We start from the raw sequence: 144,179 nt of genomic DNA on the forward strand, positions 1-144,179 counted from the left end.
AGACGTGAAATAGTTGCACAGCTCGTTCTTGATGGCTGTCAATCTACAATGCAATGTGGATTTTATGATTAGCATGTAATGGCAACATGACATCATGGCGACAGGGTAATTAGCCTATGCAATAAAATGGTCATTCCGGCGAAGGTCCCAAATAGGTCGTTATATCACACGCCAGAATGTACTTTAGCATTAAACAACAAAACCAGCCCTGACAATTCAGGAAATCAAAGTTAAGTTGAAAAATTTGATTTTTCAAAACATCATTTTCGACTGTCAGGTCAAGAGGTGAATTTCTAATCTTACGATAAAGACAGAATATGGGTAGAACATACATGTTTGTATCAGATAAAATGACATTTCCTCATGTCGACTTTGTCGCCAGTCAGGCCAAGAGGTCACACATGCTTATCCCGAGTTCAGAAGACACGTTCTCTAATGTATATACTCTGGTAACCACGTGCTTAAGGTGTCACTAACCCCAAGCCATTAACTACGTGTATAATGTCTCCCAGAGATTAAGTCAATGACTTTGGGGATATTAGCATAATATTACGTACCCTATAATCCTCGACACAAGTCTAGCCTACCGGACATCACAGAAAGACAACAAAGAAACATTAATTAAGGTTATGAGTGAGTGAGTATGGTTTTACGCCTCTTTTAGTAGTATTCCAGCAAAATCACGACGGGGAACACTAGACATTGTACTCATGGGAAATCCAACCCGGGTCTTCGGCGTGACGACCAAACACTTTAACTACAAGGCTACCCCACATCCTGCTGTTAGGTCATGAAACTCGTGTTCCTCTCTTAAAGCGTCGGTTCTAAAGCCAATGAAATATGAAAAAGCGCTGGGCCTCTTCGTTTGCATACATGTGCATATCCTCCATTGAGAGAATAATTTTTAAATTAACTATTATTTGGTTTGCATGAAATAATTGAAATGGCAAATTACATTTTTTCCAATGAAATAAAGTGAAATAGAGGTGGTGAATTACATAAGATGAAAGAATTAATCTGTATAGCGACAGTAACCAAAGAATTAATCCCATCGCAGAAATAGACATTTCTGATTAATCCACTGAATGTACTTTATCCAGATATAGCATGCCATTTTAATGTTTATGATCTTAATATTAGGCCTTATATTGCTATTGCGTAAGTTTGTAGAGGTGAAAACATACTTATGATAAGTAAGGTCAAGCAATGTGTTACCAGTCGGATCTTCAGCCTTTCCGAAGGCGCTGTTTCCACGCTTGATTTGGCCTTATCCATGCTTAGAGCTGTCGGTAGAGCCCGTGGTGAGATATCGGATTTCTTAAGCCCACGGTCACTGTTGCCATGCCGCTAAGAAGCAAGGGAGATAACTCTTCCTAATGACGTCAGGCTTACCTCTGCTCTCTCTCATGTTACGATTCAGGTTTTGAATGATTGCACCAGTGAAATACATAACGATTGATAACAATCACATAAAATGTGTTTGCTGAGATGTAATTCGTAAACACATTCAATGGCACTGATGTTGCCAATAGTGAATAGTAGTATAATGCGATTATCATTTAATTTAATAATTGAGGAAGAACAATTTCATTATCAATACTAGTTATTTTAAAATCATAAAAAAAAACAAGTCACATTGAAATTGAAATAAGCAGTTAATTGTCAAAAGGACTAGATATATAGATCAATATTATGAATCCTAAGGACGGAGCCAATTTGTTACGTTAATACCTATATAAATATTATCTGAATATCCCAAAACTGATTGCCAGACTATACATTCAAAAACTTGACAGCTGTTTCCATGCATATGTTGTGTAAATTAATACCTGCATTATATGCAAGCATGATTGTACAGACAGTTTGTATAAAGTCGCTTTCTGTAATTAACTCTTGACATATTTCCTATATCTCCATCCACATCCATCTGTTAGAGACCCGAGAAGATCCGGGTTAGAATTGATCTTCAGTAACCCATGCTTGTCGTAAGACGTGACTAACGGGATCGGGTGGTCAGGCTCGCTGACTTGGTTGACACTTGTCATTGTATCCCATTTGCGTAGATTGGTGCTCATGCTGCTGATCACTGGATTGTCTGATCCAGACTTGATTATTTACAGACCGCCGCCATATAGCTGGAATACTGCTGAGTGCGCCGTAAAACTAAACTCACTCACTCAACCCACCTGTTAGGCCCACCATATATATGTAAGTGATGCCTTGGGTGGTGGGCATCCTTTCTCAGATTACTGAATTCTTCTGAACGCAGGACGCCGAGTCCTGTGACTTCCGGATGCCAATTTCAGTACGCCAGATTCCCTAAATTTATCTATGTTTTGTCTTCTTTCGTGCAGAGCAGGGGCGGATACAGCTTTTGAGAAAGGGGGGGGGGGGGGTGCACACTATTGAGAAAAGGAGGGCTGCACACTTCAATTTCACCCGAGTTTCAATGGTCATTTAACAAACTTTGAGCACAAAAGTGGGGGTGCGCACCCCTGCACCCCCCCTCTGGATCCGCCTATGCAGAGCGTGACAAAGCAATAGGATAATTAGCCCTGGGTTTATGAGCTCCATGGTCATGCATTCCAAGAACAAAACCGACTCTATAATTCACTTTTTTGTATGATGTGTGTCAACTGACTCAAAATTCTTAAATTGGACGCCAAGACGAATTAAGCGGTGTATGCCGGATGTGTGGAGTGGGAGGTTTGACTCTCTCATATGCACACATATGCACCCTTACAATTCCGCTTAGAAATCATATTTAGCAACCCATACTTATCCTTAGAGGCAGCTAACGTCATCGGGTGTCTTGCTTGCTGTCTGGGGCGGTGGGGTAGCCTAGTGATTGAAGCGTTCGCTCGTCACGCCGAAGACCCATGCAGGTTCGAATACCCACATGGGTAAAATGTGTGGAGCCCATTTCTGGTGTCCCCCGCCATACTCACTCACTCGCTTGCTTGCTGTCTTGACTGATTGATGTCAACGCATCCTAATGCTCATGATTGAGTCGATTATTTCCAGTCCGCCGGCCGTTATATATCTGGTATTTTACTGAGTGCGGCGTAAAACAATGTTCAGCTTGCAGTAGCAATTACCATCTAGCATGATACATCTATATTCGCTGAAAGATAACTCGGATATCTTGTTATCGAAAGTGGGAAAACGCAAGTCACGCTTCATGCAGATGTATGATAACGCTATCTCCCATAATAGTTTCAGTAACGGCCTGTATGCTCTAGACTATATTCATTTCGTACACTTCCTTGTGAAATGCTTTGTTGTTTTTATTTGTGCATTTCCCTTTTATATTTAGATAGTTTTTACCTTAAAGAATAGAAAGGTTGTATGGTGTATGTGGTTTGAATAAACATTACCGACATTTCTGGCGAAAAGAGGCGGTGGGGTAACCTAGTGGTTTTAAAAAGCGTTCGCTCGTCACGCTGAAGGCCCGTGTTCGATTCCCCACAAGGGTGGAATTTAATGTGTGAAGCCCATAGCTGGAATATTGGTAAAAGCTGCGTAAAACCATACTCATGCTCTTTGGCGAGCAATTCACTGTGCTCATATATGTAAAAAGGGTTTTTTCGCACAATTCCCAGATATTCGTGTTGATAGGAAATATTTATCTAATCATATCATACTTATCCGCGATCTTATATGTGTGAAAAGTAATTTTCTAGACCTTGAAATAAGGCTAAAAGTATTTTCTTTAGACGACATAAAATACATATTACGTTTCTCCGACGTAGTCTGTCTCACATTATTTTCCCTACTGAATAGCTCACCCTGCAATGCTAAAGCAGTAAATGAAGCAAGTCTAGATTTCCTCAGGTTTCCTATCGTGTTGGGATCCTCGTCAGTTTAAATGAGTTTATTTGTTACTATCCAAATTATTTATATTCAGAGACTAAGCGTCTAAATCTAAGTACTATACTGCAATGACAGACACTCCTACACTCGTACACTCGCACTAGACGTGGTAAACAATATTCAATATCATGCGAATTTGTACGGTGACAATGTCTTCTATAAAATAATTAACAATTAGTTTCGGTCTGATTGTAGTTATGACTATCAACAATGTTGGCAGTGAGAATTTTGACCCACTTTTAGACAACAGAAGACTCAGTGAACGGACTGGAGTGTTCGACCTCGTGTCAGCCTATACAAGGAACTAAGTCAAGCTGAGGGAAATCTCCTTGAAACACGTGTTTTGACATATCAAGTTTTGTTTTATACTCCAGTGAAATGATTGTTGTATTCTAAGTACAAATGAATGTTATGTAATCCGTGACGTAAGTACTGCTAATAATTCCTGTGAAACCAATAGACGCAAGAAATTGTCATTGTCAAAAGCACGTGTTTTCTCATTTCAAGTTGAGCAGCCCTTTAAGACTTACATTATTCAGGCTGGTGATGATATGACCTTTCGCCTTCCATTGCCAACCAATCGGATTAGCGATCAGAAGGTGTCATACGTCATGTGACTGTGAGGGCCAATCAGAATTTAAAAAGGGGAGAAAAGCCGTTCCCTTTGCAACGTGGGGTGTAGTTGAGGCAGTCTTCTACCTGTGCAGTGGCAAATATTTTCTCTTCATCAAGGTGGGTAATACTCTGAAAATAAATTAAGAGGAGATTTTTTGTATTTCGGATAGTGTTATGTACAAGTACATGTGTTTATATACAAGAAATACCCAGTACTTACCTCTTCTTTTTCTAAAATCTTTAGCCGGTAGACACTGTAAAATGTCAATGTCATGAACCACTTCGCAAGGTTGAATTTGTGCATATTTCCTTTACACTACAATAGTTTGGGTTTGATTTAGTAAGTAGTGTTTTATGTTAGTGGTTCTTGACAATTCAACAGCAGCATTGAAACCATTTCCTCCACGGACATACATTAACGAGAACATTGATCAAATGACCTCATCAGTTCACGGAATGCTGTGCCGCCGACAACTGAACAGAGCTTCTGCAGCGTTCAGCTTGAGAATAAGGCCCTTCTGTTGCGTTTGAAGCTATTTCAAGTTCGTTGCTGTGCTTTAATTGCTCTGAATAATTATTTTGAACAAGTTCATATGCGTCATGCGGACAGTCGAGATTGCCCTTGGATAGAACTAAATACATCAAGTACAAACATGCAGCCCAAAACTAACCGTGGAAATACTTAGCGTAAGGTGTTAGGATAATTTAACGAACAGGACATCTGAGTGTCCCTGTTCACTGGTCCTGTGTGTATGAAGAAGTAACAGGCTGTAGAAAGTAAGCACACAAATCTCGCGAGCTCTGCCATTTGTAATGATTTCTTTTCCACCTCTACAGATCTGTGAAGGGCAGAATATAACCTGATGCCATTTTGTTTTATTGCTTAACAGCAAGTGATCCCTTAATTATGCATAAATGAATGAAATTATTTTGTGGGAGTTACTGAAGGACAGTTTGATATCTAGTGATAAGTGTCTCTACATATTCAGCATGTTGTGTACCCTTTGACAATACATGCCTAACTAAAGGGAGAGCAAAGATCTCTGGTTCCTAGTTAAATTATCCATTCCCAGATTGAAACCCTATTGCAGCAATTATCATGCTCCACCTCTAATTTAAAACTTGCTAATTGTATGTTTCAGATGTCTAAAAAGCCAAAGCTTGGATTCGCTGAAAACTTCATGCTCAGCGGTATTGCTGCTGCAGTATCGAAGACAGCTGCTGCCCCCATTGAAAGAGTGAAACTCTTGGTCCAGAATCAAGATGAGATGATCAAAGCTGGACGTCTTTCAGAGCCATACAAAGGAGTGGTGGACTGCACTCTTCGTACATTCAGAACAGAAGGAATCCTGCCATTCTGGAGAGGAAATTTGGCCAACTGCATCAGGTATTTCCCCACCCAAGCTCTCAACTTCGCTTTCAAGGATCAAATCAAGATTCTGTTCAAGGCAAGTAAAGCAGATTCCAATGCGCTGAAGTTCGGGAAAAATATTGCCTCAGGTGGTGTAGCTGGAGCCATGTCCCTATGCTTCGTCTACTCACTGGACTATGCCCGTACCCGATTGGCTAATGATGCCAAGTCAGCTGGAAAGGGTGGTGGTGAACGTCAGTTCAATGGTCTTGTTGATGTGTACAGGAAGACCCTCAAATCAGATGGCTTTGTTGGATTGTACAGAGGTTTCGTCATCTCCTGCGTGGGCATCATTGTCTACAGAGGATGCTACTTCGGCTTTTACGACACCCTGAAGCCAATACTCCTCGGTGACAGTAACAGCTTGGTTCTGTCATTTATGTTGGGCTACACTGTAACCATCAGCGCTGGATTACTGTCCTACCCCATTGATACGATCAGAAGGCGTATGATGATGACCTCTGGCCAGGCTGTCAAGTACAAGGGATCCATGGACTGCGCTGTCCAGATCGTCAAGAACGAGGGCTTCATGTCCATGATGAAGGGAGCTGGTGCCAACATTCTCAGAGGTGTTGCTGGTGCTGGTGTATTGGCTGGCTTTGACAAGTTCCAAGAGCTGTACATCAAGTGGCGAGTTGGGGCCTAATGTTAGTGGTTTCTAGGCCACATGATTTAGTTTATCATTTTTGATTGTTACATTTAGGACATTATCCCAGTGAAGGGATATCTGCTCAGGAACAGTCAAAAGCTTGGAACTATTTATAACATTGTTTTTTTCCTGATGGTAATCATCCATGAATCTCACATTTAGTTCAGTTTCACAATTTTTGCCTTTGTGCAAAGTCAAAATTTGCATTGTTACATAGTGAGAGTGTTTGTGCTAGGTTGTCAAGGTCCAGACTCATTTATTTCCATGGTTTTTCAAAATCAAGCGAGTTGGATGTTGCGATATTAAGTAATCAAGATGTGAGAGTCAGACAGAAAAATAAACAATACTAAATACACAACTTGGTTGTTTTGAGTGTTCAAACTGATTGCATTTAAGGTCATCCAACATGTGTTTCATCCCCCAGCATAGTGTTGGGAATTGGAAACCAAATCCACTATTGATTATCGGAGGATTGTGGTGGACGATTATAGATTATAATCGAAATATATACATTTTTAATGAAATCACCAATTTGAAGGGTTTTTCCCTCAGGTTTTTTCTAATAAATGTTCCTTATAACTAATACTGTCATACAATGAAATGCATACATGCAAGAAAGACACTGGAATTGTAATTAAACATTAAAAGTAGTTTAACAATTGATAATCATTTTTAATCCTTTTGAACGATTTTCGATCATCGGAACACCACTACCCCAGCAGGAAGTGAAAACATCGTGGGCACTGAACTGATAAAGGATTGTTATTAGTCAAATGATCGGTTCCCAATTGTGCAGATTGATGCTCATGCTGTTGATCACTGGATTGTCTGATCCAGACTCTATTTACAGGCTGCCGCCATATATCTGGAATATTGCTAAGTGCGGCGTAAAACTTAACTCACTCACTCGCTATTGGTCAAATGGTTTCAAGACTGTGCTCAGCAGATCCAGGCATAGCTAAAGGATTTACACTGCATGGAATTCAGTCTTTTGACATGGTGACAACACTTGCCCCTTGAGCACTGTTAATGCTCTGAATTATTTCAATGACATGGAGTAGCCTAGTGGTTAAAGCGTTCTCTCCTCCCCACGAGTACAGCGTGTGAGGCCCATTTCTGGTATACCCTGATATTGCTGGAATGTTGCTAAAAGCGACATAAAAACTAAACTTGCTCACTCATTAAGTATGAGACTAAAACGGATTGTTCTGAGTGGCTCGGACTCGGATTATGGAGTTAAAGTATTACGTCAGAACTTGTAGAGTTGGAACGTACAAACTCTTACGCAACATTTTATTCCATCGGGGAACATCTGGCCTGGCTAAGTCCAGTAACAAACCATTTTAAGTCTGCTTAAATTGGACAGTCATGCTGGGGACATTTTACTGTGGAATACCCATTGTTCAATTGTTCTTCAGATGGTAAAATACAAAAGGATTAAGGGAAAGACAAAAACATCATAAACCTACACATGTCCATACAAAGTCGAAGCAAGATGGCGTGGTTTCTCTTCAGAATGTGAGGACTTGCAAGCTAGCATGTGGACATGGGTGAATATTCGAAATTCTTTCTGAAGTGTGAAAGAGTTTGCTTTCTCTTTGGCAGAGATGTACAATTCAACATGTGAATCTGCACCTCCGGTCTTGTAGAATTCAGAATCTGCTGTGATGGCATGAAAAGCAAGCCAGAATCCATCGTTCATGTTTAGTTCCACATTGTTTTTCACATACATTTTAAACAGAGAGAGTACCCTACCATTGGAACCTTACCATACACTGAATCACCATGTGTCAGACCAATCAAACTGCCTGCATTTTGAGGTATGATACTGCATGAAATGGAAACATGCATAGACTGACATAAGTACATGCATGTTATCTGATTTTAGAAAATTTGTATTGTATAACATGCTACCCGTGAAGGTCCGGGTTAGAATGAACCTTCAGTAACCCATGCTTGTCGTAAGAGGCGACTAACGGGATCGGGTGGTCAGACTCCCTGGCTTGGTTGACACATGTCATCGGTTCCCAATTGCGCAGATCGATGCTCATGCTCAATATATCCAAGTATACGACTGACCTGTTAAGGTCTGGTATAGAATTGGTCTTCAGTAACCCATGCTTGTTGTAAGAGGTGACTAATGGATTGGGTGGTCAGACTCGCTGTCTTGGTTGACACATGTCATCATATCCCAATTGTGTAGATCGATGCTCATGCTGTTGATCACTGGATTGTCTGGTCCAGACTAAACTAACTCACTCTAGTATATCATGCATTCTTACTGAAGTTTCGTAAAATCAGTAAGACATGTGAGCGTAATTTATTGCCCATTTTTTATCCAATTGAGTTCCTTTACAGGTAGATGCACTGATCACAACCTCAAGCTTGAGACCCAAACGGTCTTCAGCTAAATACTTATATGAACATTTTAAAACTTACTATTTTCTGTTGGTAATATATTTGTTCACTCTGGAAGGTTTCAACTAAAAAGACCAGTCTGAAATAACCCAGCTTGGCCCAGTCACTGAGCCTGATCACTGATCCTTTCAGTTGCCTCTTACAAGAAGCAGACACATGGGGAGCTATATTTTTGCCTGTATATAGTAAGAGACCCTGGTATATTAATTGCAAGATCTTTTAAAATGATGGACACATTTCTTTACAGTGCAAGATTTTCACTGTATTGTAACAAATAGTATCACTACATATCTAGCTTTGATTTTGTACACACCACTGCCAACCAAATGTGAGAAAGAATGGACACAGCTGGCTTTCTGGGTTCTAGTTCTGATGTTACCAATTTTCCAACAAATTAAGTTTATGTTTCTTTTACTTTAACAGTATTTCTATAACTGCTAATTCTTGTATTAATTGTATGTACATGGATGACAATGTGTATGAGTGAAAAAAGGAAAATGAGCCAGGGTCTTGGGGGCCACAGGTTTAGACCATTCACAAGAATGACCCATGCGCGATCAATTCAATGGAAAATTCTTATCCCTGTATATAAGACTTCATCTGAGTCTGTCTGCTGTTTTTAAACAACAAAACAGCATTCCAAACACACATTAACCCAACATTAACCTGAACATTTATTTTCAATATACTAACTTTCTTCTTCACTGTCACTGTAATTAGAAATGAGAGCACCCAGCGCATTTTGAGCTGTTCCCACATCCATTTTGTTATCACATTTTGAATCCATTGGAATACTGTTCTGTTGTTCCATGTTTTGACAGCTTGGTAAGGATATCACATTCACACCAGCAGTTTCAGTTGAGTTGCTCTGTAAAGTGGGCTGCACTTCAGGGCAGTAGGATCCGGAACTATCGCTCTCCACATCACTGTAAGATATCACAGTCGATCTTGTACTTCCATTGTTACTTGAATGAAATGGCTCAGGGTTTTCTACTGATTTTTTCCTGATGCCTAAAGCATGCGCCTTTGACAGCCTAATCATGGATGGAGAATCAAATGGATTTTTGCTGCCTCCAACTGGAGAAATTCCAAGTTTCTTCTTAATTACTGCTGATCGGCTTGCCTGTGGCATGTTTGGAGATGTGTCAGTTTTGAGCAGTTTGTTACTTGGTTCAAATATTGGACGACTTTCAATAGCCTTCCTCTTCTGTTTCTGTTTTTCATCGTAAGCTGAAATACACATGAAACGGGGCTCAGTGCAAATACAAAACATTGTTCAGTGAAAGGACTGCATGTTCACGTCTAACACCTCTATTCACCAACACAAAGCAATACATAGGATAATAGGTGACAAGTGACAGCAGAAATACTTCTTCAGGATTAAAAGGTTCAGTTATCACATGGTTATCGTAACAAGAAGAAATTCACAGACCTACTGTTTTGGTTGTTTTATATTGACATTACACTGTCACAAGTCGTCTATTTTGGCAATCTTAGTACCTGGGGTGTGTGGTTTTACACTGCTTAAAGCACATTCTAACAATATCACAAAGGACAGGATGAGAGAAAAAGGCTTCACACACTGTACCAATGTGGGGAATCAAACTAAGGAAATATTTGTGATGCGCAGTTGAACAACAAGGCTGTCCCCTGTTGTTTATATACCAAGTTGATTACTGCATACTTATAAATTTGCATTATGATATATTTCCTAAACACATTCCTGCATTCTCATTATAGTAAGTACCAACTAAGTCTGCATCGGTGTACACAGTTTGTTAGTCACACATCATGACATGAATGTATGCTACAAAACCAAATGAAAAACAAGAGTCATCAGAAGATGACAAATCCCCCCGGCCCCCACAAATTTGAAAGAACAAATCATCTGACAGTTGCTTCAAGTCCAACTTGATATGAGAATTTCTGTCTTGTGTGTCTGGCCGTATACAAGAGTAGTTATTGAGCTATGACTGACTGACTGAGTTTGGTTTTACGCCGCTTTTAGCAATATTCCTGCAACATCACGGCGGGGGACACCAAAAATGGGCTTCACACATTGTGCCCATGTGGGGATTCGAACCCGGGTCTTCGGCGTGACGAGCCAGTGCTTTAACCATTAGGCTACCCCACTGCCCCTATTGAGCTATGAAAAAAATAACATGGAATTTGGATTCGTAACTTTGTACTTCTATGTCAGGTACACACCAATATCAAAGTCAAAGGAAAAAATACACATTTTAAAAATTCCCGTAAGGCAGCAGTTGACAACCTGGTCTTTGTGCACAGTTTCATGAAAGAATACCAAGTACTCTTTTGCGATATGGATGTCATGAAAAATAAAAATGACTAAAATCAGCAAAAGGCACCAGTTCAGGATCTGTTAGACATATCTGCCAAGTTTTGTTGAAGGATATTGAACGTTTTTCAGGTTTTGCTCCGGAAACGAAATGATTACGGACGGACGGACAGACAAGGCATTGACTATATCATTATATACTGGGGGAATAATAAAATCAAAAGAAACTATAACACTATGGAGTATGCATGTATGACCGACTACTGACTGGTCCATTGTGGCCAGATAGTAGCTGGCTCTGTGTTATTTCTGCTGGCTACAGACCAGAGGAACAAAGTCTAAGATAAGAAGTTGACAACAGAAACTAGTGAGAACCTACACTCTGTGACTGAGTACTTGATGAGGCCAGCCATTTTCCGGTCCTGGTCTTCTTCGTCCAGCAGCTTGATGTCCAGTGATGACTTGTCCAGTAGTGACCGGTCACTAGACTCACTGGCCTTGATTGCCTTCTTCTCTTCCTAAGAAGAACAGATCAAATCATGTAAGACTAGATACATAAATGGGTGTTGTTCCCAAAACAGCAATTCCCCAAACTATATTTGAATAGTTGTTTTGGTTTATTGATTTTGCTAATTAAATGCAGACAAATCTATCAGTATCAGCTGCTTCCTTTGTCTGCTTTGTCTTCCTAATCTTGATATAGCCCCCTACTAAAACGAATTAAGGATAAATATTCAAAGTTGCTTGTTTAGGTAATGGGTAATCCATTAAACATGTTGCTTGTTTATTCCAACTGTTAATCAACATTGTCAATAATACAGAAATCTGAAAAAACCCATGCCTAATTCACCAAGAATTAGCTCTGAAACGTTGTATAAAGAATAAAAAGAAGTTGTTATTAAAAAAAACGTGTCATGTATTCATTTTCATCCAACTTCTAAATGCCTTTCCAGAACTTTCTTTGTTTGGTCTGACCACCTGACCCCCATCAGTAGCCATTGACAACAACCCTGAGTGGCTGAACGCCAGATCTAATCATAAAGTATTGATAAATTAAACCTGGATCCAATCAGTCAGCTACACATATCTCATTCAGTGATATGTTTTCAACACAAAGATCATGACTACCAAATTGAAATTTCTTTGCATATTATTTGCACTTATATAGCACCTGCCTGATGATTTTTGACCACAAGGTGCACCCTCCTGTATCCATGAAAGAAACCAATCTAAATTGAACTGCAGAAAGTAAATGCCCTTCATATGTATTTAGGTCACATGCTAGTTGAGGTCTTCAGTCTATTGCTAGTGCTCAATGACTTCCTCAGGAGCTAATGCCAGTATTTTATATGAGTGAGTGATACTTCCATCATCTTGGACTATCTGCATTTTCTAGGAGGAAAGTCCAAGGTGATGTAGTTCTTGTATTTTTCCTGAAACCCCACAGCATGAGTCTGATTCTTTCAAACCTACGAAATGGGATTCATTCTGGCATGTCAAAGGGGAGGCAACTCTACACAGCAAAATTACTCTTTGCCATCAACAACTTCACCACAACCGAGAGTCTGTGAAGGCTTTTATAACATGTTTATAGTAGAGAGAGGTTATGCTAGGAGGTTTTAGTCACCAAATAATATTGACAGCTTCAGAGGGTGATAAAGACAAATACTATTCATTTTTCACTCATTAAATATTGGGCATTTTAGGAATAATAATTTTATATAAGCTACCTCTCCTGCATCAAATGACTTGTTCCTCACAGACTTGATTTTGTTAAATGTTCACTGCTAGACAATAAAAATGAATTAAAAATTTAAAAATTCAGGACATGATGTTTTAACGGTGATCATCTCTGAAGTAGTGCTGGTGGGGTTAGAACAAATAAAATTTATAACAAAACATGTTCTTCAAAAATACTGAGTTTTAACCAGATTGGTTAACCAACTACATGTACTTCTGAGTTGAAGGTGACTGTCACAGATGATTATTGGGTAGTAGATAAGGTTGTAACTGGAGTGAATGAGTGAGTGAGTGAGATGATACTGTTTTATGCCACATCATTTAGCAAACAATCACTATAAATGACATTGGTACCTTGTGCAACAAAAATATGAGTCTGCTAAACTGAAATTTGTCACTTACCATCATTTTCTTAGATTTTAGTATCATCAAATGACCACAATCACCCAAGGATACTTAAGCAAAGACTATTTTACCAGACTCAGACTTCTGACTAGTGGATGATGTCACAGACTTTAAGACGACACAATATTTCAACTATTTGTCGACTGCCTAAAATTAATCACGTCTGGACTAGACAATCCAGCAATAGACACAGTGAGCAATGGTGTATGTTCAGGATACCAGAATATCCTATCAACAAAGTCACTGAGCTTGACCACCAGATCCATTTGGATGAACTTTTCTAACAAGGAATGTCCACAAGGCTATAGCATCATTTCCCATGAAACTGCACTAGGTGATGATAACTGGATAAAGGCAGCAGTAACAACGCACACCCACGCCACAGTTTTCCTCAACTCACTCTGAATTTCTCTAGTAGGGCCTTGTTGAGGAGGTAGTCTTCCTTCCAGTCTTCGCGGCTCTCCTCGATGTGGTTCAGGTTGTGGTGAATCGATCTTCCTCTTTGATGGTCGTCGGACCCATGTTCCAGTTTGTACATAGCATCTGTAGCCAGCTTCTTTTGTGTTGCCTTGTCTACCAAAATACATTGTCAGTCTATGATTAATATCTCAAACATATTATATCTCAGTGGTGGAAATAACCCATTGCCTGACCTCCCAGTCCAGAGGGGTTTTTTTTGTTGGGCAAGCAAATTTGTATATCACGCTGTACTGGTGTCCAGTTGACTTTCCAATGTTAATTATGTTGCTTATTTCTAAAAATCAACAAGAAAATCATCTGGTATGGTGAAAAAATTATCAGGGCAAGTGATGTAACATGTGTCACTGTACCGGAGTACACTAGCAATTTTAAAGTTATTCCAACCCCTGTATCTACTTGCAAAGACCCTACGATGACATCATATTTTCTCAATGCTATACTGGTTGGTTGTTGTTTAACGCCATACTCAGCAGTATGGCGGCCGTCTGCAAAGAATTGAGTATGGACCAGACAACCCTGTGATCAACAGCATGAGCATCGATCTACACAATTGGGATATGATGACATGTGTCAACCAAGACAGCGAGCCTGACCACCCGATCCGATGGTCACCTCTTACGACAAGCATGGGTTACTGAAGGCCAATTCTAAACCAGACCTTCACAGGTCAGTCCTATACTTGGATTCGAAAATCAGTCCTTTTGATCTATGGCTGGAGGCATTGGTTCAAATGATCAAGGAGGATAAACCCTTTCACAAGCTGACAAAGTAAGGACATTCTATGTAGGATGACAGCAAACCCCACGTCACAATAGCTCTCACACATACTTCATGATGCCTAGGAGTCATTTTCACTTCATAAGTCTGATGTTATATCTTAGGATTTAATCACATTACCACATAGTAAAGGCAATATTTAAAGAATATATCAGAAGAAAAATAGAAAATCATTAGACTATTTCTTTAATTTTGATCTTAATCAAGAGGAAGCCTTCAAAATCAATGTTTAATTACAATAATGAATTATACTCATTATTTATTTTTTTGTTAGAAGAAGCACATCAGTTTACCATGCAGAGTTCATAATTTGGTTAACACTTCAACAACTAAAAATATGTTTGTTTTTCACAACATTTCAATGTCAAACATTAGTGTAAGGCTGATTTTAGACTAACGCTTAGTTGCTGATTATATATAACTTTGATACTTAGTAACAAATAATCCCATTTAACTTGAAAAGGAGCCCCAGTGAGTTGGGGGATTCAGGCCTGAACCTGGGGAAATCTAGACTTGCTTCATTTAGGGCTTAACCATTGCAGGGAGGACTAGGCAATAGGGAAAATAATGTGGTTCAGGGACTGTGAGACAGACTAGGTTGATTTTTACATGCCAGTTTATATTTCAAAACTAAAAACATGAGTATCTTCCACCCAGTGTATATTATGGCCCCCTCACCAGTCTAAGTGCCAAACAGCTGTCATATTGGCAACAATATATGGTTTTCAAACTGAATTAGCTGACCTTCTGGAACAATCTGTTCATTTTCCTTAGGGTCCCATCTCTGTTCCTTCCGCCTGGCACCTGATAGGATGACGTAGTCATGATTCTGGTAACAAAAGGGAAACCGGTACTCAAAGGCATTTGTTAGGAATAATCATCTTACAGACAATGCAAGTAAACATTAAGCTGTAGTACATAGATATTCTTTTGCAGCTAACAGCAGCTGACTGCTGGGCTCCATGTTGCTACCTAATGCTCACACTGTGACCACCCGATCCCCACTTTAGCAGCTACCATGTCTGTTTTTTCCAGGAAGCCCATCAGGAGGGAATTATTAGGTAATTCTTTAGAGAACAGGAATTCCAAATCTACCTTTGGGTCTGTCTGTATCTCAAAGTAGTTGTCACACAGATGGCATTTCATTCGGAACTTGTAGATTGGTGTTGAGTAATAGTTGCCAGTTTTACTCTTCTCCGCATTGTAGCGGACACCCATACCGATATGACTGTTACACCCACCACACCAGATGTTGTAGGGCATCTCGAATCTGGACGTAACACAAGTCAACAAATACACAACTGCATGAAACATGTAAAAAACAATTAATCCGTAATAGTATACATTTCGAGACATAATGCATCTGTCAAAAAATAACTGCAGTCTTACTACTAGGCTGAATTTTCCTCTTCAGATCATTTTCAATCGATATTCATTTTCATGTTATTGTATTGACAACTACTTGCTGAGTTTACTGTAAGAAAGATGCTACTAGGCTCTGGCTTCAAGCAAGACACTACTAAATAGTTAATGTATCCTGATGATTACCATTTCTTGTACTAGATGGTTTGTTTACATTTCAGCATAATAAACATTAGCAATATTAAAACACATACTATTATCTCATATTAGTTTCTATTGCAACTGATGTTTTTACCTGATGACCAAAATACCCTGGCCCAGCTTGCGGGCACGCTCTCTGAGTGGGTGTTGACCGACATATTGGTTGATAGAACCTTTCGAGGGGTCCCAGTCCGGAGGGTAGTACTTATTTACTGCCTTTCTCTCAGCCTGAAAGAAACAAGGAACTTGGAAATTTGTCTTTTCTTAAATTGTCACTTTGTATGTTTTCAGACAGCAGTGTTTAAGCTATAACAAGGTGTGTTGCTTCACACATTGTAAGTAGTCAGATGATGGCTGGTGATTAAGATGCAGTTGTTCATAGATTTAGCGAGAAAACATTGGATGTATCTGAAAACCTGCAACAACAGTGTATGAAATAAGGCCTGTCCGACCGCCCGAGACGGGCTAGATTTCTGACGGACAGACTAATTTTACAGCTCGCCAGCCCGATGGTCTGGTAAATTTGTTTTAGATATTCCAAACATCTGAGTAAATTCACAATATCTTGGTGTATGGTCTGGTTAAATCCATTTGAGGCTGGTAACATTTTGAAGTTACCAGCCCTGATGTCTGGCTGGGTTTTTGGCTTATTTCATACACTGATAACAATATGAAACCTAGAAAAAAAAGCTGTTTACATTGAACTGTTTATAAATGCCAGTTATCGCTTTGTAATAACAGTATCAAATAAATAACTGAAAATTCGGCTCTAATCGTGTATTGATGTCCAATACATTACCTATCCCTAAATAATGTTTTCATTTGGAAATATAGACCTTTCATTATCATGGTTTTCCCATATATTTGTGGCACATTTGGTGACATCTCCCAACCTTACCCAGCCACTCACACTTTTTCTGAGTCATTTTTCATGAAAAAAACTCTATCTCAACCATTACTCCCTATCCTAATAATAAAAGACCAGTCCCTAGTTATCTACTTCTACTGTTACTAGAAACATATATTCGACATTAAATGTGATCGAAAACTGGACGACATAAGGAAATGACAATTTCTAAACTAAACAATGTACAAATCAGTCAATACATATGTCATTTTTTTACCATCTTTTCTTAAATATATCCAGGTTTAGTTTTCGAAATGGTGATGTTCTAAACGTTGATTCTGACTTCTGTAATAAACGTATACGAAAAATTGTTTCTACGTTTGTTAGGCAAAGCTAGGACTCCTCGATTATTAGCATATTTATTATCAACTGAATTTAGCACACTGTTATCATTTTAAATATAAATAAAAAGTCAGTAATCATTGATTATGAACAATACGTCAAATGGAAATCGTACGAAACAACGATATCCAAAATATGACCTTGGAAAATGTCAAATTGTGACCTTGACATGCTAGAAGAGTTACAAGGGGAAATGACATCGCATGTTAATGTTTGACAGCTGTATATTTACCGTCTATGCGTATGCAGTTGTGAAGTGAACCTTTATGCGATCACCCAGCATCTAAGAGGTAATCTCTTTCATTAGAAGTATTTTGAATTACCTGCAAGAGGCGTGTTATTGTAAAATGGAACGAATGAAACGTCACCGAAGGTATGAAGCGCCAGTAAAATCGTTGTAAGGAGATCGCTACTCATTTTGTGGATGATAAGTTTAGAGTATGGGACTGGGGATAATTGGAATGACAAAATACTTGCATTGCCAATTTGTTTAGAGAGTGTTTTTATCTTTTTATTTGTTTTGAAGTATGTTCAATAACATGGAGTTGATGGAGTCGGTTTATGAATATTTTAATGACCCTAGATTTTCTGAGATAATATTGTATTACACAGTAAATGAGAGCAGATTCTACCTCCAAACATTTCATCCTCCAACAAGCTGCATGACACACCATGATATGACTGGAATACTGTTCAAAGCGGCGTTTGACTGGACTCACTAAGACAAGTTTTTGTGAAAATCTGTAGTGACTTCAAAAAGAGCAACCAAGCTGCATCCACACTGATCCAACTAATTGTAAATCTGTTGGGTAGTAATTATGTGTAATGTCTTGTTAGGTGTTGTGTTAGACTTTGATATAATCATCATTTACCATTCATAGGGACATTAGTGACTCAGGAACAAGCAAAATGCCAAGAAAACATTTAGGTTGCAGATATTATATGTTTTGTGCGAAGTTTATCCCATTGTTGGCATGACATTATGTGTTGCTGATTGAAGAAATGAAACTTCTTTTCAATATGAAAGCAGTAGTGTTCCTTGTACATGCCAGATCAACTGTTCATGGATGTGAATCCCAGATTTGACATTTTTACTGTTCATGGGTGTGTCAATCCCAAATGTGACATTATTATCATTCTGGTGAAACTCCAGGTTTCAAGAAAGTTATCAGTTTAAATGACATGTGTCACTTTGGACTTAGGTGCGCACATGATGAAATGGTAAACTGCCACTCCACTGAAAACAAGTATTTTGATGGAATTGCCACCTAGTGTCTGCTAAACACAGCTTTTAACCAAACGTAATGTCACCACAATTGCAGACATTGTTAGCCTGTTTGGTGATGTGGGCAAGCCATTTGACCTCAGAGGAAACTAAGTGTAAAGTTTGAATTCCATCACAGGACGTGACAATTTTATGGCATGTACACTGGCAGCCAATATGGGAATGCGTGTTCATTTTAAATTTGAGCAAAGTAAGTCTCATGTGGAGAAGGCATATGACCTTTGATGAGAAAGTTCATGGTTAAAATAACTTACTGGCACTCAGAATTGTTATGGCCATAACTTGGTGATTGATAGTTCTGTGAAATAAAGAAAACATTACATGCAATAGGTTTTCCTCATCTCACCAAGTTTGTGGGGAGTCGATGAAACCCCCTGTAGAGTGTGATATATTCATGTAGTCTGTTGTATTCATTGTCTTATCATTGAATCTGGTATATTCATGAAGTCAGTTGTGTCAGAGATTATGGTGTATTCATGAAGTATGTTGTAGCAGAGATTATGGTGTATTGTTTTAAACATATTTTATTCATGAGAAAAGGATTGGGTAGAAGTTATACAACTTAGAACACCCTGTCTGTGGTATTTACATAAATATTATTTACATTCATTATACAAGATGGACAGACAAGAACAGAAAGATGGGAAACAGTGGAACAATTACAATAATTAAAAACATCTTTTGGATTGACAATATATGTTTGAACAATTATAAATATGTTTTGATTTATGTGGACAGTCAGATCTGCATTGCCATGTAACTCATAGTTAGTATTCATATTGGTAACACTGTGTAAATTAGTCATCATGGCAGTTTTCTGTTCAGTATATATTGTCACTCAAATTGGTATGTTAAGAATGTTCACAAACATTTCCACAAGAACAACTTGGGTTATCTCTTATACCAACACAGAATAGATCATAATTCAATTGACTACACATGTAACGTAGTTTTGTAAGGATGGCATTAGGGTTTCTCGGTCCAAAATTGAAGTATTGAGGAGCAGTTTTATGTTTTATAACAATATTAGATTTAAAAGAATTCAATGACATGCTTTTTCTCGCTTCAACTGGAAATTCATTCCACATTCTAATTGTGAATGGAAAATATGAATCATACAAAAAATTTAATTGTGAGAAAGGGAGTGAAACATCATCAGAGTTACGAAGATTACTTACTTTTAAATGCTACATTCCCAGAAACAAGATCATTAAGGTATATTATGGTGCCATTTTATTCTGTATTTTGTAAAAAAGACAAAGTTTGCACTTTCTTCTACGATCTGCTAGAGTTTCCCATTATTATGGTCTATTCATGTCTTGATTTTCAGTTGCGTCTATCATGTTCAAGAAGTCTGTTGTCTTTAGAGTCTTTTATATTATCGTCTGCTGCATCATAGACTCTCTTTTTGTCATCAGGATCCATTTGCACAAAGCGATCTTAGAGCTACAATGATTGTAAGTCTATGTAGAAGTATGGGAGTTACAATCACCTCAGCACTAAGATCGCTTTGTGCAAGTGGACCCAGGTCTGTTTTATTGTATATTGTCTGTTGCAACTGTTGTATTGAAAATGATTGTCAGTGCTGTCTTGTCATTGATTATTTGTTTTCAACAATAATGCTTGCATAGAGAATTACTGCCAATGAATTATACCAGAAGTCATTGTTCAAACATTAGAAAAATCTGTAGATATGCTAGCATCATCATAACAAAACCAGCATCAAGTCTGAAGCTGCAATGATAAAATAACAATTAAAATTTATATTAAAGCTCATCCACACTCGGTACAAGAATCAGTGATAAGATGCATTGATAATTTATTCACTTCTAGATGAAACTGATATCTTTAAAACAACACTGGGGTATGGTGTGCCTTTACAAACGACAATGGCTGAGCCACCAAAACAAGGCCATCTGAGTGTCGCAATAACAACTGCATGTAGAAGGAGCCAAGGCCATGTGTTAGGGGCATGATAACCCTCCAGCATCTGTGACCCCACACGGGTGATGTTAGCTGGTCGGTTCCAGTCCTGCAGCAGCTAGTGGGACAGCTGTTCCTTATACCAGTTTGATTTTGGTAAAGAATATATGTGTACTTGTCAGGTTTAATGTGTCGGCTATAGGACAAGTCCTCTTGTATGTGAGACCTTAGTGAAAGTGGATGTTTGGCTCTCCTGTGTCCATGTCTATCACAGTGATCAGATAAGGATAAGGTAAGGTTTTTCATGTATGGATAGTTAAATTTGGTTTGATGTTTTTATGTAGGGATCATGTAAAACATTAATTTCTGTCATTTTGTTTATCATTTTGTTTTTCAGATTTATGACATTTGTTGGTTGAGCATACTGAAACTGATTCTCAAGTTTTTCCAATTTAAGATGGTTAATAAGCAGCTGTGTGAAACAACTGTGTATTAGATTTGTTCAGAATGTCACACCTGTCACACCTGGCACCAAGGGTTTTCCTTATGCCTGCTATAAGAAAATTAATGAAAATAAGCATTTTTCTTCTTTGGATTTCTTCCAATGGACCTAAGAATTTGTTGGTCACTTTTTATGAGTAGGTCAAAGGTCAAGGTTACGAGAAGGAAAAACTCATGAAAAATGCTTATGATGACACTTTTGTCATTAAACAGACAAATTTAATTTATCAGTCATGTGCTTTTGTCAGTGATATTTCCAGTGCACTGTTGAATTTGTACGGAAATGTGGAAAACCGTTTTTGCAGCACATCCAATGTTTATAACCGGTTTCTTAAATATTACTTTAAAACATCAAACCATTTCTTCGACTTTAAATATCATCTCAGTTATGATCATTCCTTGCATTAGGCACATTTTTAGGTCGCAAGATAGAAAACTCTCATTTCAAGTTTGTCGTTACATTTTATTAAAAAAAACCAGAAAGGCATTTATCATTAGACTTACCTTCTTTTGGATGAGGCCTTACTTGGAAAAGTTATTTGGCCAGTACAAGTCTATTGTCAAGGTCATCATCGAGACATTTATGCTATTGTCTGCTGGTAATGTATGGTTACATCTCAAGTCATATATCTTTACAAACCCTTCCACATGACTTGTTGGTGGCGTGTCAGTCAAAGGTCAAGGTCATCTTTGAGATATGTGAAACATGGTTGTATCATTCATTGCAAGTTACTATTGCATTCCTGCTTATGCAATCCAGAGACTTGATGATTTGTTGGATCTTAAGAAGCTGTCCAGGTATAGAAGTGAAAGTATCCTTGAAAATGTTAAGAAAGTTTGAGTTAAAGCAGGAAGATTACGAGCACACGTAGAGCACTATTTGTTCATGGCTTTGAAATTACCTTGTCTTTTTGTGTTTGATATTTCTTGTCCACATTTCTTTTACTACTTGTATCAGCCTTTTTTATGAGCACGTCTTGTATTAAGCACATGCCAGAAGTGCCAAAACAACAAAATCTGGTAAGACTGCCAAAATGAAACAAAAGCAACCAGTAATGTCATTATGATATTTTATCTAATGTTTATTCATTAGGATGTTTCACTTTCTGAAACATCATACACGTATTTAATGGGTTTTTTTATTCTTTATGACACATACAGCTGATAGAAATAATATAGATGATATCAGGGTTACTTATTTAAACTAGCTGAAGACAGTTTATTTACTATATAGACATAGCTTTTATATTATTGAACACTGGTAGGAATTATCTATGTTAACTGTGTAAGATAGTATCTCTGGGAGATAGGCGGTTAAGTTTGCCTTTTTTAATCTATTTTTATGTAAGGTATTTCTGAACATGCTGAAAGTAATATTTTATGTTTGTATTTTCTTAATGTTTGCAGCCTAATATATACTGGTTATCAATCTAAAGGTAATCATTAAAATTTGTATAAATGTATGGTAGAATTATACACTTCTGTGGTAAGACAGTTCTCACAACTGAAAAGGTCAAATAGCCATTGAATTTCAGCAGCATATTTTATTAGTCTATAAAGGAATTAAAGACAAAAGTGCTGACATGTACACATAGATACCGGTATACTGTATTAGCACACCTCGAAGTACTAAACTACAATGTGTATTTAACGTAGAGATGACTCAGGTGAAAATAGGACCAGGTGATAAGAGTAACTACTTGTCATGATCAACACAATTGAGTGTATTGTTGACGCCATACATGAACGTGTAGGACTACACGCCTCTGTACAGATAATCACTACAGCCCCCACAGGAATACTGCAGTACTTTGTAAACAGAAGAAGCAGCAATATGGGGATCTCAAACATACTGTTATTGTCATCCTTATCCCGAGAACTGGAATCGTGTAAGTAGGATAAAGAAAATAGCATAAAGAAGAATTCTTTGGTTTACTCCTCTACCCGATTTTAAGTTGCAGATTGATGGTTTAGCTAGAACGAACATGGACCTTTTTTTTTGAAGCTGCAATGGTAACCTTTTGTTCAAAATTAATGTACAGTTACTGTGATTAGGAGTTAGGTATGTGATATTATTTAACACCACTGTTGGACAATCGGTGGGCCAGAGAAGTGGGTATATGTGCTCCTGGTTTACCATGTAACTGGTTTTACGAGTTTTACGAGTGTCAACTGAAATGCATTACTGTGACATGAGTAAGTAGTCGTTCAGAGCAGGAAGAATATTTGTGATGTCTGGTGTGTGATGCATTATGCTTAGGAGATAAACATCATGTGTTGGCCAATTTCCGGGTGTTATTGAGTATTTGAAGCACGGGAATTCATTTGGAACCGACGGCGTCAGCCGGAGGATTCAAATGAAATATTCCCATGCTTCAAATACTCAATAACACCCGGAAATTAATGTATTAACTATCCTAATTTGATTCATTTGTCTTCAAACAGGTTTCTGATTTGACTGTTTCAGTGTGACAATGCCTGTGATTCAGGCCCGTGTGCTGACCCTCAACAAGGGTGAGAACAGGGAGACAACTCTGTACCGACTGGAAAAAGGTAGGGCTTGTTCACATATAAGGCCATATGGTAATACTGGTAAGGTGAGGTGAATGTTTCGCTCATATTAAGACATGCATGCGTTTGTATGTGTGGCTGCTTGTACTAGCCCAGACTTAAGCTGGTTATATAGTGCTAGCTCACTAAGATACCATGCCTCTGATAAATAGAGATTATTAACCTCGTGTGTTTCCGTATCATTAATATCATTTCTAAGATGCCTAGCGGTTAGAACAATCAGGAACAAAATACATTATCAGACTATAAAGGTATAGTTTTTTGATGATGTAACAAATGAATGACGTTATCCCGTCACTGCGCCATTCTAGTGTGCCCCCTCGTAATCGAACCATTTTACATTACGTCACAATGTAAGCAACGTCACGATGCATGTCAGTTGTCATCGCCTCGTACGGCCTCCTACAGTAAACTACTCCGTTGCATCCCGTTTCTTGGTTTGCAGTTGCTTCACGCAGCTAACATCACTGGCGGAAACATTACGTTTATGTTTTACGACGGTTAAAATGTGTCAATTCGACTCACAAGTTCTCAGCGACACGGTAACGTTCGCAATGTTTACATTCCCACAATGCAATCGTGGAATGTCGCTTGAGTACTCAGCTTCATCTGGATGTACTGATCTAAACTTACGTTGGTAGTAGAAATGCGATGTTCATATTGCCCCATATGGTTTACGTTAATGACAGATGTAATTAAAATAATTCTGAGAAGATATTTAATCCGAACGTAAACCGTTATCAAACTGTTATCATTTGTTTTTCTCTGGTAATGTTCGTCGTAACGTAGGGGGGCAGACACATCAATAGAACAGCGCGCCAGTTAGCCCTGTGCGAGGATTTTTAATTTAGGTCACCGACACCGTCGTTTGTTGTCACCCTTAAGTTAATCGTAATTATCCTTAGAAAGTATTAAATTTGGCATTTTAGAAAAGAAATACAGTTCGCTCTACCATCATGTATAGTGTAATAAAGCACACTTTCGCCCTGAACTATTATAACGTTAAAGCACTATAAAAACTATAATAGTTCAGGGCGAAAGTGTGTTTTTTTACACTATACATGGTGGTAGAGCAAACTGTATTTCTTAAATATTAGGAATAAAAATTGTATTATGCAAGCCTTTGGCGAGCATAATGCATAATTTTTATTCCTAATATATGATATTAATGATATGGAAACACACACGGTTAATAATCTCTTTATTATATAATGTCATTCTTAAAATTACTCTAAAAAAGGAATCAAATCGTACATGAATTTATTCGCATAAGTATACCTAGCGGTACACCAAGGTGAAGATCGTTCATGACGGCAGCATATGGTTGTGACTTGTCTCATGCTTAAAATAAGATCTTTCTGTCTTAAAAAGAACTACAAAATTGTGCTGTGTTTCTATTTTCATTGCGGGTAATCACCTCATCAATATCAGTTTTTGATACCTGACTGAATCGATTCGTCGTCTGTATTGTGATCAATAGATGAAATCCTTGGTGGTACCTTTCTTAGACAATTGCCTTTCAGTGGTGCCTCATAATCCCTACCTTCAGTTTGAACCAAGTACTCCGTTTCATGTTTTCAAAAGTCAAGTAACGACTCCAGAACCTCTGTCATCAATTCTTACAGAATCACCAATTTTGAGAATGGGGGCAGCCATATTTGTTTACAAACAATGTAAACTTGCGACAATGTCATTAATGAAATGTTAACATTTTAGGATTCGCATGGCGTGTATGGAGTTTTGTGAAAGTAGTTCGTGGATTGACGTAATTTGCATAGTTATCAGATTTGGATACCAAGTTTATCAGATTGCTTTATTGCACCGATAACACCCTCCATTTGATGATAAGCATGAATACCCCTCTCAGACACATAATACTGACTCCGGGTCAACCAGTCCTTGTTGTACCCATTAATGCTGAGTACCAGGCAGGGGGGGGACCAACAAGTACCATATTTTAACATCTTTTGGTATTACACGGCTGGGGATCAAACCTGCGACCTTTCGCTCTCACAGTAGTACTGGCTTACCAATGCACTGCAAAATGTTTTTCACAGAATAGCTTTCCAATGCCATATGTATTGTAAAATCTGTATAACAAGTTTAGGTGTTATGTGCATCTTTAATCTCTCATGCCTGAGATTGACCAGACTGACTTGATATAATATTTACTTTGATATACACACAATAGGATGTTCAAGCACACTTAGTGTCCATCACTTTCAAATGCCCCTTTAGTGAGAGATACCCCTTCACCATTAGTGAACCCTACCAAACAGTACTTGCTCCAACATTGCTTGTCACAGTTTATGACAACTCATTTGGATCGAGTTAGTTTGTGTGGCAGTCTGTAAATAATCAAGTCTGGACCAGACAGTCCAGTGATCAACATCATGAGCATCATTCTACACAATTGAGATATGATGACATGTGTCAACCAAGTCAGCGAGCCTGACAACCCGATCCCATTATTCACCTCTTACGACAAGCATGGGTTACTGAGGACCAATTCTAACCCCAGGTATTCATGGGTGAGACAGGAATAAATCATTTATCTAATGTGAAGGAAGGAGCAAGCAGGCAATATCGGAAAACTACATGGTGGAAATCATTCCCTTCAGCATAATTTTGCAGATTTTTGTATCTAGGCATTCAGCTATACATATATGAGAATACAACTATTACAAATATTACAGGTACGGAGTGAATTCAAATGTTTCATAAGATATGGTGGAGTAATCACATCACAGTGAACTACGTTGACTGTAGGCTGTCAAACAGCCAGATTAGGTATTAATTTCTCAAAACGACACTTCATATATGAAAGAAAACTGTGTGTCGACCTGGCCTGAATATACCAACCTCAGCACTCAGATATGCGTGAAGACAGCCACAAAGTAGAATATACCAACCTCAGCACTCAGATATGCGTGAAGACAGCCACCAAGTAGAATATACCAACCTCAGCACTCAGGTATGCATGAAGACAGCCACAAAGTAGAATATACCAACCTCAGCACTCAGATATGCGTGAAGACAGCCACAAAGTAGAATATACCAACCTCAGCACTCAGATATGCATGAAGACAGCCACAAAGTAGAATATACCAACCTCAGCACTCAGATATGCATGAAGACAGCCACAAAGTAGAATATACCAACCTCAGCACTCAGATATGCGTGAAGACAGCCACAAAGTAGAATATACCAACCTCAGCACTCAGATATGCATGAAGACAGCCACAAAGTAGAATATACCAACCTCAGCACTCAGATATGCATGAAGACAGCCACAAAGTAGAATATACCAACCTCACTCAGATATGATGAATATACAAAGTAGAATATACCACCTCAGCACTCAGATATGCATGAAGACAGCCACAAAGTAGAATATACCAACCTCAGCACTCAGATATGCATGAAGACAGCCACAAAGTAGAATATACCAACCTCAGCACTCAGATATGCATGAAGACAGCCACAAAGTAGAATATACCAACCTCAGCACTCAGATATGCATGAAGACAGCCACAAAGTAGAATATACCAACCTCAGCACTCAGATATGCATGAAGACAGCCACAAAGTAGAATATACCAACCTCAGCACTCAGATATGCATGAAGACAGCCACAAAGTAGAATATACCAACCTCAGCACTCAGATATGCGTGAAGACAGCCACAAAGTAGAATATACCAACCTCAGCACTCAGATATGCGTGAAGACAGCCACAAAGTAGAATATACCAACCTCAGCACTCAGGTATGCATGAAGACAGCCACAAAGCAGATCTTTGAATGTAGAGATTAATGCTTATCACATTCTATTGCAATGGATTGTTGGCTGAACCTTTTGTAAAACAACAATTTTTATTGTTGATAATTGCCATATTTCTGTTTACTTTTCCATACATAGAATGTGATTTTGAAACTTAATTAGAACATATGCCCTTTATAACTGATATACTGTTCAAAGCAACATTAAACCAATATTCACTTACTTACTAGAAATTTCTTACACAGTATTCAGTATTAGTAAGGAAAAGCTGACAACATATACTAAATTTAGAAAAAAATACATATACAGTCAAATCCCGATGAGTCGAATGCCAGTGTCTCGAATATTATGCATAACTCGAAATACCTGTCGGTCCCGACGATTCCCTGTTATAGTTGTCATCATTTGAATACCGGTTACACGAATTCGTCTCATAAATACACAAGATGACTCGAAAAGGAAAGTTGGTCCCATGAGATTCAAACAACAGCAATCTTGTATACATAAGCCGAAGTCAGTCAATGAGAAGTTGATTGGTGTAGCAAACTGATCCAATTAACAAACCAGCGCGGCTCACACCTTTCCGCCATTGACGGGTGAGTTCAAAAGGCAAATTAGTGATTTTACGGAAATCACTGTCTGTGCTAATCAGACTGGAACTGATAAGGTGCCCCTATTAGTGACATGGAAATCATTAGATAAACAAATGCTTAGGCAGAGGAATTAGGACTGGATCATCTTTTTTTCTACCCTCATAGACATACCTATGTCTCGAATACATGGATAAGTCGAATTTATTACTTGGTCCCCAGCGATTCGACTTATCGGGATTTGACTGTATTTGATATATGCAAAACAATGTCAAGGCTTTTGAGTTATATACAAGTGCTGATTTACACATACAATTCTTAAAGGTCACATGCAACGTAAAACACAACTTGGCAGATTCTGATACCTTTCGGTATGGACTTACCGAAACAAAGCGTCAAAAATGCAAATTCAACTTATAAAGTTGAAAAATAACGCGATGAAAAAAAACGCGCGAAATCGGAGTTCAAACATTTGACTAATTTTCCCCAGACTCTTCTGGGGAAAACGGGTTTCAACAGCTGGGCTGCGCTTATTACACGTGCGCAGTGAAGTAGGTTCGCGCAGCTTGGAAGCGGGTTGTCCGGTGAATGATCGGTGAAGGCTTTGGTGTGAGCTATTTTTCTAATGTTTTGTTGATATCTCACAGGCGCGAGCTTTTTATATGTTATGACAGTAAATTAACTGTTTTTATAATTTCATTGGTCTATTTCACCACACGTTCTTCTTACCGAGTCACTTTCTCAGTTCGATGCTTAAAAGCAATGCCATTATTTAGCGTTGACAGAATTTCCAACTGTGATATAGATATGTCGTTGTCACAGACAAAACTCAATGTCTTGTTTTATTGACACCTGTGTGTCTGCCTGCCTGTCTGCTAATGACAATATTCAATACACAGATGCTATCACTGACCACATGCAATTTGAACTTAACACCAATCAGGCTATACACCATAAACAAAATGCATTGATTTATGGCCCGAGTTCGGTCTCTGTCACATTATGTAATTACACAGACAGGCAGGCGTGATACTTGAACACATGACATGTTATGATGTCTGTTGATTGCAAAATGTTAGACACAAAAAATGAGCATGTATTTACAAAACCCAACATCTCTATATATACACACACAATGACCCGTGGGGGCATCTGCTAATGAACCAGCCGTTACACTTGAGTGCACACCAACCCTCTCTGACTGGGTTCGGTATCCCGGCTGCTTCGTTTCTTGGGAAGTAAACCCAAGTACACAATATTGCACTTTTGATTTGCGATTGTACGCTTATAATTTTGTTTATATGTTTTTCATAACCAGTAATGTATATTATATGTCATGAATAAGTGATAATTGTGTTTTAATTATGTTTGATTTTTTGGTTGCATGTGACCTTTAATAAACATTTGTATCCCTTAACATGCTTCAGAAGACCTTTTCTTTCAGGATGGGGTTCAGTAGCCTAGTGGTTAAAGCCTTCATGCGGAAGACCCGTGTTCAGTTCCCAACATGTGTACAATGTATTCAGCTAAAAGCTGTGTAAAACTAAACTCACTCACTCACTCTTTCAGGATGGACTCTCCGATTCGTCCTCGGTCCATCTCTTTTGTCCGCTTCTGTGCGCCTCTTCTGCAACCACCCTCCGTCTAGAGACAAGGCCTTCGAGCGGACAACCTACTATGAATTGCCATGGAGGAGTCCTAGTGGGATGAAGAGTGATCGCTATGACGTTGTCGCTGAAGTCAACATGGGAATAGCCGGGTCCTTCAACTACTTCTTCACAATCGATTCCAGGTGAGAGCCGTATGCTTTACTTCAAGGTCATTGAACTCCAAGTCCTTATTATAAGTTGGAACAGTATCACGGAGAGTAAATATGGTTTGTGCATCCCATGTTAGGTTTTCTACCCTAAGCCCATTAACTGGTTTATAACCTGACCTAGAGACACCAAGATCCCATGTACACCTCACGATAAGGCTACTACAAATATATCTTGCCAGCATGTTTCAGTTTGCCATTGTAAAAAGATCAGAACAAACTGAAAATTTATAGATAACAGCTGTTCAAGTGAGCCAAGGTTCATTGTCATTTGATGCTCATTGACTCGTAAACAACATGCAGTTTTATTTTGGTAGTGAGGTCCAAAAGATTCATTGTCCCCACTCAGATATCCATTAATCCCACCTGTTTTCTTTGGGATTTATTTTCCACCTCAGAAACTTATTTCCCACCCCGGCAAGATACATGATATTTTTTCAAGATCATCAGAACCAATCAGATATCAACATTCTGTCCTGGAGGTTAGATAAGGAAAGGTAGCTACAAGCATCAAACTTTCTGTTTGAGTGTCTCAGGTCCTGTGTTTTCTCAAACCTCAAGTAATGGCATGTAGGTTCTTCTTCGCTAGAGGCACGGCAATTTTATCATGTTTGAGGTTGAAAATGCATGCTTGGGTATGTCCCAGCACCAAAGGTAATTGTATCAGCCTTGATACGCATCGTGGTACATAATGACTTCCTTTTGAATATGGCTGTGAAGGGAGTATTTCTGTTCAAATACTTCTAAACACTTTCTAGTTTATGATGGGTGTATATGGATAACATCGTCCTCTAGTTTGCAGACTGATAAGGGATACAAAGCTTTCATTAACTTTTGCATAAAAACTTTCTAATTTTATTTGATTTCAGTGAAATCCCTGCTAATGCCGATGGTCAGGGTTACTTTCTTGTTGATCCAACCCTCCATCTAGGGTCAGACAATGTGGAGATAACTCTTGACTGCATCCAGTGTCAGACTGTCATTACCAAACTCCTTGGACCATTTTCCCAGTGGGAGAACCGACTACGAGTTGCCAAGGAAACAGGATACAATCTTATACACTTCACTCCAATACAAGAACTTGGTATTTCTAATTCCGCATACTCCATACGAGATCAACGAATTTTGAGCCCAGTGTACAACGATGATCAACAGTATTCATACAAAGATGTCAAAAATCTTGTAGAGACTATGAAGAATGACTGGCAAGTACTGGCGTTGACAGATTTAGTATTTAATCACTCCTCAAAGGACAGTCCGTGGGTGCTTGAGCATCCAGAATGTGCCTATAATTTGGAGAATGCACCTCATCTGGTACCACCGTATGTGTTGGACCGAATATTCCACCAGTTCAGTGAAGAGGTTGCTAAGGGCAAGTGGGTTTCTAAGGGTGTCCCTTCCACCATTGACAGTGAGAGTCAACTCCAGGTAAGGTTTTTAAAATGTTTTTAAGAACAAATGGACACGTCTAAAGTTATAGATAGTGTAACCTTATCAAAAACAGGAAGACCTATACCTACTAAAGTAACATGTGATGTTTCGTAGTTATAAGACTATTTTTGGTTAACTTTTTGTATGCCCTAATGTTTGGGTGTTTACTGAAAGTGTCACAATACTGTTTCATTCAACCAAAACATTGAAGAATGCTTTTTATCAACTGTACAGTGCCCATTCTGAGAGCACCTTTAACAACTTATTGCCATTGATCCCCAAGCAGCTACCGTATGTCACAGTGTATAAAGCGACCCCACTTAGAAGGCAAACCCATTGTATAAGCCTTCAAAACCAATGTTAATTCATATATAATGTGATCCTGAATGAAGTACATCTTCATAGCATACACAATCCCAGAATTTGTAATAGAAATATGTTAGTGTCCGATCAGTTTTTTAAAACAATCTTTGGCCACTTAGAGCTCCAGCATATGACACCATTTTGTATATGACGCAATATATATACTGAACAACATTAGAAACGCACCACACTAAAATGCACCGACGATGCTCAGATATCATGGGTACATTTCAGTCTGACCAACACTTCACATATGGTCTTTCATGGAGTAAAAACATATGACACAACAAATAGGATGATTATGTACTTCTTATTTGGATCAGGCAGCCAGAAATATGACCTTGATGGCTGTTTTTACCTGATCTAGTTAAAGTATGTATCACAGCAATGTGATAAATGTCTTAAAATTGAAACCTTACTTTCCCTATTTCTGGTTTTGCTTATATGCTTATGAGCAATAGAGGAGAAAACAAATGATTTCAGAATTCATTTGATCATTTTGTTTTTGTGTTGATGTTTGAAATCACCCAAGTTGAAAGGGTTACTCTTCTTCAGAAATAATTCAGTAAGTAGTGTATTGAAGATAACTGTCTCTGCTTTATAACCTGATTTGGCTGTTCATGTCTCACCCTTCATTCATAAGATTCAATAACAAATGGAGCTGAGGAAGAATTAATCATCCAGCTAGGAGTTACTGCTTGTTGGTGGCACAGATGGCCTACTTGTCTGAGGTGTGCAAATAATCATGTAGAGTTCTGTCCCTTTGTCATGTCAGGATCCATTTGATTTGGGTTCAAACCCAAAATTTACCTGACTACACAGAACCCAATGTAAGGAACTAAATTTACCTGTACCAGGTGTATGTGGACATGAAAGCAATGTTGCACTAAACACGACCATGCTGCTTCTTGTTCCATAGGTTGTCAGAGTTGAAACATTGCCTGCAGCCACTGTCTCATAAATTAGTGGCATTAATCAATGATGCATTGCTGTAAAATATAATAGGCACATGTATACATAAATCTTAAAGTAGTCAAAGTTTGATTACTTTAGCCTTTCCTACCACATTTACAAAAAATATGCTGTCATATAGTTTATATACTATTCAATTTGAAGCCATTTTTCATTTTACAGTAGATTGGCTGTGAGTAATAAACTTGTGTCAAGAAAGGATCATAATAAACAATAGGCAAAACTTACCTGAAATTTGGTTTGAAAATAATCTGTGTTTAAAAGATAAGGGCACTAAACAGATCCAATATGACTGGTCACATTGCAGGCAATACGTCATGTACTGTTAACTGAGGTGATTCAGCGCTACAAACTCCACGAGTTCTACACTGTTAATGTTGACAGCACAATGAAGGAATTCAAGAGGGGAATCGAAGGTGAGTTTCATTCAAGAATCTGTATTCTTGATCAGTGAAAATTTTCAACTAAAAGATAAATGCAAAGATTATTTACTTGTTCAGTTGCTTTCTGTCTGGTTATAGTGGGACTTCAGTATGATGTATCAGTTCATCACTTGCACTATTAATATTGTGTTAGTGTCATTTAATTAATCATGTACTATACCTCTCATGCATTGTGTGTGAGTCGGTGCTCATGTTATCAACCACTGGGTTTGCCTGGTCCAGACCTGGTTATACTTAGTCTGATTGGGGTGAAGCACAACTTTTTTGATAGAAAATAGCATGGTGTACCGTTTAAACAAAATAATGCATCAGACCTCGCACACACATGCCTGCACACAAACATACATGCATGCACTCACTCACATGTGCATGTGAGTGCCAGTGCGTGTGAGCACGCATGCACATACACACACAAAAGCCATTGTTAATAATTACTGAGCTCGCTGGAAATATGTACTCCATTAACTGAAATGAGGGTCAAAATCATTGCTTTGTCAATGATTGCACAAGCTCTGTGTGATTGAATATTTATCCATCCATGCAGAGAACCGTCTCATCTCTGACAGCATGGATGCCGTGGACATTCTTCAGGACCCCCCAGTATCGTCGGCTCAAGTCAAAGGTTGACATTAGCACTGCCCTGAAGCTCTTCAACATAGACAGGTAGACTATTCAGTGCTGTATTATCTCAATGTCAGAGAAATGCTATCTATAGTGTTTCTAGAGTTATCTATAAAACAAACAGACTTCAAAAGTAGAAAACTGATTTGTGTGGAAATAACATGTGTATCAAAGAGCTTTACCTGTAACATCAAAACACCAGAATACCCATCAGATGCTCTAACATAGATTTTTAACAGAATACCCATCAGATGCTCTGACATAGATTATTAACACACGTAGGATGAGCTTGATTCAAGGGATTGTTGTTAACAATGGGGGCAGGGCTTAAATATATGTTGGACAGAAACCCTGTATGAGATGGTTCAGTGTAAGCTGAGGTAAACATCAAGCACTGGTTTGTGTGGTCCAGAAATGAATATCTTCATGCTTCCTTCTTGTTTCTGGAATATTGCTGACTGTTATAACACCCCAAACTTGGATGAACAAACAAGAAACTTAGGATCTGACAGATTGCACCTTCAGTTTGTGTCATGAAGACCTCTGCCATGGTCTATTGGATATGGCACCTGAATGAAGAGCAGAACATCATTGGTTCTATCCATAGCCGCCTCATACCTAAAGACGTTAATAAATGGTACTTGTTGATGCCCTGCCAAATGCTCATCTTTAGGGGATAAAATGTGGATTTGTTGGCTTTGGAGTCTGTATGCTGTGTCTGAGTGGGGTATCCATGTTGAACAGTGACATGGTATCACTACATGGATTTGTCAGCTTTGGAGTCTGAATGGTGTGTCTGAGTGGGGTATCCATGTTGAACAGTGATATGGTGTCACTACATGGATTTGTCAGCTTTGGAGTCTGTATGGTGTGTCTGAGTGGGGTATCCATGTTGAACAGTGACATGGTATCATTACATGGATTTGTCAGCTTTGGAGTCTGAATGGTGTGTCTGAGTGGGGTATCCATGTTGAACTGTGACATGGTGTCACTACATGGATTTGTCAGCTTTGGAGTCTGTATGGTGTGTCTGAGTGGGGTATCCATGTTGAACAGTGACATGGTGTCACTACATGGATTTGTCAGCTTTGGAGTCTGTATGGTGTGTCTGAGTGGGGTGTCCATGTTGAACTGTGACATGGTATCACTACATGGATTTGTCAGCTTTGGTGTCTGTATGGTGTGTCTGAGTGGGGTGTCCATGTTGAACTGTGACATGGTATCACTACATGGATTTGTCAGCTTTGGTGTCTGTATGGTGTGTCTGAGTGGGGTATCCATGTTGAACAGTGTCATGGTGTCACTAGTACAAGCAGCCACACAAACACACACATGTACAGCCACTGTTTAGGTGTAATAACTATATGCAGTGTTAAGCCCTATTTAACCTCACCTTTGTGTTTACATTATCAACCATGGGTTCATCTGGTCCAGGCTCAACTGAGCTAGCCATGATCAAACTCTATACCGGTTGATACAATCAAAATAAACTCACACAAGTACTATCTTCAGTAACACCAGAGGCCATGTGGAGCTGTCATCAAGTTATTGTAAGTTTTTGTTCATAAATACTATCTCTATTCACAGTGAGGACAGTAACCGTGACAACAGGTATAAGTATCATGTGGTATTTCATTTTCTTTGTCAGGTCTAGATATTAGACTAACATCACTGTTTAGCTGATGACCTTTCTTCCATAAGCTCAAATGATCACAGATCAGAGCTTATTCATTGCACAGTACCGTTGTCCATCACTGTTGCTTTAACATTTCGATATGGCCATCATTATTTATTTTTTAGCTCACATGCTGTTAGCAATAGTTAAATTTACACAGGTGTTTTTCTGCCAACAAGTTGCATGTGCTGAAATGTTCTGTAATGATGCAGTGTTTTAAAATGATACATCAGCAAGACATTTACAATGCTTAATTTGAAATTCATATTTTCAAGCTGACAACTGATGTTGTGATTTTACCAAAATCTTATTCTGTTTCTACAGTGGCAGATTACCTGTGTTCAAATATACAATTATGGCCCCAAGTAGCTAAACTGGTAAATATCATCGCAGGACCATTTAGCTACATTTAATTGAAATTAATTTAACTTGAAACTGCATCAGTTAACAGTATATACGAGTATAGTATATACATGTAGTATATATATAGTTAGCATATACAAATTTTGATGATATCAGTATAAGCATGTCCATATTTCATTCTTTGTTTCCACTCTCCAGCCTGCCCAAAACTTTTGATCTAAAATGTTTTCTTCTCTCAATTTTCAAGTGTTCTAAAGGTTACACAATTTGTAAAAACAGTTATATATAATTTTTTAATTTTTATCTATTTTTTTTTTTTTCAAACACCTGTTCTCTTGCTGGTTGAGTTTGGAGATGAGAAATACAAAAATATTGATGGCGTTTTGGGTCACGGGCTTTAAGTGATATTCATACAGCACATGTAATTGATCAAGTCACTTTTTGTGAAGCAATTCTTAACCAGTGATAAGAGTTTATACAGTACATTTCACAGTTGAGCATCAACCTTAAACGGTTTCTAGTCTGAATGTTCTTTTTCAGTTTCCATGCCTGCACGGTAGCATTTTCTTGACTTATTTTTCTGAGCTTGCAAAATTATAGTGAATTGAATTGGTAGTAGACTTTTAGAGGTTTACTTTTCTCAAGTGCTGTACAATGCACACATTATGGTTGCTATGGGTATGAGTCTTTTTTTCAGTTTGGCTCTTGACTGCAATGTAGATGGGACAGAAATATTATCAACTTTATCTTGATGCATGGTTTTCCTGTGGTTGATGGTCATTGTGCCTGTCGCATCCTTTATTTTTCAACATCAGTGAATGCTATGGCTGTGGTGTTTGTGTTAGATGCCATAAAGGTGGGACCTTGGGAAGTGAATGTCATTAACAAAAATGTATAGTCTCTCAAAAAAAACAGTCTGAAAGAGGGCATGTAGTGATTGCTTCCTTACATAAATAATCGCAATCTGTTTCTTATATTCTTGTTTTGTTGTATTAGTCACGCCAAAGACACGGACTCCATTCCCCACATAGGGAAATCCTTGTCTGGTGTCCCCAATGGTAATATTGGCAAAATTTAGCAAAAATCTACATAAGGCCACACTTTCTCACTCTTGCTTTGATCATGTTAGCTTGAGCCTGTCTCAACTACAGGCACATCCACATCCACTGTGATGCTTTGCAACCAAGCTCCTCACAGTGATAAATCATGCCTTGCACTGTAACTTGAAAAGTCCATGAGAGCCACATGGTGTGACAGAGCTTGCTTCATAACATGTACATGCACACTGCTCACTTCTATGTAAACATACCTGGAAAGGGAGCACATTGATGAATGTCAGATTGATTTGTATTAGATACTATGTGCCACCACACATAGGTAATTGTTTTGTGTCATGATGCTCCAGAGTATGTCTCTCCACCCTTAAAGGGAGGGGAGAAATAATGTGTTTTGCTCAGTTACGTTGGTATGTCCAGGCCAGTACTGGACCTTACTAGCAACCTCTGTGGGTCATGAGAAATGATGTAATGGATGGTGGGGGTCAGACTCCGTGACTTGGTTGATGTGCTGTCAACATTGGCTGTCAGTGTTGATCAGCGTTCATAATGTCAATCAGGCCAATCAGTCAGAAAGCAAAAATCAAAGATTCAGAACAAATCAGAATGTTAAAGTTTATTATACCGCCAAGGGTGAAGATTCACATGACTGAAATTTTTCCAACGATAAATCATCACATAGTTTCTATAGCCTTACCAATCCAAATCAAACTTTAGGATGAGTAAAACAGTCATGTGCAATCACTGGATTGTCTGGTCCAGACTGGAATATTAATGTCCCACAGTCACTGTAACAAACACACAGAATATTGAAACTTTCGTGAAACAATATCTTGCTGACATTGATTGACATTTGTCATCTGTGCTCATTATTTATTAAAAAATTGACTCAGAAGTAAAACTCACAAAATGGTAGACATTCGTTATATGGTTTGACATTTGATGTTCAGGTTCTCAGTGTTTTTTTCCTATGTTTAAGGCCGGGTGCCCTCAACAGACAGGAAAGGATTTCAAAGTGCTGTGAGAGTTTACTTAACAGGCTGAATCATCTCAATGGTGCAAAGGAAGGGGAAATCGGGGAACACATCAAGGTCGCCGTCGACAACTTTGTTGCCAATGTAAGGTGGCGGTTTCTTGACCCGAATGGACCCAAGGTTGGAACTGTCACAGAAAAACAGCCCTTGATGTACAGGTCAGTGTAACACGTAACAGGCTAGATTCATTAGGGAATGCGTGTGTGCGTGCGTGATTGTGTGCGTGAGTGCATGTCGTTTTGTAATTTATGGCTAGGGGGGTGGTTATTATTTATTTCTTTTTCCTTTTCTTTTTTGTTTGGTTTTTGTTTGTTTGGGGTTTTTTTGGGGGGGAGCCACCCATTTTGTAGTGGAGGGGGTGTTCAGCAATTTTGTACATAAAATTTATGAAAAAATTATGAGGAGATGGGGTCACTGATTTTGTACTGACATTGGGGGGTGGGTGGTTGTTGTCGACTTTCCATAAAAATCATCACCACACAGAGGGCCCTGGTTCGATGCCCCAGATGGGTACAATGTGTGAAGCCCTTTTCTGGTGTCTCCCATTGCTGTAATATTGCTAAAAGCGGTGTAAAACCAAACTCACTCACTCACTCACTCACTCACTAACTAAGTGGCAGTGTACATGTCCCTCTGTTTCAGCTACTATGTGTGGCCGGTGTCTCACGGTGGGACAGCTGACAAGGCGGAACAGATGGTCACGTCAGGGGAGGGAGCCCATGTGATGGCAGTCAACGGATGGGTCATGGGGGGATGATCCTCTCCAAAACTTTGCAGAGGAAGGTAGGAGACAAGTCCTAAAACATGAGAGTTGTTTGAGTGCCTCTAGTGATGCTGGAGATAGTAAGTGAAGTGTTGTCGGAACTGTACATGTCATTACTGCCTGTCAGCACACTTTCCTAAATTATACCACCAATGTGATAAACATTGACTACTTTAGTCCCCAATTTATCCATATTAAGATGACAGGCAATGATGTAATGGCTATTCTGTTTGCTAAACCTCTCTCTCACTCACTCACTCAAGCACTTGTTATGAGAGTGTGTTTTTTGTAATGTGTAATATCACATTGATTAAGTGATTATTATTATGGGTCACAATGTTTAAAGTTTTGAGTGTGGGTTGTGGCTCACATCTCGCATATCATATATGTTCAATGGCAATAGTATTTTTAGCAGCACGCCTTTTTGATAGCACTTTAGAGTTGACTCCCTTGGCAATCTTGTTTATTTACGGCTTTCATCATGCCGTGTGTTCCACATGATTCGAGAACATTCTGAGTGGATAATGAAGCTGCCTAGCTTTGCTAGAATGCTCGAGAACTGTGTAAGAGCTATATAAAGGCTGGTGGTTGTGTTGTGCATCAGACTTTTCACAAACGTGCTTGCCTGTTCAACTGTTGTCATTGTAAACAACCTCCAATCAGTATATCTGCTCTTACTGTAAATGTCAAGACTCTGGTGAGTTACTATTTTATGTTTGTGACCCAATATTATAGACTTGTCTGTGTTCTATTTTGCTGGTTCAAAGGGGACTCTTAAACCTTTTGTCACAGCAAATTATTAACCGTAACAAAATCAAACATTCACTCAAACATTCACTCAACCACTCACTCCAAATGTGATTATGCCTCTACAGTGACTGTATAAAGATGATTCTGTTTTGATGTTAAGTATATGATTCCTTTTCACCAGTCGATACCCAGCTACCATGCACAGCAGCTTTGTTAGGTTTATAATCATTCCGTTTATATTATTCAAAGGATCCATGGTGTATCTGCACGAGAACTGTTAGCATGGGGAGACAGCGTGAAACTACGCTATGGACAGAAACCAGAAGACTGCCCCTTTCTGTGGAATCACATGAGGGATTATGCAGAGACAACTGCCAGGATCTTCCATGGTGTGAGACTGGACAACTGTCACAGCACACCTATACATGTGGCTGAGGTAGGGATCCAATTGTACCACCTACAACCACAACCTGAAGAAACCTGACCCAGCCTACCTGATAAAACCTGCACTGACCTGTCCAAACCAGATCTGGCTGACCCAGCCCCACCTTACCTAATAAAACCTGCACTGACCTGTCCAAACAAGATCTGGCTGACCCAGCCCCACCTTACCTGATAAAACCTGCACTGGCCGGACCCAGTCCCACCTTACTCCACAAGACCTTAACTGATCCATCATGACCGCAGCTCACCTGACCAAACCAGACCTGACTCACCTGACCTGACAACCCAAACTGGCCAAATCAAACTTGGCCTCACCTGACCTGATATGAAACAACCTGAACCAGCCCCTACTTGCCTGACTGGGCTCTAACTGATATGAAAAAACTCAACCTTACCCAACTCAGCCTGACCTATGACAACCTGAACACCAGTGGCTATTGGACACCGCTTGACATCACCAGTGGAACCTAAAAAAAAAATGTGAGGTCTTTTACCCCATGCTTCTTTTACCCAAAGTGACCCCCTTCCAACCCATGTTGTTCTGTATACAAATACTTGCTTTATACATGGTGGTATATGTTAATTACCAGTAAAGGGAAACATTGTTCCTGACTTTTTGTCTTGTAGTACATGTTGGATGCTGCTAGGAAGGTGCAGCCTGACCTGTATGTGATCGCAGAGTTGTTCACTGGGGGCGAGCACCTTGACAATCTCTTCATCAACAGACTGGGCATCAACTCTCTCATCAGAGGTAACTATAGGGGCAGATTGGGCCATATGTAGCAAGGCATCACAATTTGCAGTACAGAGTTGAGTCCCTTAGCTAATATAGGATCTGTTCATCTTATCTGAATCCCAGTTTTGCCCTTATTATAACCCTCAAGCTTGAGGATTTCACCACAAGTGGTAAAAGTCTACGTCTGGTATCATTTTGGACTTTCCTCCTTAATCAAGCTAATGTTTAGAAATGTTACATAATTTGATAATGATATAAAATGTAGTCCACATATTCTTGGAAGTGAAATCAGTATCATGTTACTTTAAATGTATTACACAACTTGCATTTGAAATATTACAAGTATTTAATTTTCACATTTTGCCAACTGATCCTGACCTAACAGAATTTTTTAAAATGTAGCCTACTCAAGTTTATATTTATTATGATTTTGACCGTCCAAAATATGTGGTCAAACAATAAAGGAAAACTGTTTCTACCATGACATAAGCTCTTGATGATTTATTACAATGGGATATTCCATATTGATGTTATCACTCCTATGTTGTGTTCCAGAGGCACTGACAGCCTGGGACGCCCATGAAGAAGGTAGGCTGGTTCACCGATATGGAGGTGTCCCAGTTGGGTCATTTGTCCAGCCCCGCGTCCAGCCCCTAGTGCAAACAGTGGCTCATGCTATCTTCTTTGATCAGACTCATGACAACCGAAGTCCAATAGAGGTGGGTTTTATTTTTGTGATTAAGGTAGAATACGATTTGATAAAGGGACTATACTCCCAATATCTTGAGAGTATTTTGAGTCAAGGTCATTAAGATAAATAGCCTATCAATACCTGTCAATGGAATGAGGTCAAAGAGTCAACTGTGATATGGATTCTGCCATGATGCCCAACAAATGCACATATATTTATACAACACAGTTAACCATTTTCTGTTGATATAAACATTTTGAGCAATTATTATATGTGTTTGAAACCATTGATTCAGACAATGATGTGCATTACATTTTTGGCACTTATAATGTGAAAAAGAATAAGTACACATGGAAATGTAATGTTATTTAAAGGATACAGATTAAAGATGTGGATTTTGATTGTCTGTCTCCACAGAAACGTTCTGCTTACGATCTCTGGCCGTCTGCTGCCCTAGTAGCCATGGCATTCTGTGCAACAGGAAGTAACAGAGGATACGACCAACTTGTCCCTGAGCACGTAAGTCTGGGAGTGTGTTTAACCCCTGATGATCATAGAGAGGAAGTGAAGTGTTGTAGGACTGTACATGTCATTAGGTCCTCTCCGATATGCAGAAAAATGTGTATGAAGTATCATAGTGTGGGGAAAAGATTATTTTATCAAGGAAACATTGGTATGCTATGAACTCACACTACTTGAAAATCCTATTTACCCTGTTTGTCAACCAATCAGACTGTGTACCATATCCTCTTTGTCCACAGATCCATGTAGTGAAGGAGAAGAGATTGTACCCATCCTGGACAGAGGCCGACAACCCAGATGCCAGCCACATGAACAAGACATTCGGCATCACATCGGGGAAGAGGATGTTGAACCAGCTCCACTATGAGATGGGCATGAATGGATTCACACAGGTAGCTATATGGAGGTGGTGTGTAAACAATTGATTCTGGACCAGACAATCCAGTGAGCATCTTGAGCATCAATCTGCGTAGTTGGTATAAGATGACATGTCAACCAAGTTAGCGAGCCTGACCATCTGATCCTGTTAGTCACCTCTTACGACAAGCATGGGTTACTGAAGACCAATTCTAAACCGGATCTTCATGGGTGGTGATAGAAGGAAGCATCACCAAATGGTTATCACACAACATGCTGTATAATCAATGTAGGACCACGTTACTGGGAGATTTGATGGCTCTAAACAGAAAATCATACTGAATGTGCAGAAGGTTTCAGAAGTAACACCTGGTCTTGCAGCCAGAGCCTGTAATTGTTATTGACATCTTCATTGATCACAAAGAATAACACTTTTCCTAAATCTTGGTGTCCTTTAGATATCTGATTCAATCCTGAATGGAAGGACCAAGTGATCATGTTGACTGGATCCACATGGATCAGCTGCTCATTGGTTGGTCGGTTTCTTCATCATGTTGTTTTATTCATGATTTCAGGTGTATGTTGATCAGATTGACCCTGCCATTGTGTCGGTGACCAGGCACAACCCACGAACCCACGAGTCTATAATCCTGATATCCCACACAGCATTCCAGCACCCTGACAACCCTGACGAGACAAGATACATCCGACCCATCACCGTAGAAGGTGCGACTCCATAGTTTAACATGATAGTCTGTGAGAGTGTACTGTATATGTGATCCAATTTGTGTTCCATATTTTTTAAGGTAATATTTGACATAAAAATAAAGGTTGACCCTAGTCCAGTAATATATACACTATATGTATACATGATTTGCATACAGGATGGCTCAAATTCAACAATACATCTTGCATTGTCATTCTCAACCTCATGTGCATTCTTGGTAGGAATTGGTGTCCAGGATGATGGTCGTAACATGTGATTAGGTGATCAGTCGGTTTCTTGGCTGCTTGTCATCTTGCCCTGATCGTATGGATCAGTGGTAATAATATTAATCACTGGATTGCCTGGTCCAGACTTGAAAGCTGGCCCCAAATAGTAGCATTAATCAGCTGTGATGGTCTGTGAAGTGTACTATCAGTGTCGTTGCCATTGTAAAACACTGTGGCAGTGATGGAAGTATACAGCTTTCAGGTTCTCTCTATTTAGTGCAATTCACAATTCATTATTCAATCTGCAGTTATTTGTGTATATCATGTAGCATCTTCCTACACAGGGATGATCGAGGAGATTATATTTGAGGGTCGTATGCGCTGTGCAAAAGGTTACACTTACGAGAAAAACAAAGACTTCATCAATGGGCTTCCGCAGTATTACCTTGAACTCCGAGAGCATGTGAAGGTCGAGAAGAGTGGTATGGTGAAGGTCAAACAGATGGGCGACAAGATGGAGGTGTCGTTTGTGTCCTTCACTCCTGGCAGCGTGGTTGCATTCAGGTGAATCATAAATATATTATATAAACAGTAGCAGGAATAACTTGAGACCTGACATACAGTGACTGCCTTGAGAGTGTTGTACAAGTTCCAGATTTAGTCATGTTAGTGCCCTGAACAAAGTACTGGCGCAGTTGGGGGTGGGGGGAGTGTTGTCGATGAGTGTGTTGAGCAATGAATTAAATATTTTTGGTTTAGAGATCCTTAGACTCTCTCGTTCTAGCCAGTGTGAAACAGAAAAGAAAGAGAAACTGTAAATTAATAAGGAAATGTTTCAAATTTGTATGTTTTAACAAATTATAAAAGAAGGCTTTCTAAATTGTACTAAACAAAAATGTTTAAAATATTTGAAAAATAAAGCCTGTTTAGTGTGTAAAATACAACTCTATTAAAATAGGAAATAATCGGATATGAATCTTAACCTAACCTGACTGCAATGTTCTTGACATACGAGGAGGTCGCTACTATACCAGCAATTAGAAGTGTATTTGGTCCTGCATCTATGAAGCACTGCCATTACTTGAAATCTTTTGGTAATTTGTCATCTCCATTTAAAAACAAAATGTGATGATTTTTATGACATCCTTGTATAGATCATCTCTACGGCAACCAGCCAAGAATGCCATACTGGAGATCCGAAGAGGCCTTGGTCAGTTCGGCTACTTGATGCGATCCTACAGTGGACACACCATGTTTGATGAGTCGTGGGATACGTCCAACTTCCGAGCCATCGTCTCCCATCTGTCTCTAGCCGATCTCAACCGCGTTCTGTACCGAGTGGAAGCAGAGGAGCGTGATGATGGCAACGGGTTTGGATCCTACCACATCCCCAACTATGGGGACCTGGTCTACTGTGGACTGAGAGGTGAGGGAGGGGAGGTCAGCTGAGGGTACAATTCTCCTAACTACATATCAGCATGATTAGATCCAGACCATTCTCCTCAAGAATAATTACAATCAGTTAATTAGGGACTACTGACTCATGGTTTTCCGAATTTAATCCCAAACAATGCCCAAATGTGGCAATTAACCAAAATATCAAAATAAAATGATCACAATTCAGTCACTTAATATATTACTACATTGTGACATTACTATTTCTAATGTTTACCTTTCAGTGGAGTAGCAAAGTTAGAAAGGTGGATTTGATAAGAAGTGGTTAAACTGGTGTAGCCTTATGGTTATTTGGATTAGTCTGATAACAGATATGACCTAATGAGCCATGCAGTCTTCACTGTCGTTTGTGACATGTCTCCCCAGGGATAATCTCACTGTTGGCTGAGATCCGACCTCAGAATAACCTTGGTCATCCTCTGTGTGAAAACTTGCGGTCAGGGGACTGGCTTGCTGACTATATTGCCAACAGGCTCAAGGTGCATCAAGGGACAGAGCATGTATGTATGATATATGTAGCAGTTTAGTTGGAATGTGTGAATGTAATGATTGGGTGTCCTGGTACACCATGGTGTCAGGCACAGATTTGCCCAACACAGACTTGATGATCTCCATGTCCTTGTGGTATAATTATGTTGACGATGTGTTGTCACAACCTTTCACCCTGGAGACAGTTACAAACGTGTGGTTATAGTGTAGGTTTATGTTACAGTACTACATCTTTGTTTTATTTAGGGGAAGTCTAAAGTTAAAGCTTAAACATAGGAGATGTCACTGTTCGGTTTTTGGCAAAGGTAATTACTGTCATGCAGTGATAAGTTTTGGCACACAGCATCCTTTCTCTCACTTTGTGATTATGGAAGAGAACTTTATTCTGACAATGAAATAGATTTATCTCATCGTTTTGTGTCATATGTGTTCTTTGTGGAGAACTTTAGCCAGTTATGTTATCAACAGTAAGGTATATGTTTGCACAACACAGTTGTTATTGTCCCCCGCCTCAACGTGGAACGAGGGACTATGTATTCAGTGGCGTCTGTAGATACGTCCCGATTCTTGTTATCTCATGAACTGTTGTACCCAATGTCTTCAAATTTGGTGACAGCCTACATTTAGGGATTACCCAGACACCAGTCGATTAGGGTGACCTTGACCCTTATCTTCAAGGTCACCACGATACTTTGACCACTTTTCAAACTTATTTAAATGCGATATCTCATAAAACATTGCACCCAATGTTTTCAATTATGTCGACAGCCTACATTGGGTGATTATGCAGACACCAGTCATTTCAGGCATCTTGTATGTGACCAAAAAATAAAAAGTAGTAAATATAGATATTCCATTCTTTAGCGGTGAGGGACATTGCCATATCAGTGGCAAACACTTATTCAGTCTGTATTTGTTGATTTGCTGCCAAAAATATATTTTCGCAAATATGTTTTTCAATCACAGCTGGGCAGCTGGTTCGAAGCTGTGTTTAGTCACCTGAAGAAGGTGCCCCGCTACCTGGTGCCATGTTACTTTGATGCCATAGTGTCCGGAGCCTATGTCGTGCTACATACCATGGTAGTTCAGCAACTGTCAGAGTAAGTGATAGCCAGGAGTTGCAGACCCCTCCTTACATGTTTTACTACATACCTACCTCTTGACCTGACTAGACACCTACCTCTTGACCTGACTAGACACCTACTCCTTGACATGACCAGACACCTACTTCTTGACCTGACTAGACACTTACTTCTTGACATGACTAGACACCTACTCCTTGACATGACCAGACACCTACTTCTTGACATGACCAGACACCTGCTTATTGACATGACTAGACACCTACCCATTGCCTTGACCAGACACCAACTTATTGACATGAGCAGACACCTGTTTCTTGACATGACCAAACACCTACTTCTTGACATGACCAGACACCTACTTCTAGACATGACCAGACACCTGCTTATTGACATGACTAGACACCTACTCCTTGACATGACTAGACGCATACTTCTTGACAAGACTAGACACATACTTCATGACATGACCAGACACCTGCTTCTTGACATGGCCAGACACCTACTCCTTGACATGACCAGACACCTGCTTCTTGACATGACCAGAAACCTACTCCTTGACATGACCAGACACCTGCTTCTTGACATGACCAGAAACCTACTTCTAGACATGACCAGACACCTGCTTATTGACATGACTAGACACCTACTCCTTGACATGACTAGACGCATACTTCTTGACAAGACTAGACACATACTTCATGACATGACCAGACACCTGCTTCTTGACATGGCCAGACACCTACTCCTTGACATGACCAGACACCTGCTTCTTGACATGACCAGACACCTGCTTCTTGACATGACTAGACACCTGCTTCTTGACATGACTAGACACCTACTCCTTGACATGACCAGACACCTGCTTCTTGACATGACCAGACACCTGCTTCTTGACGTGACCAGACACCTGCTTATTGACATGACTAGACACCTACTTCTTGACATGACCAGACACCTGCTTCTTGACATGACCAGACACCTGCTTCTTGACATGACCAGACACCTGCTTCTTGACATGACCAGACACCTGCTTCTTGACATGACTAGACACCTACTCCTTGACATGACCAGACACCTACTTCTAGACATGACCAGACACCTGCTTATTGACATGACTAGACACCTACTTCTTGACATGACCAGACACCTGCTTCTTGACATGACCAGACACCTGCTTCTTGACATGACCAGACACCTGCTTCTTGACATGACTAGACACCTACTTCTTGACATGAACAGAAACCTACTTCTTGAACTGACTAAACACCTACTTCTTGACATGACTAGACACCTACTTCTTGACATGACTCGACACCTACTTCTTGACATGACTAGACACCTACTTCCAGACTTTACTAAATACCTACTTTCTTGCTTTACTAGACACCTTCCTCCTGGCTTCACCAGACACCTATTTCCTGACTTTACTTTCTGACTTCACTTTTAACAGATGGAGGTTATGTTAATGTCCTTGCCATCAGGTCTTCGTACTCAGAGCAATAGAACTGTAAGTGATAACCACTGGAATGATTGAAGAGGCACGCCTTCAGGTTTGAAATAACTGTTACGTATTTGTCTCTGTAAAGATCACAGTTATGTAAAAACAATAATGAAACCAGACTCTCCTTTCATGTATTGCTTGTATATCATACACAGGTAAGAATGAATTAATTTTCCTTGTAGCTTTATTCGTGATGGCTCCACTTTTGTACAAGCACTTGCCATGGGCTCTGTCCAGTTTTGTGGATTTGTCAAAACCTCCAAGTTACCTCCCTTGTCACCTGACCTAGCAGAGCCACCTGCACGGAGAGAAGTGGACCTGAAAACAGGGGAGGAAACTGAGGCAACACTGTCCTGTGCTGCAGGTATGCTGTGTGTAGTGAGCCTGTAACTGTCTACAAGCAGGACAACTCACTGTGGTTATAGTTGCTATACTTGACCAGCAGGTTACATCCTAGTGCATACTGACAAGAGTGACTCTAGCATTATATTCTGTACTGAGTGATCCTTCAGTGACATGGGTTGGATCAGGTTGCTGAGCACTTTATGCCGGTCATAAGGAGTCCGTAAAATGGATCATGTGGATAGGTTTAGTGACTGGGTTGATTGTAGATCATTTTGCATCAGCGTAGGAAGTTACTCATCATATCAATGACTGGTTTGTGTGGATCAGGCAGTGCAGGAATATTGCTAATTGCTACATGAAACACACAAACTGCTATGTATTCCTGAGCCACAAGATTGTTGATCCAAATAATAAATAAATTCTGTTAATTTTGGATCTGAGTCCTATAAAATAACCCCATGATATGAACGTTCTTGCCTTGCCTTATTAGTTTTTTCACCTGTAAGCAGCTCATGATGTGTTTGTCCAGATGAAGTAGAAGGAGATAATGATGTGTAGACATATGTACAAAGTATTGGTAGCTGTTGACCACATTGTGATGTATTACCCAGGTTTCCCCCACTTTGCCAGTGGCTACATGAGGAACTGGGGCAGAGACACCTTCATAGCCCTGAGGGGGCTCCTGCTGCTGACAGGGAGATACCAGGAGGCAAGGTCAGTCTATGTAACCAGGTGGTCAGTCCAGGTGCTGGCTCAGGTAACCAGGTGCTGGATCAGGTCAGGCCATGTAACCAGGTGTTGGCTCAGGTCAGTCCATGTAACCAGGTGCTGGATCAGGTCAGGCTATGTAACCAGATGCTGGCTCAGGTCAGTCCATGTAACCAGGTGCTGGCTCAGGTCAGTCCATGTAATCAGGTGCTGGATCAGGTCAGGCCATGTAACCAGGTGCTGGATCAGGTCAGTCCATGTAACCAGGTGCTGGATCAGGTCAATCCATGTAACCAGGTGCTGGTTCAGGTCAGTCCATGTAACCAGGTGCTGGATCAGGTCAGTCCATGTAACCAGGTGCTGGATCAGGTCAGTCCATGTAACCAGGTGCTGGATCAGGTCAGTCTGTGTAACCAGGTGCTGGATCAGGTCAGTCCATGTAACCAGGTGCTGGATCAGGTCAGTCCATGTATTACATTTTTTGTTTCAGCAGCATGATAAACATCTTGAGTGTGTGCCACATTGGCATTTCATTACACAATAAGCTGACTAACTGGTAGAAGGTTTCAACCTATGAATTTCTTTCAGAACACATTGGCCCACTTCCAAGATGGAGGCAGTAATTGTAAACTACAAATGTGCAACTCGATACTGGATGGCACTGAAACTAGTCACATTCTCATTTTAACAAAAGGAACTCAGCATAATTAATAGGCTTATACTGCTCACAAGTGTATGCTCCTTATGGTGAAAATTTATACTGAAAATACAACATAAAAATAATGAATACAACAGGTTATGCTGTTAAACATGGGGCTTCAGTATATTGGATATACAAGCCAGACTGTTTTACTATTGCTGTATGGTAGTGCTGTAGATCCTGTATTAGAAATCGATTGACTGCCATTTCAGATGCTTGATACTGGCTTTCGGGGGAACACTGCGACATGGTCTGATCCCTAACTTACTTAACGAGGGAACAGGAGCTCGCTACAACTGCCGTGATGCCATCTGGTGGTGGCTACAGGCAATACAGGAATACACCAAACTAGCACCAGGAGGCAATGATATACTTAAGGATAAGGTGTCCCGACTCTACCCAACAGATGACAGTGAGGCTCTCCCTCCAGGTGCTCATGTGAGTTATACTTCAAATAACCGTATCAAAAGCATTTTTGTATAACCTGGCCTTTATAGTTATATAGTTATATCAAGCAATTCTATCCGTCATAAGGGGTGCGGTGGGGTAGCCTAGTGGTTAAGCCATTCGCTCGTCACGCCAAAGACACGGATTCAATTCCCCACATGGGCACAATGTATGAAGTCCATTTCTGGTGTCCCCCGCCATGATATTGCTGGAATATTGCCTGTCCATCCAATGATAATTTTGTTCAAGCAAAGTGCAAATTTTGATTATAGTATTTTATTTTTTAAGAATTACAGCAATTTTATTAATTTGTTTGTTCACCCAATAACTTGTTTGGTACCAATAACTTGAAAGGTATTGGTCGTAATGTTTCCAAACTGTGAAAACATCTTCCTTGTCTTGAGGAGGGGTGCAGCACAAAGTTGTTCTGACTTTGTATTTTGGGGAATGGTTATGTCAGTTTACATGTTTTGAACCCATGGGAATTTTTTAACACATTTTAATGGATTGTTTTCAAATTTAGGGATCACCTACCATATCTATAGGAGAGGTGCAGTACAAAGTTATATTATAATATTTTCAATGTTCTGAGCATTTGTCAGGTTAAGGCAGGGAAACATTAATTAATTATTTTCATAAGTGTCAGTATTAATAAATAAGCTTAATAGGGAGCTTAACAGGTTGAGTACTGTGTTTGAAATTAAGCTTGAAAGTGAAAAGGAACTTTATGATACAGTAGGTCCCTAGACTGAAAATAAGAGATGTACATGTTTAAAAAATGGTATTTTCAACCCAGGATCAGCCTCTCTTTGAGGTCATCCAGGAGGCTCTCCGTCGCCATGCAGAGGGCATCAAGTTTCGGGAGCGCAATGCAGGACACCAGATCGACAGTGAGATGGCTGATCCAGGTACTACAGAGCTCAAAATCAACCAGAAGATGTGTTTTATCTACTGTTGAAAAATAAATATATAGTCTTCAGAGCATATTCAATGTTCCCCACTGTATTTAGCCAGAATATTGCTGAAGGTGGTGTAAAACTCATTTAACAGATGATGTTGTCTGAATGCCTCTCTTAGAGGGTTCAATGTGGGTGTGAGATGGGAGAGAGGGTTTTCACGGTGTTGTCATGTCTGAACACCCTGTTACAGGGGTTAATGTGGAAGTGGGTGTTGGGTTGAAGACAGGGTTTCACTGTGTTGTTATGTCAGAACACCTCTGTTATGTCTGAAAGGTCTGTTACAGTGTTAATGTGGAAGTGGGTGTTGTTACAGGGTTTCACTGTGTTGTTATGGAAGTGGGTGTGGAAGTGGGTGTTGGGTTGAAGACAGGGTTTCACTGTGTTGTTATGTCTGAACACCTCTGTTACAGGGTTTAGTGTGGAAGTGGGTGTTGGGTTGAAGACAGGGTTTCACTGTGTTGTTATGTCAGAACACCTCTGTTACAGGGTTTAGTGTGGAAGTGGGTGTTGGGTTGAAGACAGGGTTTCACTGTGTTGTTATGTCTGAACACCTCTGTTACAGGGTTTAGTGTGGAAGTGGGTGTTGGGTTGAAGACAGGGTTTCACTGTGTTGTTATGTCAGAACACCTCTGTTACAAGGTTTAGTGTGGAAGTGGGTGTTGGGTTGAAGACAGGGTTTCACTGTGTTGTTATGTCAGAACACCTCTGTTACAGGGTTTAGTGTGGAAGTGGGTGTTGGGTTGAAGACAGGGTTTCACTGTGTTGTTATGTCAGAACACTTCTGTTACAGGGTTTAGTGTGGAAGTGGGTGTTGGGTTGATGACAGGGTTTCACTGTGTTGTTATGTCTGAACACCTCTGTTACAGGGTTCAATTTAGAAGTGGGTGTGAAATGGGACACTGGGTTTGTTTACGGAGGCAATGAACACAATTGTGGTACATGGATGGACAAGATGGGCAGTTCCCCCAAGGCAGGCAACAAGGGCAAGCCAGCAACTTCCAGGTAAGGAGGGCTCAACTATTCCTCAATCATCCCTGTATATATATAAGTATGACAGGATACAGCAAGAGACTGATGCTCAGATAATGCCAGTAATAAATCTTGCACTATTTTGCTCACATTATCCAAGCAGCACTCATTGGTCTCATTGCTTCAGTATCAAGTTAAGGAACAGAATTTGGCTTATTTGAAATCTGTGAATAATACATGTCTTCATTTTATTGATATAATCAAACAGGAAACATATTCTGACATATTTTTGGTGCTATGGGGAAGAAAAGTGTGATAAGCTGTTTCCATATATAGAGCGCTCTTGAGATGTGTGAGAGCCTGTGTATGCCTGTGTATGCCTGTGTTGCAGAGACGGGTCTGCTGTGGAACTGGTGGGACTGAGTGTCTCCACCCTGAGATGGCTAACCAGCCTACACGACAAGGGCTTGTACCCCTACAGTGAGGTGACAGCCTCAGATGATGGTGAGTGACACTGGTACAGCAGAGCTCTCAACTAAGTGTTGAAGAATATTATATTATTGATTATGAAGTTAGTGTGTCCCTATATTTATAATCTGTTGTATTTGTTGGCCCCCACACCATATGTGTAGTTTTCACAACTCTAGGGTCATTTGCTGGACTGGTTCTGAGCAGTGTTTTCAACCAACCTTTCTACTTCTGATCTCCATACTATACATAGACAAACATATTCAAATTTATGTACATAAACTGACAAGGATTACAAGATGCTGGGGATTATCAGAGCAATTGTTTCACTAAATCAGATCATTTTCATCATATTTTGTTTATATAACGGAAATCTTCAAAATGTCAGTTTTGCTTGTTAATCAGACATTTCTTCATGGATGCTTTTAATTTATTTTCAAATCTCTTCTGAAGAAAATTATAGTAAAATGTCACTTTGATCAACTTCAGCCAGAAAACGTTTTGGAATACTTGAAAAATTGAATCCATGTTTCCAGGGCTGAATACTCATGCTTTATCTCCAGGCCAGCAATATGCTGTGTCGTTTACCCAGTGGGCAGACAAGATCAAGGACAACTTTGAGAAATGTTTCTGGATCAGCAAGATCCCAGACCCCAAGGAGACCACACCCGAGCTGATCCACAGGAGGCCTATGTACAAAGACAGCTACCATGCCACACAGTTCTGGGCTAACTTCCAACTCAGGCCCAACTTTGCAGTTGCAATGGTGGTGGTAAGTCAGGCTCAAAATGGTGGAGAAGGGTCATGGTGGTGTGTGGGACTCAACCCAGACTATGATATAGCTAGTCCGTTCAGATTTCCACCTTCTTGGGTCAGAATGATGTAGAGTTGTGTACTGCTGCATAAAACAACAAACAAACGTCTATGGATTGCTGATTTGCCAGATCAGACACAAATAATGTATATCTTTTAAATCTCACCTGCTTTATGTGGAGTTTATTCTGTTGCCCTGTGTGATCTTGTGCCATTGATGTGTAGCTGGAATATTGCATGAGTGAGTGAGTGAGTGAGTTTAGTTTTACGCCACACTCAGCAATATTCCAACTATATGGCGGCGGTCTGTAAATAATCGAGTCTGGACCAGACAATCCAATGATCAACAGCATGAGCATCGATCTGTGCAAATGGGAACCGAGAATATTGCATGAATACACAATGCCATTTAGAAAGTGGTCAAGTGTAACATATGTTATATTTGGGATTACACTTTCTTAGTAAAGTATAGATTCTAGTGCTTTTGGGGGTTGAGTCCCATCCAGGAATCGAACCCGCACCCTCAGAGTCTGACACCTAAGGACCAGCACACAAAGTCAGCCGACTAACTGGCTCAGCCACCACGGCTTTCAGTGTGAAACAACAAATTAGTGGACTAATAACTGTTTGAATTTGCTTTTACTAACCAGGGTCCGATCCACAAAGGGTTGGTAGCGTTATGACCTATCGTAACTCTGTATTTTATCATTGCCTCATGAATGACTTAGTGGTACAAACACTTTGTTCCTGTATCTTATTCTTACTTACTTACTAACATATCCTCTGTACAGGCCCCAGAGTTGTTTGATGTGGACAATGCATGGTCAGCCCTGGAGACTGCTGGGGAGGTTCTTGTTGGACCCCTCGGGATGAAGACGCTGGACTCAAGGTAGAAGTTGTCACACTTGATACACTCTCATTCAAATCTAATGATATATTCCAATACAGTTCCTGTCTGTGTGAAGATCTGAGCATACCTCCACAGGACATGTTAGGTGAACTGTCTCGTCAGCCAATCATTGCCAAGGCTTCTAACCATCATGTATTTTGTATATCAAAAATGAACTAGAACAATTCTGAAAGTATAATGTTGCCGTCATGTTCTTGTGGATGTTCCTACTGTTGGCAATTCATCGGTCTTAATTCAGTCAGAAACCAAAAGAATGGTATCAATTTGATTGTATTTCCCATAGTCCAACTTCTCACTTGACAGACAAAAATAATGGCCAGAGTGAAGTCTAGTGTAAAAAATATGCTTTGGACATAATAAGTTTTTGGGCAATCAGATTAGAGCTCTTAAGGCAGTGTGTGGTGTAAATATTTTCCCCATGGTATATCACCCTACCCCTTGTACCTAGGGACTGGGCCTATGAAGGAGATTATGACAACGCCAACGACGGAGACAACATCAAGCTGGCCCGGGGATGGAACTATCATCAAGGACCGGTGAGTTCCATGCAGCACACATACCAGACAGAGAATGATGTTTCAGGGCTTAACGTCTCTCATATAATCTACACATGAATTCTCTCATTAAATTCAGTAAGATGGACTGTATAAGTTTCAGTTATGACAGCTTGATGTGGGAGGCAATCCCACAGAGATACTGGTTTTACATGTTTACTCATGACATTCAGTAAGATGGACTGTATAAGTTTCAGCTTTATGATAGCTTGATGTGGGAGGCAATCCCATAGAGATACTGGTTTTACATGTTTACTCATGACATTCAGTAAGATGGACTGTATAAGTTTCAGTTATGATAGCTTGATGTGGGAGGCAATCCCACAGAGATACTGGTTTTACATGTTTACTCATGACATTCAGTAAGATGGACTGTATAAGTTTCAGTTATGATAGCTTGATGTGGGAGGCAATCCCACAGAGATACTGGTTTTACATGTTTACTCATGACATTCAGTAAGATGGACTGTATAAGTTTCAGCTATGATAGCTTGATGTGGGAGGCAATCCCACAGAGATACTGGTTTTACATGTTTACTCATGACATTCAGTAAGATGGACTGTATAAGTTTCAGCTATGATAGCTTGATGTGGGAGGCAATCTCACAGAGATACTGGTTTTACATGTTTACTCATGACATTCAGTAAGATGGACTGTATAAGTTTCAGCTATGATAGCTTGATGTGGGAGGCAATCCCACAGAGATACTGGTTTTACATGTTTACTCATGACATTCAGTAAGATGGACTGTATAAGTTTCAGTTATGATAGCTTGATGTGGGAGGCAATCCCACAGAGATACTGGTTTTACATGTTTACTCATGACATTCAGTAAGATGGACTGTATAAGTTTCAGTTTATGATCAGTAAGCTTGATGTGGGAGGCAATCCCACAGAGATACTGGTTTTACATGTTTACTCATGACATTCAGTAAGATGGACTGTATAAGTTTCAGCTATGACAGCTTGATGTGGGAGGCAATCCCACAGAGATACTGGTTTTACATGTTTACTCATGACATTCAGTAAGATGGACTGTATAAGTTTCAGTTATGACAGCTTGATGTGGGAGGCAATCCCACAGAGATACTGGTTTTACATGTTTACTCATGACATTCAGTAAGATGGACTGTATAAGTTTCAGCTATGATAGCTTGATGTGGGAGGCAATCCCATAGAGATACTGGTTTTACATGTTTACTCATCAGCATTGTTCTTACAAACCTGTCAATATATTCAGGGCAAGTCTTCGACTTTAACCCATAATCATAGATTTCTGAGGCATACAACATCTTACTCATGGGGTCTTTCCTGAGCCTTTAATATTGGAAACACTCTACATCATTAATTGCATGCTGGAAATAAAAGTGGAAAAGCAAGCTACCTTTGTTCACATACTGGAGTTACTCATAGAATGGCTTCTGTTATAAGTGTGATATACCAATCTGATAATTGGCCTCACCTTTGAAATGTTCAACGTGTTCTGCCTCTCCATTCAGGAGTGGGTGTGGCCTATTGGGTACTTCTTACGAGCCAAGCTGTACTTTGCATCAATCCTGGAGAAGACGAAGCCAGGTGTCCTGAAAGAGACCGTCAACTTCGTGGAAACTGCGCTGAGTCGGCACTATAAGGAGGTCATGACCTCGCCATGGCAGTCTCTGCCAGAACTCACCAACTCCAAAGGATCAGTAAGTGCAGCTCTTACTATGTCACAAGAACCTGTAACAAACAAGAAGACAATTACATGCCTTTTGTTTAATGCAGACCAAGCTTTTATTCTTGTAACAGCACTTCACAGCTATGTCATGTGATGAAGGGGCAAGACGTATCCCTGAAATGTTGTTCAATAGAATAAGGAAGTTGTTATGCATAAAGAAAAGTGTAATGTATTAATGTTCTTCCAACTTCTAAATGCCTTGCAAAGACTTCAACAAGAATGTGTCATTATCTGTCATAATAAATTGTTTGTTCCTTGAAATACACTATCAGGGAGTGAGTTAGTTTTAACAGATATTTTATTGATATTCCCAAGTGATGTGTGCCACAGACCAACTTCTGTCAGAGTGGATACACTGATGATTCAAATCTCAAAAAACTTGAGTGTATGGGAGATCACACACTCTGATTGTGACAACAATAGTGAAGAATTAAGATAATAGTGATAGTATTAGTACTATGTTTGTGTTTCAGTACTGCAGAGACAGTTGCAGAGCCCAGGCATGGAGTACTGGGTGTGTTCTGGAGGTTCTCTACGATCTGGAGATGTTACAGAAGGACGAGGCTGCTTGATGCAGGCTGTCGTAGATGCTGGACACTTAGCTTACACCAAAGTTGTAGACTGAGCAGATTGTTGGAGAGTCATGTAGCACACTGTTTGCCACACACTTCAGAAGGAAGGGAGGAACAGTGTCAAGTCTTAAGTGTTTTTATTCTGGAATAGTGTTGAAAGTGTTCTGGAAAATCAAATCTATAGTCATACTTGATGTTTGTTTTAGTTGTTGAACACTACACTCCGTGATATTCCAACTATATGGTGGTATACTTTGGGTAATTTCTTCTTAAAAACTACTGGTCTGATAAGTCTAGAATAGAAAGAGAGGGAAAAATACTGCTGTATGCTTGTTCCACTGAATGCTAAATCATTGTGTTGCTATTTTAATACATGCATAGGGATTTGTTTTCTTTTTAAATCACTTACACGCTTTCTTCTTTCTGTAGGTGCCAGTCCTCTCTCAGTGTTCATGAGAAAATGTCAAATCATGTTCAGCCAAAAAGTGTTCAGATTTTTTAATTTCCACAATATAGAAAGTATGGATGAAAGGTTCCAGTATTCTGAAAAGATTATTATGATGGCATATTTATGATGACAATCCCCGATCTCTTAGATAGCATTATATTGCACTCGATCTCAGCACTGCTAGTCTCATCACCTGTTTCTGCATTGTTTGTTGTTCTGCTAGTTTTGCAGCTGAAAATCATGAACTGCAATCATTTATGGTGTTCAGTGTCCAACTAAAAGTGAGTTAGTTCAAAGTATGCTTATGGGAGCAGAGGCTGCAACATTCTTTGTCCTGTAACATTGCTGAGCTGGAACCTTGATGTGTGACACTGTAACATGGTATGATGGCATCCAAGGATGTCGGTGCTCATTATAAATAGAGGGATAAGTAGATGCACATATATTTTATCCATTTTCAAAACAATTTACACGTGCAGATACTTATTAGGATGTTTTCATTTTGATAAACATTTATCCATATGTGGTTAACATATTTTGGAAAGTTAAATGCTATTAATGATACTTTAATATGAAACTGTTACACAATGTGCCCAAACAGTAAATGCTTGGTAACACCAGTCTCTTCTCATATGGACAGATTCAGTGATGCAGATTTTTTAAAAGATTAGCTTAGAAACAGATAGATACAGCGTTACTAGCATCAGGGATTAAAAAATATTTAAGTTAAAAAATGTAACTTATCCCAAGTCAAAACATTTCCCCAGCACATCATGTCTGTTTTCTAAGTTACTGTAAACATGATTGGCAGGCACAGTTGCAACATGGCTGATTTTCTGTCATGTTTTGTGTTTAATTCTACATGACAGTGTTCCTATGCAACCAAAATCTGTAAATGGATCAGCCTAGTTCAGTATGTCCTGGGAAGATGATGAATATTTTGTACCAGCTTGTGTAAAAAAAACCTAGTCAGACATATCAGAATTGATACATACCAATATGGCATCAAACATTGATTACTGGCTTTCTTAAATAATGAGATTTACAATTTGATATAACTATGAGAAGGCATTTTTTACATAGACATCTTATAGTGTGATTTCATACCTCTGGGCATTCATTAGTTTAGTAGGAATCTATTCAGTAGACATACTGTGTCAGTATAACCCTGATGACATGTTCAGTCAGAAGTGGTCAGTTGAGGTCTGTTCACTGCCAACCTTTACTACCTGCACTTATGTCGTTACTATATATTTCCACGTTTATTTCTGCGTGGCTCTAGTTGATCTTAAGATAGAATAACTGAAATCCCAAAATATGTACCTCTTTTTCAAAATCCTTTATATCAACAAATCTACAGCATGGTAGTTAGCATTGCTTATCAACTTCTGATTCTGATCATCTTGCATCTGTTGCATTCTCCTGTTTATTCCTATGTCAACAACTTTCCCTGTTTATTCCAATGTTAACAACCTTCCCTGTTAACAACACTTCTGTTTATCTGTTAACAACTATAGCTGTTTATTTCTGTTAACAACTCTCCCTGTTTATTCCTGTGTTAGCAACTGTCCCTGTATATTCCTATGCTAACAGCTTGTCAGTGGTTATTCCTGTTTGTTTACAGTTTTCCCATGTTTATTCCTGTAAGCTGTCTTCCCATGTTTGTTCCCAGCAATTCCAATCTAAAATATGGGTATTACACAGTATAGAGATTATTTCTTCTAGTTTGTTGAACTCCTATATCTGTTATTGTCTGACTGGTGTATATGTGAGCAAGCATTGTTTTTTCCTAATCTTGTGTGATAGGAACATTTATGAACACTAATAGCTGTGTTTGCCTTGTATTAGTGGTGTGTTAAAGAACCAAAGTAATGTAGATTTGTTTCGGAGTTTTCAGATATGTTTGGATCAGGATCTGTATTTATAATATAAGAATAACGTTTTCTGATTATATAAAGTTGCGTTAGTGTAGCAGGGCGTGGAGTCATCCCACAGATGACATCCTTACCTTGTCTGCTTGCTGACGGGGTTAACCTTTTTGGTCATGTGGAGAAGGCGTACGACTTCGGATCAGAAGGTTCGTGGTTCGAATACCAGCACGGGACTTGGAAAGTTTATGGCCGCTACATTAGAACCAACCTTTTCAGCCTATTTGCCAAGCTTTTGTTTGCAATGCTTAGTTCTTCCAGTTATTTACACATTAACAATGCATTATCTGTGATGGTAAAACTTTAATTTGTGTTTGCCGAGACTGCAGATTGTCTGTTTATGACTGATATGGAAGGATAACAATATAACTCTCTTTATTACAATGAGAGCGACATTTCAGTGTAGGTTCTAACACCATTATCAAGCAAGTGGTATGTTAGAACAGCTGTTGTGGCATGGTCATTTCTATAGTAAAAAGAGTCTACTTGTCTACTTACAAGTTATATGATGAAATGTTAAATGTTTCACTATAACAGTGGTCTGATTTGTTTTCGGTCTTAAATTTGAAAAAGTGACAGACTTAAGGATGTTTGATTGTATAAGAAGAGATGAGTGTATGAAAGGCACAAAGTGGAATTCGGAGTGTGAAGATAGGTAGTGAGTCTGTTAATCTCAGTGTGTGAAACAAGCTCAGTTTAAACTGGATAATAAACTGTTATTTACATATGTGGATGGTGTACAGCTTTCCAGAAGATAATTATTGTAATTAGTTAAGTGATTCCGATGTACATATACATGTGTGTAGTATAAACGAAAAATGAAGTTGATGAAATGTTGATTGGTTCTGGATGGGTTTGTGAATATGAGGTATTTCTGTTATAGGATATTATTCATATGGAACTTATAGTTCTATCCAAAGCAAGTTTATGCAAGCATATCTAAAAGATACACATATCTTTTGAAAATATTGAATTACAAGATTTCAAGTGGAATTGTTATATTACATTTCCATGACTACAGTGCTGATTGAGTGTAAAGTTGTGTGAAGCAATTGATTTGATTTGAATGGAGCATACAGGAGAGTTGTATCAATTATGTTTGGTCTATTTAGAATATACTGATGGAGAAAACTAAGGCAACATGTCAGTGAAGTATTGACATGCTACTCAGTATATACTTGAAGACGAAAGTTACCCACAAATTCAGTTTCACTACAGGTATTATCTTGTATGTTTTGTTGACATGAAGGATTTGATATTGACCATAGCAGTCAACTGTCTTTGTCTCTATGGGTATTTGTTCCCGTTTTATCGCACCAGAAAATGAGGTCAGGTAAGGCAAACGGTAGACAGGAGGTCAAGTCACATCAGGTGAACTCTATGAGGTCATGTCCGGCAAACGGTAGACAGGAGGTCATACACGCTAAAATCTACACAGGAGGTCAAGTAACATCAGGTGAACTCTACACAGGTCAAGTCATGTATTCTAAACCCTACACAGGAGGTCAAGTCATGTAAGTGAACTCTACACAGGTCAAGTCATGTATTGTGAACTCTACACAGGTCAAGTCATGTATTATGAACTCTACACAGGAGGTCAAGTCATGTATTGTGAACTCTACACAGGAGGTCAAGTCATGTATTATGAACTCTACACAGGAGGTCAAGTCATGTATTATGAACTCTACACAGGAGGTCAAGTCATGTATTGTGAACTCTACAGGAGGTCAAGTCATGTATTGTGAACCCTACACAGGAGGTCAAGTCATGTATTGTGAACCCAACACAGGAGGTCAAGTCATGTATTGTGAACCCAACACAGGTTCTGCCATGTGAATCCTCAACAGTAAGTCATATGAGGTGACCCCCCACAGGAGGTCATGTCATATCTGATAGAAACTCCACAGGAAGTTATGAAAGCTCAACAGGAGATCATATGTGGGGGTAATTCTACACATGTTATGCAAATCCCACATAATCATGTCCGACAAATCCTCCACAGGAAGTTACATCAGGTGAATCTTCCACTGGAGATCGCATCAGGTGAACCCTCCACACTTCGGACAAACCCTTCATGAGCAAACTTTCACTGCCCTATTGAAATAATATCATTGGTTTTTGTAGTCAATCAAATATCAACTCTGACAATTTGGCCTCACATAGTTGTGATTTGTTATGCTTGTATCCATGGTAAGGGCTCTTCTGTTACATGCTCTAGCCCATGTTAACAATTGCTAAATGCTTGGTTTTGCTTTGCTGAACAGGTTTTATATAGAGTCTTATTCCATACGCAGGAGTGATATTAAATATTTTTCGTTATAATGAATTATTTGTCTGTTGTCATTTGTCTGGCTGTGACTTTCAGTGAGTGAGTTAAGTTTAATTTCCCTTCCTTAGCCTTTTAGTTATATGGTTTCAAATATATACTTCCCATCAAAAGTTTAGACTCACTAGTGTAAATGTAGCCACTTACTTCAGGCAATTGTTCTAAACAAAATTTTGCAAAATATTCCATACTGTTTAAAGGTACTGTTTATACATGAACTGATGCATTGTGAAACAAATTCATACAGTTGAAAAGATTATTGTCATGAGTTCAAGAAATTATAAAACTCCATGAAAATTGGCGAATTCTTAACAAAACTTTACACCAAAATGCAGCTGTTCACATGCATGATATTTGCACATGCTTTTCAGCAATTTGATGCATGATCCTCGTGCAATTCATCTGCATAAGGTTGTGAAACAAATTCATACAGTTGAAAAGATTATTGTCATGAGTTCAAGAAATGATAAAACTCCATGAAAATTGGCAAATTCTTAACAAAACTTTACACCAAGATGCAGCTGTTCACATGCATGATATTTGCATATGCTTTTCAGCAATTTGATGCATGATCCTCGTGCAATTCATCTGCACAAGGTTTGCAGTTGGTTCCCCAAGTTAGTGGAGAAATCAATCTTCGATGTAACCATATATATGTACATATAGTGAGTGTTTTCAGTGAGTCTAAACTTTTGATGGGAAGTATATATGGAAATGAAGTGAGTTAGGTAGTTCAGGTTTACGCAGCTTTTAGCAATATTCCAGCAATATCATGGCAGGGGACACGAGAAATGGCCTTCACACATTGTACCCATGTGGGGAATCGAACTTGTGTCTCCAGCGTGACGAGCAAACGCTTTAACCACTAAGCCATCCCACAGCCCCGGAAATGAAGTGAAGCATGTTCATGTCTGTGAATCACTTGTCTTACAATTAAGTTACATGTGCCCAGGCATTCATTTCCACAAGCATAGATGTTCAAGCAGAGGACTGTACCCACCTGTCTTCTTTCAACATTTACTTCTCTGGTGTGTACTGAGTATTGAAATAATAATTAAATATCTCTTTGACCAGTAAATTAGACCCCACACCTGGTAATCATACGTTATCACCTGTTTGAGTTAAGTTACCATTTTCTGACCCCACATTTTGCAGTCTTTCAGGTAGGCTTCATGTTGTAAACAGATCATAATAAACAACCACTGCTGTATATGTGAAATCACATAACGAAGCATATGATTTAATACAAAACATTTTTTTGTTTATTGTTTAGTGACGTTTTCAATGTAGATTCTTGCACCATTAGCAAACTAAAATTTGTAGCCTCTTAAAACAAGTTTAAGTCACAGAGCACCATTATATCGCAGAAACCTTTTGGAGAGATATTTTTGGAAGGGAAGGTGTATCCACAATTCAGGGATGGTCTGTCATCAGCCATGACCTAACACCAGTGATTAGGGATGTATATTGCTATGGTAGATGTTTTTCAACATCACCCACAATTTACACAGTAAGAAACAAGAAAAGCCCAGGGAGATTTCATTACCATAAAGAACAGGTTAGACAACATATTCCATATTGTTTATTTGAGTGCATGATATACACATAATCGATGTCTTGCAGCAACTTGTGCCTCTACACCAGTACATCAGTAACACAACATAATATACATCATCACATGATACGCCAACAGGTGCTACACAACAGCCAAGTTGAAGACAATCGGACTCAACAATCACATACCTGGTAGTTTTCAAGTTACTGATTTCACCTACCTGAGCTGAAAGATGCAGTCAGAAAATAAAATAAACTTATATAAATGTATTTTTATTTATTCAACTGCCCTATCATTGATGGGTTGCCAATATAAAAACAAAATTAAGAAATTAACAAAAGGCAACTTTTTTAATGTATACTTCTTGACCATGTTCATTGTACACACTGAAAACATAGGAAGCCTTCACTGACAGAAGTATGTGTACATCATAATATATAACCATTATACCAGCAGAACAATCAGAATTTACTTCACTCCGTATACATGTACTAATGAACCAAATGTAATAACTTGATGACAAATTGAGTCTTCCATATTTATTATTACTTATATTTCCACCTGTCCAAGATCAATAAACCATAAAATTAGTATAGTGTGGCCTTCAACCCTTCAGTTACAGCTGCATATTGACATAGATTTGAGAATTTAAAAAAAAATTAAACATGCAAATCACCTTGCCTAAGAAGAAGAATCAGTTTGTTGTAATCTCCAGTTGAATTTAACATTACATCTACAGAGTAAATGTAAATCATCTACACACTGCTCCCATCCCTGGCCCTGTACCCAGCTGTACCCATCTACACACTGTTCCCATCTCTGGCCCTGTACCCAGCTGTACCCATCTACACACTGTTCCCATCTCTGGCCCTGTACCCAGCTGCACCCATCCACACACTGTTCCCATCTCTGGCCCTGTACCCAGCTGCACCCATCTACACACTGCTCCCATCCCTGGCCCTGTACCCAGCTGACCCATCTACACACTGTTCCCATCTCTGGCCCTGTACCCAGCTGCACCCATCTACACACTGTTCCCATCTCTGGCCCTGTACCCAGCTGTACCCATCTACACACTGTTCCCATCTACACACTGTTCCCATCTCTGGCCCTGTACCCAGCTGCACCCATCTACACACTGTTCCCATCTCTGGCCCTGTACCCAGCTGCACCCATCTACACACTGTTCCCATCTCTGGCCCTGTACCCAGCTGCACCCATCTACACACTGTTCCCATCTCTGGCCCTGTACCCAGCTGCACCCATCTACACACTGTTCCCATCTCTCTGGCCTGTACCCAGCTGCACCCATCTACACACTGTTCCCATCTCTGGCCCTGTACCCAGCTGTACCCATCTACACACTGTTCCCATCTCTGGCCCTGTACCCAGCTGCACCCATCTACACACTGCTATCCTGGCATCTGTACCCAGCTGCACCATCTACACACTGTGCTCCCATCTCTGGCCTGTACCCAGCATCACCCATCTACACACTGTTCTATCTCTGGCATGTACCCTGTTGCACCCATCTACACACTGTTCCTATCTCTGTACCCAGCTGCACCCATCTACACACTGCTGCTCCCATCTCACACACTGTTCCCATCTCTGGCCCTGTACCCAGCATCACCCATCTACACACACTGTTCACCCATCTCTGGCCCATCTCTGGCCCTGTACCCCACAGCTGGCCCTGTACCCATCCATCTACACACTGTTCCCATCTCTGGCCCTGTACCCAGCTGCACCCATCTACACTGTTCCATCTCTGGCCCTGTTCCTCCTGTACCCATCTCACACTGTTCCCATCTCTGGCCCTGTACCCAGCTGCACCCATCTACACACTGTTCCCATCTCTGGCCCTGTACCCTGCTTCACCCATCTACACACTGTTCCCATCTCTGGTCCTGTACCCAGCTGCACCCATCTACGCACTGCTCCCATCACTGGCCCTGTACCCTGCTTCACCCATCTACACACTGTTCCCATCTCTGGCCCTGTACCCAGCTGCACCCATCTACACACTGTTCCCAATATCTGGCCCTGTACCCTGCTGCACCCATCTACACACTGTTCCCATCCTGGCCCTGTACCCAGCTGCACCCATCTACACACTGTTCCCATCCTGCCATGTACCCAGCTGCACCCATCTACACACTGTTCCCCAGCTGCACCCATCTACACACTGTTCCCATCAGCTGCACCCATCTACACACTGTTCCCATCCTGGCCCTGCCCTGTACCCATCACTGGCCTGTACCCAGCTGCACCCATCTACACACTGTTCCCATCAACCCTGTTCTACACACTGGCCATGTACCCCTGGACCCGGGTACACTGTTCCCATCCCTGGTCCTGTACACAGCTGCACATATCTACACACTGTTCTCATCTCTGGCCCTGTACCCACATGCACCCATCTACACACTGTTCTCATCCCTGGCTGTGTACCCAGATGCACCCATCTACACACTGTTCCCATCCCTGGCCCTGTACCCAGCTGCACCCATCTACATACTGTTCCTATCTCTGGCCCTGGACCGGGTGCTGTTCCAATCTCTGGCCCTGTACCCTGCTTCACCCATCTACACACTGTCCTCATCTCTGGCCCTGTACCCAGCTGCACCCATCTATAGACTGCTCCCATCTCTGGCCCTGTACCCAGCTGCACCCATCTATAGACTGCTCCCATCTCTGGCCCTGTACCCAGCTGCACATATCTACACATTGCACTTGAGCACACTGAAATTAATATCTGTACTAAATAATGCCATAGCTATTGGATGGGGAAGCTACTTGGACTACCATGAAACAACGTACATGCTTGATAATTTCATTCTTGTTATCCTTTATACCAAACCATGTCATGATGATGTCTATCCCACATTAGATTAACCTATCAAATTAGATGAACCAATTTAATAATATTCACACAAATAACTGTTATAACATATTACATAGGACAACAAAGTACAGTCAACGAAAGTCTTTACAATGAGGTAATATGAATACATTGCTCACAGATTTTCAAGTTAGTACAGTCTTAGTCAAAAACACATTATACATATTATTCAACATACAATATTTCAGTTTCTCGTCCATCTCCTTCATATATATCAAACAAGCTATACAATAGAAAAAATAAATATACACGTCTGGCCTGCACAAAATTAAACAAATTCAATTATGGGATAAAATCTCATACATATACAATCAATTTAAGATCTGCGCATTTGGTCCCCAGTATATTTAACTTTACAAAATGACACAACAAAACACAAACCCTTTATCAGTACACAATGGGTAAATACAGATACTAAGGTCACTAAAAGCAAACTGGAAACTAAGGTCAATTAATGCAAGTGACTTTCTGCCATCTGCCATTATAATGGCCTATTTCTCTGAGCATCAGCTTGTCAGGAATTCATCAGTGCAGCTCCACATATTTACAAGGTTATTCAGTTGACAAGATCAAACACTTTACTCAGAACTAGCCTGGCTGTCAGTGGCAATCTTGATTCATTATCAGATGAAATAAACTGATTATTTCTTAAAATCCAGTTAAACTGTGTTGATTTAGATGTATTACAAGTTTGGGATCATGTTGATAAGTTAACGGCATCCTGTATAACAGTTAAGTTAGGGGCAAGTACTCCAGTGGTCAAGAACATGAGCAGGAGTCGCAGCTAAGGTATGACCTTCCCATCACACTGATCTTCTCAGAGCCATTGCCAATCCATGAGGGACTCTGCAGGTACCTGTCTCTGGTTGCCATGGTGAGCGAGTCAGTTTTTTCGTACACAACTTCAGATGGAAGACACCAAGAATGGGCTTCACACAAATACCAGTGGTGAGAAGTGGGTCTTTGACATGACTAGGAATCATGCTAAACCAGATTACCCCGATGTGCCCTGCCAGTGGTGTCAAGCAAAGTAAAAGGACAGGAGTGAGTGAGTAAGTATGGTTTTATGCCACTTTTAGCAATATTTCAGCAATATCACAGCAGGGGACACCAGAAATGGGCTTCACATATTGTACCTATATAGGGAATCGAACCCCGGGTCTTCAGTGTGACAAGCGAACACCTTAACCACTAGGCTACCCCACTGCCCCTGAAAGGACAGGATATACATACAAGTCAATGAAGAAGACCGAGAGGGAATGAACGGCACTAAAATGGAATGGTTCACTTGCTGCAGTGTTATTTTTAACTGCTACAAAACTTTAGACAGATCCCTTCACCTCCTATACCAGCTGACTAATGCTGATACAATCAGGGCAACAGGGGCAAAAGGGACACATGACAACTGGGAAACATCTACAGTTTTCCTTATACTACATAATAAAGTTCATTATGGATGTAAACCTGCTGAGTACATAGACATTAGGAGATCATACAGGGAACATAACATGGAACGTACATCTGGGCAAAACTGAACATTTATGTAATTCATGTGACACATGAAATAACTGACATAATGCATGTAAATAATATATATCATAAATCTGTTTATTACAAAAAAATTAATATGGTCCTGTAAATGGTAGTAAGTACATTAAATATAGCATGGATAAATAACAGTTAACATTGTATTGCTTGATCTGTGTGAAAACTACAGCATTATTCTGAGATTCTTATTTGACTGACTTTCCATGCAGCTCAGACTAAAAACATGCTGATTAAAGTTCTTGGATATTTTTTCATGGTGTTGTTTTTTGCCAAATCAATTTGTTCTCTTTTTTTTTAAAGTGACAAAACCCCTCAAATCTTAACAAACAAATAACAAAATAACTTCAAAGTTTGAATTGTAATTTTGAATCTTATGCATATTTAGTTCCATATATATTTCAAGTGTTCGTCTAATTCAATGGACTCAGATCAACCAAGAATACATTATATAATACCTCAATTATGCCTTATCTCTTGCTGTAGTGATCAAGACAATCCTGAAAGTGAACAAGCTTTGCCCTAAACAAAACTAACCAAATCTGCTCCAGACTGGTATGTTATCAGATACAACTTGAAAATTAATCCAAAACATTTGGTCATAAATATAATATGAGTTGCTGTGCACAAAACACATAAAGAAATGACTTGGCCGGAATAATGACAAAAACCTTTTCTCTGTTTATCCTGAGTGAACAAGCTGGCATCTCTGCTGACTGAGCTACTGTTTTAACAATTCTATAGGGCCATTACACATTATAGAAGCAATACAATGACATTTAACTTCCTTCAGCCTGTTGAGAAAACAAGGTGGTTTAGTCAACATCAAAACAGTAACAAATCTTACAAAGAAATTCTGACTAAAATTACAACAATCAGATTCAACACTATTGTGTACAACAGTAGGGAAGGAGTGGTCAGTTTGTTCATGTTTAAAATGTCCTTTCTGAAACAGACACGCTTCAGATCATGTCCATTTCAATATCTTACAAATATCGCACATCAAGGATGTCTTTCAGCCATACACTAACAACGATAATGAAACCCAGTATTAAACTAGGCCAAATGGAAAACATAAATCAGATTCTAAATGAAAGCAACAACAAAAAAATAAACCCTGGAAGGTGATCTCTTTAGAAGTGAGAATACTACCGGTAGTAAAATATTTGTTTCCTCACAACAACAATAATTGCCATTATCATGAAATGTTCTTTTGTACTTCTTCTTAGTGTAAATGAAACAATTGTGTCTGGTCCCTTTGATTAATCAAGCAGTTTCAGGAATAACTATGTACTTACAACATCATACACTCATCTCACAGTGCATATGACAAGCTGATGAACCAGTGACTGGATGTTCTAATATTGACCAGGTACAGACTCTATATATACTTGCTGCAAATGCTATATCCAATGACAATGGGCAATATCTAATTTTCACAATGATCAACATTCATGTTTCATACCCTTGACCTCATTCCACAAGTGATCTTAGCTAAGACTTTAGTAAGTCTCTCTCACAGTATGGTCACAATGCTGAGATACTTTTTGTGGAAAGGAGCCATGATGATATTTTGAGTCTAACAACTGCTTGGTTCTCAGGCTCTCCTGTCCAGTAAAACCACCTTAAATGAAATAATTATTCTGGATGCCAAAAATGGAAATATTAACTTTAGGGTGCACTTTTAAAACTCCAGACAGAAAAGACAAGAACAATCCTCCTTAAAATTTAGTTAATGTCTTAGCATCATACATGTAAATACATACAGTAAGTAACATATAATGAAACTAGCCTCCATAGATATCACCTCATGATATAATACATAATATATCACATCACGTGTAATGCAAGTATGACAACTATATACAATGTTAGAGGTAAGTATTATATGGTAAATAAACAAACATATAAACAAGAATGACTAGATATCAAATCACAGGACAGAAAAAGATGAAGAAATTGCACTGAAAGGACAAGTAGACACTCATTACATGACACACATACAATTAAACAGGTAATCAACCTCACAACATTTCCATGTTCTATATGCAGGCTCACCCTAGACACTGTTCTTGCAAAATAGTCCTAGTCTCTCCACTGTTTATACATTAAAGATTCTCATCTTCAAATAGTGGTTCATTTGCGAGCATTTGGGACGCTTGCTTGTGTTAGTTTTTCCGTTAGTCCAAACACTTAAATCAATATACACAGGACATTACTCAGTGACCATTACTTAAAGGTTTCATGGAACTAGTCATCTCCAGTGGGCTCTGAGAGTTCAGGGAAGAGACTAACTTAGACTTGATCTAGTACAGACGGTGTTGTATGAATAGCATGTCATACTGCCATGATGACCAAAGTCATTATACGTTGCCACAGGCTCTTGTCCAATGAGATCTGTTAGTGCATGAAACATCTTTGCATCAAAGTTACTTGTATATATCAAGTTAGTGTCATATTTCACCTCATGGTAAAGATCATGCTACTTCTCTTTGGCAAGTAATTTCTGAATTTTTAATACAATCTATTTGGTATAAAATATCCTACAGCAGCATATCTGAAGGAAATATTTTCATACAACAACCTTTCGCATTTATTCATTGCACAAGAACGCATTGTACAAAGTCAAAACCAAGGTTTATTCGGTTCCATCTCGTATAACCTACCATGCAATTCGGCTAAGATGTAGTTAGTTTCTAGCACAGTTCATCTACAATTAACACAACACACCCTTTACACATGTTAACCAGGTAGGCTTCTCGAATCTTACAGAACAGAAATGAAAGTTAGGAGCAAGTTCTGAACAAAAGAAGAAACATTTTGCATTCAAATCCAACATAAATAACATCAACATTTTGCCATGATCTTGCATTCTTGAATAAAGCATAGCACAGCAAGTAAACAATATTAAAGCATGGTAAACAACAGACACAACCACAAATAAATGCCACCAATGATTTAATGTACCCCCAATAGTCGTAAGAGCTATTTGAGTTATCCAGTAAAAACTACATGTTGAGATGAGTAGCATGGTGAGATTATTGTAGCAATCAGCAGATATCCCAATTCCTGACATTAAATATAACTGTAAACCAGAAACCACAGTATTAATCATCTATTGTTAGTTTGCACATTCAATTTTAAGTTAATTGCTCCATACACAGGAAAGTATGATCGAATGATTTCACACCTAATACAAAACAATACAAGATGGTGATGAAGGTAGAAACTGTAAATTCAAAAGAACAACTGTTCCACCTACTATTATAATTACAAGACCAGCAAATCAATCCCCTTTTGATAATCCCCTGCAATCACTTTGATTTAGTACAAAAAACAAACAAAACATAGGGTAAATAAATACTACAAAAATCATTCAGTACATCAATTAAGTAGGAACATCAAGTAACACTGAACCTATGTCATGTGGCTTAGATGAGAATTTGAATATTGTCTAAAAATGGTTTAAGCTGGCATGACCATTAATTGTATTTCTGTGAAAATGCCAAAGTGATGTGTTAAAGTAAATATTGTTTATTTTGATTTCAGGTTCATTTCATTGAACCAACAAAAATCTCATCAAAATACTTTAAAATTTTAAAAAGAAACAAAAACGTATTTAAAATTTGGTATATTTCTAACCAAACATTGTTAGTAATGTGACTTCCTTTTGTCACACTTGTTCAAGGTTAATCTGTAAGACCAATAACAAACTGGTCTTGTTTAAAGAAAACTAATATGTGCTTACTGTCCACAAAATCACACCCAAACCTAAACCACTTATTTCTTCAACATATAGCTAACACTGCGTCATGTCAAATTAATGAAAACATATGATCATAGTACTTGGGTAAGATTTTTTAGCCATCACGCAGGTCTATAAGTAGAAGTCTTCAAATCCCATAGCAGCAACCTGGAATCCCCTTTCTTCAACACTGTACATACTACCTACAATGCTCTAAATGTCGACAGATAAAGAATACCAGGATCATAAGCTTTACATGTTCTTCAATATCCTTCCCACAATACAATCCTTTCACAACTCACAACACATAACAAACAGTCACCACTCTTTCAATCCCACTGATTCAGGTTATCTCACAAAAAGGTTTCTATAAAGAGCAAGTTAAATGGATACACGAAAACAACAAGAATTTCTACATTGCTGAGATTGTTCAAAGAGATGAAATATTCAAACTAGCAGTCATGCATATGATATGCAGAAACATTTACAAAAGGCCGGATTTCACTATCTCACATCTATACACATCTACTGGATGGAAGATTAATGTATAAGTTCCTGGCAATGATAAACATGAGAAACACTTAAAGATCGACTATGCATCCTCCTCGCGATGATGTCTACTAAGCAAGAAAGTAAGAGCTTGGGAAATAATGTCGGGAATATATAACAGGAATGTTAAACATCATCAAATATCCCCTTCAGGGGTCGTGACGTAGGTCTACTGGAGCTGAATCGGGAGGGCGCAGGTCGAGACTGGTACCCCAGCGGCACAGTGTCAGCACTGCGAGTATACTCTGCTAGCGGGTCGGACCGGTCGTCGGTGTAGTCAATAGGTTCGGCTTGACGGAGGAGCTCAGTGCGGTCGTTGTCGTCGGGGCTTCTTGGCACAGTGTATGCCCCTGAACGAGGAAAGACATGATAGACTAGCCATTCCTTGTAGAGATTTAAAACCCTTCTCCTTAATATGACATGGAAGTTGAGTATGTTAGCCACATTGCTGCTGTAATTGTGGTTTTTTTTTTCCTTTTAACATTATCATCTTTGCTGAGTGAATATATATATACCGTATATTACCGTAGATAAGCCTAATTTTGAAGACAAAAAAAGCAGTCTGTAGAAGGGGGTCAGCTTATCTATGGGTAACACTTTGGGGGGGTCTGTGGGGGGAGAGGGGGGCTTATCTACGGTAATATACGGTATAATTGGACTTTTAGCAGAAAATTTTAATTTGGTTCAACTTCTTTTCTCAGTGCAGGTCAAACAATCAGATCCCTATATGACAATACACATGAACCACTGGTGTTTCATCAGTGTCAGTGAACATGAGTGAGAAAGTCAAAGGCACTATCTTTTTAAAAAGATGTATGAAATGGTTTTAACTTATTTAAGTAACACTCTTTAAAATGAACTCTACCCTCATTTGAGCAAATGCAAATAAACAACATAAAAAATTTGTAAATATTTTCTATTTGGTTGCAAAAAGATCACAAAATTATAGAAACTGTGGCCATACCTCTCTTATCTGTGCTGGTGGGGGGAATCCGCTGGGGAGGAGTGGACGGACTCGCCCCACTGTCCAGCCTACCAGTCTCATGCCAGTGTTTACGTTTGTGGTCCACATTCACCTGCCGCTCTCTTTTCCGCTTCTCTGGAATTAGAATTTCAAACTTAACGTTTCCAATTTCAGAAACTTACACAAACCTTTAGAGGTTATGAATTCTTTGAAGAAAGTCCTCCTTGGGGTACGGATAAGCATTAAAATGTCCATTTTAAATACTACGACAGTTGTAACTATATTTTTCAATAAAATATTTACAAAACAAAAAACTCGTGTCTTGTGAGACCACCCCTAGAGGGTCCCACCAGATCCCCTACAGCCAAGAGCAGGTAACTCTCGCCGTCTACCTCGTACCTCACTTTTCATGCTGAACGTATCAGACAGAATGAGGGGGGCGGAAGAAGTCCTCCTTGGGGTACATGGCAACAACTAAACCCGTGGTGGAGTGAAATCTACAACCGATATGGAAATAGAAAAAACACATTTACTGAGCCACCTGACCGCTGATGTGAATCAGGCGGGGCCGTGGCTAGGGCGGGAAATAGAGAGCAAAAGCTTACCGGTATACGTCAATTGGCTCAATCAATTATGACATAAAACCCCATCCCCAACCATTACAATGGAAAGGAATGTATGGGGACATGCCGAAACAACTCCCAACCTTAATATAGCCCGAACCAGAGAAGCGTGGCGAGAGGTATAAGGGTAGGGAAAGCGTTAAAACACTTAAAAGCCAATAACCCAGGAGTCGAGCTAATAAGTACTGCAAACTAATGCTCGAATGCACCCCCTACTGTTTGGAAGAGGGCTTGCTGGGATAAAACCCAGAGAAATTATTAGCCTCGCTAAAAACTTTCTGAGGAAATCGAATGAGTACAAACGCCATGCATTGTACGAGTGAAAAGCAGGATAAAACACCCCCACCAAACGCCCTCGGCATGAGGAGGGTAAGTGTAAACCACCATCACCCAAAGTGCTGATTAATACAGACTCCCAAATACCAAAGTCTCGGAAAACTGTTAGCGTACAAAAATCCCCTGAATAGTGAAAAGGGTAGCCGAACATGTGTTGGCTCACTATTACGCTAACCTGGTCACGTGACATGCGGCTCAAAGAGAGGCATACCAAACAGTGACCCATGGGGATTTGTACCCAATTCCGTCGCAAGACGGGTTAATAGCATATGACTGGTTATAGCGTTCAAAACCGGCCCCGGCCTCTCATGCCTTTAAGTGAAGAGGACGTAAGGGACGTATGCACACCCAACCCAAACCCAACCCAACCCGAAAGGGTGGTAAGGCTTATACGATGTAGTGATATGAACCATATCGACATTGAACACAGAACCAATACCAATGACCAGTTACTAACTTGGTCAGGGTGGCAGGACACTCTCCACTGGAGAGAACTGAAAGACCGAACCGAGCACGATCCTTTGAATGCGTGTCAAGTCGGTAATGGCGAATGAAGGCGTTCTGCCAGCTTAAGAGAGCGACAGAACCAATCTCTTCATGGAGCAGTGCCGCTGTGTATTGCCAATATACTCAGCAGCAAAAAAAACGTCAATATGAATTCAAAATTATAGAGGCACTGTAATCAAATCATTACAGAAATGGACATAATAAGTGGATCAAAAACATCTTTGTGTACAATATCTTGACACATTAATGAATAACTCAGCACAATTCCAAGAAATTACTAGGACGCTTGCAGGCTATTCAGAACCTTGACTTCAGTATCTAGTGTGACCACCACGAGCGGCAATAACTGCAGCACAGTGTCTATGCATGGAGTACACCAATTGATTGATGAAGGCCATTGGCACCTTGAACCACACTCTGAGAAAGGCCTGGCACAATAAAACAGCTGTGTTTGGCCTTGGTATGACATTATTCAGTCTCCTCTGAATTTCATCCCAAAGATGTTCAACTGGGTTTAAATCAGGACTAAGGGCTTGCCGCGGCATAATGTTGACACCGTTCTGCTGTAGGAAGTCCCGTGTAGCTCTGGCAGTATGGGCCCGGGCATTACCATGCTGGGAAATGTTGTTCCGGTGACGTGCGAAATGTGGTATGACATGGGGTCTGAGAGCTTGGTCGATGTAGCGCACCGCTGTGATGCCGCCTCCTCTCCCTGGACCAAGGTTTTGGAACACCACAGGACCCACTCTCTGGTTCAGGCTTATTCCACCCCATACTATGATGCTTGCACCTCCCCATGAGTCTCATTCCATAACACATTGGTCTGAGTAACGCTGGCCACGTCGTCTCCATATTCTTGTTCTGCCATCTGCAGTTGATAGACTTGTTCAGCTTCAGATGAGAATGGGTCTGAACATTCCGTTCTTAATGGCAACGAGGAAATAAATAGAGTCAAACACATTTTCCTGACCATTGGAAACCACCTCGATGGTTGCCTTGCCCAGCAGAGACTGGATCTCGGCACGGAGTATTTTCGCCGTTTCCTGGGAAGCCGACACTGGTGTGCGTCGCACTCCGACCGGGGTTTGTGGCAGAATACAGTAAACCCCTGCAGTTGGCAACATAATGTTTGCCTGTGCCTGGTCACCTGCGGGATTAACGAGAAGCTCGACAGATTTCCGTATTCCTCGAAACAGTCCCGGACGCCATAGGCCCATAACCGCACTCATCATTTGGCTGGCACAGCTACAATGCAGTCCCTAGCCAGATGAGGGTTGACCTCAGTCAGATGCCACCCAGAGTCGCCAATGAAAAATCACCGGCGCTCTTTCCCCTTTCCACCAGCTCCGTCAGCAGAGCTGAGAGATGCGCCAAGTGGAGCATACAGCGTTGAGCTGTTAAGGGGAAAGAACTGCAGACTGACGGTAGAGTGTGAGGCCTTGTCCCGGATGCCTTGCTGGAAGCAGGCTTCCCTCTGGGGACAACACCTGAGGCAACACAGACGCGATTCAGGGACGAACCTACTCAAGTGTTAAGTTCAAAGTAGCGAAAAGAGCCGAAGCTCAAATCGACTTGTCCACTGTACGAGCCTGAACCCCGGTTCCAAGGCACATGGGAGAAGCCAGATAAATCAAGGTATCCCAAGCACTCAGACAGACCTCAGAGCGTGGAGGTGACCGGCACTTGATAGCTTCTTGGTCAGGGCGTCGATAGACATCAGGCCGAGACCTGAACTATTGGCGCCGGGAATCTGTGCCCTACCAGTGCCGAAGCCCGGGTCAGTGCTACTCATTGGGATCAGAGCATCCGCAAAGCCGAAGCTCGGCGGTTCTAGACCGAACCCTGATCGCGAGACACGTAGGAGTAGCCTGATTAATCAGGGTTCCCCCAGTACTGTCTCCAAAAGCGCACTGAGCATATAGTCAAACATAGTTATAGCGCTATATAAATACCCATACATATATATATATATATAAGTGCTTGGGTCGGTGGTTCGAGTTCGAATCCCGATCCCGAAACACTGGGAGTAGCCTGACAATGCAGGGTCCCCCTGGTGTACACGGGTAGACCTCGGTGCGTCGAGGTGATCGGTAGCTCTGTCACACTCAACAGCCTCTTGGTCAGGGCGTCGATAGACATCAGGCCAAGAGCTGAGCTACCAGCACCGGGGATCTGCGCCATACCAGGGCCGAAGCCCGGGTCGGTGCTAGTCCACAGGTTCAGAGAGTCCGAACCCCGGTCCCGAGACACATGCGTGTAGCCTGGCAATGCAGGGTTCCCCTGGTGTACACGGGTAGACCTCGGAGCGTCGAGGTGATTGGTAGCTTGGTAGCTCTGTCACACTCAATAGCCTCCTGGACTGGGCGTCAATAGACATCTGGCTGAGACCTGAGCTACCGGCGCCGGGGATCTGCGCCGTACCGGGGCCAAAGCCCGGGTCGGTGCTAGTCTCCAGGTTCAGAGCGTCCCTGGAGCCGAAGCTCAGGTCCGATCGTCGTCGGGAGGTCGGACCCTTCCCGAAGCCTGAGCTCGGGTTGGGACCTTCCCCAATTGATGCACCGGTGCAATCTCTACCCGTAACGGGTACCAATCTCCTTTTGGAGTCTGGAAACCACGTCTGAGAAAAGAGCGTGCACCGACGATCTCCGCTGCTGCTATAAGTAAGAAATCAATCGTTAGTGTAGCAACATTGTTGTGGGGGAGGAGTAGGCGGGGGGACGATAAAGGGATTTCCTTTGAAACCTTTCCTCAAATATTATCCCCCGCCTGAAGCAGATAAGTGAAAAACATAAAATCTGCGTGCCTGAAAGAATGCATGTGAGGCACAGAGACCCAGTCAAAAAACACAACCTCGGCCACTATGAGCCACGTGTGTAAACGTATGAAATGTGTATATGTGTAACATAACACAACATAACGTAACAGGTATATTGACGCAAGGGCGCTTATTATGAACATCCATGATCGTCATGAGTGTCCTCGGCCAAACATCATCCTGTGGCGGTATTGTGCACGGCACAGCGCACCGGGCTTAAGTTAAACTGCAACAAACAGAACCGCGCCAGTGTTACTAGCAGGAACTGTGAAGCAGCAAACATATAAACACAAGTAAATAGCAATAAATAAAACGCACTGGCGATATTTAAATGCTACAAGCTACAGCCATTTAAATACTAAACATACAATGCAAAGCAGAAAAAAGTCTAGCCGCACCTGCGTGTATATACTAGTGAGTAAAGTTGAGTGATACGAAACGAACACTATCAAAATTACTCCACAACGACTTACCACAAATTTGCTGAAAAGAAAGAGAATTTAGGCAAGCCTACCATATAATATGCAAACATAATATATGAACTCCCTACTACAAGCTACCAAGCACATGTAGCAAGGAAACCACGATCGCGCGGTCCGCCATTTTGCCTGCCACATGGTTGAAAAACAGAGAACCCACGGCAAAGTTACAACAAAGGATGAATGAGAATATCAACATATGAAGTCCATCTAATGCCCGTGCGTAAAGAACATACCATACATACAGATTGAGACTCTTTTACACTCATCGTATCGGTAGGAGAGCAAACTCGAAATGAACACCACGCATGTCTATTCAACAGAACGACAGCATGAAAAGTGAGGTACGAGGTAGACGGCGAGAGTTACCTGCTCTTGGCTGTAGGGGGTCTGGTGGGGCCCTGTAGGGGTGGTCTCACAAGACAAAACAAGTTTTTTGTTTTGTAAATATTTTATTGAAAAATATAGTTACAACTTTTATTGGGATTTAAAATGGACATTTTAATGCTTATCCGTACCCCAAGGAGGACTTCTTCTGAAAAAGAATGATAATATTGATACCGGACACTTTCCTCTTGTCTCTAGAACACTAATTTTAATTCCTACTTAATACTGTATTTCCACAGAATTCAGCAATGAGTGTGCCATGATCCGACATAACCACACTGGTAAACCACACTGGTAAAAAAACACACCTCTCTTCACCATCTCCCTGCCCTCATCAATGAGTTCCTGTGTCATGTCATCGTCGCCGATGAACTGCTGGAAGCCAAGGAGACTTAGGATGCGACTGCCCAGGGAGAAGTAGGTGCAGATGCACAGCAGCACGATGAGGATGGGGAAATAGATGTTGAACCCATCCGAGATAAAGGATATCACATCCATGTGGCCCATGATCTGGATAACACACAAGACAAAAGCTCTCCCTTAAAAAATTCCACCACTATATGTTTATATCTGGAATTTGCCATTACTTAAAACATTATGAATATTCAATCTTGATGTGTTTACCTCAGAACAGCAGGTGTGGTGATGAGAAACCAAGGAACATAATGAGGTGCAATCTGTGATTCAACCATAGGATTCTGTCATGCCTAAGGGAGACAATCCAGGACTGTCCAAAAATAGGGAGCAAGTCATAAAATGAACAGTATTCGAGGGACTGTCACAGGTTTGTTGGTATTAAAGAAATCTGAAGGAAGGGGTCATGCATAGCCTCTGCACCCAAATCGGGATCCATCAGAGTTGACTATACCTTCCATATACAAAGAGTCGCTATATTCAATCATGTGTAAATTCTCTGACACTAAATGTAATCACGATACCTGTGACAAGACAACACAGTAACACGTACATGGGTATAGGAGGTCTCCTCCATGTTGCCTGAAGTCACATGACTGTCCAGGTGGATCAAGCCAAGGAAGTTGAGACACATTGGGGGCGTCAGTCGACACAACATCCTGGAAATGGTTAGTGTACATCAGAGTCAAGGTTTACAAACATGATGGCACTCTAGACTAACACAAAGCATTATGAGATGATAACATTAAACAAGAACAACGGTTCCATAAATAGTTTCAAAAACAAAAAAATTAAAAATTAAGACTCAAGATTTCTTTGTTTTTTAACACACAATCAGCAATATTCCAGCCATATGTCAACAACCCATAAATGATCAAGCCATGAGAAACACACCAGTGATTGATATAATGAACAAGACCTCAGGAAATCAGGGTAATATAACACAAACCTAACTTACTAAGTCACAGAATCCGACCATGAAATCAATTTTGTCTTCTCATATGGCAAGTACTTCTAACCTTAATCCTCACTGGGCAATAGACATTCTTTCTGTTTATAATATTTTTTCAAATCTAGAGTGCGCACATATACTTCCATTACTTGAAAGTTAACCTGTGTTTACATGAAATAATTGCCTTACACTGCATTCTCTACCAAATGACATACAGTGCACTGGTCAACGGGAGGTAACTCAGCAGTGTGCCTCATAACACTGGCAGGTGCTTACATTCCAGTGAAGATGAGGCTGTACTCGTCAGTCTGGTGATGCGGTGCTATGTAATAATAGTTGAAGATCCGGATTTGGAACACACTGTAGTACGCACAGATACACAGGTAGGCAATCGTCAAGATTGATGCAATCTGAAATACAGGTTTATTTTTATGGATAACTTTAATTGGAATTTCATTCTCAGATAAAACTAACTTTAGATAAGTTCTAACACCATTGTAAATTTGCCTTTTAGAATACTGGCCAGCAGATCTGTTAAACAGGCATATCCCTTAAAAGGTATACATGAAAACCAAACAGAAGGCATATAAAATGCCACACAGCCAAATTCAAGTCCTAACACCAATGTTAATTTTACATACTGTCTCCTTGAATACTGACAATAATATCAGCAAGATGCGACTAAATGTTGATGAGCCAAATAACATCTTTACCTCTATGTAGACATAGTCATAGTTCTGCTTGGCCAGGTTGATGAAGACAGCAAACAGAGATAGGACAGGGTCCTTGACGAAGAAGAGGCACTCTGACCACACAACCATGAAAGAGAAGACCATCAGAGCAATGGCCGTGATCATCATCACCCACGGACGGACTCGACACTTCCAATACCATTCTGAAACATACAAAATATTGTACGGGTTCAAAGAAAATATATTGACACATATCACATTAACAAGGAATACAGCTATAGGTTTATATCATGTCATTGTTGATGGCATATTTTAATTAACATTGACATATGAAAGCAGTTTTATCACAGGTTCACTGACTTGGTTGACATCGGTTTCCAATTGCATTGATCGATGCTCATGCTGTTGATCACTGGATTGTCTGGTCCAGACTTGATTATCTAAAGACCGCTGCCATATAGCTGGAATATTGCTGAGTGCAGCATAAAACTAAACTCACTCACTCACTCTTTATGTTGCCATGGTGCAGGGTCAAAGGGAAGTAACTCCCATTCAGTCACCATAGAGGTAGAGTATGGAATTTCGTCAGGGCACATGGGGGAACAGGCATGACTTAGATGGAGTAATGGAGGCAAGAGAGGCACATTAGCATCACCCAGTTAGGCAGCTGATGCAGAGACACTGGCGAACATGAAAAGTAAGAGAACAATCATTTAGTTTGTCCACACTTCTTCATCCTACGAGGTATTTGCTGTTGTACATATGCAGCTGCCTGAACCCAGACTTCAACATCAGGAAACATGCTCGTACCTACAGCTGGGGTGTACAGTCCCCTCAGAAGACCATTATACTGGCCATACACCCGATGGAAGCGTTTGTCAGTGCTGTTTTCATTGGCCTGACAGTCCTCCAGATCCAACACCTTCTCTATCAGGTTGTTCCACTGGATCTGGGTACGTTTGTTGATTTGGGAACAGCGAATCACTTTTTGATGAAGGCGCACCAGGGACTTCTCTGTGATCGAGTCAACAGTTTTGTCAAAATCCTCATAATCATCCATGCTTGGCTGCACTGACTTCTGAATATAATCTGGACACTACAAACCAAAACGAAACAGGAAGTGAAAAATTAAGGAGGTCATATATGAAGATGCTGACAGACAAAGAATAATCTCCGATGCATGGCTTGGATATTTTCCATTTTGCATATTTTCCTTGGACAAACAATAAAAATGGTTCCAAATGAAAAACACTCTCTAAAAATATTGAAAATTTTAAATATAAGTTGTATATTTATATAATTATCCTATCTCAATGTATGCACTTCTCTGTCTTGATTCGACACTGAGTGGAACATGTAACTTTTTTTCCCTAGGCCTCTCTTGTCCATCCGCCCAAGCACTCAATACTACCATCATTAGAAGACAGCTTCCTAGTTGTCATGCAAAGCTTACGGCATGCTCCACTAGCTACCAACGTGACTATCTCTGAATCATCATTCATATTCTTGGAGCCACTGGATAATATCAATCTTGGAGAATCTGCATAGCGGGGAGGATGGGCGGGAATCCATCGCATGAGATAGGATAAGTATATAAATATACAATTTATAGTTAAAATTTTCAAATTTTTAAACTTATCCTATCTCACGGTATGCACTTATCCCATGGTTGGACGGCGAGACGCAGATGCCCTATGTCTTGGCTTACTAAGCACAACTTCTCCCAGGAAGATGGGTGCTCCCGAGTGATGTGGTGTTCGGCCGCAACCTCTGAAGAAGGACGTAGCTCAGCGACAAAGGATGTCACTTTGCCACGATTTTCAAGGTACCTGCAAATTAAAATCATAGACAATAATCGGGCCAGCCCCTGCTTCAAGAAGACCCCCACAGACACCGACCAGGGGTGGGTGAAAGAGAAGCACAATCCGGAAAACTCTCAATTTTAACGTTCAGTTGACCCTCACTCCTTTACATAAGCTTAGTCAAAGGATGAGTCCCCCGAAGTTCCGTCTCCCAATGCTGAATGTCGAGAAGAACCGCCAAGAACCTCGAGTTCCTTGATGTGCAATTCCCGTTCTGTGGACGACCACAGCCCGGCCGTCTGATGATGAAGAGAGTGAGCCCCCCAACCTTTGAGCGACGCGTCAACGAACAAGTGGTGCGTTGGAATGAACGGCATCAAATAAACTTCGGCACAAACGTTCCCTTCTACAAGCCACCACTGAAGAAGAAGACGTAAGGGTTCGGGAAATTCCAAAAGGCAGGACAGTCCATTGATAATGGATCCCTTGGAACACGAACCAGAGGAATTTCCGCGAGTCCGGATGAATGGGCACATGGAGATCTTGAAGGTCTAAGCTGACAAGAAAATTCCCTTTCTTCAGGCTGGTGCGAAGAAGGACCATCGATACCATCTGGAAGTGAGGTGGGCGCTGGAGATAGTGGGCATTGAAAAGTTTCATGTTGGAAATGAGTCTTAGTTTTGTGGAGTTTTTCTTGGGAACCAGAAAGATGGGGGAATAGAAGTGCTGGGCACCAGACTGAGAGACTGGACTGCACATTTTGCTATGAGCGTACCTATGGTGGAGCGAAGAAACAGGATCTGGTCCGCCGGATAACCGGATAACTGGATGCACTGTCAGAGGCCGGTGCCTTTGGCGAGGAGGTGGGTCACAAAGGGATCGTCTAGGATGGTCCAATTGGGAGCGAACCTCCCTAATCTCCCACCCACTGGAGAGTCGTAAATGGGGAAGGCTGGAGGCGGGAGTTCCCAGTCGTGCCCTTGTTTCGACGAGTCACTGCTTGGGGACCCCACTACCAACCCCGGGGTCGGACTTGGGAGGATGTTGGGAAGAGGTGCCACGGGAGGACCTGCTACCTCTAGCTCGGGATGAATGGCCACGAAAACCCTGACAAAGTTCCGGATGAGATGGCACGAACCGCGGAGCCCATCTCTGTATCATGGAAACTTGCAGATGGGATTTCTGGAGTTTCAATAATTCCATCGAAACTTGAAATTGAGTGTCCCGATCCACCTTCGACGAAACTTCCCCAATCATGCCATTAAATAATGACTCTGCAGACCACGGTTGATGGAAGAGTTCAGCCTTAAACCTGTCATCCCATGAAGACAAATTGAGCGGGCCGCGACGTCGAACTGCCAGGAGATAACCAAGGAAATGAGACAGCTGGTCCAGCACGATCTGAAATTGGTCCAGTATAAGGGACATACAGCCTCTGATGTAAGCATCCTGGTCGGTGAAAGAGTGCTCAACTGATGCTGCAACCGCATCCACCGCCGAGATGATGCAGTTGATCCTCTATCAAGGAGCAACGAATAGCTGTGTCCATTTAAGACAGTTCTCTGTCCTCAACTAAAAAGGCTGAGCAAGTCCTCTTCCTGCAAAGTGTTTGGACATCTTCATCCACCGAAGAGGCAGTAGACAATGACTGGAACCCATGGGAGTGAGATGCCGCTAAGGAGAATCTAGGCGAAGACAGGCCATCTTTAATCCTCTTAAGGCTTTTAAAGGCCTGATCCAAGGACGTAGCTAGATGAGCAGTACAAGGTCGTGGTGGAAAGGTAATAGACGCCAAGTCCCGTTGTCTCATGGAGAAGGAATGCGCTAAGTCCTCTGGGTTCTGTGACATAGGGGAGGCGGAGTTTCTCTACTATCCAAGCTAAGACTTGAGGTTCGTTGACAAAATCCAAACTCCCCTCTGGGGAATCCACAACCGAATGTGACGGAGATGGAGGATCCGGTCGAACACCAGGGACTGGGTGCCGCAACAGGTGGTCTGAGGGGAGGAGCACTCCCCGTTGATTGAGCAAGACTGTTGCTGATTCCAAGCAGTAGTAATAGCACTCAGCATCGCAGCGAGATCTGGGGGAGGAGTAGTTTCCTGCGCAGTCCAGGCATCTGGTACAATCCGAGTAGAGAGACCTGAGGAGGCAGGAACCCCGTCAGAAGTCATAGCATGCTGAGATCTATAATCGGAGCCCCGTTGAGTAGATCTCCTATCTGTAGAACCATATCTTTGTCTGGAGGGGGACGAACCGGGAGAAGACGCACATATGGAGACCCGCTGAGAAGATCAGAAGCGAGGAGGGGAGGTATCGCAACGAGAACGATGATCCCTGGATCTTGATAGGATAGGCAGCAGTCGATCGTGTAGGAGATCTAAGTTGACGGGTCGAGTGCGCAGAACTGGAAGTCGATTGATGACGAGAAGACGAAGTACGAGGAGGTGACCTCGAGCGAAGAACTGATCTCAACGAAGTAGAGGAATGCGTGTGTTTAGTTGAATGTGAATGAGTCGAAAGAGTGGCGTCTCGGCGCGCTGAAGTAGACATACCAGGTCTATCCGGTGAACAAATCCGAAGAATAATGGGAGACTGATCCAAACGACTCAGTGAAAGCCGCGTCTGTGCTGAGGAAACGTGACTGTAAGATCCAACAGAGTTCAGGGAAGTACTCAGAAACAGATGATCCTGAGAAGGGTGTTCTGCTTAATACCGCTTGGAAGAAAGACATTTCGGCAAAAGATGATTGACCACATGCCGTTTCGGTGAAGTCAGGTGTTTAGGCGCATGTTGTTTTGATGAAGTCCGTTTCGGTGAAACCTGTTTAGAAGACAATTGATCCGGTGAATGTTGAATAGCCTACTGCCGTTTTGGTACAGACCGGTTCGGCGTAAGCTGTTTCGGAGAGAGCCGGCCTAACTGGTTCAACGAGTGCTGTTTCAGTGAAGGCAGACATTCCGGCGAAAGTTGAGGTTGAGGGGTGCGGACAGGCGAATTGTGATCCAGTGAACTGTGATTCAACGAACTGGCAGGCTTCGGCGAAGTAGAAGACCGAGGTAGCTGGACGCAAGAGACAACACTTCTATTCGCCGAACAGGAAGTAGACGGTGAAGCAACCACTAACAGGCGTTTAGGCGAGGTAGACCAATTCCTGTCACTGCTGGACGAACGACGAGAGCGAGAATGGCTACGACACATCCGCTCTGGGCAGTCATAGAAATCAGCTGATTCTTGTCCGAAACAGATAAGCCAGGTTGCCGTGATAACTGGTCCGGGGAGTGAGAGACAGAGAGTGTAGTTCGAAGGTCCCGCTGTGCTGGGGGGTGGTAGCACGCTCGACAACCACCACCCGGGATGTGTCGAAGACGAAGGACTCGGGCTGGAATGTTGAGAGCCAAGCAAATTCTGAAGGTCTGATGACGCTCTCATGAAATCCTCATCATTCAAGTGAGGGGACTGTGACCGACGAGCAGACAAAGTAGGACGCTTAAACTTGCCTTTCTTGGTAGGACTGGGTCCATCTAGCGAAGCTGCATAACGAGCTCTGTAGGCAACACGACGAGCACAAGCCTGAGTGTAGTCACCAAATGCCACGAAGGTAAGATCCTTGCATTTATCACAACGAGAGTCCCATTTACACTGTCCCACACAGTCAACACAAAACGCATGTTGATCACTCGCAGAGAACACTTTATTACACCGGGAGCATTTCTTCCTCTTTTTTTGCTGGTCAACTTCCCCATGTTGTAGACTAATGTTGAAAACGTTGAGCAAAGCAAAACACGTTCACACTCATGTGCGACAAGAAGGAGACTGATGATTCAGAGATAGTCACGTGGGTAGCTAGTGGAGCATGCCGTAAGCTTTGCATGACAACTAGGAAGCTGTCTTATAATGAGGGTAGCATGGAGTGCTTGGGCGGATGGACAAGAGAGGCCTAGGGAAAAAAAGTTACATCGTTCCACTCAGTGTCGAATCAAGAGAGAGAAGGACATACCGTGAGATAGGATAAGTTTAAAACATTTGTAAATATTCTGACTGACTGACTGAGTATGGTATTACGCCGTTTTTAGCACTATTTCCAGCAATATCATGGCGGGGGACACCAGAAATGGGCTTCACAAATTGTACCCAAGTGGTTATAAATATTCAATGCTAAGGACCACGAATAATGAACTCAATTCATGAAGGGATACAGTGCGATTCAGTGAATACATGAGTGAATTGCAACAGATGTTAGTGTTAAAATGTGAAAGAATTAATATTTAAATAAGAGCTTTAAGAACATAGGTACATAGCCTGTAGTAAATGAAAGCACCTACCTTAGATAGAATAGTCTCCATGTTTTTGCTCATTGGATGGTTGTACCTAATTCTTTCAGCATATCTTTTGATCTCCTGCACAATGACAGTAAGTGTTAACAATTTACCAAAACATTGTATAGGTAAATGATGAAGAAATCAGCTGGATATATGTGAACTCATAACTTTATCATAAATAAATAATAAGAATGTTTGACCAAAAATGACCAGAAATGGGCATCACACATTGTACTAATCAAAGATGAAGTATCATCTCTTCTTGAACAATTCCTCATAAGTGCATGGAAGTAAGCTAAGAAATGGTTCCATATTTTCAGAAAGGATAGTTTGGGTTTTTTTTGTTAATAAATGGGCATTTTGGGACCATGGCGGATTAATCAACATTAAATTCACAAACACCTACAGACTTCTGTATAATTGTACAAATGCACAATGAACACACAATTACACTACTCACCTCAAGAATATCTTCAAGAGATTCTTCAGACTCTGACTTGTCAGTGCTGAGTTTTGCAATTTTAAAGTAGGTTCGGGAGAGTTGGTAACCTCTCTTTGAGCTGTTCCAGAAATTGCGTGGCACCTCCACCAATCCATACCCCAGCATAAGCACCAGGACAAACAATCCCCATGTGTTGCTGGCAGTGGCACCAATGACCTTCAACTTCTCACTGTCAGTAACACATAACAGTCATCATTTTATTCTCTATGTTCAATGATGATGAACATGAAAAAAGTCCCCTATTAAGTTGTGTTTTCATCAATTTTCTTCTCCCCATTTTATCATGCATGGATTTATGTAGGATTTCAACTCAGGGCCAGTTGCAAGAAAATTGAGATATAAACGTAGCATGACCAAAACTGGGAATATTTTGACAGTTTCAATTCAGAGCTATTTCATTTGGTGAAATAATGATGCTAATCTTTTTCTCCATACTGATCTTCTTATCATTGACATATACAAAAGTGAATAATCTAAATTTCACACTAACAGCTGAACAACTAAATTCTAACTGACATCTTATTTCTGATTTATCAAGACAGCTTGTTCTTCTATATTAAACTTGAAAATTTCAGTATCTCTACATATCGAGTAAACCCTAAAGTTCAATTGATTTGTTTTCTTTGTGAGCTACTTACGCATCAATGTCAATGTCCGGCCTGATGGCCACATAGATAAGACACACTCCGAAGATGAGAAGGTAGGTGCCATAGTAGATGGCATTGGCAATCAGAGCCGACTTGATCTTCCCCACAACTGTGAAGTCTCCAGCATTGGAGTAGGACTGCATCATTGGGAGGATCAGCCTGAAGCACACCAGATCACCAGGTATTCAGAGTTCATCATTTAGAATATAAGTCACCTTGTCAAGTTAAATGGTCAAGATTTTGAAGGTTCAAGTAAACCGAAACCGAAGACTAATTTAACCCAGAATAAAGCTGTAATCTTACAAAAATCATGTCATGAAAAGACTGTAATTCTATTATAAAGCTGGATATAGGTGTAGCTACAATAGTGCAACAATTACCTCAAGATATAGCTGTAGCTATTCCACCATACCTAGAGGGCACCTTGAAACATGAGTTGAGTGACACATTCATAAGTCTATTCACTTGCCAAACATAACTATCTCTTGGAAGGGGACAAAACAAGAGACTGAGACAAAAGCATTGTTCCACTGTACATGACAAGTGTATTTTCATGTTTTGATCAACACTTTTTAACATTCCTTAATACACAGCCATTAAAAAAATGACACCCCTGTCACGGTCCGATGACACACAATCAAACTGGACCACCCAATCCCTTTGTATTTCCCACTCTTACCATTGTAACACAATGGGGACCATTCCTATTGAGGCATCTCTATGACTTGACTAATGTCACCTAGTTATGTTTGACAGGGCGGTGGGGTAGCCTAGTGGTTAAAGCGTTCGCTCGTCACGCCGAAGACCCGGGTTCGATTCCCTACATGGGTACATTGTGTGAAGCCCATTTCTGGTATCCCCCACCGTGACAGCTGGAATATTGCTAAAAGTAGAGTAAAACCCAACTCACTCACTCACTCACTCACTCACTCACTAGTTATGTTTGGTGCTCCTACCATGTTAAGACCTGAGACGTCCAGTACACCACACGCCACAGAGCTGGGAGAACGTGGTCAGGAACGTGGCTCAGTGGCGCCTGACAGTGTACCAACAGAGGCATGGATGTCGATGACCCATCCGACTTATTTGTGCCATTCTCAGAGGCAGTTGTTGCTGCTGGTGCTGTTGTCACTGGCAATGATGTTGATGACACATTGTTCGATTCTGTGGTTGTTGTTGTTAACACAGCGGGTGTGTTTTGATGGACACACTGACGGTAAAATGTCTAAAACAGAAATAGAACAGTCATTACATTATTCTAAAACTAAACCATTTCTTGCATTCATCCTAAAGAAACATTCATCTGATCATGTTATGGAAGAAGGCATAATATTGTATTTTCTAAAGGCAAAAATTTATGCTAGCTCATTAGGGCTGCGCAATATAACCGGTTTACCGGTACTTACCGGTTCAGACATGAAAACGATACGTATTGCGATACGCTGATCGAAAACCAGTATTTTGACATGCATTCGGAAAACTACGTAACACTCGGAAATCTTCGGACATTTCCGTTTATTTAAATTGTTCCTTTCATTGTTTCATTTGTGCCAAACATTATTTACATTTTTATTTTGTCATGATTAAAAGTTTTTATTAACGCCTAATCAAGCATTGTGATTTTGTTGCGATTTTGCTTTATAAATCAAGCATTAACCCGATTATACGTATTTTTTGTTAAAGAAAACTTCTTGCAATATATTGCAATACATATCGCAATACATGCTTTCGCATCACAATTTATCGCATTACGAAAATTCCTTGCAATACCCACCCCTACAGCTCATCCATGTTCGTGGGATTTTCAAAAAGATGTGGAAGAAAATGTCATCTTACTGCAGCTCACCCGTCTGTGTATGTGAGTGAGTGTGTGAGTGAGTTTAGTTTTATGCTGCACACAGCAATATTCCAGCTATATGGCGGCGGTCTGTAAACAATCGAGTCTGGAAAAGACAATCCAGTGATCAACAGCATGAGCATCCATCTGCACAATTGGGAACCGATGACATGCGTCAACCAAGTCAGCGAGCCTGACCACCCGATCCCGTTAGTCACCTCTTATGACAAACATGGGTTAATGAAGATCAATATGGTAATCCAGACCTTCACGGGTCACCTATGTATATAGTCAAGAGTTTAAAATGTCAACAAAGAGAGACACTGAGATATGGCTAGTTTTGTGTTGGTATTGAAATATTTTCTACATACTGAGCTGATGTGTCCACCTTTCAGAAAAAATAAATATGGGAAGAGAATAATTTTACTTGCAGCTCCAAGTTTATCTCCAAAACACTTAAATTTTATGATCTGAACAAAATATATCACCCTACAAAGGATTGGTTAATTGGTTGTTGTTTAACGCTGCACTCAGCAGTATTCCAGCTATGTGGCAGCGGTCTGTAAATAATCTAGTCTGGACAAGACAATCCACAGATCAAGAGCATGAGCATCGATCTACGCAATTTGGATACAATGACATGTGTTGACCAAGTCACTGAGTTTGACCACCCTATCCGGTCACCTTTTATTGGGAGGTCAGGCTCGCAGACTTGGTTGACACATGTCATCAAATCCCAATTGTGTAGATGCTCATGCTGTTGATCACTGGATTGTCTGGTCCAGACTCGATTTATTTACTACCGGTGGTCCGATTAATTGAAATAATCGAAGATTGGTCGCAATGACTAAACGGCCAAGCAATCGATCATGTTTTCTCATAATCGAACACAAACAATTCTGGAACACTTGTTTTCATTAACAATATTTTTCACAAGGTTGGTTTTGTCTGTTACATTTCATAAGCACTACAAGCTCGTTTCAAGTCATGATTGAATTCATCTAAAGACTCCAAGAAATTTATGTTCCTAACATACTATAGCTAGTCATCATTTAAAGATGTGAAATTTTGCCCAAAAAAACCCAGAGAACTACATGTTTTTTCCTTATTTTTATGTGCATTAACAAATTTCATTAATGACGCTAACCAATTATTTTCGATGATTGATCAGTTGTAATGTACCAATCATCAATTATGAGATTTTAACCAATTCCCAACACTATTATTTACAGACCGCCGCAATATAGCTGGAATACTGCTGAGTGTGGTGTAAAACAAATCTCACTCACTCACTTCAACCAAACTGTGTGGTGGCAAATTGGTCCTGGGTATTTATCTTAGTATAACAGAGATATAATGCTTATGTCAATAAAGGATCCTTATCCAATACTTACCGATGATACATCCAAAGGTATGATAAATATTATCATAAATGAAAAGTACCAGGCAATGAATGTTGCGAGGGTGACTAACACATGTTGTTTTCTCAGGTCACCATAGCGATGAAGCACAAATGCAGCAAGCAGACAAGTGCAGATAATCTCCACCACCAGAGGGCCTGCACTCATTGTAGTAGATGGAGTCACTCAACTCATTATGTGATGAATCTGAAAATGTATCAATAGTTAATTATCCAGACCGATACAGAGGCCGATACTCTGCCTCAAATCTGCAGTACACGTATGTGTAAAAGTATCCTGTATGAAATTTACAATTTACCAGTTTATGTTCTTTTAGTTATGACTAATGTTACGGCTTTTTAAAAATGAGTTGCATTTTTCCATTTCAAGACATTTATCACAACTTTCATTTAATATTGTTTATATTGCTTTCAGGTGACATCGTGTAAGAAATTGATTGGTACATATCAACTCACCAATAATTACAGCAATCAAAAACACATTACCACTACGGACACCTCGAAACATATCTCAGATACCAGAAAATTAATATACATGTAACTTAATACAATGCCTACTGATAAATCACAGGTGTTGCTATTTCATTTTTTCAAGTCACAATGAAAGCTCCACACAGTGACAGCCCCTTCATGGAGCTCTATGCTAACATTGCAATTAGTCACAGCTCCCCACTGTGCCAGTCAGCCTAAAACCAGGAGTCGAGTTCAGATTCCACTGACCATAATGTTCACAAGTGTTAACTGTCATGACACCAAATATTCTCTCCCACACTAAACTAAATTAAGATTAAAAGGAAAAGAATTCTACTTCATTTTAACTAGAATGTAAGCATGAGAAAAAGAGGTCAGTTTGCTGCATTTCCATTTGTCTGCACTTTCAAACCAATGTGATTAAAATAGACAAATGAGAAATCATTTCTGATATCAGTCATTCTTGTAATTGCTGCTTGCACACTGGTGGCAGTGATAAAACCAGAGAGTATTAAGAATGTCACTGGTTAGAAGGAGCTTGGTCGGATGCTTGATTGTAAAACGTGATTCATCAAATTGTACCATACATAAAGACAAAACAGGAATATACCAGCACTGCATTTACGATCATATTACATAAATACATACAGTAACTAAAATATAAAAGACATACATGTGACAATACATTACTCTTAGGCCTAAAACAAAAGTGTTGTGGTTCCGATTACCCGACTGACCCTTGAATTCTGGTGCCGACCCTATTTTTTAAAGCGGTATGAATAAAATAAGCTTTCAGATACCATTGTTTTTTCCCAGGACCAACAGACATTGATCATTCTGATAGAGAAAGTCGACATTATGGCCTCAAGCTTGATTGAATAAACAATTTACTTCTAAAAAAAATGTATAAAACAAAATAAAAATCCTACCTACCTACCCTAAATTTTAAAGAAGTGTAATTTGAACCACACCATTTTTTTTATATATTAAATAGAACTTCACATTTCAGTTTTCATCTCTTCCAGTCTGTGTATTCCATTGGGTTACGATATTGGGTACTTTTTAACAGAATCATTGGTACATCATGGCAATTCCAAGAATAACATGAATGTCCAGTAGGGCTGGTACTGGTTACCCAAGTACCCAGGTCAGGGACAACCATCCATCTGACCACTGAGTGCAGTCAGTTAAATATTCCACAAACAGGCTAATAAATATTACTAGCCTCAAATTAATTTTATTTCAAACAATGTTCATGTTTTCATCTGTTTGTGTACACTACAGTGCACAGTGTGCAGTTTGTTGTTGGCTGCACTCTGCACTGGATGAGAAGAGGGAAGAAACCACAGCCTCATATAATCAGCTGGTGACATGAAATCCATATCATTTTTTTAATATTCTTATCTGTGGTCATCTATGGATATATTTACATTTTCACCGACCACAAACAGTTCCAGTGAAATATATTCTTATAATCAATATATTGCTAACCAAAGGTGAAAGATTTAACAAATCTTTAACAATCATGACACTTGGCCAAATATATATGAAAGAATTCCATGTAACAACTGGCTACCGGTTGCAAGTCACTGTCATGTCATGCATCTCTTTCTGTTTATTCCATAAAAACTTTCAAGAACCTAGACATTCAAACAGGCCATGTGGTTTTATCTTATTCATTCACCTTTTGGCAAGTGGATTTCAAAACAATTTAACCCTTGTAAAAAAGTGCAGTAAAATCTGGTATTTGTACATTCTGTAAAAAGAATGGATATCAGTCTAATCGACTGACCAGGACCAAAGGGTCAGCCTATTTAGTCAAATCTGCCCTTTGTTCTGGTCAAAACAGATTACTGTTAATCAAGGGAACCAGTGAAATGGTGAATAGAAACTAAATAAGTGTTTCCAGGTATTACACTCATTTCATATTCATTGGCATTTTTACAACAGTGAAACACAAGCATAAACATATACACAAATTGTGCTTGTAATCATGAATATACATTCATACAAAGCACAGTCATGTAACATGCATCCATACTTGTTAACATAAATTCTAATTTGCACTCATTATAATAATAGTGACAATAATTCTCCACGTCATGAATGTATGCTCAAAGCGCTTTAACACATTATTACCCGGATAACCCAAGCTGCCTGTTAGGTGCTAGAAGGTTATAGTCAAATGACTTATCACATTATAATACAGTTTTATTGCCTGTTTACATACAAACACATTTTGTAGGCAGTCAGTAAGATTTATATGAAGAGACATTCACACATACATCATCAAATACATACATGCAAGCAAAAGGAAACAACATTTGTTCATTCACATTCATTGTAAACATTCATTCATTTTTTCTAAATGACAATGTCCATCCATTGCATTTGTGCCTATTTGTTACATAACCAAGTTTCTTGGTTATCTAAGACTTGCTGAGTACAAGAGAACAAGGTACATGATCTATATGATAAAATATACTGGTCCCTAACTATTCTCACAAATCCTTATTTGACCCCAAACATTCCCCTAATGTTTAGCCCCCTCTTCTATCTGATAGGGGCAGTTTGACCAGTACAGCAAAAGAATGATAGAAATATTGTCAGATCAATAGGTTTTCGGATGGCAGTGTTTATTATACTTGGGCAATTATGAGGTTTTGTGTAGCACATACATTGAACATTCTTGATAAATTCTTGAATGATGGCTTGTGTTCAGTATAAAGTTATCTTTTATAAAGTTACTGAGATGAGTTATAGTCGTTCATGTGAGTAGAAACATAACAATGAATGTTTCTTAAGTGTCTGCAAACCAATACCACGGGGACACATCGATTCAAAGCCGGTATTTAACAATATTGAAAGCATATTATTAACGTACAGGTTATATAGCATTACTTCTCGTCAAGGCAACTGCCAATTTCCCGGTGCCTTTTCAAAATCGCAAATAATGGTTACTCTTCGAAACATTCCAAGGAGTTGGACATTCATATTTACCTATTTTTGACACTGGTGACATGTCAGTTGTCACCTGCTGTTTCCACCTTATTCAAATTAATTTAATCACTATATCATAAATAGTACCATAATTGATCTAATATTACGAAAATATAATTACGTGTACATATAAAATCCCGAGAAGCAGCTTACAACCATACCTGTCAATGATTTAGATTTCTAAATGAAGCTGTCTGCAACATGTAAATGGTTACGTCAATGACCCATGGAGTTATTGCCCTTGATTATATTACTTTCTATACAACAACTTGGTATATCACATGCGACCTGGCATTTGTACACGATACCGATTCATAAAACTAACACTTTCCAATGCAACAAATCCTATCGCCTTACTTTTGTAAGATTTTACTGTAAAAACTCCAGATTGTAGGTACTTTAATTTTTCAAAGGGATATTATTTACGTTTAAAAATTATGAGTGTTCAGGAAGAAAATATTCATGTCAATTAAATGACGGAATGCATAAGTCTCAAGAGAAAAGTACGATAATACTCTCGTGTCTTCCAAACTGCAAACAAAAGCCTTTTCCAAATTATAGCATTAAGAAGAAGTTCATTAATTTCTTATTCACGTTTTGGGGTAAAGTGTACATCATGCACAATATCCACTCGCTTCTATAGATACCATAAAAAGTTGGCACGGTGGTCGAAATAAGATTTTCGTTCATATTTTCCTTCTTTGGTGAGCGTTTGGATGTCATGAAAACACACGCATTAGCCTCTTTCGTTTTCGTTTAAATGGTTACCCATACTGTACCTATGAAATAATTATGATAATCAAATATGGTATCATTAAATTCGACATTTTAAGGTTGTACTTTTTGTCGAATTCCCATGTTAAGTGGAAATTTCCATTCATTACGTGAGTTTAAATATCATGTCACAAAATGAAATTAATATTATTAATGCCTATATCTGTTCAGGATAATTCTAACTGCTAATGCTGATAAAATTGTTTAAAAGATAAATGGGTTTGTTAAATTGGTACCTTAACTTGATGGGTTCAACAACAAAAACATATGCAACCTTTTGTGGTGTAGGGCTGATCATTTCGGCTTTGCATAAGACAATATTTTCAGAAAATAATATAGTCACACAGTAATTTTTATTTTAGGACTATAGTTTATGCGCAGCAATACAGCAATTGCAAATACACATAACACTGTATTTGGGAGGCTTAGGTGGTCACGTCATTGCCACACTGCTTTCTGCCATTAATTGCTAGTTTCAAATATTGATAATACACGTTTTGTTCAGGTGGGAGGTGAGGGTTCACGCAATGTTCACTTCATCAGACAAGATCTTTTATGGAGGGATTCTCAGCTGTTCAGTATTGATCGCTATAAGCTCTACGGCTAATTATTCTTCAAAATGAATTTCCAAGGTTTGCTCGTATCAAATTGATAGGTGGTCACGAGCACGTTATTGCCACACTGCTTTCCGCCATTGCTCCGTCTGTGTTGATATGTTACTGTTTCCACCAATACCTCTAATTAAGAAGAGGATGTTTTATTATAAGTATTCAAGTGTGAAACAGTTCAACATGATCTGCGAGACAGGTTCTGACAGTTGCTATTGTAATATGTCTCCTTACATCATATAGGTCGAGTTTCTTTCTTCAAAGTCTCTATTCACTTCATCTACAAAAGTCTATATTATCAAATGAGAAAACTTATAAGTACCATACAACAGGAGCTTGCTCGATATGATTTCAATCTCATTGTTGGTAGTTTTGATTGAGTTCTAGTCAATGTTGGAAAATATATTCCATCTGATCTAGTATGTTCATCCAGTTCAGAATAAACATTGAATTAAGGTTTTGAATTATTTGTTTTCTGGCATTGGTGTTAGCATGTAGCATAATTATGGCTACATATCACACAAGGCCTTTATTCGTTTGTTTTTGTACTTGTTCCTACTTTTGGATAATATGTCCGGTTAAAAGATTCCAGGTTCTTTGTTACTTCCTGTAGACGGCGCTATACTTCCGGTTCCAAGGAGGCAAATTTCACAAATTATGATTGCTGTTGCACAGTACTAAGTAGTGTTCGAAATGTCTCTTATGACGCCGGGAAATTACCAGTTTAGCAAGAAAACAGCCTCAAGAATTCTAAATTTTGTAAGTTATCAACATCGTTTGGTGTGTTCACAGCTTCCCCTCAACTTTTGACTGTTGACGAAAGTTAAAATGCATGTTTGGACAGGAAAGAAATATCTGGCAGACGACCATAAAGTAGAGATCTAAGTTGTAAAAATTCAGGTGCATTGTCCCTCTTTGTCTGTCGGTCTTACCTAGTTGTATTGCATGATTAAGGAACTTGCCAATGTTTCATCCGTTCAACATTGTTAAAGATGTTGAATATCCATTTTTCAGTCACGAGTAGTGAGCATGTTGGCTGTGAAAAATGACCCCATCCCACTTGTCGATTTTATTTATTTATTTGGGGAGTGGGGGTGGGGGGCATATTATATCAGTTTGTTATCTCTTTGAAATGTCTTTTGAAAATTATTTTTTTAATCTATTTTCTCATTTTGATTTGCATTCATTTATCTGTTTTCCTATTTCAGGTATTATTTCTGATAGTTGCACTAGCCTGGACTTATGTGATCCTTGCCGGGCGCCATGCATCGATTCAGTACTTGAGACAGTTGAGGTAAAATGTGAACAAGCACACACGAAGCATGGATGTGATTAATGAGAGCAAGTCCATGCTCAGTAACTTTGAGGTTCTGAGTTTGCTTACAGACATTCAAACTGGCAAAGGACAGCGTAAGCCCAACAAACACCAGCAGAATCTGGCAACAATAACATACGAAGCAGTGAAATATTTAGAAGGGACCCCATGTAAACTTCAAGATGCTGAAAGTATTCAGAAGTTCATGGATGCCATTAAGCCCTATAAGTTAACAAGGGCTGAAAAGCTTCAGTTGCTCAATCACCGTCCATCAACAGCCGTCGAGATTCAGATTATGATAGAAGAAAGTGAGGAGAGGTTAACAGAGGACCAGATTTATGAATTGTTAGACCTTCTTGCTAAATATCTGCCGACTGATAAAGAGGAAGAAATGGAGCAAGATGAAGAAGATGGGGATGGAGAAATGGAGGAAGAAGAAGAAAGTTAGCAGTGGGAGGATCTAGGTGGGGAAAAGACAGTTTTACAGAGTTTGAAATTGAGACTGAAAGTGATAATGACCTTGTCATAACTGTAACATTGAAAGCTGAACGTGTAGAGATTTAAACACCAGAGCATTAAATCATCAGGACAGCAAGACCAACTTTAATTTAGAAATCTGCTCTTAACATTACTGGTGTACATGACTTACACAGTATCTATGAAGCATGAATAATTATCTTACAAAATCTAAATTTATCAATTGTAAGGAAATACAGCTGTCGTCTTGAAGGGTTAATTAAGGTCTAGTGTGGATATTATCATGATTATAATGGTTGAAATAGCTGTATTTATTACATTTTCCATCAGTAACGTTCAAATTCAAGCCTCATCCTAGAACAGTCTGGGATGTTATTTCTTGATGTTTAACAATTAGTAGCTTAATAAAGAATGTTTTTGGAGACAGTAGTTTCTGTATGAAATTTGTAACCATGGTAAATATTAGTGTTATTTTCTACTTTCACAATACATGATTATATCATCATTATCATGAAAATGAAAATTTTTACAATTGACTTGTACATACTGGAGTGCTACCTAAATATTAATGTTAGGTTTTAAGACTTTGTCATGTTATTTAGAAAGTGTTATGAGTTTTGAGAAAAACTGTACATGTTACATATATATACATACATTCTGTCATCATCAGGCTTCATTCTCATTCAAGGGCTAGAAAACCACAATACATTCTTAATTACAAAACAAATTTGTATATTTCTGCAATTACCTCGACTGTTAAGCAGGGCTGGTCACAGAGAGTCCAAATTCAGTCCCATATGAATCTTTTATTCCATCACAATATTTCTCTGCATGAAGATGTGACATACATTCTCGATTGGAGGATTTGTCAGGTTGAGATTTATAAATTCCCACAGTGAGTCAGGCTTTCAAACAAGTGTATCTAATTTCTGTATCTTTAATTGCTAGTTCCAAATATTGATAATGCATGTTTTGTTCAGATGGGAGGTGAGGGTTCTCGCAATGTTCACTTCACCAGACAAGATCTTTTATGGAGGGATACTCAGCTGTTCAGTATTGATCACTATAAGATCTACAGCTTATTATTATTCAAACTGAATTTCCAAGGTTTGCTTGTATCAAATTTAATGTTTTGTTTTATTGATTTTTTCCTTGTCAAAATGCCTAGAATTGGGTGCCAAAGTTAGAGAAATATACATAGAAAATGAGATTTTTTCCCAATGAAATCTCTTGGAAATAGAAATTTGTTGTTTACAAACGGAATGAATATTCAGTGTTCAGGAAACTCCACTAGGACACTTAAACTTTCCATTCTTGGTAACAACAATTTAAACTGTTCAGTCACTTAGTAAGCCTTAATCATTCCTGCCAGATTGAATTTGTGAGACTGGAACCTGTCAGAATGTTTTGATTTTTAAGATGAACAGGAAGCATGAACAAGCATTAAGCTTTAATGTTATTTAATAAGAGGCATGATTGTTAAACCAGACTTAGGGTAATTTGATTGTAGCTGCAACTGCAGCCTGACAATTTCCATGTCATGCTTGTTACATTGCCCATTGTTTCCCTGTTCACTGATTTGTATTAGCATTAAATGCATAAATTTGGATATTTGTTGTCACATGTTTTGTCCTGGGGCATTGATCAATTTTTCTTCAGCACAGTTGCGAAAATGGCTTGTATTGTTCAGATTTGAAATTCTGACAGTTCTTTCACTTTGTTTGGATGTCTTGGAGGTTTTACCTCCTGTGCAGGTCCACAAAACTTCATGGACAAGGGAATGTCAGTCAAGTTTTCTGGGTTTTTGTCATTGACAAAGCGTCTAGACATAGTTGTCTCCCTTAGACATGCCTTAAACAATTCTATGGCCTTGTGGAGAGCAACTAACTCGAGAGAGGATAGTCATTGTTTCGACTTCCTGGCTCCATATGATTTATAATGTGGTCTTAGTTATTACCTTGCCTGGCACTCAGCATTGAGGAGACCAAACAAACACTGGTCTGCTCTTAGTTTTGTGTCCTTGTTAAACTTAAGCATAGTATTTGGGTGAAGTAGCACTATTAAACACACATTAGGTACATCCTTGAAAGAAGCAACTAACAGGTGGTCAGGCTTGCTGACTTGGTTGATGCATGTCATATTATGCCACAAGATCGATGCTCATATTAAATGTCAATCATAATACATGAATTCTATTATTACAGACCACCATCATATAGCTGGAATATTGCTGAGTGATGTGTTAAATTACAAACAAAACATCCTTGACTAGACTTGCCTTGCCTTGATTGTATGCAAGGTCTGACAGACTCCAGAAATGAAAAGACTCCAGGTTGAAATATAAATACCTGACAGAAAACAGCAATCTACATGATATGCATGGTCTCAGTCTCAAATTACAGTAATGAAAACTATGTTGAAATAACTTGTGTGCTCTTGATGCAGTTGAGTCATGTTAAACAGTTATCCCTTTTAATACTCAGTGAAGTGATCTTAAAGTGAAAGGCCGTTACCATTCAAAAAGCAAACACACGTACAAATAAAAAGTATTGTATCTATAAAATATACGCTGGATGTTAGACCCTAAAAAAAGTAACACATGCCGGCTTCTATTGAAGGATTTACAGTAAGTATACTGATAGATATGAGCAACAATCTTGAACTGAACTGAAACCCCATGACCTCAAAACCCCATGCAGTTGAGTGTTGGATATCAGTCAAACCCACCAACCTGTTTGAAAAGGCCCCTCCAGTGGCCAAAACGTAAATATCGGGTAGAAATTAAGGATGAGTTTCTTTGTGTTTATTTTCCTGCTTGCTGTAGTAATACAACACCCATACCTAAATACATGAATGTGTGGTACATTCATGGGTGTCATAGACAAACCCTGCTTTGCAGGTTAGATCAAATGAACCCTGAGCAGACTGACCGCGTTATCAAAAGAAGGAAGCGCTGGCAGTTGCAGAAACCAGATGACCACTTTCTAAATGGACACACCTTCAACATTGAACTGCCACCATAAACAGTGCTTTACTAAAGTTTGGTGCACAAAAAATGAAAATACACCCGAAAGAAACAATTGTGCCCTTGATTGTAAGAGGTGTCTGAAACGCCAGAATAAATTCTTTATTGCAAATTATGCAGAACATAGTACAGCCATTTTTCTCCATTCGCAACTGCCTTGGGGGTTTCCTTTTGCTCAAAGATAACGTGATTATAATAGTGAAATGCTGTTTAAAGCTGCTCTTGACCAAAATCACTCCAAGACAAGAAAATCAAAACATTGTGGACTTACACCTGTACATGCTCATTCGTCATCACACGTTTTGATAAATACATGTGAAAACACATACTGATTGTTATCGGGAAGAGTATAATGAACAAGGCAATAACTAGCAGATCTTCCTGTTTCATGTTCTTGTGCATTAACTTTCAAGCATATAAGATGGGTGAATCATGTCCAGACTGCAAATGAAATTATTCTGCGAAATTGACGAATTTAGCAAAAGTAAGGAAAATGAAAACGAATAAAGTGTGTTTTTGTTTTTAACTACAAAGTGTATACTGACAAGAAGGAAATATACACTGAAGGAAACCGAGTCAGAATATGTTGAACAGGCCTCCATATAAGCAGCGGGAAATTAACAGTCATTTACAGTTGGAAGAGGTCGGATTTCGTATAAGGGAGTCTCAGTCAGGTCAGTTTATATTGCAACTCTCCCAGGACAGTATATCTTGCAAGGTAAATGCCCATGTCAGTGGTGGAATCAGCGTGATGCCCTGTAAATAAGATTTGATGATCATGCTAGTACTTCTTTGCCTATAGCGCGAAGAAGAACACTGCTTGGAACTGCGAAACGTTGAAATCATGTTGTGTTTCCAAACTGTATTGCAGTATGTAGACATGATGCGAATGCAGAGAATGAGTGAGTTGGGTTTAAGGACGCTTTGAATTTTTTTTAAAATTATATCACTGAGGGATAAATGTGAATAGTCACAACAAGTGAGTGGAATATGAATATCATGATATTGCTGAAATGCCCGTGTATGTTATGCGCCAACAGTATCAAACATAATATATATTAGAATTCAACATCGGGGCACACCATCGACCATTTCGGTGCATGTCATAAATTTATGAACATCGACTAAATCGTCAGCATGTTGGGCTAGGAGTGAGTGAGTTTAGTTTTACGCAGCTTTTAGCAATATTGCCGCAATATCACGGCAAGGGGCATCACACATTGTACCCATGTGGGGACTCGGAACGTTAGAATGAATCTTCTGTAACCCATGCTAGTAAGAGGCGACTAAAGGGATCGGGTGGTCATACTCGCTGGCTTGGTTGACACATGTCATCGGTTCCCAATTGCGCAGATCGATGCTCATGCTGTTGTTGACTGGATTGTCTGGTCCAGACTCGATTATTTACAGATAGGAACGTGAGGCGCTGTCAAGGTTGCAGTACGATAGCTGTGGTGTTATCTCACGGCGAGGAACACCAGGCATTGTACATATGGGGAGGAATGCTTTAGAGGTTACAATTGCATACACCTGAAATCCATTTAAACTACACCCTTCGAAATAGGAAACAATGAGAATGTTGATATTTTTTTTTTTGAAACTTTCAATACAAATGCAATAATTCAACTGAACGAACTTAGTCACGAATCCTTAACCGGTGTTGTGCACAAACGCAACTGTTTTTAACCTTTGTAGCTTTAAACGGCAATTTTTTTAAGACTGAACGAACATATATTCCAAAGGAAATTAAAAACAGAATGCACGCGCAAGCAGTGGCAATAATGAGCGCTGATACTGTCTATAAAAGGCCAAAAGTCATTTTTTTCCTCATACGTGTATTAGAAGTGAGAATAGGCCGGTGTAAGATTGAAAACATACCCGCGTTGAAAAGGTACCCGGCGGGTACTTTTTCAACATTGAATTATTACCAGGACTCACTTTTCAATGCCCGGGGTCTTTTGTCAACATTGAATAATTACCCGGCTGCTATTGAAAAATAACCCGGGTCACGTATTGAAAAGATACCCTCGTTGAATAATGACCCTCGCTGTTTCTAACGCTGTAAACGTACGTAGCCAATTGAAATACCGTTGATTAGCTTTTTACCCATGTACTTATTTATGGATATTTCTAGCAATATAACTTAATTATAGATTCGTGTTTGTGTTTTAATATGGTCTCTCGCAATTCCGTGTGGAATGGCTTGTGTACACATATTTATGGTTTTATCAAAATGTTTTGTTCAAAATGCTGTACATACGGTGAGACCGAAATAAATCATTTGTTGGACGACTGTGCCTGTCTTTGATAGACGCCGCAGATCCAGACGGGAACATCCAAATCTTTGATATCGTGCCGATGCACGTCCGTATAAAAATGTTACACATTTCAAAAGAATATAACACTGATAAAGTCATTGCATTTCAACACTTTTAATCAACGTGGAAGAACAAGAAGTCAGGGATATCTAAGATTTCAAAAGCAGTAGGAACTACCCAAAGTGGGCGTCTAAAAATCAAACTTTCAAACTTTCGGCGAAAATGTGGATAACGACAACCTGTTTTTCAAATCCAAATCCGGACCGTTAAGAGTCCCTCACAAGGCAGATGTGCCAGTGTCCCGATTTCTCGAAACAAACTTAAGTTTTAACTCAAATTTCAAACTGAGTTTGACAATTTGAAACAGCTGATTTTTTTAACTCAACTGCATTTTTAAAATAAAAAACCCCAAACAACTTAAGTAATCTATCCACCAAACTCAAATTCTCTACTATGTTTGAGTTTTATATCGATTTCAGTTCATTCTGGGAAACACATTTTCTCAAATTTGAGTAAAAACTCTAACTTAAGTCAAAACTCAGACTTAAGCTTGTTTCGAGAAATCGGGCCTGAAGAGCGTCCATCAGAAAATGGGGGCACACCTTGGTGTAAATAAAACGTAAGTATACACGCTTTTTTAAATGCAAAATCTACTGATATTCTAATGTAGCTGCGGTTTTATTTTATTTGACCTTTTCACGCGTTGAAGTATATATATGAATCCGCTATTACCTGTCCACTAAGGCGTATATAGAACATCAAACTTGATAGCAACGTTAGTTTTCGTACAACATAAATTTCCTTTGAATTATACGGAGAACAGAAACTTAAACGACACTAGCACTACCAAAAAGGTGAAAAGCCGTGATTGATGAACGTGGATTTTATACGTCATTGACAGAACTATGGCTACATTCCTTCTCTCCTATGAGATTGTTCTGTATTGATCCGATATCCTATAGGTGACTGACGGTGATAGTGTTTTTGGTGTTGTCATGGCTATAAAAACATACACATCTCAATATTCAGTGTTATCCTAATGAAACTGCATTAATTTTATTTTATTGCTTTTGTGTGCCGTAAATAATCATCTCTAAGCAATTATGTTGTTTTCTTTCACAAAGCTCTCTTCACTTTGTTCCTTCACCACAACCAGACATCTCATCCCACAACATTACACCTCACCCCTATAACCATATATCCCCCACCCCAACAAGACACATAACGCCTGGACATCCACACCACTACAAGCATAGACCCCCCAACCCTACATCGCACGTCCGCATATCCCCACACACTGAGCCATACCCCCCTCCCCAACAATCATACATATCCCCACACCCATACCCCCCTCCCCAACAATCATACATCCTCACCCCCACAACCACTTATCCCCACCCCAATAACCAGACATCCCACCCCTGCACATTGGAGCAAGCCCATTAATGGACATGTAAACCAACACAAGAAGTTTAAATACAACGCTGTCTTTTACAGGGAGCCAGTGTAAGTCCTTCAGGACTGGTGTTATGTGCACATACATATGTGTGCGTGTTATGAGCCTGGCGGCTGTGTTTTGAACACGCTGTAACGTGTCCATGTACTTCTGCTGTATTCCATAGAGTAGACTGTTGCAGTAGTCAAGACGTGATGTCACAAATGCATGGATTAGGCATTTTACTGATGGTGTGTCCATGTACCTGCTAATCTGTCTGATGTTCCTTAGGTGGAAATTTGCAGATTTGCAGATGTTACTAACGTGATTTTCCGTGTTTAATGTTGAGTCAAAGATGACACCTAGATTTCGAGCATGGCTTTCTGGTTGAACAAACGTGTCTCCAATTTGACCTTGAACTTTTATTTTATCTGTTTGGAGCTGATGATGAGAATCTCAGTTTTGTCATCGTTCAGTTTCTGAAAATTACCTTTCATCCAACATTTGATCTCAGCTATGCAATTTGTTATTGCCTGCAGTGTATTCTGTACAGAAGATGCAGTTTGTGGCTTGAATCCGAGATATAGCTGAGTGTCATCAGCATAGAGATGATAACTGAGATTGTGGGCTCGGGCTATATCACCAACGGGTATGGTATATACAGTGAACAGAATTGGGCCCAGGACTGAGCCTTGTGGCACTTCATACCTTAATTCTCTGCTCTCAGACCTTACCCCATCGATGATAACTGATTGCTTGCGTCCTGTGAGAACAAACACCCATCCCCACACCCACAACAATACATCCCACCGCACATTCCCACTCCCGCAACCATACCCCGGCCCAAACAACCATACAAACCCACCCCTATTATCACACATCCCCACCCCAGCAACCTACATCCCCACACTCACAAGAAAACATCCCACCTCCTCACATTCCCATCCCAACAACCAAACATCACCACCCCCAAAACAACAAATCCACACCCCCACAACCTACATCCCAACAACCATATATCCCACTTCTGCACATTCCCATCCCCACAACCAAAGATATCCACCTAGGACCACAAATCCCAAATCCCCAACCACGTGTGGGTGAGAGATGCATGGTTGTGGGGGTAGGGATCTAGAGTTGTGGGGGTGGGAATGAATGGTTGAGGTGTTGGGGATGTATGGTGTTGTGGGGATGGGCATGTACAGTAGTAGGATGTCTGGTTGTTGGCGTGGGATATATGTTTGTGGAGGTGGGGATGTATGTTGTGGGAGGGGGAGGGTTATCTGAATTGTCTGAATGCTGTCTGAATCGGTTTGCAAAACAACATGACAAAGGTATACCAATATTATTCAGAAATGTTTATGATTGCAATAAACATGGAGAATCAAATTCTCTGTACACAAAAATACACACAGATATACTGCCCGATACAATGAATTTGACACATTATTTTACTAAACTGAATATATAAAAATACACAGTATGATCAGTATGTTAATAAATTACCCTAAAAATGCATACCTTGCCATAAAGGTACTTTTTAGACAGATACATTCCACTATTTGTGATTTTTACTTATGACACCTGTCCTGAGCACTGCAGTTTTTATGACTTGAAGCCAGTATGAGAGTATACATTTGCTATATATTGATCATTTTGAGCATGATAACCATGGTGATATTAGAATAGATTTGATACACGTCAATAATCACATAATTTGATATCAACAATTATTCAGCCAGATAGCAGGTAACACGTTTGATTAAATGCAGCAATGGACTCTTTTTGCTTTACTTTTTTATATTTTACAGCAGTGCATACATACCTATATTTCAACACACAATCAGTGATTTTGCTTGGAGAATGTTCTCTGAAATTGTTGACCAGTTCACTATTGTGATTTGTTTTAAAAATTAAAATTGTATGGTGTGTCTCGAAATGGTGTCTTTTTATGATATTTGGATATTGTGTTACCACCTAAACTTATTTGGACTAAAGCACAAACTACTCATGGTACACAGAGTAAAGAGGCAAATATGACATTGTACAGGTATTAAAAGAAAGTTGGAAATATACAATGCCAAGTTATATTTAAGATAGTTGATGCTATGATTGTCTCTATAGTGTGTTATGGTGCAGAAGTGTAGGGCACCCCATATTGTAAAATTATTGAAGATGTACAGCATAAAATGTGTAAAACAACAAACAATGCTATGGTTTGGGAGAGACTGTGTCAGAGCCCCTCTCAGACTTGAGTACACCAAGGGTTGAATATTAAGTATTGGTGCAAGCTACTGTATTTGGATGAACACTGACTGCCTCGCCAATTCTATCTAATGGACGACACTGGCTGTACCTTATGGGCTACTCATATAAAACATATTCTGTTTAGACTTGGATTTGAATATGTCTGGTTAAAACAAGATGTGAGAAATGTGAAGATATTTTTTTCACCTTTTCAAACCATGATTATTTCACAACCTACTGCAATCATGGTGCAGTTCTGTGAACAGTTTATCGGATTCATTCTATTAATATTTCATAATGTGTCCGTTTTCCGATGACATAAAAAACTGCAGCAGCCACTGCTGTATCTGGGGTTGGAGGGGTATATTTATATAATCATAGTGATGTGATTTTTCATATCCAGTAGATAACACGCCAGTGGTCCGATGTGTAATCAACTTCTCGGTAGCATCACGCAGATGTTGCCATACCATGACTATTGTTATACTTTAAGATCAATGCCTATATTGTGTCACCATGATCAACCCCATGCAAAATGGAAGAAAAGATATAGATGTTATATTGAAATGATGTATGAAAAATAATAAATATATTCTTCTTTATTTTTATTTTTTTCACACTTACACTTTTGCATAAATAAATTTTCGAATTAATCAGTTATGTGTTTCAAATGTGTTAGATCTATTTATCATTAATTATATAATGTGGTAACAACCATTTTCTAGTTACTATTACTAGGCGTTCAGTTTATTTCCAGCATACAACCGGAAGAAATGGGACCAAATCATCGAATTATACCTAATCAAACTACATTAATACTAACTATATTCAAGCAATTTGGTCGTTAAGATCCATGTTTTGTGTGTACTATTTCGAGACAACAGCGAGCTGACACGAAATATCAACGCACATGTCGGTGTTGGAAATGGCATATGTGTTATTGTTTACAAATGGCATATGTGTTATTGCCTCGAAACGGCTTAAATAGCAATCAAGATTCACGGAAACTGTCGATGTTTACCGACGAGAAGCCAGACGTTTGTTCAAAGCAGAGGGTATGCTAATGCGAGGGTCAGTGGTCAAATATGAAATGCAGTTAGACAAATTGAATACGATGAGTAGAAAGGTAAAAGCATGACCTACAAGCTCAACACAATATTTTGTGTAGAATCGGGCTGTCCAATTTCGATCAGGTTTCTAGCATCGCGAGTGTCACGCCTTGTGTGTTTTATGTAACGGATGTAACGGGTGTAGAGGTAGAATTTTCTAAAATTTCATTTCTTCACCGATTTTGTTCAAACTTGAAATATATGTTAATCATAACATATGAAAGCAATATACGATTGCGAAAGTCTAGATTTTCATTTTTTTAAAATTAGTGTCTGTTCTGAAGGGTCCGTGAAGAACTGCTGTTCCCGGACACAGTACTTGATAGCACAAATACACGCGCGGCAAGGACATTAGCTTTTCATGCTGCACGAGATTCTGTGCGAAGGTCGACCGCGTATGATACAGATGTTAAAACTTTCAGTTTAAGGGGCTAGTGACGGTTGTTAATGGGTAAATCTTTCCACGTGATAGATGTTGAACTAGCAAGAAAAGTATAGATTAAATAGAAATAGAAATTCACATAGTCGAGAGAATTATCCATTAACATTTTGACAGTTGCTAGATGGACAGTTTCCTCATATTAAGTTTAAACTTCATGATTTATTAGTTTATTTCACATTTCTCATTGCGTTAAAAAGGGGATTTCACGTTTAGTTGATTATAAGGGGATTTCACATTTAGTTGATTGAAAGGTAAGTCAAAATTTATGTAGTTTTAGTTCAATTTCCCACTGCGTAACAGTGTCCAAACAGTGATTTGAATCCATGTGATACAACATATGAAAAATGGTACATCTCCAGGTATTGATAACGTCCTTATAGAAATGATTAAAACAAGTGAATCTAAAATAATGCCCTTTTGAGTAGCAATGTTCAATAAAATATTTTAAATGGTTGTTTCCCACAAATGTGGAGTAGAGCAATTATAGTTCCTTTACTCAGCTCACACGGGAAAATATATACTTGTGTTTTAAATGAAAGACTAACAAAATGGGCAAATGTTATGGATAAAGCTTCTGAAACTCAAGCTGGTTTTCGGAAGGGCTATTCAGTTGTTTACCATATCTTCACATTGTATGCTATCATCGAGAAAAATCTGTGTAGAAGAATGTTTTATAAAAGCTTTTGGTTTTGTAAATACAGATAAACTCTGGAAATCGCTTTCATGAGTATATATAAAACAGTGAAATCGTGTGTCAGAGTTCAATCCGAGTTAACGGTACATTTGGTTTACGGCAGGGTTGTATGTTGAGTCCAATGTTATCCTCATTGTTTATAAATGAACTTCGTATAGAAATCACAAATTATGGTAAACATGGAGACCAATTGTTTCCAGATGTACTTGAAATTCTAATGTTGTTATTTGCGGATGATGTAATTCTTGTGTCAGAGACTATTGGTGGTCTTCAGTGCCAGTTAGACACTTTAAAATCGTATGCAGATAACTGGGGATTAACTGTAAATTTAGATAAAACTAAAAATCTTGTTTTTAGGAGAGGTGGGAAATTAGCGGTTAAGGAAAACTCGCTTTATGATGAGAGAAACATTGAAGCGGTAAACTGCTACAAATATCTATGTTTTGTTTTCGCTTGTAATTGTAGTCTTAGACAAGTTGTCTCAGAGCTTGCAGCTCGTAGTAAGAAGGCTTAAATGGAATTAGCTATAAACTTAAAGGTCACATGCAACCAAAAAATTAAACATAATTAAAACACAATTATCACTTATTCATCACATATAATATACATTGCTGATTATGAAAAAAACACATATAAACATAATTATAAGCGTACAATCGCAAATCAAAAGTGCAATATTTTGTATTTGGGTTTACTTCCCAAGAAACGAAGCACCCGGGATACCGAACCCAGTCAGAGCGGGTGGGTGTGCACTCAAGTGTAACGGCTGGTTCAACATTTGCAGATGCTCTCACGGCTCATTGTGTGTGTATATTTAGAGATGTTGGGTTTTGTAAATACATGCTCATTTTTTGTGTATAACATTTTGCAATCAACAGACATCATAACATGTCATGTGTACAAGTATCACACCTGCCTGTTTGTGTAATTACATCATGTGACAGCGACCGAACTCCGGCCATAAATCAATGCGTTTTGTTTATGGTGTATAGCCTGATAGGTGTTCAAATTGCATGTGGTCAGTGATCGAAGTTGTGTATTGAATATTGTCATTAGCAGACGCATAGGTGTCAGTAAAACAGACATTGAGTTTTGTCTGTGACAACGACATACCCATATCACAGTTAGAAAGAACGTGTGATCAACATGTTTTATCAAAATTGGACATCTACTCTTGAAAATAGTTCATGCTATATAATTCTACTACAATCTACGAGATTTGACACGCACGGTATACAACATTCAAGGAACGCTGACAAAGTTACTTCTGTCATACGTTATAAAACGTGCAACATACTACTGGTCCAATTTCAACAGTACAAAAGTACTCTCGCCATGATACAATTAATAAAAGAGACATAGACCTACAATAACACAACTATATCAGAAACAATGGTGCCATGGCACTGTAGTTTACGGAAACGTGCTTAGCGCAACGAAAGAGGTCAAAACAAAACACACAGCCAAATCCGTAACATGATATGCATGCGTTACGCATTGCTATTTAACAAATTCCGAAAATGAACCACTAATGAGACAAGATGGCAATTTTATAATGAAGGTAAAATGCGATGCACAGCAAAACCCGCACTATATTTGTTGATTCTTACTATTCAGTACCTACATAGTAAATTTCTGCTGAATTGCTGCAGAAATGAGTCACAAATCAGTCAAAATGGCATTTTCAATATGGCCATATACATATTGCAAGAAGATATATGAAAATGTTCAGCTTCATCACTCAAGTAGATAGTAGTATCAGAGAACATGTTTTAAAGATATAACTGAAATTAAAGGCCGTGCCGAATAACAGGTCAAACAGGTAAAATGGCGAAGTAAAGCAAATCTGTTGAGTTTGCTATCTGGCACAGATATATCAACTTTCAGCTGATTCACTGCAGAAATTGGGGACTAAAGAGCGAAAATGTCATTTTCAGTATATGGCCGCTGTAGTCGCCATATCTGAAATTTGATCGGAATGCCTCTAACAACCTTTGGTGTCCTCTTGGTTTGGATCATGTATGTCAAGTTTCAGCCTCATCGGCTAAGTAGTTTCGGAAATGATGTTTACAGATGTCGCACGACGACGGACATACAGCCAACGACATAAGCTCATCTGAAGTTTGTCCAGGTGAGCTAAAATGTGTCTATGTTCACCATGCAACCAGTGTGTGCGAAATAGTTTCCAAATTGTACTTACCAGCCGGGCAAGCAATGCCTGAAAGTTTCTAGCCCACAAAATATATCACTAGCCCGAAATTTGAATGTAGACACGGGTTTCATCATTAAGCTGCCAATATGATGAACATTTTTATCAGGCCATAATCTTGCATAATTTAAAAGTATATTATAAGTTAACATGTCGGAGAGAATTATATGTTTTCAAAATCACCCCATGAAAGTTCACTTGCCAGTCGGCCCAGTGACTGTGGAGATTTACTGTCCCGACTGGAATTTTACTAGCCACGGACTAGCGGACCAGTGGCTATTTCGCACATTGCATCAAACCAAAGATGTCCGGTACGTTGCATACGCGTATATATCTTAACATATGTATCTTACTTGACAGTGTAGAAACAGCGAGGGTCATTATTCAACGAGGGTATCTTTTCAATACGTGATCTGGGTAAATTTTCAATAGCCGGGTAAATATTCAATGTTGAAAAAAAGACCCTGGGCGTTGAAAAGTGAGTCCTGGTAATAATTCAATGTTGAAAAAGTACCCGCCGGGTACCTTTTCAACGCGGGTATGTTTTCAATCTTACAGGTATGTTTTCAATCTTACACCGGCAGTGACTAAATGCTGCCAATCGCTACATCGCCATATGACGCCTTGTGATAATAAGGAAAAGCCAAAATGTCATGTTAGTTTCAAACTTTATTCAGCTGTCTCAAAATAAGGTCTTACACTGACAAGCTCTGCTATCTAACCGACCCCCGAGGGCAGTCACGTGTCCCCTCGTCGGCGGTTTCCCCACGAGAAGCACGTGGTTTTCGCGAAGCAAAATGTGTTTTTCAACACGTTACACCCGGAAACGCATCTGGCGCGTTTGGGCGCGCAAAACCTCCTGAACATACCCCACTCTTTGGCAGGATACTGACAACAACTAAAAATAATCAACATTCTTACTAAACATGGGAAGTAATGTAAACATTCGGCTTACACTTACCAATTGTCGAAATAAACACTGAATCGATTATAACATTCCACAAGAATTGTCCTTGTTGTGTCTCTCGAAATCACATTCCTGCAGAAATTCATACAATACAATTCAAACAGTTCAATAGCAATATCTCCTTCAGTAATAGTCCACACTGAAATGTTCAAAGTTCACTGATACCTGAAACAAATTCACAAGTCACACCCTTCGCTGAATACTCAGTTCAGAACATACATGAAACAAAAGAATCACAACTCACTTTTGCCCCCGCAGAATCCTTCCGTGGAAAACACCTGAAACAAAAGTAACAATTCACTCACTACTCCTTCTCGCAGAATATTCCAATGGGCACATCTTGTTCACCGGTCTGGTGAGAATACTCTGTCCTACTTGTACGTCCACCACTCTGACGTGTCTGTCACTTCCGGGATGAATCTTGACGATTGTTCCTAGGGGCCAATGTCCTCTTGCTGTATCAGAAGATATCAACATCACGACGTCGCCGACACGTAGATCCGGGTGGTCCACTTCTTTCTTGTATTGAGGCTGGGTAGCCACTCACTCACGCATCCATCGCCTCCAGAAATGACGTACTAGCTCCTGAAGTCGTCTCCATCTCTTCCTGGGGTGGTAATCCGTCTCGTCTGTCGACTCTGGTGCAAACATCCCTCCTATCTGTCCATGGAGGAAATGATTCGGTGTGAGGGGGTTGACATCGAGAGGATGAGCACTTTGATACGTTAGTGGACGTGAGTTTATCAGCGCTTCTGCACCTGTGAAAACGGTGCCAAGTTCCTCATCTGTAACATCACTGGTGCTTAAAATAGCAAATATGGCACGTTTGGCGGACTTGATCATAGTTTCGAACACTCCACCAAAGTGTGGCACATAAGGTGGATTAAAGTGCCATTTGATTCCCCTGTTGGCCAAAGACCGAGTTATGGTTCCTTTATCTAATGCATCAAGCAGTTGCTTCAGTTCCCTGACAGCTCCGACAAAGTTCGTCCCATTGTCAGAAATGACTTCAGATGGTAGCCCTCTTCTGTTCACCATCCTAAAGAATGCATTCAGAAATGCATCTGTATCCATACTGTTTGCCATTTCTAGATGGACAGCTCTTGTTGATAAACAAGTAAAAAGACACAGGTACCGTTTGTTACGTGTTTTTCCTCTGCCATGGATGGTGAGGAACGGACCTGCAAAATCAACTGCTATTTTGCTGAAGGCACGAAGTGATACTTGAAGCCTGAACTTGGGCAAAGGCGCCATAACTTGTTCAATTGGTTTTGCTTTCATTATATGACAGCGGGAGCACTCTCTTTCCCATTCACGTATAACTTCTCTAGCAGAGACTATCCAATATTTTGAAGACAATGCTGCCAAAGTCTGATTTGTCCCTCATACATGATGGCCAGCCTCATGATACCATTTCACAATTAGTTTTGTTATCCAACTTCTCCGAGGTAGAATAATCGAAAATCGTGCCGCATAAGGCAAACATTCTGCATCTGTCAACGAACCACTTGACCTCATTACTCCATGTTCATCTAACTGTGGGTGTAGTGGTGAGATCTTTGAAGAACCTAGTATAGGTTTCTTGGACATCAGGGACGAATATTCTTTTGAAAACTCTTCACGTTGAGTTTGAACAATGATTCTGTTTGCAGCATCTTCCAGCTCTTCCACAGATAATTCTCCCGAGACTCTACTATCAACTGGCGCACAACAGTTAGTTATGAACCTGAAAACCCAGGCATTCACACGAGTCAGTCTTTTCCAGTTGGAAAATCTTGCAGGATCAATCCTCCAGTTTGAATCAGGATCCACAACTGCAACCATGGTAACTGCCTGTGTTTTCCTTTCCCTGTCATCAATATCAGATACCAAACTTTTGTCTGTTGGCCATTCAGGTTCACCTTTCGTTAGAAAAGTAGGCCCTGACCACCACAACTGACTGTTTTTTAACTGTGAAGCTGTGGCACCTCTTGTTAAGAGATCTGCAGGATTGTCGATGGAGGGAACATATCTCCATTGTGATGGATTTGTGGCACAATGTATCTCTCCGACTCTGTTTGCCACAAAAGGTTTGAATGTTCTGCTGTTGTTTCTAAGCCAACACAAAACATTCACGCTATCTGACCAAAATGTTACTGTTGCAATATCTACTTTTAGAACACTGCTGATTTCTGAAACCAGTCTAACACCAACGATTGCAGGCATCAATTCAAGACGACGTATGCTTATGGCTTTCAATGGAGCCACTCGACTCTTTGCAGATACCAGCCTACTGGAAGTTTTGTCGTTTAGTATAAACAGCATAAACAGCAGCGCCGTATGCATCCTGGGAAGCATCCACAAAGCAGTGTAGATGCATTGTTTCTACACAACTGCTCAGACGGAAACATCTTGGTATTTCAAGGGTTTGTATTTCTGTCTGCTGTTCTAACCATTGTCTTATTTTGTTTTGCAGATACTGTGGGAGACATTCGTCCCAATCCTGTCCAGTCAACCATATTTCCTGAAGGGGGATCTTAGCATTTATAATAAAGGGGCTTATAGTGAGTGAGTTATTATTTAACGTCACATCGGCAATATTTCAGCCATATCGTGACGAGAACATTCGATATTAGAATGAAATATATGTATATTATAAAAAACCTGCCGACGAAGGGCAGTAAAACAACTAGAATATCACAGATATCAATATAAAACTAGCGAAAAAAGCTAAAATATTCCAATTAAAGAAGACAATACAATGTAAAAATGGGCTATAGATCGCCAACACCAGAAGGTAGATCACCAAACTAGGGACCATGGGGACTTACAGTACCTTGGCTACCTGCATGGACCCTAGTTGGATTTACACCATCCCTTCAGCTGCTGGCGATTGTAAGGAATGTTAGCTACAATTAAAATTACAAGAATGCTACGATTAAAAACCTGGTATTCTTAAATTGACTTTGAATGTTTTGGGACTTACGTACCCCCTCAGGAGGACAATAATTTTACGCTACGTCAACCCCCTTTGAGGGTACAGCCACTAACAATCTAAGTTGCTAATCTAAACTACCAATAATAAAATATATACCTATTTACAAATCAGTCAACAAATCTAATTTTTAAAAATGCAAGAATTAAATGAGAGCTGACATTTGTAAAAGATCCTTCAGTGTTTTGGATGTGAAATAGATATCCCTTGTGATGGAGTACTCAACACAGTCAAGCAAGACATGCTTGACCGTGATTCGTTCATCACAAGGGATACAAAACGGAGGATCCTCACCTTTTAATAGGTACTCATGCGTATATCTTGTGTGTGGCCAATACGACATCGTCGTATGATGACCTCTTCAAATCTGGACTGACAACCCAAGTAAGTGTAACCGATATAGGGTTTTATTGCATGTAATTTATTAATACCTACTTGGGTGTCCCACTTCTTTTGCATCAGATCACGGATGTAAGATCTAATGCAAGCTTTATAATCAGAGTATGGGAGCAGAAGTGGTGTCACAGATTTGTTGAGGGCTGCCTTAGCAGCAATATCAGCCATCGTGTTCCCAGAAATGCCAACGTGGCTGGGTAACCAACAAAAGACGATGTCGCATTGGCCAGTAGCAAGCTCATTATACAATTCAATAATTTCTAATAAAAGTGGATGTTTGCAAGAAAGATTTTTAATAGCCTGAAGACACGAAAGAGAATCTGAAAAGATGATATATTGTTTATATTTACGGTGTTTATTAATATATTTAAGAGCTGTTAGTATTGCGTTTGCTTCTGCTGTGAAAATTGAACTGTCATTGGGTAGTCTGGAAGATATTGTTTTGGACCCAATGACAGTGGCACAAGCAACCGCGCCACCATCCTTGGATCCATCTGTATATAAGGATTTATAGGTATTATATTTATTTTTTTAATTGACTAAATTCTTGTTTATACTGTAAATCATTAGTTTCGGATTTTTTAAATGTGGTTAATGTTAAGTCAACGTCTGGCCTCACCAATTGCCAAGGAGGAGAAGAAAGAAGACGAAAAGGAGATATATTCTCCAGCTTAATGCCGGCAGCAGAAAGGAATGGTTTAATTCTGTGCCCCAGAGGCGGAACAAGTGAAGGCTTTTTTGATATATAAATCCTCATAAAGAGGAGTGAAGATGCAGTGAAACGCAGGATTAGACTCGTTAGAATATAGCTTCAGTAATATACTGTAATGACAATTTTATCGGCGTTGGGTAAGCGAAGGCTCATCTGCCTCGACGTAGAGACTGTCAACAGGAGATGTTCTGAAGGACCCAAGACAAAGTCTCAGACCTTGATGGTGGACTGAATCTAAGAGTTTTAGGTTGCTTTTGCAGGCTCCACCATAAACGATGGAGCCATAATCAAGCTTCGAGCGGACAAGTGATCTGTAAAGGTGTAGGAGCGTAGCTTGATCCCTCCCACCTTGAATTAGACACGACTTTCAATAAATCAAGTGCCTTCAGGCATTTAGTTTTGAGAGATTTGATATGCGGAAGAAAAGTTAAATGGGAGTCGAAAATGAGACCTAAGAACTTGGCCTCTTTACAACCTTGATGGGAGTGCCATTTAAAAACAGTTCTGGGTCTTTATGTGGTTTATATTTACGGCAGAAGTGTATGCAATTAGTTTTAGATTTAGAAAATTTAAAGCCGTTTTCAAGACACCATTTATGTATTTTATTTAAACACAACTGTAGTTGCCGTTCAATAGTATGCATATTCTTACCGCGACAAGAAATATTAAAATCATCCACAAAAAGTGATCCATCAATGGAATCGTTTAAAACCTTGGATAAACTGTTTATCTTAATGCTAAACAATGTGACAGACAAAATACTGCCTTGCGGGACACCCTGATCCTGATTGTAATGGTCAGACAGGGTTGAACCCACTCGGACTTGAAATTGCCTGTCATTTAAAAAGTTGGATATAAAGTGAGGCAAACGGCCTCGTAATCCAAAGTCATGTAAATCTTTTAAAATCCCATGTTTCCATGTTGTGTCGTATGCTTTTTCTAAATCGAAAAAGATCGACACTGCATGCTGTTTATTAATTATGGCATTTTTCACAAAAGATTCTAAAGCACTAAATGATCGATGGTACTCACGGTTTTCACGGAAACCACATTGTATATTAGTTATAAGGTTATTGGTTTCCAAGTACCAAACAAGTCGATTATTTATCATGCGTTCCATGGTCTTACAAACACAGCTAGTTAATGAAATTGGCCTATAATTGGAAGGATCAGTATGATCACGTCCAGGTTTAGGGATGGGCACAATTATAGCATCGGCGCCACGACGAAGGAAATTGTCCAGATGTCCAAATGACATCAAAAATAGATAAGAGCGTCTCTAAACATGATTCAGGTAAATGTTTCAGGAGTTGATAATGTATACCATCAGCTCCTGAAGCAGTATCGTGAAACTTGGTCAAGCAGTATGAAGCTCATGTATCGAAAAGGTTTCATTGTAGTCTTCCCATTGTCTGAATTGAAATTAATAGATTTCTTTTCCTGCTGTCTTTGATATTTCTGGAATTCAGGTACATAGTTAGATGAGGAAGAATGTTTGGCCAAAGTTTCTCCAAGTTTATTTGCTATGTCAGATTTATCAGTTAATAATTCATCTCCATTTTTATATGCTTAATGCTAGATTTAGAGCCCTTACCTTTTATTTTCTGAATCATGTTCCACACCTTTGATATTGGCGTGCGGCCAATTGATGTTTGAGACATAGTTTACGCCAAGATTGGCGTTTATTTTGTTTAAAAGTACGCCGTGCTTTGGCGTTTAAAATTCTAAATTTGTTTAAATTGTGGACCATAGGATGGCGACGGAAATAATGTTCAGCTTTCTTCCGTGCCTTGCAGCTTGTTTACATTCAGCGTTAAACCATGGTTTTACGTACATGAGGAACTGCAGAGGATTTGGGATACACTTGTCAGCTATGTGTCTGAGCTCATCTGAAAAACATTTGATGGCATCAGGAAGATCATGAAAAAGTTCAGGTTTGAGTTTGTCAGCACAGAAAGTTTCATATAAAGGCCAGTTAGCCTTCTTAAAGTTCCATCTTGATGATGGAGGAACATCAGATGGATTCACGGGTTTGAGAATTGTTGGGGAAATGGTCACTTCCACACAGGTCGTCGTGGACTGACCACTCAAATTCATTCAATAAGTCTGAGTCTGTAATTGATAAATCAAGGGCTGAATAAGTTCCTGTGCCAGGATGTAAATATGTGCTCGAACCATCATTATATATGCATACATCATTATCTGAACAAAGTCTTCTAATAGTTTACCTTTGGCATTAGTTGTTGTACCACCCCAGAGCGGGTTGTGGCCATTTAAATCTCCCATAATGATACAAGGTTTTGGGAGTTGGTCATATAAATTTTGAAGGTCAGACTTCGAAGAGTTGAAGACGGTGAGATGTACAATGTGCATAATGTGAACGCAACATGTAACGTCAGTCGTACTGCAACCGCTTGGAGACCAGTATTAAGTATAACAGGGCTGTGGATAACACTTTGTTTGATAAGGATCGAAGATCCTCCAGTGGGCCCGATCACCTGGGGTGAAAAGGAGTGGTATGCATTGAAATTACGTAATTCAAATGTATCCGTCTGTTTTAAATACGTCTCCTGGAGACAAATGGCTGATGGTGTGAAGTCCTGGACTAAGAGCTGCAAATCATTGAAATTATTCCTTAGCCCTCTGCAGTTCCACTGTACAAGATTATTAGAAGACATTATCTTTTGGGGGGATTTATTGGGGATCTACCCCGCACTTGTTTGGAGGGCGACAAGCTATGTGCCCTAGAATGGACGTTTTCAGGTACGTCCATGGCCTCAAGAGATCCATATTTGTTGTATAATTGAATTTTGTTTTGCGACCCTTTTGGGGCTCTGCCACTCAGCTTTTTAGAAAAATCTGGCTTGTTACTTTTGGGTTTAGTGATATCTTGTTGAGACTTTCGCTGACGACTGAGAAGATGGTTCATGATCACGGGAGGACGTCTCTGACTGGGTTAGAGATGGATCAGGAGGTGAGTTTCAGTTTGTGTAGTTGTAGCAGTCGAGAAAGGTTTAGGAGATTCAGTATTTACCCAAGTTAAGTTTGTCTGACAACTTGTAGACACTTTAGTTACCCTAGATGGTACCTCAGCCGTTGGTCTGGCAATAGAAGCATAACTTTCTGTTTGTTCTGAGCTGTGGACTAGCTTCTTGGCATCCATAAAACTAATGTTTTGCGTGAATTTTATTCTATTAATTGCCATTTGGTCTTTCCATACGGGGCAGTCCTTAGAGTAAGATGGGTGATTCCCTGCACAGTTGGTGCACTTTTGACATTACTGACACAATCTTCAGTTGTGTGTGTCTTTTCACTACAGTGAGCACACACAACAGACAATGTGCAAGTATTCACGCCGTGGCCAAACTTTTGACACTTGAAACACCTAAGAGGGTTTGGAATATATGTCTCAACATTGAGGTTACAATAACCTGCCTTCAGTGATTTTGGAGCATTTGGTAGAGAAAAGGAAAACAGATAGGTGTTGGTTTTAATGGTTGTATCATTTTTACGTGTTGAGAAACGTTTGACATACAGTACACCCTGATCCTTCATCTCGGAGACGATATCAAGTTCCGACATGTCAGCCAGCAATCTATCGCGGTCTCGCACGATTCCCTTGCTTGTGTTAAGTGTTTTGTGGGCCGTGACGGTAACCGGAATGCCAACAAAAGTGTCAGTGTTCAACAGGTTGGTAGACTGTGCTTTTTTGCTGCACTCTATCAACAGCGCACCAGAACGTAGTCTTTTAATGTTCAAAGGGGCTTATAAGTCCAAGGGGATCGAAAAGTCTCGAAACATGACTCAGGAAATCCCTCTTTGATTTTGCTTCCTGTGGATTGATTAGTGTACTGAACGTGAACATATCACTCTCAGCGACCCACATTAATCCAAGTGTTTTTACCGATGGTAAATGCCCTTTTTTGCTGAAATCGATTTCTGCAAGTCTGTCTTCCACAGGAATGTTATCAAGAATTCTCAACGAGTTTGACAGCCATTTTCTCGCATGCATAGCAGCACCTGACCACATGTCATTCAACTGCTTTTACAGCTCTAAGCTCTCATCCTCATTCTCAACCGAGTCCATACTGTCGTCCATATATGTGGATTCTAAGACAGTCTCAGCAGCTCGAGGAAGATCTGCCTGATGCAGTTTAGCATGCTGTTGGGATACAAATTGGGCTAAGAAGGGAGGAGAGGAAGTATTGCCAAATACCACTTGATTAAACTTAACCAAACCTGAAGATGTTTTCAATTCTTTGAAGAGAGTTGTCCTTGGGGTACATATATGCATTTTCTGCGCTGAAAATGTCCTGTGACAGTTGTATCAATGTTTTAATAAAAATATTGTACAATAAATAAAATCTTTTTTATCTATTATACGGCCCCCACCTCGTGGAGTTACCTCCCGCTATGCATGCGCAGCCAACCAGGAAAGCACCTAGGCCCGTATCATCATTCCTTCTGCTGAATAAATCAGTGAACAGAATTGCGGGGAGGCGGGCGGCCCTACCCCAAGGGCGACTCTCTTCAAAGAATTGAAAACCGCTTCAGGTTTGGTTAATTCTTTTTTTCATAGAGATCGTCCTTGGGGTACATATATGCATAAATACAGACTCCCAAAGACCGGAGGCCAGGGAGGAGGGAATTCTGTCAAAGTACACACAAATAGCGATCGTTAAGAATAATGTAACAGACGCCACAATCACTCACCTGTCACATGTCCCGTTTTGAGCTTCCGCGAGAGGCATGATGGGAGGGTAACCGACAGGGAGGAAAGGTACTGAGAGTCGACCTCGCAAGTTAAGCATAATGAGAAGGCACAAAGTGCGAACGTAAACAACCCCACCCACCTTATGGTCTATCAGAGAGCACCGTAGGGGGGAAAAAACACTCACTACCGACCATAATCTCCGTAGAGAATCGAAAGGAGGTAATACACCCAGCAGCGGACATATCAATAAAACACAATTGAAAGCAGCGTCAACTAAACCAGATAACCAAGACTCACTCGGTCAGGGTGGCAGGACACTGTCCACTGGAGAGAACAGAACGGCCAAAGCGCGCACGATCACGTGAATGTGTATCGAGCTGATAGTGCCTGATAAAAGTGCTAGGCCGGCTCCAAATAGCGGCAGAGCAGATCTCTTCAATGGGTAGTGCCGATGCAAAAGCTTTTGACGTGGCTACTGCCCTGACCGAGTGAGCCTTCAACCCCTCAGGGGGAGGCTTGCCCTTAGCCTGATAGGCAGCACAAATGACCGATACAAGCCAGCGAGACAGGGTCTGTTTGCTCGCCGGCACCCCAGCCTTCCCGCCACCGTAACAGCAGAACAGATGGGTACCCGTACGGATCCCTTGTGTTCGTTTGATATAGACCTTGAGAGTCTTTCGGACATCCAACGGGTGAGTGCTCGTAGGAGAGGTCCCCGATGTGGAAGGCTGGGTAAGAGTAGGAAGTTCAATAGGAGCTGTCACATGGAAAGCGTGATCGACCTTCGGGCGGTAAGTATCCGGGAGGCGAATACTGACATGATCTCAGTGGAACACAGTCAGCGCGCCGGGTCTGACGACATAGCATGTAAGTTGCCAACCCTACGCCCAGATGTTACCGCCAACAGAAATACAGCCTTCCATGTTAACAACTGAATGGAAATAGCCGATAGACGTGAGAACGTAGGACCGGACAGCCAATCGAGCACAATTGACAAATCCCAAGGTGGGCTTGTTCGCCTGACAGCAGGTCGAACCCAATCTGCACCAGCTAAAAAGCGCTGTACGAGAGGGTGCTGCCCCAGAAGAGCACCATCGACAGGGGTGTGAAAAGTGGAAATAGCGGTGGAGTAGCCACGAATGGTCGAAGCTGCCAGGCCTTCTTCCAAACGAGCTTGCAAAAACTCCAATACTCGGACTAAATCCGCAGAAAAGGGACCAGAGTCCGGACACCGACAGACTGCCCAGAACACCCCCCCAGCCCGTGAGGGACGCATCGGTTTGAACTGTAAGAGCTGGCATCAGGATTTCCAAAGGGATCCCCTTGGAGAGAGATTCCCGACATTGGTCCACCACTGAAGGTGAGGAGACAACCACCCGGGGACTGTGAGACTCCGCTCCAGGTCCTCCGAGTGAGCCCACAGACTCGCCAAAGCTTGCTGTATAGGGCGCATCCTCAACCGCGCCCGCCACACTACAGAGATAGTCGCCGCCATATGGCCCAGTAGATGGAGCCAAGTCCGTGCTGGTGCCTGGGGCTGGGAAAGGAATGAAGACACCATCTCCCGTACTCTGGTGACCCGGTAGGGCGACAAGGAGACAATATCCTTGTGAGTTTGGAACCGCGCCCCGAGAAAAGTCCGGGTTGGGTACCAGGTCAGTTTTCCTGAGGTTGATGATCACTGTGTGAGTAGAATCTAGGCTCGCTGGCTGAGTAAGCGCGCGCTGAGCAACCAGTCGTCGAGGTAAGGGTAACAACGCCTTCCTTGCGATCGAGCGAGGGTAGCTGGCACTAACATGAGCTTGATGAACACCCTGGGGTCAGTGGATATGCCGAAGAGGAGCACCGTGAATTGGTAATTCATCCCGTCCTAAGAGAACCGGAGGTACTGCTTGAACGATGGATGAATGGGCACATGTAGATACGCATCCTTTAGGTCGATTGAGGTGAGCCAATCGCGAGTTTCCCCTCCCGCCTCTCGCATTTCTCTATAAAAGAGGAAATCAGCAGCCCTCGATCCTTTTCTGGGCTCGGGGGGGGAGAAGCCCATACACAGTTCACATATGTCGGGATTATGTCCGACTTTCTCAAGACAAACTAGACACTTGTCATACTTGTCTGCTCTGGGAATACTCTGTCCGCAGACAGAACATCCGGAAAACGCCTGAAAGCAAACACGCAAGCATGTAGCTAACAGCGAAGCCAGCAGCATAAATATACACGTACAAAACATTGAAAATTACGTGAATGCGACCACGGGAAGAAATACTTGGTAAAAACGCAATATGACAGCCACGTGGCACGCTAAACTTCCCGCCATGGCAAAGCAACACGTGCATAAACCACGGGAAAGTTAGCGTAAAATATTTAATACAAAGTCACAATTATGAGACAACCGACCGCAAAGCTTTACTGTTCCGTTCATAGGACAAAATAAAGACCATACATACAGGTGGTGGTGTCCCAGACATTATTCTCTTTAACTTCGTTGTAGTGAAAGAGTTCAGCTCTACTCGACACATCCGTTCAGTGGAGTGACAGCAGAAGGAATGATGATACGGGCCTAGGTGCTTACCTGGTTGGCTGCGCATGCGTAGCGGGAGGTAACTCCACGAGGTGGGGGCCGTATAATAGATAAAAAAAAGATTTTATTTATTGTACAATATTTTTATTAAAACATTGATACAACTGTCACAGGACATTTTCAGCGCAGAAAATGCATATATGTACCCCAAGGACGATCTCTATGAAAAAAGAATGATACACTTCTGGAGTAATGGTTGAATTCATAGACCTCCATAAGAACCTATGAAAGGTCCTATTGCTTGGAGCAAGTTCTATCTGCAGAAACATCTCTGCTATATCGCAGATAATTCCAACTGGATACCTGCGGAACCTCAACAACACATCAAAAAGCTCACTGTGATGCTTGGGACCAGGATCAATCGTATAATTCAGTGAAATATTCTTGTATCTTGCTGATGCATCAAACACTATCCTGACTTTTGTTGTAGCCTTATCAGGGCGCACAATTTGAAAGTGTGGCAAATACCATTTGGATTCATCTGGTTCATTCTGTGATACTTTGGAAATGTACCTCTTTTTCTCATATTCAGAGATTACATTGCCATATGCCTGTGCAACGTGGTTGTCTTTCTTCAACCTCTTTTCAGTGCTAATGAGTCTTCGGAAGGCCATGTCATAATATTTGGAAGACGTGGAACCTCTTGTTTCCACGGTATCCCTACCTGATAACGGCCTTTCTCAAATACAAGTGATTCCTGTGCTTTTTCTAGCAATTGTTTCTCATTGGTGCTCAGCATTTGTTGAGGACTATTTACCTCCTCAACCTCCCAAAAGTTCCTCACCAATGAAGATAACTCGGCATCAGGACCATGTGTATAATATGCATATGAGCAATGAGTCTGTGAAGCTAACTGTCCTATATTGCCAATACAAGTCCACCCCAGAGGTGTCCTTCTGGCGATAGGATCACCTGGCTGACCTGGGATGTCTTCATACGACTGATGAAGCTGTAGGTAATCAATTCCTATTAAGAGATCTACTTTGGGATTCCGTCCAATAACTGGGAAACTGATGTTCTGCAAATGATACCACTTATCCTTATGCTTTTCCCAGTCAATCACCTGCATATCACCTGTTACATGTGTCGTCGTAAGTGCTGACATGTCAAGATTGATGTCCCCACTTACACTTTCAATTTGAAAACTGACAGACTTTGACTAAAATGTTTCTGTATTGCCATTCAACACATTTACAGAAACTGTTTGCGTTGGTCCCAGGAGTCCCAATTCTGAAGCTACATCATCATTCAGATAGGACCTACTACTAGCATCATCTAGTAACGCATTCACACAAATCCTTCTTTTTCCATTTGTGAGAATAACTGGCACAGTTCTGAGAGCTACCGATGGCTTCCTAGGCTCTGGTTTTGGAAATGTAGTGTGGGCTTTTTCAGAACAACTACCATTCTGAGTCTGAGGCCTCACCTTAGATTCCTTATCTACTTCTACAATATGGTGACTGTCTGACATTCTTATGTCTGGCTTCGACAAAAGAGCTGTATTTGTTGTCCGAGTTTTGTTTGAATTTGCTGAATCATGCAAAAGTCTGTTGTGTGTTTTAAGGCAACCACCGATACCACACTGTGTGATTATCTTACACTTGGAACCACTGTGAGTGTAACCAAGACACCGAAAACAGGCACTGTGCTTTTTGGCAGTGTCCCACCTATCAGAGACACCCATGTTCTTGAATTCACGACACCTCCATAACTCATGGTTATCCCCACAGACTTTACATGAAGTATTTCTTTGAGAAGGGGTGCTTTGATACAGCTGGTTAGTGACAAATGTACAGGAATGTTTACCTTCGTAATCTGATGCTTTACCTTTTTGTGCTAGTCCATGTACAGTTTCAGAAGCTATGGTCTGATACTCAGACTTTTGTAATATCCATTCCCTCAGAGATTCTACACTTTCCTGGCGTTCACCATCGTGAAGCCATCTTTGATATTGAGATATCATTGTATCGGTCATTTTCTTTAGCATAATGTTGTACAGCAATCCATTGCCTAATTCCTCAAACCTATCAGCCTCTCTTAGGTTAGCAACTGCAATATCTAACACGTCTGCAAATTTCTCAAGGTCCTTAGCACAGCCTTGACGAATAGGTTTGAAATTACTCAGTGTTTCTAACTGTAAGGAAACCTGCCGTCTTTTACCTCCATACTTTCGTTCCAAACGTTCTAATGCCATGTCATACGCCACAGAGCTATGCCCTAACCCTTCAATTACTTTCAAAGCACTGCCTGATAAGTTTTGCCGTAACTGCAGAAGTTTATACTCTGCAGTAGTTGGTGAACGATCGATACACGTAACAAATGCAGCTTTCCAGCTTTCATACATTTTGACGTCACCAGAGAACACCGGAATTGATACCCGTTTAAGCTGCTTCCACATATCATTTCCTATTGCTCTACTAGGTGGGTGTGGCATAAAACAACGTGGCACTTCACTACAAGTTAGTTGTCCAGGCAATTTGGTTGGTTGGGGTTCATGAGTGGATTCTACAGAAACATTACTTTTGACATCCTCTTTCGTCATGTCATTATACAACCTATCAATTGTGTACACTGACCGCGATTTGGCATCTGACCTTTGATCTAGGTACAAATGTGCTGTGTTTATAACTTCAGCAGTTTCAGTTTCAATACAACTAATTTCCTTTTCAATTTGTTCTACTTTCTCAGCCTGTTTATTTCTAACATAAGCCCGTGAAAGCTTTACCATGACATCTATTGCCTTGTTCTCTATTGCTTTGTTCTAACAGATACAATGTTGCATTTCCACTTACCTTATACTGGCAAACTATCTAATACACTATCAGAGATACGAACAGACTAATGATATAACCACGCTCTGCTACCATTGATAATAAGGAAAAGCCAAAATGTCATGTTAGTTTCAAACTTTATTCAGCTGTCTCAAAATAAGGTCTTACACTGACAAGCTCTGCTATCTAACTGACCCCCGCGGGCAGTCACGTGTCCCCTCGTCGGCGGTTTCCCCACGAGAAGCAAGCAAGGTGTGTTTTTCAACAGGTTACACCCGGAAACGCATCTGGCGCGTTTGGGCGCGCAAAACCTCCTGAACACCTTGAATTCAGAGTGTACCAGTCTGCAGTTGCACGCCATTTCAACAGAGCACCATATCTCGTTGATGTGATCGGTATACTCGCCTCAGTTCAAACCAAGATCATCCGAGAAGTGGTAGACCAGGAGTCACCACCACCCGCTACATCAAGGTTTTAAATCTATGTCATCGGGTGGCGGTGGGATAGCCTAGTGGTTAAAGCGTTCGCTCGTCACGCCGAAGACCCGGTTTCGATTCCCCACATGTTTAGAATGTGTGAAGCCCATTTCTGGTGTCCCCCGCCGTGATATTGCCGGAATGTTGCTACAAGTGGCGTAAACTAAACTCACTCACTCACTCTATGTCATCGACATGTTACTGCCACCGGGACTACAGGGCATATGCCTGGTTTGCGGGTGGTATCGGACCAAACAATGTGACCCAGAACACAGGTGTCTGCCCCGATACTGAGACGTCCTGCATACTTGGTGGTCGTGATCTGCATGGCTTGACGGTGCTTTAGGGGAATGTGACAGCAATCGGTTCATCCACCAAAGTTTTCAGCCGCATCCTCTTCTGATTATCAGCCGACAGAAAGAGAGTTTTTCAACATGACTATGTCACACCACATACAGATCGTGTCACTGTACATTCACTGCCATGGCCTTCCAGATCTCCGGATCTACACCCATTAGAGCATGTGTTGGATGAACGCGGTAGACGTAACGTCAACGTCAACATACGCCTCGAACGTCTGCGTACCTGGCCATCGCGTTGCAAGAAGAATGGAGAATTCCATAGGACAGGATCCTTGGGATAATTAAGTCTCTGCCATGGAGGTCTAGAGCAGTGATAACAGCACATAGGGGTCACACCCGCTACTGATCGGAACGCTCCCTAGCGCCAAATGTCTTTCACAGGACAATCCGTATGGTCATTATGTCCTAAGAACATATGGTTCTCACATGTCAAGTTTCGTCCTTGTATCAGTAACATTAAATGAAATGTACACATTTGATTGAACACAGAAATTCTTTTCACAGTCATTCTATGCGGTTTTCTTCTTCTTGTTGTTAGTGGTGATGTTGCTATTGTTGTTTTGTTTTGTTTCTTGGGGGTCATATTTGTATTTGAAGTGTATTACCTAAGGTTTTTAATCCAAATCCTGAATATATTTTCCGATGAAAATTATTTATTGTAGTTTATTGAGCGACAATATTGAAAAACAAATCGATTAAGTGATGTCTTGCTTAGTAACTATTCAATGGCAACAATTACTTGACCGCCAGATCAAATTGGTCAGCGTATTCTTCGCCTCCTGAAGATATTGTGACCCTGTCCCTGTGGTCTCATGGAGGAAAATACAGGTTTTTATACCAAACCTTGTCTTCAGTCACAGGTGTTCTTAGACATACGTCAAAATGAGGTCATACGTACATTTTGAGTGCGTGAGTTTAGTTTTACGCCGCTTTTAGCAATATTCCAGCAATATCACGGCGGAGGATGCCAGAAATGGGCTTCACACATTGTACCCATGTGGGGAATCGAACCCGGGTCTTCGGCGTGACGAGCGAACGCTTTAACCACCAAGCTACCCATCGCCCCCTAACTTTTGAAAGAGCCCAACATTTCAAAGGTGTATATATTGTCCTGTTTGTTCGTGTAGGTCGACAAGGATATTGTTTAATTGTTGTTGTTTTATAATTGTATGTGTTTTCAGTTTTAGTTTCGGCCCATGAGGGTGGTCATAGGTTCATATGGTGCGCCGGGTGTTAAGAATAATGTTCTGCAATTCATACTGAAAACTTAAGACCACAATTTTCATTTTGATTTCCAGTATAATAACCCAATTTTTCAATATTTTTTCATATCCTCAGACCTCTAGGCATCATCGTCTGGAGAATGTCGTCCTAGAAGTGCATACTAAGGTTACGAAAGTATAGTCACTTGGTGCAAGGTTTTGACTGTAGTGGCTTCATTCATTAGGAGCTTCACTCCTTTACAAATCATTTCAGGCCGTTTGTTAACTCACAGAGCCCTCTTCACTACAATTCGCTCCAGGGCACACCAGAAACCTATTTTTAGTTCGAATCCCAATGTTTCCAGGTTTGTCAGGACCACAGCCGTGCTTGTTGTTTTTACGGGCTCTCCTTCCACATTACGGTCACTGTTGCGCAGTGGAATTGAAAACGAAACTAATTAAAATTAAAGTAGCGAAATATGCTATTTGGGGAACTAAACGTGACTCTCTTGATTAAACTGATGAAATACAAATGGGGAACTAAACGTGAATCTCTTATAACAAATGTTAATGAGGCAAGAAACTTAATGTGATACCTTAAATTCTATTATCTACACTATCTTGCTCTATTGCAGCGTAAATCTACTATGTACAGTATCTAGCTCTATAGCAGCTAGCTATATTGAACTTCTATTTCGATGCACTAATAAATAAATCTTTATATCAGTCTATCTAACAACTATTTTGACGAGCTGTCACCCAACTCGAGAAACAACCAAACTCAAGGGAAACCTGAACTCAAACTGACGTCTAAACTCAATTACGTCTTAACCCAAACATAACCTGTACACAACTGACCGATTCGGCCGTTTCCAACGTGGTCGAGAGCACGTGGTCTGACTGCACGTGAAAAGTCATGCTTCTCGGTGAGCCACGAAGCATGGTGCGTTTACGCGATCTGTTCCAGCTGTTCTGTCTTCAGACCATACCCCTCTCCATGATTGACCTCTGTCAATCATTGACTAAAACCTATCTGAAAGCTAATCATAGCTATTTGTTTCACTCGATGTCCATTCTAGTGGGCATACTTTGTTTGCTGGTCTTTTCAGTACTGTCTGTTTTGTCCTAATATCAACCACACGAACGTGGCCATCTTTTCCTGGATAGATCTTCACAATTCTGCCAAGCTGCCAGTTTCCACGAGGCATATCGGGAGATATTACTAAAACAACATCTCCAACTTGAAGATCCCTATGAGGAGAGAACCACTTTCGTCTAGTGTTGAGACCTGGTAACCATTCCCTCATCCACCGACACCAAAAGTGACGCACCAATTGAAAACTAAACTAACTAAAATTAAAGTACCAAATATGCTATTTGGGGAACTAAACGTGACTCTCTTGATTAAACTGATGAAATAATTCAAACAATACAAATGGGGAACTAAACGTGAATCTCTTATAACAAATGCTAATGAGGCAAGAAACTTAATGTGATACCTTAAATTCAATTATCTACACTATCTGGCTCTATTGCAGCGTAAGTCTACTATATACAGTATCTAGCTCTATAGCAGCTAGCTATCTGGAACTTCTATTTCGATGCACTAATACATTCTTTATATCAGTCTATCTAAATCCTACTTTGACGAGCTGTCACCCAACTCAAGAAACAACCAAACTCAAGGGAAACCTGAACTCAACTGACGTCTAAACTCAATTACGTCTTAACCCAAGCATAACCTGTACACAACTGACCGATTCGACCGTTTTCCAGCTGGTCAAGAGCACATGGTCTGACTGCCCGTGAAAAGTCATGCTTCTCGGTGAGCCACGAAGCATGGTGCGTTTACGCGATCTGTTCCAGCTGTTTTGTCTTCAGACCATACCCCTCTCCATGATTGACCTCTGTCAATCATTGACTAAAACCTATCTGAAAGCTAATCATAGCTATTTGTTTCACTCGATGTCCATTCTAGTGGGCATACTTTGTTTGCTGGTCTTTTCAGTACTGTCTGTTTAGTCCTAATATCAACCACACGAACGTGGCCATCTTTTCCTGGATAGATCTTCACAGTTCTGCCAAGCTGCCAGTTTCCACGAGGCATATCGGGAGAAATTACTAAAACAACATCTCCAACTTGAAGATCCCTATGAGGAGAGAACCACTTTCGTCTAGTGTTGAGACCTGGTAACCATTCCCTCATCCACCGACACCAAAAGTGACGCACCAACTCTTGAACTCTTCTCCACCGTTTGCCTGGATTGAAATCTGTTGTGTAAACTGTGTCAGCTGCGAACACCCCGCCAACCTGTCCATGTAAGAAGTGATTTGGCGTGAGAGGTGTACTGTCATGTGGATGAGCCGACTGGTAAGTTAAGGGACGAGAGTTGATAAGAGCCTCTGCTCCAGTGAAAGCTGTCATCAACTCTTCATCTGTGACATCACCACCGCTGAGGATAGCAAAGATGCCACGCTTTGCAGCCTTTATCATGGTTTCAAACACCCCTCCGAAATGTGATGCATGAGGGGGATTGAAGCACCATTTTATTCCCTTGTTTGCAAGTGAATGTCTAACTGCACTCTCATCAAGGAGGAGGAACAGCTCCTTCAATTCTTTGACAGAACCATCAAAGTTGGTACCATTATCAGATACTACCAGCTCAGGCAGACCTCTTCTGTTTACCATTCGAAAAAAGGCATTCAGAAAAGAGTCCGTATCCAAGCCATAGGCCATTTCCAAATGTACGGCTCTAGTAGACAAACATGTAAACAGACAAAGGTAACGCTTCTGTCGTTGTTTACTTCTACCTTGAACGGTCAAGAATGGCCCTGACAACCACAATGAATTTGTATTCAACTGATGAGCTGTGGCACCTCGACTAATCAAATCAGCGGAATTTGCCTCACTGGGAGTATGTCTCCACTGTGAAGGACTTGTAACCTCATGGATTTCACCCACCCTGTTAGCAACGAAAGGTTTGAATATTCGGCTGTTATTTCTAATCCAGCATAGCACGTTCATGTTGTCCGACCAGAAGACAACCTGCCTAATGTCAACATCAAGTGATTCTGTGATATGCAATGCCAATCGCAGACCCAGGACAGCTGCCACAAGTTCCAATCCGGGCACACCGACAGCCTTCAGCGGCGCAACTCTGCCCCTAGATGCCACCATCATGCTCAATTTGTCTCCGTTTGGGCAAGCAGCCACCGCACACACAACCGCTCCATATGTCACTTGCGAGGCGTCAACAAAGGTGTGCAAAGTCAGAGATGTCATATCTTTATGACTGCATAGACACCTGGGAACTTTCACTGCTTCTAGACCACTCAAGTCTCCCAGCCATTGCTCTATTCTGTGTCTCAAGACCCCATCTAACCATCATCATCCCACTCAAGTCCCGCCATCCACATCTCTTGCAGAATCACCTTAGCAGTAACAATGAATGGTGATATTAAACCCAAGGGATCAAAAAGCCTGGCAACATATCTCAGGAAAACTCTTTTTGAGATCTTCTCAACAGTAATGGGAAAGTTTACCCTGAAAGTGAAACAATCACTTGTGGCTATCCACAGTAGGCCAAGAGTTTTGACTGAAGGCAAATGTCCTCTGTTGAGATCAACCTCATTCACCCTATCCTTCTCAGGTATGCCATCTAAAACCTCAAGACAATTTGACATCCACTTTCTGGCATGCATTCCTGCCCTAGACCATAGTTCCTTTAACTGTTCATAGAGTTCTATACCCTTTTCCACATCTTCAACAGAAGTCATGCTATCGTCCATATATGTCGATTTGATGACTGTTTCTGCAGCCAGTGGATATTCTCTCATGTGAACTCGAGCATGTTCCTGTGTCACAAATTGGGCCAAGAATGGAGAGGATGTAACTCCAAATACAACCCTGCTGAACTCGTACACATCAGGAGTTCTAGTCATATCCATTGACCTCCACAGGAATCTATGATAAGGTCGATCATCTGGTGACATACTGATATGAAGAAACATTTCAGCTATGTCACAGATAAGTGCCACCGGATGCTTTCTGAAGTGAAGCAAAACATCAAACAACTCGCTTTGCAACTTAGGTCCTGCATGTATTGCATCATTTAGAGAGAGGTCCTCGTGTTTAGCTGAGGCATCGAACACAATACGAACCTTGGTGGTACTCTTGTCAGGACGCAAAATGGGAAAATGAGGAAGGTACCATTTTGTTTCACTAAGTGGTTCATCTTGTGGAACTTTGCGAATGTATCCCTTTGACAAGTACTCAGAAATAATGTCATCGTAAGCCTTTGCTATTTCTGGAGGTTTAGACAACTTCTTTTCAGTACTGTAAAGACGTTTAACAGCCATATGATAGTTGTCAGTCAGCAAATGGACATTTTCATTCCAAGGAATACATATTTCATATCTGCCATCTTTGTGTGTGAGTGTTTCATGTGCTGCTTGTAAAACCACTTCATCATCAGGCTTTATTTGAGATGATGTTGGGTTTCCGTGATCTAATTCCCAAAACTTGTGCATTAACTGGTTCAGCTCAATATCTTTGTTGTCTATGAAGAATGAGCTAGTAAAGTTACTTTGTTCAAACCTACCTTGATCAGACAAGCGACCTATGCAAGTCCACCCAAGTGGTGTAAGTCTTGCAACTGGATCCCCAGGATGTCCAGTTACTTCTTTGTATGACTGGTGCAATTCTAATTGATCAACACCAATGAGCAAATCGACCATGCAAGGCTTTGCTACTTTGGGGAATGGAATATTTTGCAAATGTGCCCATTTGCTTCCATGCTTTTGCCAGTCTATCACTTGCAAAGTACCAGTCACACTATTAGTTGTCATTGCAGACATCTGGATACCTAGATCACCACTGATACTTTCAAGCTTGAATTCTACTGGTTTTGTGTCAAACGATTCTGTGTGACCATTAAGGACATTTACAAAGATCTTTTGTGGTTCACCCTGCAACCCCAACTCAGCTGCAATGTCCGCATTGATGTACGACTTCGTGCTTGCATCATCCAGCAAGGCGTTTACTGTAATGCTCCTCGCACCATTCTTTAATACCACTGGAACTGTGCGAAGAGCTATCAACGTATTGGACACTGGTGGCATTGTTGCATGAGATCTTTCAGGTTGAACACATTTTTAGATTTTGCATGTTCTACATCATGACCCATATTAACCACTGACTCAACAACCTGTGGTTCAGCTTTGTTTATCTCTTGGTAGCCCTGAGCAGAATTGTCTGTGCACTCATTCCGTCTAGATTTTGTATTATGTAATAATCTATTGTGACTCTTTGCGCAACCTGATATGCCACATAACCTATTTTGACGACAGCTGTTACCAAGATGATTGCCCCTAAGACAGCGAAAACAAAGTGTCAGTCGTTTGGCTACATTCCATCTCTCAGACACGAGCATACTTTTGAAAACTTTGCAGTTCCAAATCTCATGCTCTCCAGAACATACACCACACATCACTTACAAATGTGCTAGACATTTTCTGTTTCGGGTTTGATCTCCTACCAGGTGTACTCAATCCTCGCACTGCTTCTTTTCGCAACAATCTGAAATTCTGCTTCTAACATTATCCATTCTCTGAGAGTCTCTACTGACTCCTGTCTGTCCCTTTCAAACACCCACTTTTGATATTGTGCCACCATAGGTTCAGTCATCTTTTTAACAAAGTGACATAAAGGAGACCATTTCCTAACTCCTCTACCCTATCTGACTCTCTGATGTTTGCAACTGCAACATCCAAAATATCAGCGAATTTCTCTAGATCCTCAACATGACCCTCACGAATTGGCTTGAAATTACTAATTTCTTCATTTTGGATTGCAATCTGCCGTCGCTTCCCACCAAACTTCCTTTCAAGACGTTCCAGAGCAACATCATAAGCTACTGAGCTATGACCTAAAGATTCAACTGATTTCAAAGCTTCCCCCCGATAGATACTGGCGTAATTGCAACAACTTATACTCAGGTGTTGCTGGGGACTGATCAATGCAAGTCATAAAGGCAGCCTTCCAGCTTTGGTAGGTTTTCACGTCACCAGAAAATACAGGTATGGAAACACGCTTTAACTGTTTCCACATGTCATTCCCTATGGCCTGATTATCAGATTTCCCTTGGCGTTCTGTTCTACTAGAATGCAATGCTAGTTTATCCACCTTACCTTGGTTGGGTCCTTCAGATACCAAACGTTCATGGTCAGCTACCTCAGATTGTTGCCTAAATGCAACACGAGATTGTCGCCGAGATACAACACTTTGTTGCTGAACAATTCGGGATTTTTCACCCTCGTTGCAAAGCCTATCTAACCCCCCCACTGGACAGAGAGCGTTTTCCTGATCTGTCAGATTCCGATCTACCTTGTAAATATATCTTTACAGATTCAAGAACTGTGTTGTTTTCCTCTTCTAAACTATTAAGTTCGTGATCCAACTTTTCAACATTCTCACGATCTTCCAGTTTAACATAAACCTTTGAAAGTTCCAATATAACATCTGTTGCTTTCACGAAAAGCTCGTTCAGTTGATCTACACCATCCCTTACCTGTTTCTGTGATGGTTGATCATCACTTTCTATCAAAGTCATGAGTTTATTCCTAGCTTTGGTACAACTCGATTTGGCTGTTGCCTTTTGTTGTTTTAACACAAACACACGAACACGTTCGGCTGTCGCCGACAGAGATCTTGGCTCCGAAGTAGTTGACCTAAGCTGGCTATCTATTCCAGTTTCCGACATAGTTTGGTCTAAGCTATCTATCTAAATATCAAATGAGTTCTATCTCTATCTATTGGTTCTATTGAAAATGTAACAGAAAACCACGCTCTGCTACCATTGTTGCGCAGTGGAATTGAAAACGAAACTAATTAAAATTAAAGTACCGAAATATGCTATTTGGGGAACTAAACGTGACTCTCTTGATTAAACTGATGAAATACAAATGGGGAACTAAACGTGAATCTCTTATAACAAATGTTAATGAGGCAAGAAACTTAATGTGATACCTTAAATTCTATTATCTACACTATCTTGCTCTATTGCAGCGTAAATCTACTATGTACAGTATCTAGCTCTATAGCAGCTAGCTATATTGAACTTCTATTTCGATGCACTAATAAATAAATCTTTATATCAGTCTATCTAACAACTATTTTGACGAGCTGTCACCCAACTCGAGAAACAACCAAACTCAAGGGAAACCTGAACTCAAACTGACGTCTAAACTCAATTACGTCTTAACCCAAACATAACCTGTACACAACTGACCGATTCGGCCGTTTCCAACGTGGTCGAGAGCACGTGGTCTGACTGCACGTGAAAAAGTCATGCTTCTCGGTGAGCCACGAAGCATGGTGCGTTTACGCGATCTGTTCCAGCTGTTCTGTCTTCAGACCAGTCACATATCGTGATAGCATTGCAATATTATTCACAGTGGCGGTAAACGCACCTAACTCACTCATTTAGTCATCACTGAATTGGCTGATACAAGTTATCTTATCCCATTTGCTCATGCTGTTGATCACTGGATTGTCTGGTCCAGACTCGACTATTTACAGACCGCCGCCATAAAGCTGGAATGTTGCCGATTGCCGCGTTAAATAACACACCAATCAACCAATAAACAAACCAAACATTCAGTCATCAAGTTGTCATCCTATGATATCGCTGATACAGTTTCACATTGGATCCTATGACATCCATCATGCCCCGCGAACAAAACATATTTGTCTCCCAGTTTCTGCAGCAGAACAAGAGGTTTTTGCAAAAGAATCCAATGACCCACCCCACCCTATGCAAGAGCATATGTTATGCCTGCATATTTGTATTAGTCTGATATTATGCAACTTGTTCATAATTGAATATTTACATGTCATTTCATAACTAAAAATGTATCATTATAATAATATAGACAATAGATGGTCTTACTTTATAGTATCCTACATTTGACACTCAAGACGACACATCGGATAACATGGACGTGGACGTGACAGTAACGTTGATGCTATGTCTGGCTGTCACAGCCGCAGCTTGTCACGGTGAGTACATACAAAAAGAAATCACGAGGTACTTATTGGACAATCCGTTAGAACATCTTCATGAAGCAATTCAACTCTTATAACCTTACAACTAAACTTTTAGATCGTGGGTTCACGATCATAATCTGGATACGTCATTGGAGTAGACGAGCATATCTAATGATCACAATCTTTACCAGTAAACTGGTAGTTATTTCTTCCTCACAGATCTACACGAGCAGCCAGTCATCGTAAGGCCATCCAAGGAGCGTACTGTGGTGATTGCCCCGGGGACCCATATAGACTTGACATGTGTTGCCAGAGGAGCCCTGAACCTAACGTGAGTGTCAACAATCCTACTTGATTAACCTTTTTCAAAATCTTTTATTTATAAAATTAGAAAAATCTTGTGAAAAACTGCAGTTTGTTATTCCGATTGGCGTTGTAGACTAATTGCAAGGATGAATATTTCCAAGAGGCCCTAAAATGAAGGAGAATTAGCCTTTCCTATAACTTTCAATATAATGAGAAATCGCCGCAATAAAAGTTTTCAGTGAGTAAAATACTTTTTCACTTTTCCGTTCACAAAACAATCATTTGTTCCTGCAAGTAATGATTTCGTCCATACCTGACGAATTCAGTATTTTACTCCGATCACATACATCACGGTAGTGACTCTCAAGACATACGTATATCTGTACAGTCGCTGTCACTTACGAGTTTATATTAAGACAACTTACCTCTGTACGTCGTACATATAATTCCAGGATCAAATGGACGTTCAACGGTTCTCCAGTTCACCGGTCTGAATATAGAGTTGATCACCCCAATGCCAACATCAGCATTATCTATGTTGGAGAAGAGGGACAATATCGGTGTGTGGCAGAGATGGATGGCCACACGACAGCATCACCTGCCATTACACTCAAGTTTATAGGTGTGCATGTTTGTCGAGAATAACTGTACCCTGTCACTTTGCTATGGAAACTTACGTTTAACATGTTAACGTGTACATCTGGAGAGAACGTTTGTTTGCTTGTTAGTTTAACGCCCCACAGAGCAATACCCCAGCTATATGGGGCCGGTCAGTAAATACTCGAGCCTAGATTAGAAGATCCAGTGATCAACGTCACGAGTATCGTACTAACATACATGTATGTCAAACGAGTTAGCGAGACTGTCCACCTTAGTTAGTCGCCTCTTACGACAAACATTCAGTCTTCAAAATGAAAAAAGAAACTGTTTTCGAACGGTGATCAACCCTCTTTTAAGCGCAAGAGAACGTGCTTTGAAAAAGGTTATAATACTACCCTCACAATATCTACCTTCATCAAGTTGTTTTTGTGATCCAGGTAATAAAGATAAATCTGTTACCTAACGCCCGGTCTATTACACAGGTGGCAACCAGAGTTGGACATATGTGGCAGGGGGGTGCACGGCTGCCTTGTTGCTGATTGTGCTGGTTATTGCATGGAGAAGGTAAAGTATCAGTTGTCAAAGGAAGCAGAAGCTTCCTGTGGAGAAGGTAAAGTATCAGTTGTCACAGGAAGCAGAAGCATCGTGTAAAGAAGGTAAGGCATCACTTGTCACAGGAAGTAGAAGCTTCCTGTGGAGAAGGTAAAGTATCAGTTGTCACAGGAAGCAGAAGCATCGTGTAAAGAATGTAAGGCATCCCTTGTCACAGGAAGTAGAAGCTTCGTGTGGAGAAGGTAAAGTAACTGTTCTGAAAGAAAGCAGAAGCTTCATGTGGAGAAGGTTAAGTATCTGTTATCGAAGAAAGCAGAAGCTTCATGTGGAGAAGGTTAAGTATCTGTTATCAAAGAAAGCAGAAGCTTCGTGTGGAGAAGGTTAAGTATCTGTTATCGAAGAAAGCAGAAGCTTCATGTGGAGAAGGTAAGGCATCCCTTGTCACAGGAAGCAGAAACATAGTGTGGAGAAGGTAAAGTATCTGTTGTCAAAGAAAGCAGAAGCTTAGTGTAAAGTTGGTAAAGTATCTGTTGTCAAAGAAAGCAGAAGCTTCATGTGGAGAAGGTTAAGTATCTGTTATCGAAGAAAGCAGAAGCTTCATGTGGAGAAGGTAAGGCATCCCTTGTCACAGGAAGCAGAAACATAGTGTGGAGAAGGTAAAGTATCTGTTGTCAAAGAAAGCAGAATCTTCGTGTAAAGTTGGTAAAGTATCTGTTGTCAAAGAAAGCAGAAGCTTCGTGTGGAGAAGGTAAAGTCTCTGTTGTCAAAGAAAGCAGAAGCTTCGTGTGGAGAAGGTAAGGCATCCCTTGTCACAGGAAGCAGAAACATAGTGTGGAGAAGGTAAAGTATCTGTTGTCAAAGAAAGCAGAAGCTTCGTGTAAAGTTGGTAAAGTATCTGTTGTCAAAGAAAGCAGAAGCATCGTGTGGAGAAGGTAAAGTATATGTTGTTAAAGAAAGCAGAAGCTTCATGTTCAGAAGGTAAAGTATCAGTTGTCACAGGAAGCAGAAGCTTCGTTTGAGAAGGTTAAGTATCTGTTATCAAAGAAAGCAGGAGCTTCGTGTGGAGAAGGTTAAGTATCTGATATCAAAGAAAGCAGAAGCTTCGTGTGGAGAAGGTTAAGTATCTGTTATCAATGAAAGCGGAAGCTTCATGTTGGAGAGAAGGTAAAGTATCTGTTGTCAAAGGAAGCAGAAGCTTCGTGTGGAATAGGTTAAGGTATCCCTCGTCAAAGGAAGCAGAAGCTTCAAGTGGAGAAGGTTAAGTATCTGTTATCAAAGAAAGCAGAAGCTTCGTGTGGAGAAGGTTAAGTATCTGTTATCAAAGAAGCAGAAGCTTCGTGTGGAGAAGGTTAAAGTATCTGTTGTCACAAAGAAAGCAGAAGCTTCGTGTGGAGAAGGTAAAGTATCAGTTGTCACAGGAAGCAGAAGCTTCGTGTAAAGAAGGTAAAAGCATCTGTTTGTCGAAGGAAGCAGAAGCTTCTTGTGTGGAGAAGGTAAAGCATCAGTTATCGAAGAAAGCAGAAGCATCGTGTAAAGAAGGTAAAGGCATCTGTTGTCAAAGGAAGCAGAAGCTTGAGTGTGGAGAAGGTAAAGTATCTGTTGTCAAAGAAAGCAGAATCTTCGTGTAAAGTTGGTAAAGTATCTGTTGTCACATGAAGCAGAAGCTTCGTGTGGAGAAGGTAAAGTCTCTGTTGTCAAAGAAAGCAGAAGCTTCGTTGTGGAGAAGGTAAAGTATCTGTTGTCAAAGAAAGCAGAAGCTTCGTGTGGAGTTGGTAAAGTATCTGTTGTCAAAGAAAGCAGAAGCTTCGTGTAAAGTTAGTAAAGTATCTGTTGTCAAAGAAAGCAGAAAGCATTGTGGAGAAGGTAAAGTATATGTTGTTAAAGAAAGCAGAAGCTTCATGTTCAGAAGGTAAAGTATCAGTTGTCACAGGAAGCAGAAGCTTCGTGGAGAGAAGGTTAAGTATCTGATATCAAAGAAAGCAGGAGCTTCGTGTGGAGAAGGTAAAGTATCTGTTGTCAAAGAAAGCAGAAGCATCGTGTGGAGAAGGTAAAGTATATGTTGTTAAAGAAAGCAGAAGCTTCATGTTCAGAAGGTAAAGTATCAGTTGTCACAGGAAGCAGAAGCTTCGTTTGAGAAGGTTAAGTATCTGTTATCAAAGAAAGCAGGAGCTTCGTGTGGAGAAGGTTAAGTATCTGATATCAAAGAAAGCAGAAGCTTCGTGTGGAGAAGGTTAAGTATCTGTTATCAATGAAAGCGGAAGCTTCGTGTGGAGAAGGTAAAGTATCTGTTGTCAAAGAAAGCAGAAGCTTCGTGTGGAATAGGTAAGGCATCCCTCGTCACTGGAAGCAGAAGCTTCAAGTGGAGAAAGTAAAGTATCTGTTCTCAAAGGAAGCAGAACACACGTGTAAAGAAGGTAAGGCATCTGTTGTCAAAGGAAGCAGAAGCATCGTGTAAAGAAGGTAAGGCATCACTTGTCACAGGAAGCAGACGCTTCTTGTGGAGAATGTAAAGTATCAGTTGTCACAGGACGCAGAAGCATCGTGTAAAGAAGGTAAGGCATCACTTGTCACAGGAAGTAGAAGCTTCCTGTGGAGAAGGTAAAGTATCAGTTGTCACAGGAAGCAGAAGCATCGTGTAAAGAAGGTAAGGCATCACTTGTCAAAGGAAGCAGAAGCTTCCTGTGGAGAAGGTAAAGTATCAGTTGTCACAGGAAGCAGAAGCATCGTGTAAAGAATGTAAGGCATCCCTTGTCACAGGAAGTAGAAGCTTTGTGTCGAGAAGGTAAAGTAACTGTTCTGAAAGAAAGCAGAAGCTTCATGTGGAGAAGGTTAAGTATCTGTTATCAAAGAAAGCAGAAGCTTCATGTGGAGAAGGTTAAGTATCTGTTATCAAAGAAAGCAGAAGCTTCGTGTGGAGAAGGTAAGGCATCCCTTGTCACAGGAAGCAGAAACATAGTGTGGAGAAGGTAAAGTATCTGTTGTCAAAGAAAGCAGAAGCTTCATGTGGAGAAGGTTAAGTATCTGTTATCAAAGAAAGCAGAAGCTTCATGTGGAGAAGGTTAAGTATCTGTTATCAAAGAAAGCAGAAGTTTCATGTGGAGAAGGTAAAGTATCTGATGTCAAAGAAAGCAGAAGCTTCCTGTAAAGTTGGTAAAGTATATGTTGTTAAAGAAAGCAGAAGCTTCATGTTCAGAAGGTAAAGTATCTGTTGTCAAAGAAAGCAGAAGCTTCGTGTGGAGAAGGTAAGGCATCCCTTGTCACAGGAAGCAGAAGCATCGTTTGAGAAGGTTAAGTATCTGTTATCAAAGAAAGCAGAAGCTCCGTGTGGAGAAGGTAAAGTATCTGTTCTCAAAGGAAGCAGAACACACGTGTAAAGAAGGTAAGGCATCACTTGTCACAGGAAGCAGAAGCGTCAAGTGGAGAAAGTAAAGTATCTGTTCTCAAAGGAAGCAGAACACACGTGTAAAGAAGGTAAGGCATCACTTGTCACAGGAAGTAGAAGCTTCGTGTGGAGAAGGTAAAGTATCCGTTATCAAAGAAAGCAGAAGCCTCGTGTGGAGAAGGTAAAGTATATATTGTCAAAGATAGCAGAAGCCTCGTTTGGAGAAGGTAAAGTATGTGTTGCCAAAGAAAGCAGAAGCTTCGTGTGGAGAAGGTAAGGCATCTGTTGCCAAAGAAAGCAAAAGCTTCATGTGGAGAAGGTAAAGTATCTGTTGTCAAAGAAAGCAGAAGCTTCGTGTGGAGAAGGTAAGGCATCCCTTGTCACAGGAAGCAGAAACATAGTGTGGAGAAGGTAAAGTATCTGTTGTCAAAGAAAGCAGAAGCTTAGTGTAAAGTTGGTAAAGTATCTGTTGTCAAAGAAAGCAGAAGCTTCATGTGGAGAAGGTTAAGTATCTGTTATCGAAGAAAGCAGAAGCTTCATGTGGAGAAGGTTAAGTATCTGTTATCGAAGAAAGCAGAAGCTTCATGTGGAAAAGGTTAAGTATCTGTTGTCAAAGAAAGCAGAAGCTTCGTGTGGAGAAGGTAAAGTATCTGTTGTCAAAGAAAGCAGAAGCTTAGTGTAAAGTTGGTAAAGTATCTGTTGTCAAAGAAAGCAGAAGCTTCGTGTGGAGAAGGTAAAGTCTCTGTTGTCAAAGAAAGCAGAAGCTTCGTGTGGAGAAGGTAAGGCATCCCTTGTCACAGGAAGCAGAAACATAGTGTGGAGAAGGTAAAGTATCTGTTGTCAAAGAAAACAGAAACTTCGTGTAAAGTTGGTAAAGTATCTGTTGTCAAAGAAAGCAGAAGCATCGTGTGGAGAAGGTAAGGCATCTGTTGCCAAAGAAAGCAAAAGCTTCATGTGGAGAAGGTAAAGTATCTGTTGTCAAAGAAAGCAGAAGCTTCGTGTGGAGAAGGTTAAGTATCCCTTGTCACAAGAAGCAGAAACATAGTGTGGAGAAGGTAAAGTATATGTTGTCAAAGAAAGCAGAAGCTTCGTGTGGAGAAGGTAAGGCATCCCTTGTCACAGGAAGCAGAAACATAGTGTGGAGAAGGTAAAGTATATGTTGTCAAAGAAAGCAGAAGCTTCGTGTGGAGAAGGTAAGGCATCTGTTGCCAAAGAAAGCAGAAGCATCGTGTTGAGAAGGTAACTCATCTGTTGCCAAAGAAAGCAGAAGCTTCATGTGGAGAAGGTAAAGTATCTGTTGTCAAAGAAAGCAGAAGCTTCATGTGGAGAAGGTAAGGCATCTGTTGCCAAAGAAAGCAGAAGCATCGTGTGGAGAAGGTAGGACATCTGTTGCCAAAGAAAGCAGAAGCTTCATGTGGAGAAGGTTAAGTATCTGTTGTCAAAGAAAGCAGAAGCTTCGTGTGGAGAAGGTAAGGCATCTGTTGCCAAAGAAAGCAGAGGCATCGTGTTGAGAAGGTAAGTCATCTGTTGCCAAAGAAAGCAGAAGCTTCATGTGGAGAAGGTAAAGTATCTGTTGTCAAAGAAAGCAGAAGCTTCATGTGGAGAAGGTAAGGCATCTGTTGCCAAAGAAAGCAGAAGCATCGTGTGGAGAAGGTAAGGCATCTGTTGCCAAAGAAAGCAGAAGCTTCATGTGGAGAAGGTAAGGCATCTGTTGCCAAAGAAAGCAGAAGCATCGTGTGGAGAAGGTAAAGTATCTGTTGCCAAAGAAAGCAGAAGCTTCATGTGGAGAAGGTAAAGTATCTGTTGTCAAAAGAAAGCAGAAGCAGAAGCATCTGTTGCCAAAGAAAGCAGAATCATCGTGTGGAGAAGGTAAAGTATCTGTTGTCAAAGAAAGCAGAAGCTTCGTGTGGAGAAGGTAAGGCATCTGTTGCCAAAGAAAGCAGAATCATCGTGTGGAGAAGGTAAAGTATCTGTTGCCAAAGAAAGCAGAAGCTTCGTGTGGAGAAGGTAAAGTATCCGTTGTCAAAGAAAGCAGAAGCTTCGTGTGGAGAAGGTAAGGCATCTGTTGCCAAAGAAAGCAGAAGCTTCATGTGGAGAAGGTAACTAGTTATCTGTTGAAGGTAAAGGCATCTGTTGCCAAAGAAAGCAGCTTCTTCATGTGGAGAAGGTAAAGTATCTGTTGTCAAAGAAAGCAGAAGCTTCGTGTTGAGAAGGTACGTTATATGTCGCCAAAGACAGCAGAAGCCTCGTGTGGAGAAGGTTAGGTTTCTGTTGACAGAGAAAAAAGAAATTTCTTTACTCTAATAGTTCAGGTTAACAAAGGAATAGCGCACAAGATCGTGGTTTTACGAACTTGTTACCGTAATGCCGATTCTAGTGTTTACAACCAAGTGGAAATATCAATGACAAGTGTCATGCTACATTTATGTTACTGACTATATTGTTCTATAGAGGTCTATTCACAAGACTCGTGGAGAACTACATCACGCCTATATTGGATCACAATAGGAGAGATGTTGATCACAACCGCCGTCAAAACACCTGTGATGAAGACGGCTATGAAATCGTCCCGGATGTGCAGAACACGTGTAGTCACGACAAGGTAAATGATGCTATTGTAAAACAATGTATCAACTAATGTTCATCATAACTGTGAAAGATACACACAGAAAAAAATTAATCAAGTTATTACAAATTCTACAAGTCCAGAATGCATTCCCTTTTTCGATTTGTCGAATTGTCATCTAACACATCAAATTAATTTGGTGTTTTTAGATACACATTTGCATGATAATGGTTTCAATGGTTTCTGTGTACAGGTAAAAGTTCCTTCCTTCAAAGATATGTCACGTTTGTACACCAACATTCACGACATTTTCTATTTCAGGGTAATTACAGCTATTTCTATTTTTACGTTTCAGTCTGAAGTATCAGTCAGTATAAATGATGAGGGCGAAAGTGACGAAGGTTCTTCTTTGATTATTACTCATTGATATCCACGTATACCACTATATTATATTTTGTAAACGATATCCAATTCGTAACATGTAGTTGATGTAACATTTGAAAAGGTGAAAACATTTCACGTTTCTCTGTATTGTATGCTGACTTGTCTGTAGCAGTAAATTGTTAATTGTGGCGTTGTTCATATACAATCTTCAATCGTGAGATTTCAATAGTCAAGTAGCATCCACACTGATATTCACATATACAAATATCTCGCTATGCAAGGAAGATGAAGTACTGGTCATTTGACTGCACTGAACCATTCAACTGTATGTCGATCATGACGACGCAGATGATGTTGCAGATAATGCTGCCGCCGCTGCATCTGATTCGGGGTATGAACAACTTGAACCAGGCAAGAATAGGGAAGATTATACCCACATCCTGCGCAGCCTTAATTATGTAAGTACTGACAGGTTGGCTAAACTACATACGTGTGTACCTCAATTGCGACTCTTCGATATTAACCCTTTTTTGGTTTTGATTAACATGGATAAACTAGTTCAATACGTTT

The 144,179-nt window shown here is 40.3% G+C and overlaps 9 protein-coding genes and 1 long non-coding RNA gene across 10 annotated transcripts in view; 5 read left to right on the forward strand and 5 right to left on the reverse strand.

Moving 5' to 3' along the window:
- The window catches only part of LOC124254856, an 11,941-nt gene extending 10,605 nt beyond the window's left edge, over window positions 1-1,336 (reverse strand). Inside the window, exon 1 of the mRNA XM_046688712.1 lies at window positions 1,216-1,336. Within this exon, the coding sequence (XP_046544668.1) occupies window positions 1,216-1,275 (60 nt within the window). The 5' untranslated portion in view covers window positions 1,276-1,336. The remainder of the gene's footprint in view (window positions 1-1,215) is intronic.
- A 3,115-nt stretch (window positions 1,337-4,451) lies between these two features.
- On the forward strand, window positions 4,452-6,903 carry LOC124254850 (ADP,ATP carrier protein 3, mitochondrial-like). The gene is made up of 2 exons (XM_046688708.1): window positions 4,452-4,605; window positions 5,631-6,903. The coding sequence occupies exon 2, from the start codon at window positions 5,631-5,633 to the stop codon at window positions 6,543-6,545; it is 915 nt and encodes a 304-aa protein (XP_046544664.1). The 5' UTR covers window positions 4,452-4,605; the 3' UTR covers window positions 6,546-6,903.
- A 2,724-nt stretch (window positions 6,904-9,627) lies between these two features.
- On the reverse strand, window positions 9,628-17,475 carry LOC124254861 (probable splicing factor YJU2B). The gene is made up of 7 exons (XM_046688715.1): window positions 17,355-17,475; window positions 16,325-16,458; window positions 15,763-15,937; window positions 15,412-15,496; window positions 13,811-13,983; window positions 11,645-11,783; window positions 9,628-10,196 (listed from the first exon to the last, which is right to left on the reverse strand). Exons 1-7 carry the CDS (start codon window positions 17,355-17,357, stop codon window positions 9,655-9,657), a joined length of 1,251 nt encoding a protein of 416 aa, XP_046544671.1. The 5' UTR covers window positions 17,358-17,475; the 3' UTR covers window positions 9,628-9,654.
- A 178-nt stretch (window positions 17,476-17,653) lies between these two features.
- On the forward strand, window positions 17,654-57,974 carry LOC124254862 (glycogen debranching enzyme-like). Its single transcript, XM_046688716.1, is given in 31 exon segments — window positions 17,654-17,769; window positions 23,634-23,741; window positions 29,699-29,921; window positions 30,815-31,373; window positions 33,019-33,127; window positions 33,699-33,748; window positions 33,750-33,817; window positions 37,848-38,060; window positions 38,545-38,650; window positions 38,652-38,706; window positions 39,685-39,851; window positions 40,487-40,610; window positions 41,151-41,314; window positions 41,704-41,805; window positions 42,048-42,200; window positions 42,741-42,891; window positions 43,443-43,662; window positions 44,253-44,524; window positions 44,920-45,053; window positions 46,009-46,142; window positions 47,811-47,992; window positions 48,585-48,687; window positions 49,594-49,819; window positions 50,625-50,736; window positions 51,654-51,789; window positions 52,148-52,260; window positions 52,788-52,996; window positions 53,829-53,926; window positions 54,396-54,483; window positions 56,002-56,190; window positions 56,693-57,974. Coding segments are annotated over 30 exon segments (4,638 nt in total). The 5' UTR covers window positions 17,654-17,769; window positions 23,634-23,662; the 3' UTR covers window positions 56,792-57,974.
- A 632-nt stretch (window positions 57,975-58,606) lies between these two features.
- On the forward strand, window positions 58,607-61,493 carry LOC124254863. Its single transcript, XR_006892574.1, has 3 exons — window positions 58,607-60,210; window positions 60,280-60,608; window positions 60,960-61,493. It is a non-coding gene; the product is annotated as an uncharacterized LOC124254863 (long non-coding RNA).
- Window positions 61,494-63,729: 2,236 nt separating this feature from the next.
- Window positions 63,730-64,459, reverse strand: LOC124254838. The gene is made up of 2 exons (XM_046688687.1): window positions 64,166-64,459; window positions 63,730-64,103 (listed from the first exon to the last, which is right to left on the reverse strand). The coding sequence occupies exons 1-2, from the start codon at window positions 64,329-64,331 to the stop codon at window positions 63,730-63,732; spliced, it is 540 nt and encodes a 179-aa protein (XP_046544643.1). The 5' UTR covers window positions 64,332-64,459.
- A 3,364-nt stretch (window positions 64,460-67,823) lies between these two features.
- On the reverse strand, window positions 67,824-94,189 carry LOC124254859 (G-protein coupled receptor-associated protein LMBRD2-like). The gene is made up of 13 exons (XM_046688714.1): window positions 94,123-94,189; window positions 90,465-90,677; window positions 88,190-88,458; window positions 87,225-87,392; window positions 86,545-86,755; window positions 86,088-86,162; window positions 80,772-81,057; window positions 79,983-80,164; window positions 79,546-79,679; window positions 78,871-78,976; window positions 78,212-78,413; window positions 72,757-72,891; window positions 67,824-72,142 (listed from the first exon to the last, which is right to left on the reverse strand). Exons 2-13 carry the CDS (start codon window positions 90,636-90,638, stop codon window positions 71,919-71,921), a joined length of 2,166 nt encoding a protein of 721 aa, XP_046544670.1. The 5' UTR covers window positions 90,639-90,677; window positions 94,123-94,189; the 3' UTR covers window positions 67,824-71,918.
- A 1,773-nt stretch (window positions 94,190-95,962) lies between these two features.
- On the forward strand, window positions 95,963-98,742 carry LOC124254855 (DNA-directed RNA polymerase III subunit RPC9-like). The gene is made up of 2 exons (XM_046688711.1): window positions 95,963-96,102; window positions 96,552-98,742. The coding sequence occupies exon 2, from the start codon at window positions 96,666-96,668 to the stop codon at window positions 97,104-97,106; it is 441 nt and encodes a 146-aa protein (XP_046544667.1). The 5' UTR covers window positions 95,963-96,102; window positions 96,552-96,665; the 3' UTR covers window positions 97,107-98,742.
- Window positions 98,743-100,057: 1,315 nt separating this feature from the next.
- Window positions 100,058-144,179, forward strand: part of LOC124254858 — a 49,068-nt gene continuing 4,946 nt past the window's right edge. Inside the window, exons 1-8 of the mRNA XM_046688713.1 lie at window positions 100,058-100,834; window positions 135,729-135,831; window positions 136,039-136,150; window positions 136,578-136,747; window positions 137,208-137,289; window positions 143,111-143,261; window positions 143,581-143,626; window positions 143,970-144,067. Coding sequence (XP_046544669.1) covers window positions 135,768-135,831; window positions 136,039-136,150; window positions 136,578-136,747; window positions 137,208-137,289; window positions 143,111-143,261; window positions 143,581-143,626; window positions 143,970-144,067 — 723 coding nt within the window. The 5' untranslated portion in view covers window positions 100,058-100,834; window positions 135,729-135,767. The remainder of the gene's footprint in view (window positions 100,835-135,728; window positions 135,832-136,038; window positions 136,151-136,577; window positions 136,748-137,207; window positions 137,290-143,110; window positions 143,262-143,580; window positions 143,627-143,969; window positions 144,068-144,179) is intronic.
- On the reverse strand, window positions 111,705-112,667 carry LOC124254839. The gene is made up of 2 exons (XM_046688688.1): window positions 112,161-112,667; window positions 111,705-111,746 (listed from the first exon to the last, which is right to left on the reverse strand). The coding sequence occupies exons 1-2, from the start codon at window positions 112,665-112,667 to the stop codon at window positions 111,705-111,707; spliced, it is 549 nt and encodes a 182-aa protein (XP_046544644.1).

Source organism: Haliotis rubra, unplaced genomic scaffold (assembly GCF_003918875.1).
Source record: "Haliotis rubra isolate DU_JTF1 unplaced genomic scaffold, ASM391887v1 Scf585, whole genome shotgun sequence".
NCBI lineage: Eukaryota > Metazoa > Mollusca > Gastropoda > Lepetellida > Haliotidae > Haliotis > Haliotis rubra.

What these genes read in the sequence shown, in the direction of transcription:
- LOC124254850 (XM_046688708.1), top strand. Translation starts at nt 5,631, where the DNA reads ATGTCTAAAAAGCCAAAGCTTGGATTCGCTGAAAACTTCATGCTCAGC.
- LOC124254861 (XM_046688715.1), bottom strand. An exon ending in CAGGGTATTTTGGTCATCAG is followed by an intron (nt 15,938 to 16,324) that starts GTAAAAACATCA and finishes TGTTACGTCCAG; the next exon opens with ATTCGAGATGCCCTACAACA. An exon ending in TGAACAGATTGTTCCAGAAG is followed by an intron (nt 13,984 to 15,411) that starts GTCAGCTAATTC and finishes GTATTTTGGTAG; the next exon opens with ACAAGGCAACACAAAAGAAG.
- LOC124254838 (XM_046688687.1), bottom strand. Translation starts at nt 64,331, where the DNA reads ATGGGAACAGTGTGTAGATGGGTGCAGCTGGGTACAGGGCCAGAGATG. An exon ending in GTGTAGATGGGTGCAGCTGG is followed by an intron (nt 64,104 to 64,165) that starts GTACAGGGCCAG and finishes GGGTACAGCTGG; the next exon opens with GTACAGGGCCAGAGATGGGA.
- LOC124254859 (XM_046688714.1), bottom strand. Translation starts at nt 90,638, where the DNA reads ATGAGTGCAGGCCCTCTGGTGGTGGAGATTATCTGCACTTGTCTGCTT. An exon ending in CTCTTGAAGATATTCTTGAG is followed by an intron (nt 86,163 to 86,544) that starts GTGAGTAGTGTA and finishes GTCATTGTGCAG; the next exon opens with GAGATCAAAAGATATGCTGA. An exon ending in AGCCTCATCTTCACTGGAAT is followed by an intron (nt 78,977 to 79,545) that starts GTAAGCACCTGC and finishes AACCATTTCCAG; the next exon opens with GATGTTGTGTCGACTGACGC.
- LOC124254855 (XM_046688711.1), top strand. Translation starts at nt 96,666, where the DNA reads ATGGATGTGATTAATGAGAGCAAGTCCATGCTCAGTAACTTTGAGGTT.
- LOC124254839 (XM_046688688.1), bottom strand. Translation starts at nt 112,667, where the DNA reads ATGGCAAACAGTATGGATACAGATGCATTTCTGAATGCATTCTTTAGG. An exon ending in GGAGACGACTTCAGGAGCTA is followed by an intron (nt 111,747 to 112,160) that starts GTACGTCATTTC and finishes AATTTGTTTCAG; the next exon opens with GTATCAGTGAACTTTGAACA.